This window comes from Panicum virgatum, chromosome 4K (assembly GCF_016808335.1).
Source record: "Panicum virgatum strain AP13 chromosome 4K, P.virgatum_v5, whole genome shotgun sequence".
Taxonomy (NCBI): domain Eukaryota; kingdom Viridiplantae; phylum Streptophyta; class Magnoliopsida; order Poales; family Poaceae; genus Panicum; species Panicum virgatum.
The window spans coordinates 41,057,333-41,177,244 of record NC_053139.1 but is presented as its reverse complement, the minus strand read 5'-3'; the positions used below and the strand labels follow the sequence as shown (position 1 = coordinate 41,177,244).

Below are 119,912 nucleotides of genomic sequence, written 5' to 3'. Positions count from 1 at the left end.
GGGACGCTCTACATGAAAAAGGCATTGCCGAATGCTAGAAGAGGCAAAGCAAAAGGAAGGGGTGAAAGAGTCAAGGCCACTTGGCCGTGCCATCCTTTGCCCTTCTACTGGTATAGTAGCAGCAGCTGCCGCCGCCCTTGGCTACATTTTGTAACCCAATGGAATATGCTGCTTCACAAGGTCATGGAACTCTCTAACGGTCTAACCTCCAGCTAGCTTACCATCAACATGGTCAACCAAGGCCGTTTCTTTTTCTTTTTTCTTTTTTTTCCATCATGGCCTTTAATTTGTTAAGGGTACCCTCTATTTACTAGTTTTTTTTTCGACCCATATCGCTTTACTGCTTGATTTACTTTGTTTTTTTGAAAGGTACTACTTGATCCTTCACTAGTTGAGTAGCATGGCTACGATGCCACTCTGCTGATAGCCTTGACACGACGACCTTCGCATGCATATAGAAACTAATCGGTCGTTCCCATATATGATGAAAGTTAATTAGCAAATACTATGTATAAGTATTGTTTTGTCTGCCTATATATAATATAAAGAAGAAATAAAGGAAGCGCCTCTGGCTTGGGGGGTCTATTCACCGCGCGCGCAAGTGGAATCGATCCACTCGCAGATGCCGATCCCCCGCCGCGCCTTCGGCCGCCTCCGCATTGCGGCCTCCGTCTCCGTCTCCGGCCACCTCCGCCTCCGTCTGGCGGCCTCCGTCTCCGCCTCCGGCCGCCGCCGCCTTCGGCCGCCTCCGCCTCCGGTCATCGGATCTCGCTGGAGAAGAAAAACAGTCACGGGCCCACTTGCAGCGACCGTGCTTCCTCTTCTGCGACGCGTTGGTCGCGCCTCGCGCGCGCGATGAATAGACCCCCCGCTCTGGCTGCGGCTGCGATTCGGGCGGCATGTAAACCGGAGCGGTGAGCAGCAGGATGGATCCCCTCCCGTAATACCGGGGGCCTTCTTGGAACGGGCAGTTGCGACCCCCCTTATTTGTTGCCGCCTTCTCACCCCACAACCACTCTTTCACCCGGACCTTCTCTCGGAGAGCGAGTCTCCAGAGAGCCTCGTCATCAGCTCGGCGCTGCGCCGGCGAGCCCCGCCAGTGTCAGAGATCCACGCCGCGCGACCATGGCGTCGCTCGAGGACCTCAAGAACGAGAACGTCGACCTCGTCAGTCCCCAGCCTCCGTCTCTCCTCCTCCCACATGATGCCATTTCTTCGAATAATGTGCTAATCCTGCCCTGTGTGTTTGTGTGCGTGCGTTTGCAGGAGAGCATCCCGATCCAGGAGGTGTTCGCCGTCCTCAAGTCCTCGCCGCACGGGCTCACCTCCAACGATGGCGCCAGCCGCCTCCAGATCTTCGGCCCCAACAAGCTCGAGGAGAAGAAGGTCCGCTGTCTGATCGACAACCCGGCCGTCGATTTGCCACAATTGATCCGTGACGATCCTAGAACTCATGAAAAAAAAATGATGTGTGGCATGTGAATAATTCTGCAGGAGAGCAAGCTGCTCAAGTTCCTGGGGTTCATGTGGAACCCGCTCTCCTGGGTCATGGAGGCCGCCGCCATCATGGCCATCGTCCTCGCCAACGGAGGGGTGCGTACGCCTCGCCGTGGAACGTGCACGACTTGTAATAATTCCGAGCGTGCAGTGAATGACGCGTGTGTGTGTGCGTGTGCAGGGGAGGCCGCCGGACTGGCAGGACTTCGTCGGGATCGTCACGCTGCTCTTCATCAACTCCACCATCAGCTTCATCGAGGAGAACAACGCCGGCAACGCCGCCGCCGCACTCATGGCCAGCCTCGCGCCCCAGACCAAGGCACGCCGCCCACTGCACGGCCCCGTGATTGATTGATCCAGAGGAATTTTTTATTTTATTTTATTAATCGTGGATCGGCCCGCGCATGCAGGTGCTGAGGGACGGCAAGTGGTCGGAGCAGGACGCGGCGATCCTGGTGCCCGGCGACATCATCAGCATCAAGCTCGGCGACATCATCCCGGCGGACGCGCGGCTGATGGACGGCGACCCGCTCAAGATCGACCAGTCGGCGCTCACCGGCGAGTCGCTCCCCGTGAACAAGATGCCCGGCGACAGCATCTACTCCGGCTCCACGTGCAAGCAGGGCGAGATCGAGGCCGTCGTCATCGCCACCGGCGTGCACACCTTCTTCGGCAAGGCCGCGCACCTGGTCGACAGCACCAACAACGTCGGCCACTTCCAGAAGGTGCTGACGGCGATCGGCAACTTCTGCATCTGCTCCATCGCGGTGGGGATGCTGATCGAGGTGATCGTCATGTACCCCATCCAGCACCGGCAGTACCGCGACGGCATCGACAACCTGCTGGTGCTGCTCATCGGCGGGATCCCCATCGCCATGCCCACCGTGCTGTCGGTGACCATGGCCATCGGGTCGCACCGGCTCTCGCAGCAGGGCGCCATCACCAAGCGCATGACGGCCATCGAGGAGATGGCCGGCATGGACGTGCTCTGCAGCGACAAGACCGGCACGCTCACCCTCAACAAGCTCACCGTCGACAAGAACATGATCGAGGTCTGCATTTCTTTCTTTCTTTCTTTCTTCTTTCTTTCTAAGGAGATCACATCAAACAAAACAATAAATGTGTCCGTCTTTGGTTTTCAGCCGTTTGTCAAGGATCTGGACAAGGACGCCGTAGTCCTCTACTCCGCTCGAGCGTCGCGAACCGAGAACCAGGACGCCATCGACGCGTCCATCGTCGGAATGCTCGCCGACCCCAGGGAGGTAATTCCTTAATTAATTAAGCACTCACTCATAAACCACTTGGCATGATGATTAAAGGGAATAATGCACTCATAATCAAAATCAACATTAATCTAAAAAAATCAAAATCAACCATGCAGGCCCGTGCCGGCATCCAGGAGGTTCACTTCATGCCCTTCAACCCCGTGGACAAGCGCACGGCCATCACCTACATCGACTCCGACGGCACCTGGCACCGCATCAGCAAGGGCGCGCCGGAGCAGATCATCGAGCTGTGCCGGCTCCGGGACGACCTCAGCCGGCGCGTGCACGCCATCATCGCCAAGTTCGCCGACCGCGGCCTGCGCTCGCTGGCCGTGGCGCGGCAGCGCGTCCCCGAGTGCAGCAAGGACGCGCCGGGCAGCCCGTGGCAGTTCCTCGCCGTGCTCCCGCTCTTCGACCCGCCGCGCCACGACAGCGCCGAGACCATCCGCCGCGCGCTCAACCTGGGCGTGAACGTGAAGATGATCACCGGCGACCAGCTGGCCATAGGCAAGGAGACGGGGCGGCGGCTGGGCATGGGCACCAACATGTACCCATCCAGCTCCCTGCTCAAGGACGGCGACACGGGGGGGCTCCCCGTGGACGAGCTGATCGAGAAGGCGGACGGGTTCGCCGGCGTGTTCCCGGAGCACAAGTACGAGATCGTGCGGCGGCTGCAGGAGCGGAAGCACATCTGCGGGATGACGGGCGACGGTGTGAACGACGCGCCGGCGCTGAAGAAGGCGGACATCGGGATCGCGGTGGCGGACGCGACGGACGCGGCGCGCGGCGCGTCGGACATCGTGCTGACGGAGCCCGGGCTGAGCGTCATCATCAGCGCCGTGCTCACCAGCCGCGCCATCTTCCAGCGGATGAAGAACTACACCATCTACGCCGTGTCCATCACCATCCGGGTGGTGCTGGGGTTCATGCTCCTGGCGCTCATCTGGCGCTTCGACTTCGCGCCCTTCATGGTGCTCATCATCGCCGTGCTCAACGACGGCACCATCATGACCATCTCCAAGGACCGCGTCAAGCCGTCCCCGATGCCCGACGCCTGGCGCCTGCAGGAGATCTTCGCCACCGGCGTGGTGCTCGGTACCTACCTGGCGCTCGCCACCGTGCTCTTCTTCTGGGCCGTCCGCGACACCTCCTTCTTCACGAGCACCTTCGGGGTGCGGCACATCGGCGACAGCACGGAGGAGCTGATGGCGGCGGTGTACCTGCAGGTGAGCATCATCAGCCAGGCGCTCATCTTCGTGACGCGCGCCCGGAGCTGGTTCTTCGTGGAGCGGCCGGGCCTGCTGCTGGTGGCCGCCTTCCTAGCGGCGCAGCTGGTGGCGACGCTCATCGCCGTGTACGCCGAGTGGCCGTTCGCGCGGATCAAGGGCATCGGCTGGGGCTGGGGCGCCGTCATCTGGCTCTTCACCATCGTCACCTTCTTCCCGCTGGACGTGTTCAAGTTCGCCATCCGCTACTTCCTCAGCGGCAAGCAGTGGAACAACGTCTTCGACAACAAGACGGCCTTCGCCAACGAGCTCGACTACGGCAAGAGCAAGCGGGAGGCGCAGTGGGCCATCGCGCAGCGGTCGCTGCACGGCCTGCAGCAGCCCGAGGCGTCGGGCCTCTTCAACACCGACAACACCAACGACTTCATCGAGCTCTCCGAGATCGCAGAGCAGGCAAAGCGCCGGGCCGAGATCGCCAGGTACATCATCCTGTCTACCGGTGAAGCTAGCTAGCCATGGCCATGGCCATGAACAAGATCCATCCTGATGATCGATGCTTGTTCGTGCAGGCTACGGGAGCTGCACACGCTAAAAGGCCACGTCGAGTCGGTGGTGAAGCTCAAGGGGCTGGACATCGACACCATCCAACATAACTACACCGTCTGAATGTCTGATCTCCATCAGCTGGACACTGCCTACAAGTTAGTACATGGTATGCATGCAGTGAGACATCGATGCAGAGAACGAAGCAGCAGCAGCTCATGCCATCGATCTGGAGCAACTACCGTAGGATTCGATTTTTTCTTCTCTCTTCTTTTACATTTCAGCAGCGTAAATCGATCGAGTCGGTAGGCCAGCAGACAAATAATTCGAGGAAACTATATGTAGGATTTAATCGAAGGATAATAGGATGTGTTTGCTGCAGAGCAGAATAATTTGAAGGTTACAGCTAATGCATGCCATGCATCTCTTTTGTTGAACTATTCAGCAGGCCGATGGCAAATGTGTGTGTGTATGGTTTCCTCGATCCTTAGCTAGGGGGCTTTGTTGATATTAATTTCTTTTTTTGAGGCAGCTGTAGTTTTTTTTCTACACATTCAATTACAATACTTTTCAGCATCCATACGGATTCCATTTCTGCTAGCTTGTTCATTCGTGTAGAACTTCACTTTTGTATGAGATTATAAATTATCCCTGCAAAACAAATCTTAGAAATATATGATTGCTGGTACAAAAGGAGAATGCTTAAATGTGATACCAAATCGGAATGGCATAGGTTTAATAAGTAAATAAGCTGCACTTTTGCAATTTGTAGATACAATTGAAATGGCGAAACTAGCGGCATAATTGCACTGTTTTATTGTGATATCAAATTGTATTAATAGGTATATGCTGAAACAATTGAATTTTAGGTATAATTAATTAATTATCTTGCTATTACTAATTGAACGTTCTTTTAAAGTCTTCGCGTGAAGCCACCTATGATTCTAGTTGGACATTCTAAAAAATAGAGAAATCTGAAAAATTCTCACAAAAATTAAAAATATCTGGCCATCAATCTGACAACTCTAATCAAATAGGCATTGAATCTGTTATCTTTCCTAATAAATTACTCACCTCTGCTATTATGAAAATAGACTAAAGTACACCCTAAACATAGATCTAAATTACACACCTATGCCACTATAAAAAAACAAAAAACAATCCTGTCGGTACCCTGTAGCAGGGATACTCACTTCTACTGCAGTAAGGCAAGGCCCGCGTAGTTATCCGTAGCCACACGGTAAAGGGCGGAGCAGCCGGGCCCCACGGGTCAGGCCCTTACCTCACCGGGCCAACGGCCCCGGACCCGCTCCCCGCTTGGGAACGGTCCGGAGACGCCACGTGTCCCTAAGAAAGGGAAGCTCCGAGCTGACAGCCGAGGCCTCGGACCCCTATGGGGGTCCGGAACCTCCCGCGTCCGTCCGGATGTCCCACGCGGTGGAACCAACACACCACCGGGGGGTCCGGAGCCGCCACGTGTTCCGCAGGCGCGGGCGCAGGCTCAAGCGCGAGTCTTCCGCTGGAAGACTCGCCCACCCACTGCATTCAATGCGGGTGGTTGAGGCGTGCTCTGCCGCCGCGGCACGCGGGGCAGCCTTTGTCAGGCCTCACTGTGGACCACGTGTTACCAAGGTACACAGTGCAGCCGCCTGCGCTGCACCCGCGCAGAGCCCGTCTGCCGCATTAATTGGATACGACGGCACGGCACTTTTCCATCATGCCGCCTACGCCGCAAGCTACGCGGCCCGTTCAGCTACGTGGCAGGCGACGCCGCTAGCTACGCTTGGTGCCGTTCCGACAAGACAGCGCCTGGACATGCTGAACGGGAGATTCCAGGAGCAGGCAAGGAAATCCAGGAGAGAGATCTCCTTCACCTGCAACGCCATAATGTATGAACAGTACGTTATTTTATACTACATCGCTGGGCCCACCTGTCGGGGACCCAGCAGTCATGCACGCGCCTCCCTTGAGATATAAAGGGGAGACGCTCGCTGCACAGGACAGAGACACACAAGCTCTCGCGGACTCTCTCGAGGCAAGGCAATACAACACACAATGGACGTAGGGTATTACGCTCCGGCGGCCCGAACCACTCTAAACCTGCTGTGTTCATCGTGTTTTTGAGCAAGATCGAACTAGTCGCTAGCTAACCCCCGAGTACTCACCCTCTGGGCTTAGGTGGGTGCATTCCTCCACCCGGCTGTGGTTTGCCACACCACGACATTTGGCGCGCCAGGTAGGGAGCTCTAGCTGGTTGCAGTTCATCTCTTGCTCGTCTCCATGGTTCGGGTGGACGACGTGGAGATGACAGAGGGTGTGGCGTTCTCCACGCCACACGCCTCTCGTGTTCCTGCTCCAGCGGCGACTGTGCCTGCAGCGGCGCACGCTGCTCGTCGGCAAGAGTCAGGGCGCCCGTCGAGGGCCCCTCACAAGCTGATAGCGGCGGAGCGCTGGCGGCGGCTAGGGAGTTGCTTCGCAACCCCCCTGCTGCTGCTGCCTCGCCAGACGCCCTGAGGCAGTGGCGGGACGACGTCGATCGTCTCCTCCATCTGGCTCAGGCCTCCCCCAGTTCTGCAAAGACTGGGCAACGACCCCCGCCTGGCAATGCGGTGGTACCTTACCACCGGCGCCAGGGCGGTGTGTCAGCATCCGTGCGCTCCCTCACAGTGAGGGGTGCACGGACAGAAGACCTGTGGGCGGAGCTCAACCGCAGGCGCGCGGGTGAGGATGCCCGCATCTCCGTAGAGAGAGCGCGAGAGCACCGTCTCAACATTGAGGGCCGCAACCTCAACGCCGACTTGGACGTGGTGGCACCCAAGCCTCCGGTGAATGCCCGGATACAGGCGGGTACCCCGGTGGGTGGGGTGAGCTGCGCTGCACTGACAGATCACCTCCGCGCAGTAGCATGGCCGTACAAGTTCCGCCCGCACCTGCCAGAGAAATACGACGGTACCACTAACCCGTCGGAATTCCTGTAGGTGTACGTTACCGCCATCACAGCAGCTGGTGGTAACCACGCCGTCATGGCAAGCTACTTTCATGTAGCCTTGACCGGGCCAGCCCGGACCTTATGGGGAAGTCTATAAATTATACGCCCCTTGCTGGAATCATAACGACTTACTTCAATTTTGACCCTATCCCCCATCAGTATTTGTATAGAGCTAGACCGGATCTTTCCTAAAATATAGCCCAGGATGATGGTGTCATTCTCTAGGCGAACGCGGAACATTCCGTTGGGTAGGGCTTCCGTAACTAAACCTTCGAAAGTGACTTTTGCTTCTCTCGGGGTTTTTTTTTCTCCTATTTTTTTGTCATATTTTTTTTCTCCTATTTTTCTATTTTTATTTTCAAAATAGGAAGTTCGAGATAGAATTCGGGTACTATAGGTGGGGCCATTACCATATATAACATAAGACTTCTCCCCTAATTCTGTTTAGTCGAGCCTCTCGATCTGTCATTATACCTCGAGAGGTAGAAAGAATAGCAATTCCCATTCCGCCCAAAACCTTAGGAATTCCTTAATAGTTGACATAAATTCGTAAGCCAGGTCGGCTGATACGCTTTAAAAAGGTTCTAGTTCTATATATTCCCTTTCTAGTCTTTCTCTTTTGATGTCGCAAAGTTGAAACCAAGAAATATCTGTCATGAACCTTACTCCTGGGACGATCCAGTCCTGGGAGGAGCTCTGTGCGAGGTTCACTGCGAACTTCGCTAGTGAGTACCAGCAGCATGGTGTGGAGGCCCACCTCCACACCGTGAGGCAAAAACCCAGAGAGACGCTCCGGGCATTCATCTCGCACTTCACCAAGGTACGGGGTACCATTCCTCGTATCTCCGATGCATCTATTATCACTGCTTTCCGCCAGGGGGTACGTGATGAGAAGATGCTCCAGAAGCTGGCAACGCACGAGTTGGAAAGCGTTACCACACTTTTCTCCCTGGCAGACAAGTGTGCCAGGGCCGCTGAGGGCCGATGTTGTCGGTCGAAACCCACCGGCGAGCAGCGACAGGCAACACGAAGAGCCGGGAGGTCGCCGGGGCGCTGGCAGGCACTGCTCCCTCGTCGACGGCCCGCAATTCCAGCACACGCCGCGGCTTGTGAAGACGCAGGGCGTGCCACCTGACCTATACCCGATCAGGAAGTGGCGAACGTGCTTGCAACGATTAGCCTGCATACACAAACACGTGGAAACGTAAGTCCGAGCCGTGGTCGGCTCCCCGGGACGACTCTTGCATCGGCTTTAAGGAGCCGATCGAGTCCCGGTGTCAGATTGGATCTGCATGTATCCAGATATTGATAAAATAAAGCAAATAAGTATATAGCTGCTTCAATTAAACCTAACTAATCTAATCCACGATGGCAAAAGCTTCACCGCTAGATCGGAACATCCTACACGTGATTGGGCCTAATAAACGTAACAGATAACTAAACTATAACAAAAAACAGAGGCCTAAGAACTAGCAAGAGCCGATTCCCGGATCAATTCCCTGTTAAGACTAGAGCAAAGCATCTAACACGTCACCGGATCATCCAGTCCGTTTGCAAGGCCTAACCTAGCAGATATTACGCCAACTCTCAAGAATAAGAGCAAACCATAACAGATTAGATCTATTAGATAGAAAAGAAGCAGAGTGTTGTCTCTGTGCAACTAACTCTATGTAACAAGAGTTAGCATAAGATTGAAACGTGACTGCACGGAGACAACATGATATTCGTAGATGATAAGCAACAAAGCACGATAGATCTACTAAAGCCATGCTACGAACATCAGGATAACTAGCATTACTCGCCATCAAAAACTCTTCAGTACGAATAATACCAAGGTAAAAGTAAGAACAACGCTGCCCTGATCGCGAGGAGCGATCAGGGCAGCATGGCGCTTACTTGGATGAAACCCTAAGATTAGGGGTGGCGATGCGCCGAGATTGTTGTTTGCGAGACGTGATGACTCTCTTTTTTTTTAATAACATAGGGTACATATTTATAGTCCGGAGACTTGGGAAACAATCTAAACTAATCTTGTCCCGATCGGACTCTATCTCTAATCTGGAACTAAATCTAAAGATACATGGCCCATGTGGCCCAAAATGCTCACGCAGGAGCCGATTTACAAACCTTCTTATTCTTCTACTTTAAGCCCATCTTGCTTTCGGCCCATAAATTAACCCTGTTAATTTATGATGATAACACATGCCCCCTGGTTTTGGCAATGATAATTCCAAAACCATTCTGTCGCTTCATCTTCCCGTTAATGTTCATTAAACACACTGCAACCACCAAGAAAGACGCAACGTCTCTGCAACTGGCTCCTCGTAGAATGTGAAACTGCCGATCCGTCTTCCATCTCTTCACTATTTAATCTCACCCCGAATCGGCTCTTCTTCACAGCGAACTCCTTCTTCCTCCCAAAGCCAAGTAGCGCAGAAAATCCATTCCTCCGCCAGCCATGTCAATCTCTTCCTCCTCCGACTCCAACTCCTTCGGAGACTCTTCCTCCTCCTCTTCTCCTTCTTCTTCTTCCCTCTCCGCCTCCTCCATCAACTCTATCCCGGAGAGCCGAGAGCCGACCCCCGAATGGGACCCGACAGCAGCGTTCGAAGCGCTGGCTCCTTTGCATTGGGATGCAGAGGAGTTCGACTTCGGGACTGTCTCCGAGGAGGACGAGCCCGAGACCGAGGGGGAGGACCTCCAGTTCCTGTTCCAGGAGGAACTGGAGAGCTTCAGCGATGACGCCTTCTCCTGGGACGGAGTCGACTCCTCTTCGGAAGAAGAGATCGACTCCTCCTCCGGCGACGATACGGCGGCAGGAGGAAACCCCCACCAATTCCTCAAAGCCCCCACGGAGGGAGGCGAAGAAGGAAGCAGCAGCAGCGGCGGACGAAGCAGCAGCAGTGCCGACGACGACGACAACAGCGGCGGCGATGACGACGATGATGACGGCGGAGACACATCGGCGCGAAGCCCCAAGCACCATAGGCACTCAGATACCTACGATTGGTAGATGTAGGTAGCATCGTAGGGGTAGGATCACAAAGCCGAAAGATTAATTCCTTTGTAACAATCGGCTTTCCCTTGTAAGAAACATCTCTTTTAATAAAATCGATTTCCTTCAATTATTGTATACCCGTTTACTTTCCAAAAAGCCGATGGCAACGCATCAGGCTTCTATAAATATCCAAGAGCCGATGAAATTCAAACTAGAAGCAACCCACACAAGAGTAGAGTAACACTTCCACCTTGAACCGAACTCGAAACAAGCTCTCAAATCCGAGCGTAATTCGAAAACCCAGCTCTACAAATTTGAGCAAGAACTCTCCAAGCATCCGGAATTCGAACCAGAGCCCACAGCAATCAAACCTCAAGTCAACGGATCTGAACCATGTCAAACTCTGCAGCTCAGACAACAAATCCTATTGTTGATGATGCGGCAATCTGCGGCCTGAAGGTAATATTCAGCCTAATTCTTTTAGTATTCCTCAGCTTAGCAAGCTTCTGAAACATTAAACTCTGAAACCTGACACCATACGCATACTTCTGAATTTCTAAACTTCAGGTATCAGACATCCTTCTGCCGCATCCCTCCAATCCAAAATCTTTATGTCTTGGCCCACGAACCTATGAAAATCCCATAGATTTGATCTCTTATGAAGCAAATAGGATCACTTTTGTGAGTCAAAACATCGATTTGAACCTCTGGGCCGACTGCTTAAGAGCCTGGCCTAACCCTCCTGAGAGCTGGATTACATGGTACAGCAGAGTAGCAAAAACTTATATGCCCTTGTGGTAGGATTTGAACATAGCCGATGCACTTAGCTTATCATTATCACCCCTTGACAAAGATGAAAACCTTCTGAAAACCATCGGCTATTTTTGGTCTGATGCCCTGAACTGTTTCCTCTTTGGTCATGGACCCATGACCATTACTCTGCTAGATGTTACCATGATAAATGGCCTAGACATTGGATCTCCTAATCCTGCTGCCCACAAAATGGTAGAAGTTCCATTTAAACTTTCATCCAAAGTTAACTGCACAAACTGGGGCACTTACATGAGTCAGCACATGAAAACAAAAGGTTCAGTGACTGAGAAGGAACACACAGCCTTCTTAAATCTTTGGCTAGAACACTTCATCCTCTGTGGCCCTTCTTTAGCTCCAACTAAGAATTATCTCCCCTTGGCCTATCACTTGTCCCATGGCAACCACACCGGCCTAGGTAAACTTTTCCTTGGAGAAACTTACATATATCTCCATTTGATGACATCTAACTTGCTTAACCAAAAGAAACTGAGAACTGGATGCCCTTGGTGGTTTATTCAGTTGTGGGCACAACTGTACTTTCAGCACCATATCCCCAACTTCCAAGGCCTGACCAAGAACTCTTTTTCTGATGAGAATGGCAAATCAATTAGATGTACTAGTTACGGCCAAGCTTTATTTAATCTTCCTGGCAGTAAACTGAATTCAGCAGATGCAGCAAAATGGTTCAGAGTCTTCTACAAAGGACTGGACAATCCACTCTATTTTCCATTCACTGAATCTGAATCCTTTGAAAACCCAACTACCTTCAGATTAGATAACTTTGCCGATGACGACAGCACTCGGCATCTATACTCTTTAATGATCCGACCTGGCTTCCTTCATGTTGGCATCAGCACCTCCAATAGAATTATCAAGCCAGGTTACGAAGCTTACCAACCAGTCATAGCAGCTCGGCAATTCGGCCTAGGACAGGTCCCTCCCCACTTCCATATTTACCACTTGGTGGAGAGTAGAGCCGATCTGCCTGATGGTCTTACCGCTCAAGATGCTACAGCATGTTCGATGATCTCCACATTCCAATACCAGCCGATCTGTCCCTTGATCCTTCATCGATCGATTTTAGCACATGGTGGGGAATGTGGAAAACACATGTATTTAAGAAAGCTCTAGGTCTCCGACTGCAGCAAATTGATCATGAATATGTAATCCCCGAGGAAGAGGTACTGAATTTATACATTCATCCTTTCTAAATCCTCTATTCCTTTACTTGACTAATCCTGATCATCCTGTTAGCAGCAACAGAATGGTCCAGAACCTATGACCAGCAACGGGGGGCCATTCCACTTTCTTCCAACTGCCCCTGACGTACTCTTCTGCAAAGGGTCACCATCAATGAAGAAAGTGATAATGACTATCCAGCCAGACTTACTTCAGTCGACTTCCAAACAAAGACAAACTTCTGCAAGCGTTGCCCCCCAAGTCTTAACCAAGAAAAGGAAGATGATCACGAGGCGAGTCATCAAGAAACCAGCACCAGCTTCCCCGAGTCCATCAGAATCCAACACCAACCAGGTAACTCATCTTTCTAAAACTTCTTCTTTATTGCACACACATGTACTCTGGTTAACTGTAATTCTATTTTCAGGACATGGCTGAAGACATCTCCAACGCAGAAAGTCCAGTACAACATGAGATGACTGCAAATCCCAATGTACTGATAGAGGCAAGCGAGGGGCAAGCTGATACAGTCAATGTTCTTGATGACGACACAAGCTCTATTAGGATGATCGCTCTTAAACCACCCAACGCTTCTTCTTCAGAACAGGTAACTTTACAAGAACCAATTCTGAACCAGCCGATAGCTTCATAAATGCATCTTGCTCTAACTCCAGATATGTCCATAGGGCTTTGACATTTCAGGTTTGCTCTCCTTTGACCCAGCATCAATGGGTCTAACTGCCCCTGGAGCAAAAACACCATATTCGCAGCAATCGACTATCTTGGCAAATCAGCTTCATCTCATCAAGGATCTACTATCTGCTCCACTCACTGCTCTAGTTGGCGATTCCAGTGAAATAAAGAACATCTTCGAGCAAATAGAATCCCAACTCCCGGAGCCATTGCAAATCAAGCTTTGGCCAGCCAGCAATCTTCCATTCTTCCGGGTAGAAGTGAATAAAGCACAATAAAGAATAGAAGCACGTCACTCTCAAGCTTTTCTGAAAGCTAACATTACTCAAAAGTGCAAGGCCCTCAACCAGAAGAAGACAACTCTAGATATCAAAGCTGATGTGTCTGCCAACATGAACCGACTCGACCTCCTGAAGAAAGAACTGGCAGAACTCGAAGAAAAGGTTTGTACCACCAAGAAACTCATCCAGGCCGAGGAAGCTTCCATCGCAAACTCCAAACAAGAAACCCAGGAAATAGCCGAGCAGATACAAGCAGAGTTTGCAGAGATAAGCACCTTGAGTCGGCAGATAGTTACAGGTGATGACAAGGATGACGAAGCGATCATAGCACGAGTAGACGCCGTCTGCACAGAAGCCATCCATGCCATAGAAGAATTCCTAAACCAATAGACAGGCTCAAGAAACAACTAGTACTGCCTGTTAATCCTGAAACTTGTAACTGTTTAAAACATCTTAAGTCGATGGTCGCACATCAGCTATCTTGCTTCTCATATGTATTTTTACTAGACAACTCAACGTGTTGGCCTCTCATTCATTTTTTTTGCCGGCCAACTCAACGTGTTGGCCTATCTCTTTTTTTATTGGCCAACTCAACGTGTTGGCCTATCTTAGTACAGCCGAATGGATCCCATCGGCTCTTGTTACTTGCCTTCCCACATGCTCGGAAAATATTTCTTGAGGTGTTGGCCATTAACCACCACGGGAAACTTGACACCATCCAACTCTTCAAGCATGTAGGCATTTCCAGGCAAAACCTGATCAACCTTGTACGGCCGTGCCAAGTTGGAGACCACTTGCCATATTTTCTATCTTTGGTTCCCAATGGTAACACTGCCTCCCAAACTAAGTCTCCAACCTGGAAATTCTTTGGCTTGACCTTCTTGTTGTACGCACGAGCAACTTTAGCATTGTTTTCCTTAATCTTCTCCAATGACCAAAGTCTTAGCTCTGTCAGGCCCTCTACATTGTCATTCATCAAGGCTGCATATTGTTCAGTTGTCAGATCATTCTGGAACTCGACACGCCTTGATCCAGTCGTGATTTCCCATGGCAACATAGCGTCTTGGCCATAGACCAAATGGTACGGCGATGTCTTGGTGGACCCGTGACATGAAATACGATATGCCCACAAAGCTTCTGACAACACTTCATGCCAGCGCCTAGGATATTCATCGATCTTTCGCTTTATGAGCTTAATGAGGCTCTGGTTGGATGCTTCAGCTTGTCCATTAGCCTGGGCATAATATGGAGATGATCTGATCAGCTTAATCCCCATGTCATCGGCAAACTTCCTGAATTCCTCTGATATAAAGATCGATCCTCCATCAGTCGTAATAGTCTGAGGGATCCCAAATCTGTGAATGATGTGCTCTTTGACAAAGCTGATCACATCTCTTGACGCTACTGACCTCATGGGCACTGCTCCTACCCACTTTGTGAAATAATATGTGGCAGCTAAGACCCACTGATGACCCTTGCTAGATGATGGGTTGATCTGACCAATCATGTCCATGGCCCAACCTCTAAATGGCCAAGGTTTGATGATAGGATTCATTACTGATGCTGGCACTATCTGAATTTTGCTAAACCTCTGACATGCCTGACAACCCTTGTAATATTTGAAGCAATCTTCAAGCATAGTGGGCCAGTAATAACCCGATCGCCTAATCAGCCACTTCATCTTATGAGCCGATTGATGAGTACCGCAGGTTCCCTCGTGAACCTCATGTAAGAGCCGATTTGACTCTGATGGTCCCAGACATTTAAGCAGTAGTCCTTCCAAGGTCCTGTAGAACAAGTCATCCCATATCAGAATGTACTTCATAGCCTTGAGTCTTATCCTCCTTGGTGCCCCCAGAGCCGAATCCTTCAAGTAATTGAAGATATCGGCTCTCCAGTCTCCGGGTTCTAGAAACTGAACCTCCACATCGACTCCATCAGCTGTTTCCTTGTACCCAGAAGCCATCTGTACCAAATCATTGGCTTCATTGTTCCGAGTCCTGCGTATCTAGTGGAAATTGATGTACCTGAATTGCGACATCAACTCATGGCACTGCATCCATATCGGAAAAAGAGCCTCACTCTCACATCTATATTCTTCCGTGAGCTGAGAAATCACTAGCTTCGAATCTCCAAATATTTCCACCGCTTCTGCACCAGCTTCGAGTAGCAGATCCATCCCTTTGCGAACAGCTTCATATTCCACAAAATTATTGGTGCATGGGGCAGTCATCCTGATGGAAAAAGAGTAACTCGCCCCTCGAGGCGATACCAATAGAATTCCCACACCGCACCCATCATCACAAGCCGATCCGTCAAAAAACATAGCCCAAGCACGAATAAATAGTGCAACAATATCAGTACTGATCCTGTCTGCAACAAGATCTGCCAGTGCCTGTCCTTTGACTGCTTTTACAGGCTGATACCGAATATCGAACTCTGACAATGCAAACATCCATTTTCCAAGCCGGCCTTTCAGGACAGGAGCCGACAGCATATGCTTTATGACATCCGATTTGCATATGACAATTGGTTCCGCCGAGAGCAAAATATGACGAAGCTTTGTACATGTAAAGAATAAGCAAAGGCAGAGCTTCTCGATTTCAGGATACCTGGTCTCAGCGTCTAACATGCGTCTGCTGAGGTAGAAAACCACCCTCTCTTGGCCGTCGTGCTTCTGAACTAACACCGAAGCAATGGAAGTGTCACCCACGGATAGGTACACATAGAACGGTCTATCTTGCTGAGGAGGAACCAACACTGGGGGCTTTGATAAATATTCTTTGATTTCATCGAAAGCTTACTGCTGTTCTGTCCCCCAGCGAAACTCATCATCGGATTTGATCTTCACTAAACCCATGAACGGTTCGATGCACCCAGACAGATTAGAAATAAATCATCTGACAAAATTAATTTTACCGATGAGCTTCTGCAACTCTTTCTTCGTAGTAGGTGGCTTCATCGTCTTCACAGCTTCTTGACTCTTCAGGCCGATCTCGATTCCCCGTTCATGCACCAGGAATCCCAAAAATTGACCGGCCGACACGCCAAAGGCACACTTCTTTGGGTACATTTTGAGCCCAAACCTTCGAGTCTGCTCCAAGACTTGACGCAGATCTTCTAGATGCCCCCAGCTGATTTGGATTTGACCACGACATCATCAATATAAATTTCTACCAGTTTGCCGATGAGATCATGAAAAATGTAATTCATGGCAAGTTGGTACGTTGCACCGGCATTTTTCAGTCCAAAGGTCATAACCAAATATTCGAACAAGCCGGCTGCGCCTGGTACTCTGAACGCGGTCTTGTTCACGTCTTCTGGGACCATGAAGATCTGGTTATAGCCGGCATTACCGTCCATAAAACTCATCATTTTGTGGCCGGCAGCTGCGTTGATCAATGTCTCTGCAACAGGCATCGGGTACTCGTCCTTCGGCGTCGCTCTGTTGAGATCTCTAAAATCGACGCAGACACGCCATCGGCCATCCTTCTTTTGTACCGGTACCACGCTAGAGATCCATTCTGCATACCGGCATGGTCTGATGAACCCAGCATCCAACATCTTCTCCACCTCTTTCTTGACTTCTTCGAGGACTTCAGCCTTCATCTGACGTGTTCGTTGCTGAAACGGCCGAAACCCTTTCTTGAGCGGGAGTCGATGCTCGATGATGCTTCTGTCTAGACCGGGCATCTCAGTGTAATCCCATACGAAACAATCCCGGTACTCTTTTAGCAATGCAATCATCTCCTCACGCAAGGCCGGATCCAACTTCTTGCTGATAAATGTCGGCCGTGGCTTATCCCCAGGACCGATGTCAACCTCTTCCAAATCATCAGCTGACGTGAACCCGTATCCCAGTTTGCCGTCGTCTGAAAAACCAGCTGCGAAGGCAGGCGAGTTTTCGTTATCCACAAGATCCACGGCAAACACAGGGAGATGACAAGAAATATTATTTGGCCAACCGCACGGGCTGGCCGCTTCTATACTTCCATTATTATCCGAAACCAAATAGTCGATGAGTGGCCAACTGCCAGAGCAGGCCATCGTATGTACATGATGTAACAATTCCGACCCCACATAGGATTTTTCTATTTTTTGAGGCCGGTCGCTAGGACCGGCCTCTCTAACTCTATTACACCCCGTAGCATGCCAGGACGTGTTTACTCTGTGAGGCCGATGGATAAGACCAGCCTCAGTCCGTTTTTTGTCGCCTCGATCCGATCACAGTCTTCCAGTGAAACCCCAGAGATCGGCTCTTGTCCTTCTGTGTCCCAGGCGTTCATATCTGCAAGCGAGACCTCGCTAGAATCGTCTGCAGGGACCACTTCTACTTCATCGCCATCCCATTGGACCAGATAATGATGCATTGTGGAAGGGATACAATAGTTGGTGTGGATCCAATCTCTCCCAAGCAACACCGTGTATGTACTCTTGCTGTTGACGATGAAGAACGAAGTCGGGATCGTCTTGTGGCCCACTGTCAACTCCACATTAAGAACCCCCACGGCCTCTGATGGCTGCCCGTTGAAGGCGTTGAGCATCACGTTGGTCTTGATTAGGTCGGCAGAAGAACGCCCCAACCGGCGCAGCACTGAATATGGCATCAGGTTGACTGCAGCACCGGTGTCAACCAACATCCTGTTAACGGGTTTACCGTTGATGAAGCCCTTGAGATACAGCCCCTTCAAATGTTTGTAGCTTTTTTCCTTTGCCTTCTCGAAGATGATCGGCCGGGGGCCAAGATCCAACTGTGCAACAGGCAAATCCTCCGGTTGGGGTGCCCGGAACTCTGACGGGGGCATGAACACCATGTTCACATCAGTCGATGGCTTCTCATCGGCTTTTGTCTGCTTGGGGCGCCACTCTTTTCTTGGAGGGCACCTTTCCACCCTTCGCGGGTGCCTGACCTGTTCCGCGAGATCCGGACGTGCCTTTCTCAGCACGTCAAGGTACTTTGCTTCTGCCTCTTCTAGATTGCGGAAGTGTTGCACTCTGCGCTTCTACGAGCGATTAAGCCCGTCAGGACACCACCGTGGGCGATGGTACCTGTCTTCTTCTTCCGGCTCGAGATCGCCCTTGGTCGGCCGCTCAACGTGATCGTCGTGACGCACTTTGGGCCCCAAGCGCCGGAACACCGATGCCTCGCCTGACTGGCGTGTCCGAGGCGTGCAATCCAGACAATCATCTATAGTGGGCAATCGGCTCATGCCAGAATTCCAATAGTACCTGAAGAACGGGCAATGCCAGTGGTCGCGTATAGCCTGGCGCCTTCCCAGCATCCTCCCTGTGCGGTACTCGTACTCCTCTTCTTCCGATTGATATCGGCGACGCAGCTTGTGCTGATACTCATATTTTTCCAGAAGACGATCGGAAGCAGGAAGCTGATTACGGATGTGACGCACTTGCTCTTCAGTAATATGTTGTCGCCCAGGCTCATTTTGATCCTGGGGCCGTTTGCCAGAAACGGCCTCTCTCCTTTGCTCGTCATGACGGCGTACAGGCCCCGCCATGTTGATCTGGAATGAAAAATTCTGGCCCGTAGGAGTGAAGTCTGACAACTCTACCACGTTTGCTTGCGGGAAGGGCTTCGTGTCAACCTTCATCGTGTGCTGGGCCAGGATTAACCGGCCTTGCTCGATAGCCGATTGAATCTGATGACGTAGCTCCTTGCATTCACCCGTGGCATGAGTGAACGAATGATGCCATTTATAGTACAGCCTCCCCTGCAACTCTTGTGCGGTTGGTAGCTTGTGATTCTCTGGGAGCTTCAGCTGTTTTTCTTTGAGCAGCAGATCAAATATCTACTCTATTTTGGCCACGTCGAAGTCGAAGCCCTTCACAAGCCCCTGCTGTTTGACCCATTTGCACGGGACGGGGTTTGCCCCCCGAGTCCACTCTGCCACGGCCACTTCTTGTTCCTCGCCAGAATCATCAGATTCATCCGCCTGGGCCATGTTCACATGGTGCTTGAACTTGTCTTGGTACAGCTCAGGATGGTAAAGCTCATATGCCGTAAGCTTCTGCACCATGTGTGCCAGAGAGGTGAATTCCAACTGAAAAGCCAGATCCTTGACCGGCTTAGCGAGTCCCAGAATAGCCAAATAGACCGCCTCCTTCTCTGTGATGCGCGATGAGTAGCATCGGTTCTTGACTTCTCTAAAGCGCTGTATGTATTCTGACATAGTCTCTCCTCGCTTCTGCCTGACTTGGGCGAGGTCGGCAATCCCAGCTTCAGCAGCCTCTGAGTGATACTGGGTATGGAACTGATCTTCCAGCTGCCTCCAAGTTCGAATTGAATCTGGAGCCAATGACGCGTACCATCCAAAAGCTGGGCCTGTAAGAGATTGGCCGAAGAACCGGACCCTCAGAGGATCCAATACTGAGATCATCCCAAGTTGCGTTAAGTATCGGCTCACATGCTCTATGGAGCTGGCTCCCTCTGACCCGCTGAACTTGGTGAACTCAGGGAGCCGATACTTGGGAGGCAACGGGATCAAGTCGTAGTCACTTGGATACGGATTGGAATAGCCGATCGCTTTTCTCTTGGGCAGGATGCCGAATTGGTCTCTTAGTATTGCACTGACCTGCTCCACACTAAGAACTCCTGGGGCCAATGGCTCAGCACTCGGCCCGGTAGCGTACTTTACCAGCCATGCTTGTTTCTCCGCGTCTGCTCCAGAAACTCCTGGGTTTACCAACTGTACCGAGCGTGTTGGATTGACGCTGTTAGGAATGTATGTGCACGTGTATGTGACACCTCAGGTGTCAGTACATTTAAATACAATCAATGCACCTTAGTTAAACCTAAAAGAAACAAATGTGGGAAATTAATTCAAAGGGAAAAGGGTCAATTAAAAGCCAAAGTATACAAGAGAAATTAAAGGAGAAAGAAAAAGGAGTGAAAAGCTACTCAAAATTCAATTCAAAAATATGCACAAAAATTTAGTTGGCTCATGAGAGGTGCTTCAATTGACATGTGCTCAATTGAACTTCAGCCAAAAATCAATCAAAAACAGAATAAAACTAAAGTCATTTTGTGCAAATTTGTAAATTTACAAATAGTTCAAAATGTGAGTTTCAAATGAAAATTTGCATAACACGAAAGTTGAAGATCTTGAAAAGTTATGCAAGATTGGTATTCAATACTTTTTCATTTGAGCCCTCAAAATAGGAGATATTTTTAGTTTACCGACAGGTCCCTGGACTTTCAGAAATCACAAAAACACTCTCACCTCCATCTCTCTCCTCTCTGGTGCTCTGTTTCGCGCCGCCCATCGTACGCCGCCACCGCGCGCCCGCGGCCAAATGGACCCGGGGAACCCCTCTAGCGCCACCTGGCCCGCCCCTTGGCACCTTCCCACGTGCACACGCGTCCCAGGCATGCTCCCGAGCCGCCACGCCACCCCCGCCATGCGCCGCGCCGACTGGCCGCTCCGCCCGCTCGCCGTCGAGTCAGCCAGTGCCAAATCGACCGTCCCCAGACTCACTTCCCTCGCCCAGGAGCTCCTTGGCCTATAAGAACTGTAATGAACATGGCACCATTTATGCCATTTCGAGTGATTTTGGTGATCGAATGACAACACAACACTTGGACTAACATGATTGTTAAGATGATCATTCTCAGGCTTTTAGGTTCAAGTGATGACAAAGAGAAAGAGAAGATAGGCGTAGCAAGGCCTGAAGGGCCGCCAAACGCTCTTCGGATCAGGAGCACCGGAAGAACCGATGCCTAAGCATCGGTGCATCCGATGCAAAAGGGAATCGAAGCCAAGTCAGCCTATAGGCACCGGTTGAACCGACGGGTCAAAAAGGGGGCATCGGTGCATTGGGCGTCCTATGTTCCAGAGACGATGTCAAGGCCCAGGAGAAGTTTCTTCAGCACCGGTTCAACCGACGGAGCATCGGAGTATACCATCGGTGCAATGATGTCAGCGCCCAGGAAAAGATCCTTAAGCACCGGATGAACCGGTGATGCATCGGAACAAAGCATCGGTTCAACCGGTGGTCACTGCGTCAGCTGTCAGGACTTCAACGGCTACTTCGGTTTATGAGTGACCGGAAGAACCGACGCTACCCCAGCCAGAGGCATCGGTTCTTCCGGTGATACGCAGATTTTCAGCTGACCGTTGGAGCAACGGCAACAAGACTTGGTGGCCTATATATACACCTCACCCCGGCCATTTGAAGTTTGCTGGAGTTGCTGGACATCCCACACACACCCAATTACATCTCCAAGCCATACAAAAGCATCAAGATCATATCCTTAACCCTTAGCACACTTTGAGAGTGTTGTGTAAAGGATTAGCTCTTAGAGAGTGAGTTTGCAAGGCTTGAAACCTTTGTGCTGTGGTTCTCTAGTGAACCAAAACAAGATCTTGGTGCGCCGGCACCTTGGAGCGTGAAGCTCGCCGGCAACGTCATCGACCCTCCGACTTGGTGTGGAGCGGCGATGATATCTTTGTGCGGGGGACGTGGAGACCCCCATCCTTTGTGGAGAAACTCCTTAGTGGAACCCGGGGCCAAGGTGACCGTCATTGTGTTCACGGAAGAGACTTGGTGGCCGAGTAGCAATACTCTTAGTGAGTGCTACAACAACGTGGATGTAGGTGTGCCTTTGTGGCTAACCGAACCACAGGATAAACACCCGCGTCAAGAGTTTGCTATCTCATATCCCGCTCTTTAAGCTTCCGCATTTCATACTAGCAATTTGTGTGCCTTTACTTTCATAGAATAGTTTCTTGATAGGAAAGGCTATAGGTTGCTAAACTCTTTTGGGATAGGGTATTCACACTAGAACAACCTAGTTGCACATCTAGATAGCAGGTTTTAGTTTACGTTTTATGAAACTAGATGGAGCCATAGGTCAAAGTTTTTTTTAGTGCCTAATTCACCCCCTCCCCCTCTTAGGCTAGAGCACCCGATCACTTTCAAGAACCCCCAGAACTCCACCATCGCGCGGCTTCCCTCCCTTCTTCCTCCTCCCGCCGCTCCGCCATGGCCGGCGAGATCTAGCTCGCGCGGACCGGCCACCACCGCCCTGCATTGTCCCATCCAACCACCGCAGCAGCTTCGCCACCTCCTAGTTAAGCTACACGCGCGCGGAATCGAACCCAAACCTCCTCCCGACGTCGTTCCTCTTCTGCGCCGCCGCCGGCGAGTTCGGGCTCACCGCGGACCGGCCGGCCCAGAAGGAGTCCGTGCACGACAACTACCCCAGGCGCATCCTCAAGCTCACGCGGTGCTCGTGCGCACCCTGTTCCCCTACCCGAGCCCTCCTTCACCTCCAATGCCAACGAACCGAACAACCGCCCCGCCATTAACGCCGACGAGCTCGAGTCCGTGCACCAAACCCTCGAACGCCGACCAGGGTAGGTGTTCCTCGATCCCTACTCTCCCACGCGCCTCCCCGTGGCAACCCCGGTAAGCCCTGCCTAGCAGAACACCACCGGCAAGATGCCACGGCGGAGAAGGCCGGCGAAGGGCCCGGTTGTAATTTCTTTTTTCGTTCAAGGGTGTGTGTGCAAGTATTCCAGTGTATACCAGTGAACTTCTAAAATGCAGAACAAATCACGGAAAAATCTTAAAAATATAAACTCAACTGATCTGGAATCCTTGTAACAAGATCTACAAATTTTGTAACAGTCACATTTGCAGAAACTCAACCAAATTTAATCTAGGAAAAAGAATAAGAAAATCGACCTATGCATGTTCAGGAAGTTCTACTCAACAAATGACCTTGATTTTTGGATATGTTATCACTAATGTAATATTAAGATCATAGTAAAATGATGACACCCAACAAAAACAGTTATCGTGTTGGAACAATCAAGATTCTCTAATCTATTGCTAGATTTCTCGATTTAATACTGGAAAATATATACATGAAATTGCTCTGGAATTTTTACTGCGTACATATGTAACTGAAAACTTGTTAATACATAAATTTTAGATTTATTAGAGTTCTTTTTCTGTATACCATGTTTTATGCTTGCTTAATCAACTTAATTCATCATATATATTTCTTATACTCAGAAAAATCTATATTTATTTCTGAATTCTCATTTTAGCTCTGTGATCCTTTCTAAAAATTTTGAGCTGCAGTTACTGAGTTTTGCTTTAGTGAATAATCATGCTTAGCATCTTAGGGCTAGATTTACTATTTTTGTTTTGAGTAAACTACAATGTACCTGATCTTGATTTTTGGACATGATCTTGTTTAGAGTATGTTCTATCTGTAATAAAAAGTTCATATGCAGTACTGGTTAGATGCACTTTGAGAAATTTATGCTAATCCATGTTAAGTTAAATGCATAACTAATTTATCTGGTGGTTATAAAGCACGATAATATTTTTGGAGTATGGTTAGCTCATGAATAGACTCTGGTAAAAATTCGAGAATTATATTCCAAGTATAACTCTCTGTAGAATTAATCTTTGTTAATGGCTGGCTGTTTTTGTTCTTTTTGTCACCCCTGCTGTATAAGTGAATAAAATCTGGATAAATTACAGTACTGAGTATATGCTTTGTAGATGCTCCCATAACATTTGTAGCACCAGAACCCATATTGAACGTTCTGTACAAAAAGGTGAAGCAACTAGAGTAATCCACTTGCATGAATAGTTATAGTTTTTGCTTTATGGTTAGATGCTGAAATTTATACCATGAATGCTTAAGTTGGATCTGTGTTACTTTAGTGTTTCATCACTAGCTCATTAGTAGTTTTGTTGTTATGAAATAATGAAAGCATGCTATGTGTTGAATTTGAAAATGAAAACCAAAACCCCACTCATTTATGAAGAAACATAATGATGGTTACTACTCTATAAATGACTGCCCATGAAATTAAATGTGAAATCATCACTAAATTAACTTTGTTGAACTACAACTTTATCATGAAGGAAAGAAATCGTTATCCATGAATAACTCATAATCTGGCATTGCATATAGAAGCGGTCAATCTCGCGGACGGTGACTACGAGTTGGTGCCCGCGGACTCTCGTGTGGATCAGGAGGCCATTTTGAACTGTGCTAACTTGTCTCAAGACCTGGGCCAAGCCCCAGAGGCCTTTCTGCCTGACAGTGCCCAAGAAGGCAAGCCCCGGTGCATTATGCCTTATTTTCTGAGTTATTATTCATTTACCTAATTATGATGTGTTGTAATAGTTTCTTTCTGCATTAAGTTTCTAGGCGTTGATCGAAAACCTTAGATGCATGATCCCTAGGTACCTATGTTTGATCCCGGATCTTTTTATCGACTAGTTGCCATGCTAATTAGGTACGGTAGAAGTCGAGGGGTTTCCTGCCTCTCGCGGGCAAATAGGAATTTTGACTGACTTTAATTCCTGCTGAAATATAAGGACAACAGGCGGGGTTGTGTAGTTGTGATACCCCGCTGGTATAGTAAAAAATGACTAAGGTCGCGGTGTGTGGCTCATTTCGTTAAGCGTTTGAAAGTACTAGCCACATACCGAGAAATATGGTAATCGGTAAGCTTAAGTACCTGATTGGACCGGCGAGTGGAACGATCTCGCACCCTCCTTGTAGAAGTAGATCTATATTTTTTGTCGCGACGTACGGGTGCAGAGTGGTCGGACTCTGTAGTCGGGGAGGGTGTTCCGGATCCACGGACTGGAAAGAAAGGGGAAAAGTAGCGTGGGCGGGAGCGAATTTCGATCCCCATGCGTGTGGTCTAGGTTCCCCTGGCCAGGTTGAAATTCGATTCAGAATCGTCCGCCTCTCACGGCATGAGATTGCTTAATGCTTTCGGTCACACAGAGTAACAAGTGGAACATGATGATGATAATACTGCTGGTTGATTAAATGGTTGCTCTACCATGTTTGTGTAGAGTTAGATGCAAACTTAGAATGGTTAATCCAACTGGAAGATGGCTAAATAAAACCTGAAAATAAGGATCAACATTTAGTAGCGTTTTTGGCAAAACAAACCCCACCAATCAAAAAGCCTTGCATGTCTAGTTAACGGACTATGTTATATCCGGTGACAGGTCAGTCTTGCTGAGTATTAGTATACTCAGCCTTACTTGTGGCACTGTTTTTCAGGTACTAACTTTGAAGATCTGTTTGCAAGTCTTACTTGGCCGTGTACCTTGCCTCCGGGTTGGTCTGTAGAGTGGGATGGCCCTTCAGCTGGTGCTGACCACCCTCCCGCTGAGTGACGCTTTCGTACGGGCTTTATCGATGCGTCACGGTATATCGCTAGTTATCTTTTACTGCTTCCGCTGAACAATGAGACTTGAATAATTGGAGTAGATAGAACTCTGTAGTTCTTTGCCACTCTAAACATGGTTTGTAATAAATTTTCCTTTCCGCTGCAATCACTCTGAGATGTATGAAATGTTCTGTGTTGTAATCTCTGGGCTCACCTTCGTGTGAGTGTTGTCTGCTGATCCTGGAATAGCGTGGCTTTTATCGAGGCTTCACTCAAGGAACTACCGGTGAGTGCCAATTTTGATCAGAGTTGCTTAGCAACAAAGATCAGTGCACCCGGGCCCAGTAGTTTTGGGTGGTTCCGCCACAGCGTAGCCGTGCGGGATCTCCTTGGGTGGCTCGGTGAGGAATTGGCCTTCTCCAGGATCACCGCCGATCTTGTGGACGACAGAGATCGGCGCGCTCTGCTGTCATGCTGCCGCGAGTGAATAGGACACCGGCGGCCAGGTTTGCAATGCAGCTTCCCCACTGTGACTCCCCAGGATTGGTCCCGATGGGGAGTACTGGTTCTTGATTACCTCCTGGACAACGCGATGTGCCACGCGCTCGAGCTCGTCCACCAGGCTTTCTGAGTGCTGATGGAGCGTATGGGCCACCATGTAGTTCATCTCCTGGCACAGGGCCCTGGTGCGCTCCTCTGACGGCACAGACAGATCAACGTTGTCGAGAGCACCCTCTGGTGAGAATCCCTTCAACCTGATGCCATGGTTGCGGGTCCTCTCAAAAGAGCCGATGAGATCGGCTTCGAACTGAGCTTTGACTTCATCGTATTTTTGCTTATGTTCTCGAGTTATCTCTTCATACGTGACAGGCTTGGTGACCGGCGGAACCGGTACTTGGTCTTGAGCTCCAGCCATCTCTGCGGTGGGCGTTGTTGTCGATGAAGGTCCCACCAGGCGTGCCAGAATGTGTTGTCGATCGAAACCCACCGGCGAGCAGCGACAGGCAACACAAAGAGCCGGGAGGTCGCCGGGGCGCTGGCAGGCACTGCGCCCTCGTCGACGGCCTGCAATTCCAGCACACGCCGCAGCTTGTCAAGACGCAGGGCGTGCCACCTGACCTATACCAGATCAAGAAGGTGCGAACGTGCTTGCAACGATTAGCCTGCATACACAAACACGTGGAAACGTAAGTCCGAGCCATGGTCGGCTCCCCGGGACGACTCTTGCATCGGCTTTAAGGAGCCGATCGAGTCCCGGTGTCAGATTGGATCTGCATGTATCCAGATATTGATAAAATAAAGCAAATAAGTATAAAGCTGCTTCAATTAAACCTAACTAATCTAATCCACGATGGTAAAAGCTTCACCGCTAGATCGGAACATCCTACACGTGATTGGACCTAATAAACGTAACAGATAACTAAACTATAACAAAAAACAGAGGCCTAAGAACTAGCAAGAGCCGATTCCCGGATCAATTCCCTGTTAAGACTAGAGCAAAGCATCTAACACGTCACCGGATCATCCAATCCGTTTGCAAGGCCTAACCTAGCAGATATTACGCCAACTCTCAAGAATAAGAGCAAACCATAACAGATTAGATCTATTAGATAGAAAAGAAGCAGAGTGTTGTCTCCGTGCAACTAACTCTATGTAACAAGAGTTAGCATAAGATTGAAACGTGACTGCACGGAGACAACATGATATTCGTAGATGATAAGCAACAAAGCACGATAGATCTACTAAAGCTATGCTACGAACATCAGGATAACTAGCATTACTCGCCATCAAAAACGCTTCAGTATAAGTAATACCAAGGTAAAAGTAAGAACAACGCTGCCCTGATCGCGAGGAGCGATCAGGGCAGCATGGCGCTAACTTGGATGAAACCCTAAGATTAGGGGTGGCGATGCGCCGAGATTGTTGTTTGCGAGACGTGATGACTCTCTTTTTTTTTGAATAACATATGGTACATATTTATAGTCCGGAGACTTGGGAAACAATCTAAACTAATCTTGTTCCGATCGGACTCTATCTCTAATCTTGAACTAAATCTAAAGATACATGGCCCATGTGGCCCAAAATGCTCACGCAGGAGCCGATTTACAAGCCTTCTTATTCTTCTGCTTTAAGCCCAACTTGCTTTCGGCCCATAAATTAACCCTGTTAGTTAACCCTGTTAATTTATGACGATAACAGCCGCGCATGGCACTCAGCCCCCCAATACGGAGACACCAAAGCTGGTGGCTCTGGTGGTACCGCTCAGGGCGGTGGCAAGAAGAAAAAGAACAAGAACCGGAGTCGCGGGGAGCCACATCCTGGCGGACCAGCTGCGGCGCCAGCTGCTGCAGCAGCGGCTGGGGGCCAGAATGCGCATGGCAAACACCCTCGCCTGCAAGGTGGAAGCGGAGGATCGTGCCCAGTGCATCCCACCGCTCGCCACAGCGCCGCTGACTGCCGCGAGATCCAGAAGCTCGCGAAGCGGGTTAGTGGGCGGCGTGAGCAGTCCTCCAAGGACGGCTCACCCCCTCCTCGACATCGGCCTGGTAAGGAGAAGGCCTCCGACAGTGGGGCCGCAGTCGGGGAGAAGGAGCTGGGGTACCAATCCCCCGCTCGGGAGCTGAAGGGCGTGTACCACGACGACAACTCCGACTCCAACAACGACGACCGCCGCAAGAAGCAGTACATAATGTACGGCGGGAGCTGGGAGCTCGTTTCCCGGCGGGACGTGAAGACTCTTTGCCGAGAAGTCCTTTCGGTGAAGCCGAGGGTCCCGAAGGCGGCGCCGCACCAAAGGTGGATGAACACCACCATCTCTTTTGGGCCATCTGACTGCCCAGAGAATATGGCTGGGGCCGGTGTACTACCTCTAGTCACTGCCCCTGTCATATCCAACATCAGGCTCTACCACGTGTTGATCGATGGTGGGGCTGGCCTCAACGTCATCAGCTATGCAGCGTTCAAGCAGCTGCAGATCCCGGAGTCCAAGCTGACTCCCTCTCGCCCATTCTCTAGAGTGGGCCCACATCCGGTGTTCCCCCTGGGGAGCATCATTCTGTCAGTCACGTTCGGGACCGAGGGGAACTTCCGCACAGAGTGCGTTCAGTTCGATGTTGCGGAGGTGAACCTCCCGTTCAATGCCATCATTGGCCAGCCGGCTCTCTACCGCTTCATGGCCATTGCCCATTACGGGTATTTGGTCTTAAAGATGCCTTCCCCTGTCGGTGTCCTCACCGTGTGGGGTGACCGCACCGCTGCCGTCACTGCAGTTGAGAGACTGCCTGCTCTGGCAGCAGAGGCTGCACGTTTCGAAGAGGACCCATCCACCTCGCAACCCAAGGGGCCTGCAAAGGCACCTAGGGTTCAACCGTCTGATCCGGGTGATGTACCCGTGAAGATGGTACAGATCGGAGCGGACTCCTCCAGGACCACCCACATCGCGGGGAACCTGGAGAAGAAATAGGAAGACGCGCTCATCATTTTCCTCCGAGCAAATGTGGACGTGTTTGCCTGGGAACCATCACAGATGCCCGGGATCCCCAGGGAAGTGATCGAGCACAATCTGAGGATCTACCCCGACGCCGCGCCAGTGTGCCAGAAGCCTCGGAAGCAGTCCGTTTAGTGGCAGAACTTCATCCCTGAAGAAGTCCGCAAGCTCCTACACGCTGGCTTCATCGAAGAGGTCCACCACCCCGAGTGGTTGGCCCATCCGGTCATCGTCCCAAAGGCTAACGGGAAGCTTCGGATGTGCATCGACTACACCAGCCTCAACAAGGCATGTCCTAGAGACCCCTATCCTCTTCCACGTATCGATCAGATCGTGGATTCCACCTCCGGGTGTGACCTTTTGTCTTTTCTAGATGCATACTCTGGTTTCCACCAGATTCCGATGTCTAGAGAGGATAGGAAGCATACTGCTTTTGTAACAGTAGATGGGCTTTATTGCTATATTGTCATGCCATATGGTCTGAGGAATGCCTTACCCACGTTTGTACGAGCTATGAACAAAACCTTCTGTAATCTAATTAGAGATATCGTTGAGGTGTATGTTGATGATATTGTGGTCAAGACTAAGGTAGGGTCAACACTAGTTGAGGACCTTTCCCTCGTCTTCGACCGGCTGCGCGCCACGCGCACGAAGCTAAATCCCGAGAAGTGCATCTTCGGCATCTCGGCAGGGAAGCTGCTGGGTTTCCTGGTCTCACACCGAGGCATCGAGGCAAACCCGGCCAAGATCAAGGCGATCGAAGCGATGAGGCCTCCTGGCCGCATCAAGGACGTCATGAAGCTTACTGGATCTCTCGCTGCTCTTAGCCGCTTCATATCGAGGCTGGCTGAGAGGGCCCTCCCCTTCTTCAAGCTATTGAGGAGATCCGGTCCATTCTCTTGGACCGAAGAGGCTGAACAAGCCTTCCAGGAGCTGAAGCAGCATCTCACCTCACTGCCAGTATTGGTGGCACCAGAGCCCGGTGAGACATTGTTTCTTTATCTTGCTGCGACCGCAGAGGCGGTCAACATGGTGCTAGTCGCCGAGAGGACGGAGCAAGCACGCCAGGGGGACACCAGGGTCTCCCCGGCCAAGGATGGTGAGCCGGACCCCAGACATGGGGGCCCGTCAGCCTCACCTCTGCTTGAAGGTCCGGACCCCGGTCAAGGGGGTCCGGAGGAGCCTCGTTCCAGTGGGAACCCAGAACCGTTGGGGGCCCAAGGACCTGATGTGGTGGATATGGACGAGTCGGACCCGGTCTCCAGGGTCCGGACCATCCAAAAGCCAGTCTACTATGTCAGTGAAGTCCTCCACGAGGCGAAGGCCAAGTATCTTGAGACGCATAAGCTTATTTAGGCAATACTTATTGCGTCCAGGAAATCCACTTCTTTCAGGCACACCGAGTTGTCGTAGTGACCTCTTACCCGTTAAGAGCGGTCCTGCACAACTCCAACGCCACGGGCAATATCGCCAAGTGGGCAGCAGAATTGGCTGAGTTCCAGCTAGACTTCCAGCCTCGCCATGCAGTCAAGAGCCAAATTCTGGCTGATTTCACAGCGGAATGGACTCCTTCCCCAAGCAATTCTGGGGGTCCGGACTTCAACGCCGGACCCCCGGAGCCGGAAGTCAGGACACCAGTCTTCACCGAGCCCCACTGGACACTCTACTTCGATGGGTCCGTCCACAAGAAGTGGGCTAGAGCTGGTGTGGTCCTCATCGACCCAAACGGAGATCAGCTGAAGTACATGGTGCACCTTGAATTCAAGGCCACCAACAACATGGCAGAGTACGAAGCTATGATCTTTGGCCTGACACAAGCCCTATCTCTGGGGGTCCAGCAGCTTCTGGTGAAGGGGGACTCTCAGCTAATTATCAAGCAGGTCCGAGGGGATTGCAGCTGCAACAATCCCTAGCTCGCGGCATACCTCATCCATGTGAGGAAGCTCGAGAAGGATTTCGACGCCTTGGAACTGCAACATGTTCCCCGCGAACTCAACTCAGCAGCAGATGATCTCTCCGCGAGAGCATCTACCTGGGCATCCGTGCCCGAGGGCATCTTCGAAAGACGGCTACTGAGGCCTACCGCCCAGCCTGCCAAGCCGGGTGAAGGGGATCAAGCTAGCACCTCGAAGCTAGCGGTCCCAGCGGCATTCCACCTGTGGTGCCCGCCCTGAGTTGTGAGCTCTGTCGAGGATCCTGGAGACCTCATGGAGCCACTCCCACCTGCTCAGGGAGCTCCCGATGGATGGATCTCCGAGATCCAGGACTACCTGAAAGACAACATCCTTCCTGATGACGATGTGTCCACTGAGTGCATAGTACAATTGGCTAAACGCTACGTGGTGGTAGAAGGGGATCTCTACCGCCGTGGCGCCAATGGTGTCCTCATGCGGTGCATTTCCCACGGAGAGGGCCGCGAGTTGCTCGCGGAGATCCATGGAGGCGAGTGTGGAAGTCATTCCTCATCTCGCACGCTTGTTGGTAAGGCCTTTAGGCATGGTTTCTACTGGCCGACAGCACTCCAGGATGCGGCTGAGCTGGTAAAGTCCTCCAAGCATGCCACTTCCATGCAAAAGCAAATACACACACCGGCTCAAGCTCTGCAAATGATTCCGCCCTCATGGCCATTCGCCGTGTGGGGCGTGGATATCCTGGGGGCCATTCCCCCGGGCCGTTTGTGGGTACCGGTTCCTCTACGTCGCCATCAACAAGTTCACAAAGTGGCCGGAGGTTACCCCTGTGGTGAATATCACTAAGAAATCAGCAGTCGCATTCCTCAAGTCCATTGTGTGCAGATTTGGCATCCCAAACCGCATCATCGCGGACAACGGGACCCAGTTCAAAAGCAGACTCTTCCAAGAGTACTGCGAGGACATCGGCATCCAGCTATGCTTTGCGTCCGCGGCACATCCCCGCAGCAATGGACAGGTTGAGAGAGCGAATGGAGAGATCCTCAGGGGACTCAAGATCCGCACCTACAACTGCTTGAAGAAGCATGGTGCCAAATGGGTTGATGATCTTCCGCGCATACTATGGGGCAATAGGACCACACCCAGCCGAGCCACCGGGGAGACTCCATTCTTCCTGGTCTACGGGGCTGAAGCATGCCTTCCCCCAGAAATTCACCTGGGCTCACCACGGGTCCAGGTTTTTGACGAGTCCATGCAGGAGCAGCAGCGACGTGACGATGTGGACTTCGTCGACGAACGAAGGTGGCGAGCAGCAATCCGAAATGCACGTTACAACCAGGCGCTCAAGCGCTATCATCAACGGTTCGTGCACAGTAGGGAGCTCCGGGCTGGCGACCTCGTCCTTAGGCGGATCCTGAACCGAGCAAGGCTCCACAAACTCTCCCCCAGATGGGAGGGGCCCTTCAAGTTCACAGAAGTGTGCCGGCCCGGATGCGTCCGCCTTGCCAAAGAAAATGGAGTGTCGCTACCCAACCCATGGAACATAGAGCATCTGCGTAAGTTTTATACTTAGGCAGAGCAGGGAAATGAATTTTTCCTTTGTAATAAGATAGAATCAGCATGCAGCCCAGAGCGGTTGGGGTCCTCCCCTGTAAACCCGACCTCTGGCATCCATCGCACCGTCGGCTAGCATTAACGCGCGGCCCAGAGCGGTAGAGGTCCGCCCTCGTAAACCCGGCCTCTGGCATCCATCGCGCAAGCCATGTATATCAAGTTGCAAAGGAAAGATTTTCTCCCAGTTCTGTCTTTGTGTCAAAATTTAATTTTGCATTCCGATTCTCGAGATTTTACTTTTCTAACCCCCGTGCGGACTTCCACTCTTGTCGCTACAACTAAGATCTGTATTGAGTTGTTGGACTGCCGTACAGATCCGGACCCTCTTGCTGCTGGTGAGGGGTCCGGACCCCTAGGGACCTGCTCAGGAGAGGGGGTGCTTGTTTCCTGGGGTGGTCCGGAGTCCTGTGTAGCCGCTTAGTCGGTTCCGTACCTAAAGCCTACACACCCCACCGTCCTGTAACAAGTGTTCTAGTACCTGGAGCCGGGTAATTAGGGACCTGGACCTCGTTCTAGCTCAAGAGTTGGCTTCCTAAGTCCTACACGGCAGGTCCAGCTCCATATCTCAAAGGATCGAGTGCGACAGAGTGACCTCACCCACTGCTAGGAAGGGTCTGGAGCGTTGGAGCCAGGTCCGGAAAAGTCATGTTGTTTCCTGGAGTGGTTCGGAGCCCTGTGTAGCGCCTTAGCCTGGTTCCGCACCCTAAGCCTACACACTCCACCACTCTGTAACAAGCACTGAATTGCCTGGACCTGTGCATCTAGAGCTCCGGACCTCGTACTAGCCTGGGGGCTGGTCCAGAATATGTCCCGCGGGCCTGCTACTAAGCTGTAACTTTGAAGTGGTACATAGGTTAAGCCTTGATTGGTGGTAGCCAGCCTCAAACCATTGAGCCTACCTACCAGGGGGTCCCGGCATCCGCTTTAAAGGTTTCATGCAGATTGAGGTCCAGTCACGGTGGTAGACAGACTCAAAACAACTGAGTCTATCTCCCAGGGGGCCCGGAGCATCCGCTTTGACCCAGACATCACGGATCGATTCTGCATGCGCCAAACAGCTAAGTTGCAGTATCATTACTACCATATAAGCGAATTTGATTCTCCTCTCTGTAGTTCTATCTGCTACACAGGGAATAAGACGCTCGCTTGGCTTGCAAACTATGCTACACCTATGCCCAAGGACGCTTGCCCAACCTCATACGGGGTCCGGAGTGTCTTCTACGGCTCGGGTGGCAGATAGGTCCAGACAACTGAACCTATCAGCCAGGGGGCCAGGGCGCCGGGGTACTACATACCGCAAACCAGCAACTGACGAACAGCTAAGTTGAAATTTCCTTTTATTTAAAATTTCAACTGGTACAATGTTTGTTACATAACGCAAAAAAAAGCAAAGGTACAATGTCCAGCTCAAGGGTCTGCATGTTCCTGCTTGAAGTAGGCGGCGACGAAGTCGACGACCTCCCGCACGCTGTCCCGAGCGGCGACCTCCGTCTCCGCCACAGGACCGTCGACCACGGGGGCTAGTGAGATGGCCGGGTCGTGGCTCCGCAGGCAGGTCAGGATGTGTTCCGCCACCATCCGGATCAGCTCGCGGCCCTCGGCTTCAAGCTGGCCAGCAAGGACCGGCTCCAGACGTTGGAGCCTATCCGAAGCGGAGTTCAGCACTGGGAGGGCGTCAGCTATCGAAGCTGGCGGCTCCGCCACTTGGATTGGGCTCATTCCAAGTGGCACTAGTGCTAAGCTCGCTTCGCTCGCCCAGTCAGCGATTCACTGGGGCCCCACGCACTGATCCTCCTGCAGCTTCCGGACCGCCTCCTGGACCGCCTCCTGCACCCGGGTGTCCAGAGCCGCCTTGGTCGCCTCCACCTCGCGGGACCTCTCCTCGAGCTCGGCCAACCTCTTCTCCGCCCACTCCTTCTACTTCTTGAGGGAGCCGCGCTGGCGCCCAAGCAGCTTCTCCATGTTGGCGGTTTGGGACTCCCGCTTATCGAGGGACTTCCGGTCCTCCTCCAACTCCACCTCGGCAACAGCCAGCTTGCTGGCCCTCTCCTACAGCTGCTCGCGCCAACCCTGTAGAGTCGCAGAGAGATTGTCGAGCTCCTGCTGTCGGACCTCGAGACCCTGGCTGCGAGTCTCAAGCTCGGACTGCTGGGCCGCGAGGCGGGTCTCAAGTTCAAACCGCTGAGCCGCGAAGCTGACAACCTCCAGGGCAAAAGCCTCCTCCCGCTGCGCCAGGGTCTTTTCCCGGCTCGATATTGCGAACTCTCGGTCAAACACCTTCTGAAGGTTGGCTCGGTAGGCCTCTTGGTCGGCCTTGAGTTTGGACCGAGCTTCCGCAGCATGGGAGGCTTCATCCTTTGTGTGCGCCTCCAGGCGGGTGTGCCAGTCGGACAGGCGCTGGCGTTCGCTCTCCAGGGCAGCCCACTCCCACCGGAAGGCTGCCTCGGCGGAAGAGGTTGCCTCCATTATCGACTCCCGGACCTGGACCAGCACCCGGGGAAGGGGAACTATTTCGTCCTCCGGGGGACCCTGCAGGACCTGCCTGCCAAAGACCACCTCCAACTCCTCTGCAACAGGATCAGAGCTGGAGGTGGAAGCTTCCGGCGCAGGCATCGGGGCCTCGGTAGCCGTTGTGCTCGCCACTGCAGCACTGGTCGCCGTCGCGCTCGCCGCCGCCAAATCCGGTGACGGCGCAACTGTCGCCGTAGCTGGGGTCTCGAGGGCCTCTGCGTTGGGTGCGGCTGTGCCCAGCTCTGGCGCATCCGTCGCCGCTGCGTCGGGTGCAGACGCGCCCAGCACTGGCGCATTCGCCGCCACTGCGTCGGGTGCTGTAACACCCCGTTGATAATTTTTGGTGCTAATCGTGTGGTTAGTCACTAATCAGGGTTAATCGCCATCATTAGCACTAATCAAGTTTCCGGAATAACTTTCGAGTTAGCCGCGTTTGATCTCGTTTTTGTCCTTAATCCGGGCTTCGAATCAATTTTCGCCCAAAAGGAAAGTTGTAGACCTTTTTGTCCTCTACAACTTCTATTTTGGCCAAAATTCGAGTGCCATTATGAAACTTCAAGTTTTGGATGGTCAAAAGCAGCTCAAATTCTTTGAAACGGTCACTGCCTCCCCTGCTTTGCCAGTGGCCGTCGGTCTCGACGTCAGAGCCGCCACGCGTCGCACCGGCGAGCCCATCGCCGCTTAAGCGCCCCGCTGCCGAGTTGGACGCCAAGTCCAGCTTTGCCACTCGTTCCCCTTTCCTCGCACCGAGTAGTGCACGCAGCGGAGCCGAGCCGAGCAGAGCTCATCGCCGGCGTCCTCCGGCCATCCTCTGCCGCCGTTCTTCGCCCCAAGCCGCCGAGAGTCGATTCACCCCACCCCACACCTCCGCAACCACTTCCCGAGCCCGATTTCGTCGTTCCCCGGCCGGAATCGAGCCCGTAACCACCGGCCGCCATTAACCCTAACCCGAGCTCCGCCCCCTCTCGTCGACGTCCATCCTCCTCCCTTCCTCGGTCCGATTGAAGGTCGCAGTGAGCTTCCTCGTCCCTTACTCCATCTCCCCGTTCTCTTCCCCGCCCGAATCCTGCATCGTCGGCGTTGGAACGTCGCCGCGCCGCCGGTGGCCGCGTTGTCTCCGGCCGCCGCACGCTGCGGGCCGTGCCCGCGCGGCATGGGGCCGCGCCACTGCACGCGCCGGCACCGCACGGCCGCGCTGGTGCTTGCCCTGCTGCAAGCCGCCGCCGCCTGGCCTTGCGCTGGCCGGAGGGGCCACGCCATTGCGCGCCGCCGCAAGCCGCCGCCGCCCTTGCCCTGTGCGCCGCTGCCCCGCGTGTGCCCTGGCGCCACCCCGCGCGCGCCCTGCCCCGCAAGCGCCCTGGCCGCTGCCTTGCCGCGCCGCGCAGCCGGGCCGGGTCGCCGCCAGCGAGCCACGGCCGGCGCAGTAGCGCCGCCGCGCGTGGCCAGGGCCGGCAGGCAGAACAGAGCCCCTTCCCCTGCTCTCTCTCTTGTTTCACTGGAGTGTGGGGCCCGCGGTCAGGGGATTAGGGGTGGCTTTGTTCATTTGGTTGATTTCGGCTGAAACTTTGAAATTGCAGAATAAATCACAGGAAAATCCTAAAAAGTCAAAACCAATTGCATTAGCTTCGTAATTTCATACTCTATTTGATAGAACCAGGAAATGGATAGTTTCATTAATTTTGATAGATGGTTTTGTTTGCACTTGTTTAATGGTAATTGAGACCTAGAACATCTCCTTTCGGACTTAAAGTTGAACCTGATCTGATCAGTGTACCCTCTCGTCTTCTTTGATGGAGACACTTCAGGCTAAAAGGAATTAGCAACCCAAAACCCCATCTCAGCACTACACCTTTCCTTTGAACCATAGTTTTGGGATGCTGTTTATCAGTCATGCCTATGCCTTTAGCTGTGTGTGTTGCATTTCATTGCATCGTTTCATGAGTCTCCTGCATGACATATTTTATTCGTGTAGACGCTGAAACTGACGTCGTCTACGAGCTGATTGCCGGGCCGGTCCAGGAGCCTTTCGCAGGAGAACCGCAGCCAGGAGAAGTCGTTAATCAAGTTCCCGGAGGAACCACTAACCCTGCTGACCTGCAAGGCAAGCCCCGGAGCATATCCCTTATTTTAATTACTCCATGTTATACTTTAAGTATTGTGCATTTACGTTCAAGGAGTTGATTGGAACCATAGATGCATAATCTTGATTACCCAGTGTCCTTACTAGTGTAGGTATCGCTAGCACTGCTAGGCTTAAGTAAACTCGGTAGAAGACGGGTGATTTCCTGTTACCCGCGAGATATAGGGTTGTTACTTCAGCCAGTGTTTTGAGAAATAATGCAATGAGAAGGAAATTGAAGACCGGGCGGAGGGAAAGATGGACGTGGCTATTGAGAAAAGAAAGTTGAGTCTCCGCCTGTGTCGATTGAGGACCGTTCCGTTGTTGGCCCTTTGACTGAGGATTGAATAGTACTAACCACATGCCGGAAGTAGGAGGTAGTCGAAACCGGTAAGCTAATTACCTTAATTGCGTCGGAATCTGGGTCTCGACCTGCGGTGCTGGTAGGGTTGACGGATGGTGAAGTAGCCCACGGGTTCACTGGGTGTTCGCACGTGCGGGGCTCATCATCTGGGTGCTTGCGGGCTTGATTCAGACTTCGGGGTAATTATGGGAACAGTTGACGTGTGTGGCCCGACGGGGTTTACGCATGTCGTGTGAGTTAGGTCCACCTTGCAAGGTTAAATCGGATCGATTCGCCGTGACTCGCGGATATGAGAGCCTTGGTCAATGCGTCGCATCGTAGTAAGGATTGAAAGGCAGAAAGAGTAAAGTTGGACTTTTGTTGATATTCTTGAAAAGATAATATGATTAACCATGTGTGCTCTAGAGAATTAGGCAAACCTAGTTTCTAGCTATCAACACAATTGGAGCTAAAATATTGAAAGTAAGGATCCAGTTTTAGTAGCTTTCCAGCAAAATAATCCAGAGCCAAAGAGCTGTGCATGTCTAGGTAATGGGCTAAGTATACCCATAGACGGGTAAGCCTTGCTGAGTATTAGAATACTCAGGGTTTGGTTGTAACCCTTCTGAGCAGGCTGTATTCCGGAAGACTTCGAGGAAATCGGTGCGTCCTGGAGTGGTCAGCCTCTTCCTCCGGGTTGGACGTTCGAGTGGGTTCCGCCTTCTCCGTGATTGCAGGCAGGTGAGCCTCACATCAGTGGGCAAGATGTGAAGTTCATCTTTTGGTCATCGACGTTATTTATCGTACTGTATTTTGAAGCTTGTTTCAAACCTGTTTGTATTTTATTTTCCGCTGCGTTTGAACTCTGTATTCGAAATGTAACTCTGACTTGTAAAACTTTATTGTAAATTAATTTGAAGACTTTGGTTTAACTCTGGCTGTAAGTTAAGTTTAAAAACTTTTGTTGCTTGTAATCACCTGTGCTCGTCTTTTGGCGAGAGTTCCTGTGCAACCGATCCTGGTTAAAGCAGGCAGTCTGAGTGTACTGGTGAAGTGCATTATCGGAGGATTAGGTTAAATGGTTAATTAGTGCACTTGATCGGTATTATTTGGACTGTTCTGTGACAGGTGCGGCTACGCCCAGCACTGGCGCATCCGCCGCTGCTACGTCGGGTACGGCTGCGCCTAGCACTGGCGCATCCGCCGCCACCACATCGGGGGTGGCTGCGTCCGACACTGGCGCATCAACCGCCGCCGCGTCGGATGCGGCCGCGCCCGACACTGACGCAACCGTCGCCGCCGTGGCGGACGCCACCGGGCTCGCGGAAGCCGTCGCACCCGGACTCCCCGCACCCGCCGTCGCACCCGCCGTCATCGCCGAGGCCACTAGCGCCTGGACCCCAGCTGCCGGACCAGCGACGGTGGAAGAACTGCTTGGGCGTGGAACCCTGGCAACAAAGAGAAGAAGCCTTCATCCAAAATGCAGAGCACCGAGAATAAGGGGAGTAAACTGAATAACACTAACCCAGAAGAGCCGGGAATCCAGCGACCACGGAGGCTCGACGACTGCTTCTGTTGCTGTCGCTGCACCCGTGGCGGCGATGGAGGCGCAACCCGGGACTGTTCCTACTGTTGCTGCTGTTGCTGCTGTTGCTGCTCCTGCGGCTGCTCCTGCGGCTGCTGCTCCTGCGGCTACTCCTGTTGCTGCTGCTGCTACTGCTGCGGCTCCCCATGTGGCTGCCGCTGCTGCTGCTGCTGCCGGAGGGAGCTATCTCTCGGCGGTGATGGTGGCGGCGCCCCCCCCCCGGAGGACCCACGAGGGCTGGAGGCCCGGGAGCTAGCCTGGCCCGTGCCCCCAGCGGTCCTCTGACGCTTCACGGCGGGCTCCGAGGCTGGGGTCCCGTCGCCCCTGAGTAACCTGCGCCGGCCTACATCTCCTGACGACGCACCGGAACTGCCCCGGACCTGGCTGGGGCCGCTTGTGGCGGCGCTGCCGGCCACGGCTTGCTTGCCCTTCGTAGTGGGGTCGGACCCCGCGGCACTCGGAATAGCTTGATCCCCAGACGCACCAGGGATCCAGAGCCCACGGTTCAGGTCGCCTCCCGGTCTGACGTGCGGCCAGCCCACCATCATCGAGAGTCGGCAGGGTAGCCAGCACCGCCGTCCTCATGCTCGAGTCCTCGCAGAGGGGGACGACACCCTGGGGAAGGATCAGGTGCTCCGGGACGAAGACTTCCCCCGTCACCGCCCGCACCAGGACCTCCAAGGCTTCCTGGGTCAGGTCACTCCCCTCTCCGCAGTGGGTCCTGCTGCAATCGTTGAGGCCGGTGAAGCTCCAAGCAGGGCGCGGCCGCTGCTTCAGGGGGGCGACCCGGCGCTTCAGGAAATCTCCGAGCACGTGCAGCGAGGTAAGGCCGCTCTCCGCAAGCGACCTGATCTTGCCCAGCACGGAGTCGAAGTACGGTGGCAGGGACGGCTTGGCCCTCCAGGATGCACGGTCGAAGGCGGGTCCCTCGGTCGGCATGACCAGGCGCTCGTTGGCTTCAGTGGTGGCGATGACCCACTCCCTGCGCCACTCCTCCCACTTCCCGCCATTGAGCCCGGGAATGTACGGCGATCGCAGGTCGCTCCGCGTTTGGAAATAGTACACCCCCACTTCGTCTTTGCTCTTCCCGGACTTCACCAACTGGAAGAAGTGGCGGAAGAGGATGACGCAGGGCTGCACCCCCACGAACATCTCGCACAGGTGCACGAAGATGGCCATCAAGAGGATGGAGTGCGGCGTGAGGTGTTGAAGCTGGAGGCCGAAATCTTCCAGCAACAGCAGGAAGAATGTGGAGATCGGCAGCCCCAAGCCGGTGGAGATGTGCGAGATGAACAGCACAAACTTCCCGGTGCGCAGGTTGTCGAGGGGAACCGAGCCTGCTCAAATCCCCCAAGCAGTCTCCTGAGCACTCCACCCAAGTAGGCGGCGCACCGTGCTCAGCTCCTCCTCGGTCTGGAAACAGCGGGGATGAGCAAGGGATGCCATCTCACTATGGAGGTGAGGAGCAATCTACGCGGGGGAGCAAGGGGCAAGGAAGCATGAAGGTAAAGGGGCGCAAAGGTTGGGAGGAAGAAGGTGAATGCGGGAAAGTAACCGCGGTATGCGGTTCGCCCCATTATAAAGCCTGACTCAACCGGCGCGCCCCGGAACCGTCGCTGGCACCCAAGCGACGCCCGCACCTGGTGTTAACCGCCCAGTCCATGACAAGGGGGCCCTGGCCCACCTGTCGGGGAGAGCGGGTAACAAACAAAGGTGTGAAAAGGCGGGATCTGAACCGTCACCCGCGCGCGAAGCGAGGCGGAAGCTGAGCTGACGTGCGCGTATTAAGCGCTGGCATGACCAAGCTCTTCGGGAACTGCGCCGATGGTAAATATCCTGTTTACTCCGGCCGCAACAGTGCCGAGCGTCGCACGCATGACTAGGTGAACCACTAAGCGTGGGGACCACGGGTCAGTAAGCCATTGCGATATGATGAGGTAGCAAACGACCCGATGGATGGTCAAAGCCGGTCAAAACCTCTGCGGTAAGAGGCTTCCAGTTATGCAGAGCCAAATCGCAGTAGTGGCCCCACCTGCGGGTTTGTACCTCCCCCGAGGTGGGCCCGGGGGCCACTGTCGGTACCCTGTAGCAGGGATACCCACTTCTACTTTAGCAAGGCAAGGCCCGCGTAGTTATCCGTAGCCACGCAGTAAAGGGCGGAGCAGCCGGGCCCCACGGGTCAGGCCCTTACCTCACCGGGCCAACGGCCCCGGACCCGCTCCCCGCTTGGGGACGGTCCGGAGACGCCACGTGTCCCTGAGGAATGGAAGCTCCGAGCTGACAGCCGAGGCCGCGGACCCCCATGGGGGTCCAGGACCTCCCGCGTCCGTCCGGATCTCCCACGCGGTGGAACCAACACACCACCGGGGGGTCCAGAGCCGCCACGTGTTACGCAGGCGCGGGCGCAGGCTCAAGCGCGAGTCTTCCGCTGGAAGACTCGCCCACCCACTGCATTCAATGCGGTTGTTTGAGGCGTGCTCTGCCGCCGCGACATGCGGGGCAGCCTTTGTCAGGCCTCACTGTGGACCGCTTGTTACCAAGGTACACAGTGCAGCTGCCTGCGCCACACCCGCGCAGAGCCCGTCTGCCGCATTAATTGGATACGATGGCACGACACTTTTCCGTCATGCCGCCTACGCCGCAAGCTACGCGGCTCGTTCAGCTACGTGGCAGACGACACCACTAGCTACGCCTGGTGCCGTTCCGACAAGACAGCGCCTGGACATGCTGAACGGGAGATTCCAGGAGCAGGCAAGGAAATCCAAGAGAGAGATCTCCTTCACCTGCAATGCCATAATGTATGAACAGTACATTATTTTATACTACATCGCTGGGCCCACCTGTCAGGGACTCAGCAGCCATGTACGCGCCTCCCTTGAGATATAAAGGGGATGCGCTCGCTGCACAGGACAGAGACACACAAGCTCTCACGGACTCTCTCGAGGCAAGTCAATACAACACATAGTGGACGTAGGGTATTACGCTCCGGCGGCCCGAACCACTCTAAACCTGTTGTGTTCATCGTGTTCTTGAGGAAGATCGAACTAGTCGCTAGCTAACCCCCGAGTACTCACCCTCTGGGCTTAGGCGGGTGCATTCCGCCACCCGGCTGTGGTTTGCCACACCACGACAAATCCCCTAATCTTCATGTAAATTACCCACCTATACCCAGGGTTAAAAATATCGGCCGAAATTTCGCGACAAATCCGATATTTCGGTTTTATCGGTGGAGCCTGATATTTTTTACCGGTCGAAATTGATTTTATGAATATTTTTCTACTAAAAAATAAATTAAATAAAAAATAAAAAAATAAAAAAATAAAAAATCCTGATATTCCTGATATATCGGCTTTATCGGTGGGGTCCGATATTTTTTTCCTACCGAAATTAAAAACCTTGCCTATACCATTATAAAAATAATGCAAATAACCCTCAAAATTTATTTATAAATTATCCAATTATGTCATTCTTAAGAGTTAAAGTAACCCCTAAATCTGAATCTAAATTACATAACTATAACAAAGTATTAAAGTGCACCAAAATAAACTTCTAAAATACTATTTATATCATTATTAATATATTATTTATGTTATTGTTTATATAGAGATACTACCCATGATATATGTCACCATGTATTCATGTATGGATGGAAGAGATAAGAATATCAATTCACAAATAAATGATTCAATTAAATATCTATCAAATACACAAGAAGGTGTGATGCAAAATGAAATCTATTGCAACTAATCAATGATAAATATGTATTTTAAGATATGTGTTAGAATAATTAATAGATGAAAGACGGTGTGAGAGCATGAGAGGGAGATTGCCTCAAGGCCCGTGCAGGTGCTGGCTGGGCAAGTTTCACCACATCGGACGAGTGACGTGGCCCAAAATGAGATGGTTTCGGCTTTGGGGTAATTTGCATGGTTTCATTTGTTCGTTGGTGCAACATGTCTGGTTTTATAGTTTCAAGTTTATGATCGAATGATCCTGATAGTTCAGGTTGAAGAAAAGACTCCCCTATCCAAAACTAGCATTGTAGTCGCACCGTTCAGTAAGAAAAAAAAATGGAATACACAGTGAATTTAAAAAGGAAAATGATGCGGAAAAGCATGGTCCGTGTGCTGTGGAGGTCCACTTTGCAGCCTTTTGGGTTTTGGCCCTGGCAATGTTGTTTTCAGCGTTGTATGATCTTTTGGGCCATAACGTTTATACTATAGATAAGATTGAGAGTTGAGTATAGTTGTCCACAAAGCCCACAGCCCGCCCGATAGCCCTTTTTTTTAGCCCGACCCAAGCACGGCCCGGCCTGAGTCCTTCGGGCTCAAGCCAGCCTGGCCTGGTGCCCCGTGCCGGGCTTGGGCCGCAACCCCGGCACATCGGGCGGCCCGGCACAGCCCGTAAAACAACGGCCAGCCCAGTCCGTCCAGTACCTGGGGTCATAACCCCAGTTCCCAGCCCAGCCCAAAGCCCCAACACTGCCCCAAGCCCCCAACCGATCCCCACAATCCTAACCCTAGCTAATTCCTCTCACTCCCTGCCGCCCCCTCACCTCCCTCCTCTTGGATCTGCGCAGGCCAGAGGGCACGACGATGGCCGGCCGGCGAGCGCGGCCGGCAGTAGGTGCGGTACAAGCGGAGGCGCGGAGCCCAGCGGGCACGGCGGTGGTCGGCGGGCATGGCACAGCAGACGCAAGCTGAGGCGAGCAAGCGCGGCGGCGTCAGCAATCAGGGGACGGTGGGAGTGGCGGCGGCAAGCGGAGCCGGCGGGTGTCGGCGTGTCGCGGTGGGAGCATGCGCGGAAGCCGGCGGGCGGCGGCGGTGGCTGATGGCGCAACAGCAGCCCGTCCCCGATGCCGCCGCGGGCGCCCCTCGCCGCCGGCCGCCACTTGGCTCATCCCTCCCCACCGTCCGCAGTTCTCCCCGCCCCTCGCCGCCCGTAATTCCCTGCCGTCCGCAGATCTGCAGTCCGTTCCCTCCCCCTTCTCGTCCAGCGCATGGTGTGGGCTTCGGGCCGCCAGGACACGCCCCAGAAACCGTGCTATTTCGGGCTGGCCTGGCCCGAAATAGGCCCGTGAGCCGTGCCTGGGCTGCTAGAGGAGCACGGCGGTTGGCCCGGCCCGGCACGGGCATGACGTAATGCCGGTCCTGGCCGGCACGGAGATGACCGGGCCACCTTGGGCCCGGGCCAGGGCTGGGCCGGGCGGCCTGTTTGGACATCTATAGAGTTGAGACATGAACGAATTGTTGTAACTAGAGCATATTTTATACGGCACTGCTAGTGTCTAGAAGTCCGATCAGAATTTTTCTATCGGACCAGCCTGCTAATTTCGTGTCGTGCCGGGCATGCCGGGTGGCAGCCCACACCCGGCATGCAGTACCGGGCCGTGCCAGCCCGACCAGGCTGGCTACCAGGCTGGGCTGTGCTCGTTTCGGGCCAAAAAGCCTGCCTGGCTATCGGGCTTCAGTCTTTTGGCCGTCTAAGTCCGAGAATTCTATATATCTCTCACTAGATTTTTACATACACATCTTCTAATGTTTGAGATTAGCGCAGAGCTAATTCAATGGTTGAGATTTGCTCCGAGAAATAACTAGGCCATGTGTCGTCGCGAAGCTGACGAACAGGGATACTTTGCCCTGGGAACTGGCAGGCGGGCAGGACCATGGAGTGTCCACGTGACGCTAGTGGAGGGAGGTGGAAAGCAAGGCAACAGATTCTAAATTTGAAATAATCTTTCCCCCTAACTACACATTTAATTTAAAGAATCATAGTATTTGTTGAAATTAATGCTACAAAATAAAATCGTATATGATATTTTATTCTTTCAGTTTAGCATTTCAATAATTCAACTTTTTTATTAGATCATTCCAGCATAGACAGTATATTATTTCAACATTCTTTTAATAAAATGTTAAACTAACTTGTCCAAAGTGTTGAATTGTTTTTTTTTCAAAAATGTCGAATCAGTTTATAAAAAATGCTGGATCCGGTATTACAAGAATTGGTGTAGAAAAAAAGACAAAACGAGATATTATGATAAAAAAAACAAAAAAAATCATGCATGGGCAGATGGGCTCGTCTTCCTCCGCACCTGACGGCAACAATGCGCTCTGCGCTCTGCGCTTGCACTTGCTGGACTGGGCTGCGGCTGCGGCTGCGGCTTCGTGCTACTGGGCTCTGATAAATAGGAGCCCCCCAAGTCCCCGATGGATGAAACTGCTCCTTCCGCTCGTCGGCCGTCGCCCGCCGCTCACCCTCCCCTACCCTGCTCCCCCCTCCCGCGCCCCGGTGGCTCCCTCCTGCCGGCCGCCGCCCTGCCGCCCCTTTGCGTAGCTCGCCTGCGCCTTCCGCGGGCGGCGGCTCCACCTGCCCCCAGTACGCCGCGCGGCTTGCGGGCGCGTCCGCTCGCTCGCTTGGTCCTGCCCGCGCCTCGCCGCGGCGGATGGCTCAAGAGCGCCCCTCGCCGGCGTCCTCCGACACCGCCGAATCCTTCGACTCTGCTCCCGAATCCGATGCCTCCGCATCATCCTCGGAGCTCTCGACCGGCTCCTCCGGATCCGAGCCGGTCGTTCCCAAGAAGCCCCGCCGCCCCGTGCGCCCGTGGCCAGCCTCCGACGAGATCGCGCTCCTCGAGGCCGTCGCGGCGCACCGCGAGAAGCACGGGCGCCTGCCGTCGCCCCACGACCTCGCCGCCGCCCTGCGAGGCCGCCTCCGCGCGGAGGGCCGCCTCGGCGCCGAGCAGGTCGCCAAGCGGCTGCGCGCGCTCCGCTCCCGGTACGACGCGGCCGCCATCCGCCTCTCCCGCGGCACCATCCCGGTGAAGGACGACGACGTCACGATCTACAGGCTGTCCAAGCTAATCTGGGCGGGCACGCGCAAGGGGAAGAGGGAAAAGAAGGCCCGCGCGGCCGACGCGCGCAAGGACCCGAGGGAGTTCGGCGAGCTCTCCGGGCTGTACCCTTGCCTCTCCGCGGAGGTGGAGGCGATTGACAAGAGGTGCGGCGCTGCGGCGGCCGACGGGGTGCTGAAGAGGGCGTTTGGGCGTATCGGGGACGACACCGCGGCACGGCTGGAGGCGAGGGTGAAGATGCAGCGGGTGGCGGAGGCCAGGGCGAGCGCGGAGCTTGACCAGCTGAGGAGGAATGTCGCTGGGGCTCTTCTGCGTTTGATCAAGTGAATGGTGATTTCGTCACCTTCTTTCTGTTGGTATATGAATTGCTGTAGGAAAACTTAGTAAGCTTGGCTCCTTGATAAATGCAGATTGAAATGTCATCAGATTTTTTGTGCCGAAGATCAAAGGCAATACCAAAAGTATCAGAAATGTGTGATGTCGCGAATTGTAGATAATAAGCTCCAGTCTTAGTAGAGTAGAGTTTAGTTTGTTTTGCACCTTACCATTGCCTAAGCTGGGAACAGTTGTCTGCAGGAAAATTAATTTTCCCGCAGCACTAAAATTCGAAATACAAAGCTAACGTTTCAAAATCTATCCTTTTAGAGCAAGTATAGTAATGCCTAGTCAGCTGGTGGAAGAGCACTCCACATCAACAAAATCTGAGCTGGAGAGAATAGGAACCAAGTAAAAAAGTGACAGCTTTTCGCCTTCAGCCAATAGTCATACAAACATCAATTATGCACATCTTCAATCCAACCATTCTAATAATCAACCTAGCAGCTAAGTCATTATATGAACAGGGCAAAAGGCTATATTTTCAACTTCATATGACATGGCAATAGCATTTAGCCTTCAGCTGGCTAAATCATTAGCCATGCTCTTATTCTCACTCTGCAATCTGCCTCAACCATCTATACATACTCTGTAAAGCATATATCATCTTATGGATTGGTGGTTTCAAGCTGCTAACGCACGATGCCTCCTTCAAAATTATAAGCATGGCGCGCGCCTTGTGGCCAAAATATTTCACAAACCCTATCTTGTGCAATGCAAAGTGTGCTGATATTTCAGGCCTGGTGTTGTGTTTTGCATCAATCAATTTTGATTATCATTTAGCATTAGGGGCAGTGTTTGGGAGGGTTTCTGCTCCCAGATTATCATCCAGAGCAGCTGGAGTGCATCCAACTGCCCTCAGCTCTGAAGAAACAGTATGAAAGCTGAATGGTCCAGAGCCACAAATTAACTGGAGAAGTGGAGCAGGCTGCCTTATCTGTATTCCATGTTCTGTATGCGTCTGTTCAAGAAGTTGCTATGCCCTATTCAACCATCTCGTCAAGGTGATGCCACATATGACATAATATATTGTGATGTTCTTGAGTGTTTGTTTGTGTGGTTTGGTTGTATGGCACTATGGCAGTTTGTAGGTACTGAAATGGATTGTGGTATTTGTGATGAATGTAGTGTACTGACTGCCTTTGCACTAGTACACTCTCCAGGGCCCAGGCCTCCACATATTTTCTGATGGGAGATTGGACTGTTGGAGTCAGTGAACTTCAATCCATGTTTTGCATTGCATGGATGTGTTAAAAATTAGTTATATATTGTTGAAGAGTGATATTAAAATTTGATCTGTGATCTTTCAATCTGGACTTTGCAGGTATACAGGAAAAACATTGTAGGGATTTTTATTTATTTTTTATTATCCCCTGTAACCTTGTTTGAACCTTTTGGCTGCTCCATTAGTCCCTTCAGAGATGACATCTGATCATTGAGATAAGTACACTTTTGATGTGGTTAGGAGTACCAGTCAATGTTTGCAATTTGGTGAATTATTGAAATGGAATAATGGCAAAGTTCTTTTTTCAGTCCGCATTTGGGTGCAATAAATGGTGTGTTGGTGCTTTTATCATATTTGCTTTTATCAATAAGTGCAGTTGGGCGCAATAAGGATTGAGCTGTGAAGGGTTGCTGACTAAATAACTGGTTGAATCTGTTTCTTTTAAAAAAAAAAGAAACGAGATTCTTGGCTCTCCATGATAGCATTTTGTTATTGATGTGGTGTCAAAGGTACTTGAGGATTAGGCGTAGTGTCAAAGATATGGAAAGGATAAGTTAATATGAATTAGTCTTTTGATAAGGCAATTGTGGTGAGATGTGCTGCTGAAAAAGTAAGTGCGTGTACACACGGGTACTGTTTACAACTATGTGTACATGTCGAGGTATGGTTTCTTTTGTGAACTCCTCCAAATAAGACCACAAATGGGATCGTGGTGGTTTGATAAGTTTGCTTCATTTTCAGCCCCTTGAGTAATCATTTGGTGCTTGTGTGATGCTTTTCTGCCATCGATGCTGTGCTGGACTCATACATGATCCAATTTTTATGTAGTACTGTTGTATAGCACAAGGCTTTAAAATCCTTTGTAATTCTCCAAGTGTTGGACCTGCATTGGCTGACCTTCAGATAGGAAATTCTGTCATGCCGACCCAGATGCTGAGTGGTGGAGCTGCAATTGGAAACCTCCCTGGAGGTGATCAAGTTAATAACAGCAATGTACTCCCTGAGAGAACAAGCGAGGTGCAGGATGGGGTGATTGATGATGTGTCTTTTTTTGCAGACTGGGTCAATCAAGTAAGACCTTTCTCATTTCTCTCCTATCTGCTTATCTCACAGCAGGATTTACATATGAAATTGATGAATACATAAATAAGGTTTATTTAACTCAACTCCCTTTTGTGACAGTCTGATTTCCTGAGCAATGACGATGCTACCTTCTATGGGAACATGTGAGAGATGTTCTGCGTCTATGCAGGTGCTGACCAATCCATGTTGCAAGTGCAAAATTATGTTATTTGTAGTAGGCTAGCTAGGAGCACACCATCTTCAGTGGAAAGCATGCAGCATGTCTATCTAATTTTGTTAATAATGCAGTTTCTCTCTTCTATCATCTGTAGGTTTTAACTTGGCGGAATTAAGTTTGGCGGGAGCTGAGCCCAACCTGGCGTGCATTGTTAGCAGCTCAATTTTCACTCTCATTGAGTTGAGAGGATGACACTCAAGTTGGGGAAGTTTTCTGGGTTTTTCTTCATTCACACTCACAATGCCATGCCTTCCAACGGGAGGGGTGGCCACGCTTTTATACAAGGGCTGCAGGGCAGCCAAAACACACACCAAGGACTAGTCTAAGATGCTGTCCTCTAGGTCCTAATTGTTGTCCTCTAGATGCTGTCCTCTAGATGCTAAAGCTAGTCTAAGATGTCAATGTGCTGCAGCTGCAGCAACCACCACGCAGCAAGGACCATGCAAGGTCTGAGATGCTGGTCAAAAGAAGAACTGAAACCTGTCCTAGGTGGAGACCCACAAAGACCGAGATGACATAGACTTATTCCTTCATTCTCCCCCTAAGTCTTGTCCGTCGTCTTGTGGGAGGGTTGAACCATTCCGGTCCTGGAGCAAAGCTCAAGGAACTTGATCCTCCCAAGGGGCTTGGTGAGCAGGTCCGCAAGCTGATCCTTGGTGTTGATGTAGCTCGCCTTGATGCTTCCTTCCTCCAAGCAGCCTCGGATGAAGTGATACCTCACCCGGATGTGCTTGCTCCGTTCGTGGAAAACGGGGTTCTTCGCCAAGGCCAGAGCGGACTTGCTGTCCACCCTGAGCTCCACTGATCCAGTGTCTCTGCCGAGTAGATCACCAAGCAGTCGAGCGAGCCAGAGCGCCTGAGTCGACGCGGTGGAGGCCGCTATGTACTCGGCCTCGCAGCTGGACAAGGCCACCACCTGCTGCTTGACCGACTGCCAGCTAACGAGGCACTTGCCGAGGAAGAAGAGGATCCCGCTCGTGCTCTTGCTGGTGTCGATGTCGCCGGCGTGGTCGCTGTCACTGTACCCGACGAAGTGTGCCGCTCCAGGGCACCTCGGGTAGTGGAGACCGTGGTCGAGAGTCCCCGCAACATAGCGGATGATCCTCTTCACGGCCTACTGGTGCTCCGTCGTCGGTCACTGCATGAACCGACTGACGTAGCCGACGGAGAACGCCAAGTCCGGCCGTGTGTGGGCGAGGTAGCGGAGGCTCCCCACAAGACGCCGGTACTGAGTAGCGTCTACCTCCTCCGCCGTGCTGTCACGGCTCAGCTTCAGCCTCTCCTCCATCGGAGTGAGAGCTGGGTTGCAGTCGGTGAGCCCAGCGAGCTCGACGACGCGCTTGGCGTAGGCGGTCTGTCGAAGTGTGATCCCGGAGTCGTCCTGGTGCACCTCGATCCCCAGGTAGAAGGAGAGAGGCCCCAGGTCGCTCATCTGGAAGGTGGCCTTCATCTCCTCCTTGAACGCCGCCACCTCCGCATCCTTGGTGCCGGTGATCACCAAGTCGTCGACGTAGACACCCACCAACAGGGCATTGCCTCCTTTGCCCCGCCGGTAGATGGCCGCCTCGTGCGGGCTTTGCTCGAAGCCCATCCCCTTGAGCGTGGAGTCCAGCTTGGCGTTCCACGCCCTCGGGGCCTGCCGCAAGCCATAGAGGGCCTTGCGCAGACGTAGCACCTTACCCTCCTTGCCGGGAATCGCAAACCCCGGCGGCTGGTGCACGTAGACCTCCTTCAAGTCGCCGTTGAGAAACGCCGACTTGACGTCCATGTGATGGACACGCCAGCCCTCCTGGGCAGCTAGCGCAAGGAGGAGTCGCACGGACTCCATCCGTGCCACGGGAGCGAAGGCATCGTCGAAGTCGACTCCCTCCTGCTGCACGAAACCTCATGCCACCAGGCGAGCCTTGTGCTTGACGACGGTGCCGGCCTCATCCCTCTTCAGCTTGAACACCCACTTAAGGGTGATCGCGCGGTGACCGCGAGGGAGGTCAGCAAGCTCCCAAGTGCGGTTCTTCTCAACCGCATCCATCTCCGACTGCATCGCGGCACGCCATGCCGCGTGTCCCTCGGCCTCTGCAAAAGACCGAGGCTCGCCGTCGTCGCACGCGAGGTGCAACTGCGCCTCCAGGTCGTGAGGCACCAGTCCCGGCACCGGCTGATCGCCGAGAAGGTCCTCCATCGTACGGTACCGCAGCGGCTCACCGTCGTGGTACGCGTCGATGCGCTCCTCGTCGTGAGAGAGCGGAGTAGCGAACTCCACCGGGCTGTGAGCAGGTGCTGGAGTAGGCGTGCCCGGAGGAGTGGCTGTCGGTGCTGGAGTGCGCGGCGTCGCCGGCTGTGGTGGTACAGCTGAGGAACTCGGCGCAGCCGGAGTCGTAGCTGAAGGGCGTGGTGCCGCCGGTGTGGCGGGCGCCGGAGTCGGTGGAGGCTCGGGGACCGGGGTAGGCACGCTCGGCGAAGAAGAGCTGCCTACTCCCCCAGCTCCCTCGAAGTGGACGTACTCGACGGTGAAGTCGTCGTACGTCGGAGTCGAGCCGTCGTCCACCGCCTTGTCCCACGCCCATCCTCGCCCTTCGTCGAACACAACGTCGCGCGCCGTGCGCACACGCTGTCTCCGGGTCGAGAATGCGGTAGGCCTTCGAACCCGCCGCGTAGCCAATGAACACTCCCGGAGTGCTCCTGTCGTCGAGCTTGCCGATGTGGCCAAGCTCCTTGGCGAACGCGAGGCAGCCGAAGACCCGCAGGTGGGAGACCGCCGGCTTGCGTCCATGCCAAGCCTCATACGGCGTCATGCCGTCGAGTGCCTTGGTGGGCGAGCGGTTGAGGATGTAGACGGCCGTCACCACCGCCTCTCCCCAGAAGACAGTCGGCATCCCCCTCTGCTTGAGGAGGGCCCGGGCCATCCCCACAACCGTCTGGTTGCGCCGCTCGACGACGCCGTTCTGCTGCGGGCTGTACGGCGCGGAGTAGTGGCGCTGGATGCCCTCATCCGCGCAGTACGCCGCGAACTCGCCCGCCGTTGTCGGTGCGCAGCACGCGCAACTTGCTGCCGCTCTCCGCCTCCGCAGCAGCCTGAGCACGCCTGATGGCGTCCGCAGCCTCTCCCTTGCTGCCGAGGATCATCACCCACATGAAGCGGGAGAGGTCGTCGACGAGCAGCAGGAAGTAGCGTCGTCCTCCCGGTGTGACCGGTGTCACCGGGCCACAGAAGTCCCCGTGTACGAGCTCGAGCCGCTCCTTGGCTCGGAAGCTCGCCTGCTGGGGGAAGGAGTGCCGCCTCTGCTTCGTCAGCACGCAGACGTCGCAGAGCTGCTCCACGTGGTCGAGGCACGGGAGGCCTCGCACCATCTCCTTGGCGCCGAGCCGCTTCAGGGCCCAAAGCGCTCGTGCCACTGCCATGCCTCGTCGTCCCTGCGAGCTGCAAGACAAAGAGGCTGGGCCACCCCGACATGGAGGATGTAGAGGCGGTTCTTCCCTCGAACCACCCTGGCGAGAAGCTGGCGACGGTGGTCCCAGATGCGGAGGACCCCGCTGTCGATCACCACGCGGGAGCCGCTCTCATCGAGCTGCCCAAGGCTGATGATGGAGTTCCGCAGCGCCGGGATGTAGTAGACTCCGGTGAGCATCCGGTGCTCTCCGGACTTGGCGGTGAAGATCACGGAGCCCACGCCCTTGATCTCCACGGCGGAGGAGTCCCCGAACCTGACGGAGCCACCTACGTCGACGTCCAGGTCGGAGAAGAACTCCCGCCGCCCGGTCATGTGGTGCGTGGCGCCGGAGTCGAGGTACCAGCCATCGACCCTGTCGTCGTCGGAGCCGTTGCCGAGGAGAACTCGGGCACGCGGCTCGTCGAGGTGGAGTAGAGCGGTGACAGGCGGTGCCGCCGGCTGCGGCTCCATGTCCCCATGGAGTAGGAACAGAGCCGGCTCGTCATCCGGCTGGGCCTCCGCGACGTGGGCTTGGCCCCCACGCCTCCGCTGCGGGCAGTCCCTGGCCCAGTAGCCGGGCTTGCCACAGTTGTGGCAGGCGTCGTCTCGTGCCGCCTTGGGCCTGTCAGCGGCGCCGCCTTGGGCCTGTCAGCGGCGCCGCCTTGGGCCTGTCAGCGGCGCCACCCTCGGCGCGCCCTCGTGCCCCGGCTTGGGCACCTCCGCGCCCCTTTCGCGGCTTGCCGCGCTTGCGGCCACCAGTCGAGGAAGAGGGCCCCCCTCCTCCTGTCACCGCGCCGAGCCTCCCACTGCTCCTGAGTGAGGTGGAGCTTCCCACCGATGGAGATGCCTCCCGAGGGAAGCTGTGGCTCGTCGCTATCGACGACCTTGAGGCGACCTATCGCCTCCTCGATCGTCATGGTGGAGAGGTCTAGCAGAGACTCGATCGAGCGAGCGGTCTGCCTGTACCTCTCGGGGACGCAGCGGAAGAGCTTCTCGACGGCTCTCTCCTCGCGTAGGTGTCGTCGCCGAACTGCACCACCTTCTGCAGTAGAGTGTTGAGACGGAGGGCGAAGTCATCAACATCCTCACCTGGCTTGAAGGCCAGGTTCTCCCACTCCTTGCGAAGTGCCTGGAGAGTGGTCTTGCGGGCGCGGTCGCTGCCGATACGTGCCGCAGCGATGGAGTCCCAGGCCTCCTTGGCAGTTCGCTTCTTGGAAAGCGTGAACTGCATCTCGGGCGGGGCTGCTGCGATGAGAGCATCCAGCGCCCGTCGATCCTCGTCGTAGTCGACGTCGCCGTACTGGACTGCCTCCCACATATGCCGCACCTGGAGCTTCACCTCCATGACAGCGGCCCACTCGACGTAGTTGGTCTTGGTGAGGGTGGGCCACCCACCGCCGGGACCGACGTCCCTGACCACCGCCTGGAGGCCGTGGTAGCCGGGGGCGCCGCCGCGCGCACCCCAGCCAGGAGCGCCGCCACCGCCCTGCGCGCCGCCGCCAGGGGCGCGGCCGCCGCCAGGGGCGCGGCCTCCGCCCTGCGCGCGGCCTCCGCCGCCGGGTGCGCGGCCCCCTGGACCGTCGCCGGGCGCACCGCCAGGCGCGCCGCCGTCCAGGCAGCCGCCGGGCGCACCACCAGGCGCGCCGCCGTCAAGGCCGCCGCCAGGCGCGCGGGCCCCTGGATCGCCGCCGGGCGCGCCGCCGTCCAGGCCGCCGCCGGGCGCGCGGGCCCCTGGACCGCCGCCGGGCGCGCCGCCGTCCAGGCCGCCGCCGCCGGGGTGGGCTGCTGCTCACCGCGCGGTCCGCTCCCGCGCTCTCTCCCTCTCCAACTCCTCAAGGTCCTCGTCGGCGGTGGCGTCGCCGGCGATGGAGCCGCTGAGGCTGCCGCGCAAGGTCTCAACCTCGACCTCCGCCGCACGCGCTGCATCCTCCGCCTCCTCTGCTTCCACCTCCGCCCTGGCCGCTGCCAGCTCCGCTGCAGCCAGCCTGGCCGCCCTCGCCGCTGCTGCAGCGGCTTGAGCCGTCGCTCGCCTGCGCTCCTCTGCCGCGGCGAGCTCGGCGTCTCGCTGGCGCCGTGCGCTCGAGGCGACCGAGCGCTGAGACGGTGCGTCGGACATGGCGCGCCTCCAAGGGGCTGTTGCGTGGAGAGGGGGAAGGGAACGGGGAAGAAGAGGCAGCCGGAGCTGCTGCTGCTGTAGTGGCTGGTGCAGCTGCTGCTGCTGCTGCGCTAGCTGCTGGTGGTGGTGGCTGGGCTGCTACCGCGGCTTGGGAAGGGGAGGAGCAAGAGATATCCAACCTACAGGAAAGTACGGCTCGGATACCAGATGTTAGCAGCTCAATTTTCACTCTCATTGAGCTGAGAGGATGACACTCAAGTTGGGGAAGTTTTCTGGGTTTTTCTTCATTCACACTCACAATGCCATGCCTTCCAACGGGAGGGGTGGCCACGCTTTTATACAAAGGCTGCAGGGCAGCCAAAACACACACCAAGAACTAGTCTAAGATGCTGTCCTCTAGGTCCTAATTGTTGTCCTCTAGATGCTGTCCTCTAGATGCTAAAGCTAGTCTAAGATGTCAATGTGCTGCAGCTGCAGCAACCACCACGCAGCAAGGACCATGCAAGGTCTGAGATGCTGGTCAAAAGAAGAACTGAAACCTGTCCTAGGTGGAGACCCACAAAGACCGAGATGACATAGACTTATTCCTTCATGCATCATTGACTATTTTCTCTCTTCTATCATCTGTATTTGGGTGGCTATTTTTTTCATACAGAATCACCTAGTCAATTCAGGGTCCCTTTTAGCTTGCATCATATTTCATATACAGAATTTAGGGCCAGTTTTCATATATGTGTTGGATAATCATATGGCACAATTCTCATGAAGTATTTGAAGTGTTGTATCAGATCATATGTGCGATGCTACTCTTTCTTGAAATTGGATGGGTAGCCCTGATTTGTAGAAGTAGAAGAAGATACTGCTGCTCCTGAATTCCTTGCTCACCTTATCAAAGCAGAACACTGTGCAATCCATGGCCAGAGAGTGACGAGCACTTGAAAAATACCAGCTTGTGTTTCCACTAAGGGTTCATACCTGCAAACTGAAAATCTTGAAGAATACCAGCTTGTGTTTCCACTGAGGGTTCATACCAGCAGACATATGAAATTTCTAATTTTGCTCCAATATACTTGGTGTGTACTGCCCTGAATTGGGCATCATGTTCTTCCATTTTGGTATTCTATTAATAATTTGCAAATGCATCAAGGATTTAAGGATCTTAGGACTTTGGCTGCTGTAGAATTTGGTGGTGTTATTCCTTTGGATCCACAAATTTTCACTAGTCTGCACTTTAGTCAATATGTGCTTTTGTTAAGTGAAATGTGACACATTAGGGAGGTTCATTTTTGTTTCTGAGATTGTGAGTCCAGTTTTCCCAATCCTTAACCCCCTGATCTTAACAGTCTACTGTGCTGCTCCGCACATACTTGGGAGTCGATGTTGGGAAATTTAGCGCCCATGGTGCTAGCCAAAGTTTCTTCTTTTTAGGCCAGAGAATATCATTAACCTCTTGCCATACAGTTGCCAATCATATTGGTGTATTCTTGAAATTGTAGCAATTTCACTAGGCATCCAAACTCGACATTTTTACTGCAACATCATTTTACATTTCATCTAAGAGAACACTGCTATATTTCTTGCAGGTCCAAGTAAACAAGAGTGACTATGACAATGTGACAGGCGCACTGCCCTACCTCAAAGTAAATAGGAAAGCAGACAGTTCTTGTTGATCTTCAAAAGCCATTCTGTTTCATTCCACCAACCTGTAATTTTGTGTATCTTCTGCTGTATTTCCTTTCGAATATGGAGGCCGTGATTCATTTCAAGAAAGCATAAACAACTCTTCTTACCGACAGAGTGCACTGCTAGCTGTAGTTTTTGGTTGCAAATTTTTGCTAACACTGGCACGTGGCACTTGAGCCATATCTTAGTAAGCTGGTGTGGATCTAAGTAGTGTCCTGTATTGAATTTCAAGCTGAAGGTGGTTTCGTTTGTTGGCGGCCAAAATGTGGGCATCTTTTCCGTTACCAGTTTGATAATCAAGTCGAAGCAATTGGAAAAATGGCACTAGAACTGTCACTTGAGTGAAACAATTGCAAAGATAAAAAAAAAGTAGCGGCAAATTTGTAAATAATACCCCATCACATTTGGGTGGACGCCAATGTTTTGAACAAAAAAATCTCTAAATTTCTAATGGGATATGCAATTTTGTTAGTTTATTATTGATAGTTGAAGATCCTTATATTTCCATTATTACAGAAATTTAATTACTTTGTGTTAAAATGTAGTGTGGTCTTAACTCTCAAAGAGAAATATGAGATGTTGTAGACAATTTTACATCAAGTAGAATAGGACGAAGAGAGTAACCAATTTTAACTTTTCGTGGTTTTCCAAATACAGCTTTGCCCATTGTTTCTCGAGCTATGTGACCTCACTCTTGTTTTGATACTTATTAATTAAGCTTTGATAATAGCATATCCAAGAATAAGATTGGTACAGATTCAATATCTAGTAATGTTTGGGGGGGGGGGGGGGGGGAAGGGAGGGGCCCTGTTCATTATAGAGAAATTGAGCTCCATGCTGAAGGAAGATAGCTCATTCTATTAATTCTATAGGCATAAACATCCACTTTGGAGTATTAGCAAGTTCTACATGTGCTACATATTCTCATACTCACAATAATTAATTTCATGATTGGTCTTGGAGTATCCACTTTGGCTAGATATTTCACACTGTGATGTAGAGGCCAGAATATTGAACTATTTTTTATCTAAAAATTATTTGTCCTGGAGTAGACTACTGTAGTAATCCTGACATTTCCTTTGATGGTAAATTAAATTAACATGCTTCTTCATCTCCATTGCCAAAGTTCATAAAATCATGTACATGTATTACCTGTGGTTCTAAACAGGATAGGCCTATCTCATTCATTATCGGCTTCAAGAACATTGAACGATTATTTGTATCTCTAAGCTGTACAAAAAGGTTGACTTACAGCTACACAATTCAAATATCAATGTCATTTCAAAAATGATATTTCTGTGTTGCTATAGATGACAACCGAGCATACTCTTACTATTACCAATACAAATATTTGATACACCAAAAAACTAATATGCTAAACATTTCATTGCCTCTAAAAAGTCCATGCAATTACCGTTTTTCCTCTAAAAGAGTTCCAGGACTTGCTCATTCACACATCCACATATAGAAGGTCAAGTGGATTAGATATTAGAGATGGACTGGATGAATAAATTCATATCTTATAATTCAGTTATCATCTGTAAAAAAAAAAATCAAACTTCACACTAAGACTCGAGAATGACACTAAACTCCAGTTAGATACAGATCAACTTGCTTGCTGACCATCATTCATGATTTTGGAGCTACTAGTAGAAAAAAAATTTCATCGAGATTCCCCTTGCAAAACCTTCCACTATTTATTTGGAAAAAATTTAGATATGCCTATATTTCCTTTGAGCTATAGCAGTAAGTATTTTACCCTAAAGATGGTAGGATTTAACTTAACTTTTTAACTCCATTGACAGAATTCAATGGATCATGTACTCCAGCTGTATTACCTAGCTGTGGTTATTTGAATTAGGGTAGGACTATCTCATCCTTATCCGTCTCAAGAACATTCAATCTCAGCTAAACAACTTGAGTTCACTCATCACTATTAATTCGAACATCCGCAATGTTCCTACCGTTATCATTGTCAATGACAAACGACATCTGCATATTCCTGCTCACTGCTGGAGAATGTCATATTGGTACCAGCACGTTAGTGCCGGTCAAATAGGAGCCGGCACTAACGTGCCTGTACAGTACAAGGCGGGCACGTTAGTGCCGGCTAGCAACACCAGCCGGCACTAACGTGCCATCCCCCAACGGTCAGCACCCGTGCCACAACGGTGAAAAGACACGTTAGTGCCGGCTGGGAATTCTAGCCGGCACTAACTTGGTCAATTGCAAGTTAGTGCCGGCTAGTAGCTCTAGCCGGCACTAAAATTCCACACTTAGTGCCGGCTAAAGCCACCAGCCGGCACTAAATTGCCCCGTATATCAGGCACTCCTTCTTCCACAGCCCGACTATTTCATTTGGCCGAGCTCCTCCTCTCTCTCATGGCGTGTTAGAGGGGAGGTGCTGCCCATTTTCCCCCAAATTTGTGAGGATTTCACCCATCCAAGTGCACCAAAGGTTAGTAGCTTCTTCCACTCTTCTTTCACGGTGTTTATTCTTTGTTTCATGCTTTCTAGGTAAAGAAAATAGTGATTTTAAGGTTGAGGAAAAATGAGCATAATTTTCCGATTTGTTCATTAATTTGAGCAAAATAGAATCGATTTGTTACTTTTTAGAGAAGGTTTTCTAGATAGTTTGACTATGACACATTTAGAGTATTTTTTTTGAATTATTTCACGGGGATATGTGTATATGTTATAATGCAAAATTTTAAGGATTTTAAGGATGAGGGAAAATAAGCATGATTTATTAATTTGTTCATTAATTTGAGCAAGGTAGAATTGATTTGTTGCTTTTTAGAGAATGATTACTATATAGTTTGACTATCACACATTTAGAATGATTTTTTTGAATTATTTCATGGTGACATGTGTATATGTTATTGTGCCAATTTATTTTGCTATTTAGTTTAAATTTACTAGATAGGTGGCCTATGACACATTTACATTTTTTTTGAATTACTTCATAGTAACCTGTTTTTAGGGATAATGAGCATGATTTTTTTTAATTTGTACAGATGGACCGGCAATGGATGCACGGAAGCCGGAGCACCTCGGCATGGATTCAGGGTTTAGATTCTTTTCTCAAGGCGGCAATGGCAAATAGGTCGCCAAAGGGTTTATTGTGTTGTCCATGCAGTGTTTGCGAAAATAAAAAGGAATTCCGAAAAAAAGATACTCTATGGAATCACCTGGCCTTGAATGGTTTCATGAGTAACTATAGCCTTTGGACTAAGCACGGCGAAGTTGGAGTTATGATGGAAGATAATGAAGAAGATGACGATGGTGATAACAATCTTCCAGATTGGGCATGGGTTCATGAAGCAGGTGGCTTTCAAGATGAACCAATGGATGAGGGTGAAGCAAATGTTGCACAAAAGGAGCCACTTGACGAGCTAGGTTGCTTGATGCATAGAAAGACAGTGAAACTGTGAAGGAGGCATTAAAGTTCGAGAAGATGTTGGAGGATCACAAACAGCCATTGTTCCCTAGTTGCAAACCGGAGCAGAAGAAGTTGGGTACCACGCTAGAGATGCTGAAATGGAAGGCAACTAATGGTGTCACCGATAAGGGATTTGGTGAGCTATTAAAGATTGTAAAGAACATGCTTCCTGAGGGTAATGAAGTGCCGTAAAAAACATACGAAGCTAAAAAGATGGTTTGCCCTCTTGGATTGGACGTGCAGAAGATTCACGCATGTCCTAACGACTGCATCCTATATACGCAGATGATGTATATATCGAGTTTGCAGCACTTTACGATTTATACCATCAAGATGCCCTTCACAAGTCCCTCATGAGTGTATGGTGCATGTAAGTATTGTCTCTCGTTTCATTATTTTAGCCTTGTGTGTTGACTGATCCCCGTTTTTCTTGTGTCCCGTAGGTCAAAAATTTAAATTTGCCGAAAGAAGAACTTCCATAACGTCGAGTTCTTCGACCCCGATATTATACACGAGAAATCGGTAGCGCAAAAGCCTGAAGAAATAGTCATAGTTATATACAGGGGGTTGCATAAGAATAGCATGTGTCCCTTCATTCTCTTGCCATACAACCATCAGTGAGTCGTTCTTTGTTAGCCTCTTTTTTTCAATCCCTTCGTGTTAATAATATTATTTAATAACTATTATAATCAACATTAATTGGTTATGCGTATGTATATGCACAGCTTTCATTAGATATTGCTTTGTATTCAGATTGAGGAGCACAAGGTCTTGGTGTACGACTCGTTAAGGCAAGATAAATCAAAGTACCAAGATCTCATCGAGGTGGTAAATACTGCATGGAGTCACTACCTCCGCAAACACATAGGCTTGCCCATAGGTGAAATCGAGCCTCTTAGTTGGGTGACTGATTTTCCGGTATGAATATACTCTCGCTATTAATGTCATTCGCAATAAACATCAGAAAAATTCTATATCGTAACCCACATTTGTCCATAGTGTTGGAGACAGGAACAAGGAAACAACTTATGTGGATACTACGTATGCGAGTGGATCAACTCTTTTGCAAGTGAAAAAGGGCAAATGATAGTGGAGGCATTCAATGTACGTGAGCACAATCACATCTGCTCATTATTTTAATTCATTATTTTTTATTCTCATGTTTTTTATCGAAAAATGTGACAGCGTTGGTGGATGAAAGAAGAACTCATTGAAATGGCTCGGATCAGGGCAATTCAATAAGCTATATGCGGATTCCTACTCGATGAAGTCATAAATCCTAAGGGCGAATTTCATGGCGATCTCCGTACAAGCGTCGCCAAAGAAGATCCGACGACGGGAAAGCTGATAAATTACTATAGTTGATGTGCTTAATAATTTGTAATATCTCAAGTACTTTTGAACTCCTAAGTGTTCCATACATGACGAATATATATATATATATATATATATATATATATATATATATATATATATATATATATATATATATATATAATATTAGTGTAATATGCTGTCTTAATATTACTGTGCAGTGCAAAGAGTACGACTATGTAGTCACATACGATAGAAATACGCATAGCCATACGTATAAAAATGAAAAAGAAAAGAAACATAAAGAAGAAAAAACATTTAGTGCCGGCTAGTTATACCAGCCGGCACTAACCTTGCTGCCAGGGGCAAGCAGGGTCGGGCACGTTAGTGCCGGCTGGTATTTCGGACCGGCACTAACATGCGCACGTTAGTGCCAGTCAGAGTAGCCGGCACTAACGACTGTCACATTAGTGCCGGCCATTTAGTGCCGGCCACAGGGACCGGCACTAAGCCGTCCTGTGACCGGCACTGATGTGCCTTTCTCCAGCAGTGGCTGTTACCGATACGAGTATGCTACACGCCAACAAACTGGTATAGTAATCATTTTGTTCGTTGCCTCCACACCTAGCTCATGTGATAACCGCTTTTTGCCGAAAGAGGGTAAGGACTATCTCATATTCCACCGTATGAGTTCGAACATATTAGACTTCAAAGATGAATTGGGGGTGATTTATGAATAAATTCGTAGCTTTCATTCAAATGTTTCACGTGCAAGACATCAAAGACAGGATTTACGAGATTACACCCAAACAACTTGAAGAACTTTTATAGGCATTCATATGAAAATAAATTAAAATAATTTTCACTCTTTGTCTTTTTATAAAACAACTCCTTTGACTTTTGGTTTCCATCATAGTAACTGAACTATAGCCATAAGAGAAGAGACAAGGAAGTTCAGCCACACTGGTGATAGAGAACTGAAGGCAAAAATTGATGATAGGGGAATCCAACTCCAGGATGAACACATCTTTGCAGCCCCATGGTTTGGATCTGCCCTCCCCCCAATCCCATCCTATAAATTCCCCTTCCTGCTGCAGCATTTGTTCTTCACACCAAGTTCTTCTCACCCCGGCCCCTTCTTCACTCTCATATCCTTGTGTTGCTCCAGGAGGTTCTTGGACAGAAGGCACTGCAGCAAGTAAGAAAGGTCGACTCTTCTTGGGTTTGCGGTGTTTTCCTAGGTGCTCTCAAATTTATTGCAAGAGTTTTGGTGGTCTGCGGCTGCTTTCTTGTTGTCGATCATCGTGTTTATTTTGATGGAAGAAGAGATGGACGCAAACAAGTTCCCCGCGGGGCTGCGCGTGCTCGCCGTCGACGATGACCGCACCGGCCTCTTGATCCTAAAGAGACAGCTACAGCTTTGCAACTACAACTGCAGTGAGCATTTTTGCCTTCTTATTGGCTGCCCCTATTTCCCCAGTTCCATTATGAATTTATGATCGACTGATTGAGGTCGAGGCCAGATGATGATTATTTTTTGTGCTTTCCTCTTTTTTGTTGGAATTCTTGTAACAGTGACAACAGTGACAGAGGCGGAGACGGCGCTGGAGATGCTCAGGGAAAGGAAGAACAGGGATGACCAGTTCGACGTGGTTATCAGTGATGTTTTCATGCCCGGCATTGACGGCTTCAAGCTCCTCGAGCTCATCGGCCTGGAGATGGATATCCCAGTCATCAGTAAAGCCTTGCTCAAACTCACATACTATTTTTGTGCCTGTCAATCTTTCCATGCTTCTTAGTGTAGCAATCATGATGAGTATAAGTAGTGCTTGTTTCATATTATGATTTGAAAGATAGATCATATATGTGCTTCAGGCTGCATGCGATATCTGGCAGACTTTTTTTAAAAAAAAATAGATAGACCTATTAATAATGAATGTTCAGGTTGATAGGTGTTTTTTTTGGAAAAAAGGATTTCCCTACTTTTATATAACGTATATAAAATTAATGAAACAGACCCTACTAGCACTGGGGATACCAGTTTTAGCCAGCACACAAGAGCAAAGGATTTTTAATTTTCATAGCGCTCCTCCTAAGTGACTACTAACAAACTACCTGCAAGATTTTTTTTTTAAAGATCTCTTCCTGATGAGTCGATTCATTTATCCATAGTAGCAGGCGTTCCACCCATCCTTACACACTCTGTTTCTAGATCGCCCGTTTCTTTCGATCAACTTCCTTCAGCACCAGTCACCACCTCCGCAACTGCAAGACAATCTTACTATTACTAATTGGAGGGTCCTTTTGAAGCCTCCACGTGAAATTAGCTAGGATAGTAGGTTGGCACTCTAAAAAAAAGAAATCTTAAAAATTCTCATAAAAATAGAAATATCCAGAAATCAATCAGACAATTCTAATCATAATAGCCATTGGATTTGTTATTTTTCTAATAAATTACTCGCCTCTGCCATTATAAAAATAGCCTAAACTAACCCTCTAAACGTATTTAAATTATCCACCTATGCAATTATAAAAAATAATCTAAAGTAACCCCAGATCTCCATGTAAATTGCCCACATATGCCATTATAAAAATAATATCAAATAACCCCCAATATAAATTATCTAAGTATGTCATTACTAAAAGTTAAAGTAACTCCTAAATCTGAAACTAATAAGATATATAAGTACAACAAAATCTTAAAGTACACAAATATGAAATCCTATATTACTATATCTATCATTATTAATATATTATTTATGTTATTGCTTATATAGAAATACTATCCATGGTGCGTGTCATGTATGGGGGAAGATATAAGAATACCTTTTTTTTTGTTTTTCACATAGCTTAAATACATGGTTCAATTAAATATATATCAAATACATATGGAGGTGTGATGTAAAAAATATTGTTACTAACTAAACATATTACAACTAGATAATGATGAGTATGTATCTTTAGAGCATTGTACGTTAGAATATTTAATAGATGAAAGAGAGTATGTGATAGATAATTATAATTATTAGCTATAAATCTTATTTTTATATTAATTTTAATTAGCCTGTGCATGAGGGGGGCACGCATTGATAGGCTAATATTTTGAACAAAGGTTCAGTAGGCGATCTCAGAAATACCCCTTCCATGGAACATTTATTTCTCGCATTCCAAAGCCCCCATAAATCAGAAATAAAAATGAACAGCCTATATTGGTAATTAGCCACCCCCAGAAGCAACCAGTTCTCTAAGAAGTCTCTCATACTAGTTGGGACTCTCTCCCACCCCAGGGCCTCCTTGAAACACATCCAAGTGAAGCACATCAAAATATAGTTAAAGAAAATGTGATCTAACGACTCATTCTTCTCACAAATTGCACGGCCTCTCCCTTTTCCATTTCCTTCCTTGCAGAACCTCTTTTGTAGGCAATCTGTTTTGTTGTACTTGCCACACAAAGGCCTTTAGCTTCATTGGCAGTTTGCTTTCCCAAATTTTCTTAGCTCTCTTGTTGATTACTCCTCTGAAAGTTACCATTCTACACAGTGATCTCGAGGTTGATAGGTAGTTGGATTTTTCTTAAATGAAATGATTTGCAGTGCGCTGTTAGAGGAAAAAAAAGATAGGTGTTTGGCTACTAGGATATCAATTGATGGTCCCATGGCAATCATAAGAGACCTGATTGTAGACGCATGTCTCTCTATTTGCAATCAAGCTATATACCACTACAAGAATCCAAACAATAGCCGAGCGTTTTAATACCGTTGACCATTAATATGTACAGTCGGGAAAGCAGATGCCCAAGGGTGTACCGTCGGCTATTTCCCCTCGGCCATCCATGGTCGGGCATTCAGCCAATGGCCGACGGGATGTCGGCCAGTGAGTTCCCAACGGAAAAAACCCGACGGTACACTGTTGGCCAATTAATGACCAAGCTAATAGACATACAAACAGACGTTCCATTGCCTGACGGTTTGGATACTATCAGTCATTTATGCCCGCATTTTTAAATTGAAACAATTTTGATCCTTTTATTTTCATATATTACCTATTTTATTGTTTTGAATTTTGATCCTTTTAATTTCAAATATTATCTTTTTTTGAAGTTTGAGCCATTTGTTGGTGATATTTTGATTGTCGTGCTCCTGCATCTATTATGGAGATAGAAAAATAGAATATATAATAAAATAACATAGCACTGCTATAATAAACTTTTCTGTTGTATTTGATAATGGTGAAACTTTGATACAACCAAGCGTATTCTCTTCTTAACTGAAAGAATCAGCACGCAGTTGGGCAAGTACATTCCTGAAATAGTAGTTTACAAAATCTACAGAAACAAAAAAAATATAGTTTTGGCTGCTCCTTCTGTAAATTGTATAATCCTTCATGCTTTCATCACGCGTCCATTTGGGACAGACTAATCTGATTCGGAGGAAAATAACAGTATTAGATTAGACCTCAAACTGATCTGCAGAAAGTTAATTGGAATAGGAGAATATCGGATGACATGATAAAAGGTAGAAAAACACTAAACTAGGTGACCTTTTCCTGTAATAATATAGAAGATTAACCAAATAAATCTAATGTCAATCGAAAGACATTCTGAGTGCGCAGCAATTTTTTTTTAGGGTGTGCGCAGCAAGAGTTAGATTACAATCTATTATATTATTAAAGGAGTGTTAAAAGAAGCCACCACATTCGCCGAGGGGGTCTAGAAATTCTCACATTAATCTAAAAAAAGAAGAATTTGCACCGTTGGATTTTATGAAGATCTAACGGTTCAAACTAACTCAAGAGTTCATATCAAATACAATAAATAAATAGCTAATTTCGGATTTAAAAAATTAAGGAAAATTAAGACATGGCAAAGAGTCCATGTTGAATACTATTAGTAAATAGTTTAATTCGGAATTAAAAAAATAAGGAAATTAGGGCTTAATTAAAGAGTCCATGTTGAATACAATTATTAAATAGGAAAATTCTGAATTATCAAATTAAAAAATAGCATTACCACTACATAAAAATTAATATTAGCTGAATAGTTAAATTTAAAATTAAAAGTATAAATTCTATTATATTATTAAGGGAGTGTTAAAACAAGCCACTATGTTCGTCGAGAGGGTCTAGAAATTCCTACGTTATTCTATGACTGTCCAACTATTGTCAGTTGACTAATTTTTTTAGTATGTCATATTGTTAGTACCTGTCCAACTATTGTCAGTTGACTAATTTTTTAGTATGTCATATTGTTAGTACCTGTTAAAAGTTTTGCAAATGAATTAAGCGTTATGTACTATTGAAGAAGAGGGGGGCATGGGTAATATGCGAGCTTGATGGAAAAACATATGTTTTAGAATTAATCTGGATTGTTAATACCTCTTTGCAAAGAGATAATATTGACTTGAATTCCTAGCAACTACTGGTAGCTAGCAGCACGGTGGTCGCAGGCAACAGGCTGGCAGAGGGAGCCTCTGATGCGATGTGCCCCTGGTGTCGTGGCACTGGAGGGATGTTGAAGATGGATGGACGGACGATTCCGTGATGATGATGGAGTAAAGAAACGTGATTAATAAATAGCTAATTTCGAATTTAAAAAATTTAAAAAAGGACATGACAAAAAGTCCATACCAAATACGATTAGTAAATATAGCTTAATTTGGAATTAAAAAAATAAGGAAATTAGGACTTAACCAAGGAGTACATATTGAATACAATTACTAAATAGGAAAATTCGGAATTATAAAATAAAAAAAATTAGCATTGGCACATGACAAAAAAATTATTATTAGCCAAATAGATAAATTAAAAATTAAAAGTATAAAAAAATTGGCATCAAATATGATTAATAAATAGATAAATGCAAGAACTAGAATAAAAAAATTATTGTTGATATGTGTAGTGATTATGAATCATATTAAGAAGAAAAATAGCTAAATAAATAGTATCAAATGCAATAATAAAAATCCAAGTTTGAGTTTCATGGCAAATAAATTTAATAAATACTCCAAATTAACAAAGATCTAAATAGTATTTGTGTATAGGATTTACACCATTTGATTTAATGAAGATCTAACGATCTAAACTGGACAAAAGAGTCCATGTCCAATTTAATGCGATGCAATATTTTAAACTACCAAAAAGTGTCTGTATCCAATTAAAGTTAAATACAGGGTCCGCATGACATAAAAACTCATGTTACCATCTATGTCTCGCATTAACCTTCCTTAAAGATGCAAAAAAATGGCAGCAGCATAAGCGTGACAACACGACCATAGTTGTATGTATTGGTACTATTGAAAGAGATAATTGCTTTGAAAAATCTTTGGAGCGCCCTGCACTACGACGCGACCATAGTCTTTGCCCGAGATTCCGAATCACAACTTTTTGAGTCTCAAGAACGTCCTGCAGTACATGCAGCTGCATGAAGCACACTGGATTCTACTCAAAATCATTGCCGAACTCAATCAATCCATTTCTTCTGGAGCAACCAAACGTCAAGATAGGGACAAAAAATAATGATGATGCGCAGAGTTTCACATATTGCAATCTATTGCAAGACCATTGGCAACTTATGATTGTAAGTGTGGGCCAATGAATACGCAGACGAATTAATGTGAGAGAAATATCCGCTAAAGAATCAATGCTTTCTCCAAACAAGGATTATCATCATAAATATTGCATATTCTTGAACAACTTTAGTTATACAAACTAATCTGATGGTGGTCAACAAATAATTATGATTCTATGGGCATATAAATAGTTCCATACAAGTAATAATCACTGGGATAAAGGGTAAAGCACCGAAACCTACAAATAAATGTGACTATTATTAGTTCAATCTAAATAGATGCATGGGAAAAATCAGGGAGTTAGTCATGTGAGGAATCAAATAGCATAGATAATTATTAACACTGTTATCCCCATCTAATCTTCTATAAGTACACACTAGGCATGGAACACAAATGTGATCGATACCTCTAAAGAAGTATAGAGAAAGAGAAGAGAAAAAGATAAAGAAGCACCAAGATTGAACGGGTAAGGAAAGTAGAAAAAAGAGAATAGAAAAAGAAGGCAGAAAAAATGAGAAAATGAGGGCAAAAGAAAAGGACAAAAGTAAATTTATTGGTTTAGTCTATAAATAATATCATTAGAATGAGAAAAATATTAAATTATAGCCATGTCATGTTGGACATTTGACATCTTTCATATATTCATGAAAAAATAGAAGAAGCGGTTCTGCCGAATGATTTTCAAAACGGCTCTATAACCATAAAAAAACTGCTCCATCAAAGAAGCCACAACTGAAGTTATTTTAGCCACAGATACAGGCCTGAAACCCTGCTAATCTATCTCAAAATCGATTGACTACAGTACAAAATCAAATGATTCAAACAAATATACGTTGTCGATGCTCCTCTTCGCTCAGAAAAAAAAAACCCTGAGGCACAATACTAAACAGGAAACTTCTCCATTATATGCATCAGATGCGATACACACTAATCGATTTCAAATATACCGAGGAACAAAATAGAAGATAGAGAAATCAATAAAAATTGCTAGAGAAAATGAAAAATAAAGAAAAGAGTTAGAAACAACATCAAAGATATATATATGGAACTATCTATCACCGAGATGACAAAACTCTAAAGTAGACCAATATATGCAGTCATATGGGCTAAAAACAAATAAATTGTGCAGTAAGCAAAGTGGGGAAAATAATAATAGGTTTGGTTAAATAAAAAAAATTAAAACATATATGCATTAACATATCACGCATATATATAAGTTTTGCATAACATTTATTTACCAAAGCCAGCAGGAGGCCTCAACTTATTTTTTAACATAACTTTTTTTTGTCTAATCCATGATTATTTTAATTTCGCTCCGATGATGAGTCAGGTCTAGATCTGCTAGATGCTACTTAAGTGCTCTAACATCTACACTAGATATATTTTTGCTAAATATTAATCAAAATATTGCAAGATACAAATCGAACTACAACATCTAAGTTACAGATTGTTGGCAAACATAACTATCAAATACATATAAATATATTTCATAATTATAAAAAACTTTATATGAATACAATTATGTACAATTTGCTCCGTATTCAAGGTGATCCAAAATTGAATTCAATCCTCAAATTTAGATTTTGCAGGTTTAAGTATTAAAATATGCAACTATAATATAGAATAAAGCAACATAAAAAGTGATGATTGATATGAACTCCTATGCATAGAAAGCTGCAAGTAGTATAATATTCAACAAAAACAAATGAGAGGTAAATAAATTACAAAATACATCTCTTCTGTCAATGTAAATATTTTTAAAGAATTAAATAAAAAACTAGCTACCCGTGCTATTAGCGCGGGCCACCTTGCTAGTAATATACATAGGACAGCTGATCTCACCATTCAAGATACGTGTGCCCCTTCCCAGACGTCCTTGCCCAATCCATCTGTGCATGACACTCCTCGAACGAGACGACTGGCTGGGTTGCAGACTAGTAATTAACAGGAAAGTGACGCAGACCATCGTGCCTCCTGGTTCTTGAGGCCAGAAAGATACATGCAGTTGCGGTGAAAGCGGTGGCCGTCATCCTCCTTGCAACGATGGCGCCGCCGGCCGATGCCCCTAGCACCGGGCTGATCTTCGACATGCACAGCAGCGTTGGCGGCGGCCAGGTCTATGGCCGATTGGCCTTAGCTTGGCTCTTTTCTTGCGGCGAATTTTAGATCTGTCTCGTACTCTTGTTCTAATAACCACCTCACGATTTTATCCTCGACGTGGGCATAGGGCTGATCGTGAAGTCTCGCTGCAGAGTTACCAACAGGCATACATGAAACCGTTGGGCACTTCTAACAATTGCCAACCGTGATAATTATAACTGTCGGTTATTATGGAAACTGTTGGAAACTGTTGGGCACTTCTATCAAATAGCCAATGGTACTCCATTACACAGTCGGCCATTACTAAACCATTAGGAAATACTTATAGCTCTCACCTAAAGTTACGATTCTAGTAGTGTATAATAACTACTGCTAGTTTTAGTTTTCTTTAATTTTACATCTTACTGTTTGTTTGTAAGTACTTGGTGCAGCCAATGTTTGTTTGTAAGCCCTACATGTAGTTGGAGTCAAACTACCTACTGCATCTTTTTGTTTGCAGTTTCATACACTATTGCCTATTCATATGTCGTAGGTGCAATCAAGCGAACTAAATACTGTAATTTATTTTTCATGTGTTACCGTTGGTTCATAGGAACTATTTGAAATGAAGAGAACAACTGAATCACACCATTTTCTCTTTCATATATCACCATGGGTTAGTAAGCACTAGATGCATACAGGGATAAATAGACATTTATGGTTTGCATTACAAAATATTGGTTCATCTATTTCATAATAAGGATGTAGTGAACTATGCACATAAGTGGCCATGCCAGCATGTGTATGCGACACATTTTTAAGTGGCCAGGCCAGCATGTGTATGCGACACATTTTCTTGAAAAAGAATGCAAACAACACATCTAGTAACCAAATAAAATAAAAAAAGAGAAATGTCCCAAATGAAGAACATAAAGGCCCCTTGATTATTCGATGTTCATTCTATCAAGCTTTTTTATATTTGCATTTATAACTAACCTTATGTTGACCTTCGTGCCATGCAGTGCTATCTGCGAACGATGAGATGGAGACTATAATGAAGGGTATAATGCATGGGGCTTGTGACTATTTAGTGAAGCCAGCAAGCATTGAACAACTTAGGAACATTTGGACCCATGTGGTGAAGAAGAATAGGAGTGATCCAAGGAACAATATTAGTGATGGTAACACGAGGAACCATTTCAAGAAAAACAAAAAGGATGGAGGTTGTGCTGAAGAGGACATAGTTGGGACATCAACCCAGAAGAGGCAAAGGATCAAGTGGTCGGGTCAGCTACACCGCAAGTTTGTGGAAGCCATAAATAATATTGGCATTGACAGTACGAGATAACTTTTCATTGCATTTCCATCAACAAGAAGCTTAATTCTTATGTGTAGTAACAAATATTTTGTTTCTGTTAATGCAGGGGCTGTTCCAAAAAAGATACTGGAACTGATGAATGTGGACGGCCTTAGTAGACACAACGTAGCAAGTCATCTACAGGTTTTGTTTCTACTCTTATACTGATTCTATTTTTTAGTTCAATGCACTGTACTATTGTTTATCCGTATCACACTTCTTTCTACAAATTTGCCATCTGGCTCAATATTTATGTTTATGTCAATGAATTTGTGTGCGCGACACTTGTATGTGCCACACACAAAAGTTGTAGTGGCATACACACATATATTGAGTTTGAGATTAACACATACATTTCTAGCATTACTGCTAAAAAAACATTTTTAGTTGTTTTATGCCTTTGTCAATATATTTTTGTTAACAAAATAAACTTGTACATCTTGTGATTTCAGAAGTACCGTATCTATTTGAGGAAGCTGAGTGAGGGCACACTCAGCCATTCAAATCCTTTTATTGATGAACCACAAGCATGGATAAGCGACCAAACACCTATCCGCATGAATGCACCGGAAAGTTCCGAGCATCATCCAGAACTTGTGCATCCATCACCATCCTCTGTTGGCGCTTCTAACTCAAGCAACGGTAGGATGAGTTATCCTTCTACTTTTGGAACGCAAAATTTACAACAGGAATTGGTACAAGTTGGTAATGGTGTCAACCTGCACAAAGATGTCATGCCAGTGCCATTGCCAGTACCAGTGCAGGATGTGGGGAGATTTATCTATTCTGGCAGGCACTATGCAACCGGTTCAAGTGATAACCTATCAAGTTCAAGTCAATGTTTCCCTTCTGGTCCTTCTAGCAGCTCCTCTACAAATATATCAAATGGTGTGGTGTTCAGCACAAGCATGCCTTTCCCTTCTGGTACTTTTGGGAGTTCGTTTGCAAGCATCTCAAATGAATATTCACCATCGGCCACGACCATGTGCTTTCCTTCGTCTCGTTCTTGCAGCTCCTATGCAAGCATATTGCGAGGCAAGATTTTGGAGGCAAACAGAGGTATTTCTTTTGATGCCAATAGCTTCTTTGAAGAGATAGCAAATGGTGATATGCCGGCTTCTTCCAGTCAATTACCATCGCAGCATGCTGAGTTGGCAAACCAACCTTCGGCTCATATTCAGTCATCTTCTGCTGGCCAATTCAACCAAGTGGCTCCTTCCAGTCATCTACCATTGCATTCTCCTGAGTTCGCGAACCAGACTCTAATCCAAATTCAGACATCTTCAGTTGGCCTATCCAACCAAGTTGATAGGGAGTCTCACCAATTTTCTGGACTTTATAACCCTACCAATTCTTCAAGAGTTAGCGTGCCAACGATGTTTCCTGATATTGGCCATAGTGCTAGAATGCCTATTAGTTCTTCACATGGAAACCATGTCAGGATCAACCAGTTGCCAACATCTGTAGCCTCCTCTGAATGTGTTCCAACTTTTGAAAGTCAATATCAGAACCAAATGTCAGGACTACTGAGGAGAACCACACCGACGCTAGGTTTCAGTGAGCAGGTGGCACCATTCAACTTAGGAAGCTCTGCGATGCCTATTGGTAGTTCTGCTCTGGGTAGTTCTTCAAGTGTTGGACCTGCATTGGCTAACCTTCAGATAGGAAATTCTGTCACGCCGACCCAGATGCCGAGGGGTGGGGCTGCAATTGGAAACCTCCCTGGAGGTGGCACCGTTGATCAGCAATCTGTTGGTGATCAAGTGAATAACAGCAATGTACTCCCTAAGAGAACAAGCGAGGTGCAGGATGGGGAGATTGATGATGTGAGTATCTTTTTTGCAGACTGGGTTAATCAAGTAAGACCTTTTTTCTCATTCCTCTCCTATCTCCTTATCTCACAGCAGGATTTACATGTGAAATTGATGAACACATAAATAAGGTTTATCTAACTCAACTCCTTTTGTGACGGTCTGATTTCCTCAGCAATGACGATGCTACCTTCTATGGCAACATGTGAGAGATGTTCTGCAGGTGCTGACCAATCCGTGCTTCTTACATGTCGCAAGTGCAAGATTATGTTATTTGTAGTAGGCTAGCTAGGAGCACACCATCTTCAGTGGAACGCATGCAGCATGTCTATATAATTTTGGTAATAATGCAGTTTCTCTCTTCTATCATCTGTAGGTTTTAATTTGGTGGAATTAAGTTTGGCTGGAGCCGAGGGTGTACCAGCCCAGCCCAACCTGGCGTGCATCATTGACTACTCGGATTTGGGTGGCTAATTTTTTTTTCATACAGAATCACCTAGTCAATTCAGGTTCCCTTTTAGCTTGCATCATATACAAGATTTAGGGCCAGTTTTCATATATGTGTTGGATAATCATATGGCACAATTCTTGTAAAGTATTTGAAGCGTTGTATCGGATCATATGTGCGATGCTACTCTTTCTTGAAATTGGATGGGTAGCCCTGATTTGTAGAAGTAGAAGAAGATACTGCTGCTCCTGAATTCCTTGCTCACCTTATCAAAGCAGAACACTGTTCAAGCCATCGCCAGAGGAGTGACGAGCACTTGAAAAATACCAGCTTGTGTTTCCACTGAGGGTTTGTAGAGTCGAGTGATTTGGGGAAATTTCTGGAGCCACACACAACGATCCCTCTCGGTTCCTTCCCATATATTTGTGTACCTTTTACAATTTAGTCCTTCCAAGATTACACAATTACACACACTCTCTTATACACATACATCAACACTCCCCCTCAAGATGGGTGATAAATATCTATCATCCCCATCTTGCTACAGGCTAATACACAATCTTTAACTCCTAATCCCTTTGTTAAACAGTCTGCTACCTGTTCGCTTGAAGTCACAAAATCCAACTTAAGAGTCCCATCATCCAATCGTTCCTTGATAAAGAAGCGATCGATGTCCACATGCTTGGTTCTGTCATGCTGAACAGGATTGGTTGCAATGCTAAGCGCTGACTTATTGTCGCACCAAAGTTTCAGAGTGCCTTTCATTAGTTTTAGTTCAGATAACAAGTTTTTCACCCATAACATCTCACTAAGGCATACTGACATAGCTCTGAACTCTGCTTCTACAGTTGATCGAGATACTACTGGTTGTTTTTTGCTTCTCCATGCCACTAGATTTCCCCCAACAAAGGTGCAGTAACCAGATGTCGATCTTCTATCATCAAGACAACTAGCCCAGTCTGCATCACAATAACCTTCCACTTCTAAATGGCCATTTCTCTTGAACCATAACCCCTTTCCTGGACTACTTTTCAAGTATCGCAAGATCCTGTAGACCGCATCCAAATGGCCGCTTCTTGGGTCATGCATATAGCGACTCACAATACTTACAGCATACGTTATATCAGGTCTTGTATGACATAAATAGATCAACCGTCCCACAAGTCTCTGATATCTTTCTTTGTCTACAGGGTCTCCATATTCTGCACATATCTTGTGATTTTGTTCAATAGGGGTAGAAGCTGGGCGACATCCAAGCATACCTGTTTCATCTAGCAGATCAAGTACATATCTGCGCTGTGAAAGAACAATTCCCCTAGGAGATCTTGCTATTTCAATGCCCAGAAAATATCGAAGTTGTCCCAAATCCTTCACTTCAAATTCCTTGCTTAGATTCCTCTTTAGTCGAGTTATCTCCAAAGTGTCATCACCAGTGATAATCATATCATCCACATACACTGCAAGAATAGTGACATGACCTCTAGAATGATGATAAAACACAGTGTGATCACTATTGCACTGTTTGTATCCCATGTTACACATTGCTCGCCTTAATCGATCAAACCAAGCCCTTGGTGACTGCTTTAAACCATACAATGACTTCTTCAACTTCAACACTTTGCCCTTAGTCTGATCAGTAGCAAATCCTGGTGGAATTTCCATATAGACTTCCTCTCGGAGATCTCCATGCAAGAAAGCATTTTTAATATCTAACTGATATAATGGCCAATCATAAACAACTGCACAAGAGATTAATGTCCTCACTGTGCTCATTTTTGCAACTGGTGCGAACGTCTCATTAATCAATTCCATAAGTCTGACAATACCCTTTTGCAACTAGTCTAGCTTTGTACCTCTCTACTTTCCCATCAGGATTTTGTTTTACTGTAAATACCCATTTGCAACCGACAACCTTCTTACCTATAGGGAGAGGTACAAGATCCCAAGTTTTGTTCTTTTCTAGAGCAGCTAATTCTTCAAGCATGGCCTCTTTCCATTTTGGATTATGTTTTGCTTCCTTCCAATCTTTAGGAATTTGCACTAATTGCAATGAGGCTAGAAATGATTTATATGAAGGGGATAAAGAAGCATATGAAACATAGTTACTAATATCATCCTCAAATCCATACCTTGGCCGAGGCACTCCTGCATTAATCCGTGTAGATTTTCGCAATGCAATGGGCAAGTCATCTGATAAAGGATGATCAAGCTCAACTTCCGGTGATGAAGGCACATTAATTATCTCCTGGGTACTGTCATGTATTGGAGGTGGTGGTGCCACCTCTGTTGCCTCTGCCGGAGATCTATACTCCCTTCTTGTATATACCTTTGAAAAATATCTATCATGTTGCCTCCCATCTTCAAAGTTCCTATCTTGAGAAGAGATTGATTCATTATTAACCCCTTCCACTCTCCTTTCCTGAGAAGCTGAAGTACTTATCACTCCTTCTATTTTTGATTGTTTCTCAACTGAGTCACTCTGAACATTCTTACTCTCCCCCTCACGAGTAACTTCATCCACACTAGGAGATTCAAGTATAGCAAATAGATCACTCAGATCTGATCTTTCTCCATAAAAAGGAATTGATTCTCTAAAAGTGACATCCATACTCACAAACATACGATGTTCAGATGGGCTCCAACATTTATATCCTTTTTGCCCACATGAGTACCCAACAAATATACATTTGATAGCTTGGGGATCCAATTTCCCTACAGAAGGTCTGTGATCCCTCACAAAGCAAGTGCATCCAAAAACTTTTGGTGCAACAATAAATTCATTTTTCCCGAAGAGCATTTCACATGGAGTTTTCATACCAAGCACTCTTGATGGCATGCGGTTAATAAGATGAGTCGCGGTCATAACCGCTTCACTCCATAAGAACTTAGGTACATTCATTGTGTACATGAGTGACCTGGTCACCTCTAGTAGATGGCGATTCTTTCTTTCTGCTACTCCATTTTGTGGGGGTGTATCAGGACAAGATGTCTGGTGTAATATCCCTTCTTTAGAAAGAAAGGTTCTAAATTCATTATTCAAATATTCTGTCCCATTATCAGTTCTAATAATTTGAACATGAGTATTGAACTGATTCCTTACACATGCATAGAAGTCCTTAAAACAATTTAATACCTCACTTTTGTGCTTCATAAGATATAACCATGTGAAACGGGAATAACAATCAATGAAGGTAACAAAATATTTCATTCCACTCACTGAAACAACAGGAGAAGTCCACACATCTGAGTGGATCAACATGAAAGGATTCACACTCCGTAGTCCTCTACTCACGTAGGAGGCTCTCGTGTGTTTCCCAAATTCACAAGCATCACATACTAATTTTCGTTTGTCTACCTTGCACATTTCATCATGAAACATTCTACTCATAACATCAAAAGATATATGCCCCAACCGACAGTGCAAAAGCATTACCTTCGCCTCCTCTTCACTAGCTACTGTTGTGAGAGCTAGACATATTGCTTCATCGGTCTTCCTTCTATCAAGAAACCAGAGTCCATTATTTCGAACTCCAGTCCCAAGTCTCTTTCCAGTCTTCCTTTCCTGAATTAGACAATTTTCACGATCAAGGGAAACCCGACAGTCCATCTGATCAACTAATGAACTTATTGAGACCAAATTAACTGGAAAGGAAGGAACATATAACACTGATGATAATGTTATGGATGGAGTGCATTTCACCGTGCCAACCCCTCTGATGGGTTGGGATGTTCCATCGGCGGTTTGAATTGTCTCTTTATAAGAATGTGGATATGGTATATATGATGCAAATTCATTTGGCGTGCCCGTGACATGTTTGGATGCACCCGAATCTAATATCCAACTCGAATTAAGTTTTTTTGTGGTTACCAAAGCATTGTTCCTCATACCTGAATCAGAATGAACAAGATTGGCAACATTACCAAATGAGGTTGACACTGCTCCTTGATCATCATATTTTGAGTTACTCTTGTTCTCTCTTAGCTTCTTCAACTCTTCTAACTCTGCAACTGGAATTGTGACCAAATCTGATGCAGTTTCCTCAGGCATAGCAAAGTTAGCTCTATAGCCTCTCCTTCCCCCACGGTATCCACCTCCCCTCGATGTACCTCTATCACTACCTCTCCCCCTTCCACGATGAGACCTTTGTGGTTGAGGGCAAATACGACTCAGATGACCTCTCTCACCACAATTATAGCATATTCTGGTTTCATGTGATTCTGCCACCACAAACGCTGGCTGAGGCAGAGATGGAGCATTCCCTTTCATTACTTTCAGCCTACTCTCTTCTTGTGCCATAGCAGCTATGGCTTCCTCCAGGCTAGGAAGACTAGATTGATGGAACATAGCAGCACGCCTTCCCTCAAATTCTGAGCTTAATCCTCTCAAAAACTGAAGAACTCTCCTTTTTTCCACATACTTCTTCACCCATGCCACACATTCTGGGTGTGGTAACTCAATAGGCTCGTAGTGATCTAGATCAGCCCATAATCGCTTCAACTCAGCAACATAAGCCATTAGAGGCAACTCTCCCTGTTTCAGATGATAGATTCTATCTTCTGTTTCTGCCATTAACATAACATTCCCACTGCCTGAGTACATTTTTGATACAGCTTCCCACATTCCAGAAGCACTAGTGATAGTATCTACAGATGCGGCAATTGTTGGAGACATTGAACTTAATAACCAAACAGCCACCAGAGAGTTAGTAGCATCCCAGTTTTTCCATTCATTACTTGATTTATCCTTTGGCTCGGCCATTTCCCCATTAATATAGCTCTCAAGCTTCTTAGCCTTCAAAAACAACAATGCCCGTCTAGACCAAGCCAAATAATTTTTTATGCCTTCCAACTTGATGTCAATTGGTGGCAATTCCAACTTCTGGACTGCATCCATGTGTGGCACAATTTCCTTGCTAGAAGATGGAGCCTCATCCTTCTTTGTTGTAAGCAGTTCCACCAGTTTTCCTAGGACCTGCTCAATGCCCTGATTTTCCCCCATTGTTCAGCTGCAACTACAATTTCTCTGCTTCAAACGCTTAATCTCCACTAGTAGCAGCAAACCGACACCAAATCTGCAGAGACCTCTCCCTTGCCTTCCTCCAAATCACAGATGAAGCACACAACACCTGCAACTCACACCTGCACAGCCCCTCACAAGCTCTACACCTCCACGCGCAGCACCAGTCACTCCGCTGCCTTCCTTCAATCCCAACCGGGCAGCCAACAGCAGCAGCCAGCCTCTCCCTGTCTATCTCCAGCACACAAGTACCCCCTGAACAACCACACGCTCTCCCTCCAATCCACCACACAGCTCGAGCTTCCGTCAGGTTGATCCGCGATTCGCCTCCTTGCGTGGCTGCTCGCCCGGGATCACGCCCCCTCCACGCTCGCGACTTCCCAGGCTCCCGGCACGCTCACCGATGCTCCTCGACCGGCGTCCGGCTGCCCCGCTGCTCTGCGTCACCTGCGCCGCCTCCGTCCGGCGCCTCACCACCAACCTGAACCGCTGCCTGCTGCTTTGCTCCAGCGCCGCGCCTCTGCTTGCTGCCGCGCCTGCGCCTCGACCGGCTCTGACACCATGTAGAGTCGAGTGATTTGGGGAAATTTCTGGAGCCACACACAACGATCCCTCTCGGTTCCTTCCCATATATTTGTGTACCTTTTACAATTTAGTCCTTCCAAGATTACACAATTACACACACTCTCTTATACACATACATCAACAGGGTTCATACCTGCAAACTGAAAATCTTGAAACTGTACTTACATATCCACAAAATTCAGTGGTGACCCGATGCGGTATGGGCCGAGCCTTCCAGGTTACAGAGCAGTCCTTAGTTGAAGCCTTTTGTCTTTTGCATCTCACTCTTGTGCACACATTGCATTAAGAATTTACGTGCTGTCTTAGGGTTTGATGATCAGAGCTCCAGTTTGAACGCAATCAACCTGTAACGTCAAAAGTTAATATCTGTACTATGATAGCTTCCTTTGAATGTTATGATTATAGAAGTGTTCACACCAAAACAACTACTGTACTCAACAACCACAAAGAAGGAGAGCATTTATGAGAAAAGGATGGCACTGACAAGAGAAGATCCACACGTTGGCCTTTTCGTTTGCCTGATCCCTCTCCTCTGCTCTCTTCGACCTTTTTTTCTTAAAAAAAACAACCGTGGGAAAAGTCAGATGGACATTGTCATGCAGCGCTTACTTTGATCCAAGTGCCGTCGCTATGAAAAAACAACTCGACCACGACTAAAACGATCGCGAAGAAACCCTTTTAAAAATAATTAAAATGGAATCGAGGAGCATTGCACATTGATGCGGGTTGTTGCAGCACTGTTGGCACGTCCCTGTGTTGCGCTGTGGGTTCACGATTGGCTTTAATCTGCTATGTTATCTTTTCCTGAATTCCCTCCTGCATTTGAGTATTTCGCATTGTTCAGTCACGAAGAAGAAAATGCCTTCTTTTCAGGCACCACAGCAACTTGTTACCTACACTCGAAGGCCATGGATACAACTTTGCCCTGTGCTCTGATGGCAATGCTTAACTGAAAACAGCCGGCACTTCACTGTCAGTTGAGTATACATATATACACATAGGAAATCAAATGCAACTGTAGCAGTTAGAACTTTCCACTTGGCAAAGAAGATCGAGCTGACAATAGTGAAGCGTGAACCCCGGCCTCTGCGTGCCAAGATAAGCTTATAGTCCATAGCTTAGGACCGAGTACAGGCAGGCAGGAAGCATGTACCGGGAATGGCCAACTGAAAACTTCGGACTTGCAAGTGCAAGTACAGGCAACAACAGCAAGTTCTTCCAATCCAATCAGCTCCATACACCAATCTGCAGTGAAATCCATGGATCTGCTGAGGCTGTCATGGCAAGGCCACACATGTGGAGTTACTGTCCAATTGAATGAATGGATGGAGCGGATGCCATCTCTCTGTCGACGAAGCAAATCCGGTGCCCAGCAACCCCTCATCTGATCGCCAATGCCAGCCAGGGATTCAATGGGGCGCCAGTAGCATCCACAACTCATTAACATCGGCATGAGTTGTTGATCTCCCAGTGGAGCTGGCATCACAAAGCATTCCTGAATGATTGAACAAATTCAGCATCGGAAAGCAACTGGTAAGGGCCATACAGATTGCAAATTTAAGATGGCGTCCCAAGGATTTCATGTAAAGTTTTAGCTCATCGTCGGGAAGAAAGTGACTCCAGGCAGATAGGGATTTCAGAGCAGCAGACCAGATTAAATATGGATGGACCTTGGATCGAACACTAAATTTTAGGTTCAGAGATTTGATGTTACTCGCTACCATGGGCGCCCATGACGCCCTACCTTGAGCAGTACAAGGAAGTAATGCTGTTCTCGTTGAGATGAGACTGTCAAAAGTCAGCAACAAAAGGTATCAAACAAGGTCAATAAATAAGTTCATACTCTAACCGCCTCGTGTCCAGTGAGCATCTCTGGCAACTCATGGTTGCTTGATCCATTTTGTCCAGTCTAAAATAGTGAACCATGATTCTTTTGTACTCCCTCCATACCCAAAATAATTGACGTTTTGGACAAGGTTTGAGTCAAACCTTAAGAATATAAATCATGAATAACTCTCAAATTGTTGAGTTTGAAAATGTAAAAATTATATGAATAAATTTGTCTTAAAAAATACTTTTATGAAAGTATACATATATTACTTTTTGATAAATATTTTTAGAGAAATAATAAGTCAAAATGGTGTTTTGGAGACCGTGTCGCTGTCTTAAACGTCAATTATTTTGAGTATGGAGGGAGTACCAAATAAGAACAGCTTCTGGTGGCGGTACAATTATTATGCTGTTTTAATAATTGACGTTTTTTTTCTTGCCTATTGGGCTATTATTTCAATAGATGCTTGCCCCATTGTCAACAGACTGGATTGCAGCTGAGAGCCCTAGATAGACCACAACCAACCGAACAGAAATTTTGCATCGAGCAAATTATTATTGATATACAAAATAATTCAAGTAAATCTTTTTTAATATAATGCTACACGGCTCTCCTGTGCATTTGTCTCATTCGATAAAAAATAATTGAAGTACATACAAGTTTGTTCTGATTCAGAATGTAAAATGGCTGTAGTGCAGAGTGAAAAAAAAATGAGTACATAATAACATAGAAAACATTTTCAGTTCCGTCAGAGCGCGATAAGAGCCAAAATAGTGCAGGAAACCAAAGTGTTTTGGTACCCATGTGGAGCCAAAAACACAACTTTCTCCAATTCTTTTGAGTTACAGTGTTTGGAGAAGCTTTGATTTGTACAGCAGGACCCTAAGTTCTAAAGAAAAGAGTGTTGTTTTTTCTTTCACTTCTTTGTACAACATAGAAGGCAACTCTTTTCAAACCAGAATTCCCTGTCGATCCAACCAACAACCAGCAGGTTGGAACTGTCATTCTCAGGCACGCAACTAAGACAATAAGTTATACGGTAAACAGCAATCCAAGTACATCAGCATGAATCTGTGTGCTCTGCTTCAACCGATGAGGACATCTCAACAAGGAGAATGTTTTAGGTTTGGGGAAGGCGGCTCTGCAACCCTCAGTGTCCCTCCAAGCTCCACCGGGACTAGAGGAACTAGGGAGTGGAGAACATCGGTGATCAGTGGTCTGTAACTAGGTTCTGGTTGCACGCATAGAACAGCCACTGCTGCAACCTGCACAAGTACATAACAGCAATCAAAACAGCTGGAAAGATAATCATATCTGAAATAAAGAACATAAACAGGTGATCATAACAGTACTTGGTACAGGTGTTTTGGGTCCATCGTGTCCCTGATCACTGGGTCAACTATGTTGGGGAGTTTTGATCTGTCAGTCAGCTGCGGCATGGCCTGTTTGTTTTTTTTCAGCATGTCAAATATTATCACACAGATAAATTGTGACTTGGCTGCTTAGATTTTAGCACTGATACTGAAATCAGGGCAATGCACATTGCATGAAAATGAAGGATGACAATAGTTCCTTTCTGAATATTGCAATTTCTGTGTTCAAAGTAAATTGTGCACCATACCCATGTCACAATTGATTGGCACTGAGTTTGACTCATCTTCTCGACAGGCTTCCTTCCCATTAGCAGCTCCAGAAGCACTACTCCAAAAGCGTACACGTCACTCTTCTCAGTCAGCTTCCCTGAAATTGACACAACAGCTAAAAGTTACATAATGGAAGTAGAATTTCGCTGTTGTTAATCAAATCGTCTACAACATACAAATGTGGTTCGAACTTGAGAAGAAAGTGAGGACGCACCATCTAATAGGTATTCAGGAGCTACATAGCCCAAGGTTCCAGAAAGATTCATACTTCCCTTGTCAATATTCCCACTGGTCACTGCAAGACCAAAATCTGAAATCTGCACATGTGAGCAAAAAAGACATGAACTTTCGCAACTTTTACTGATTTCCAATACTGACCTGCAGTCAGGATGAATAATAAGTTGACCTTAAAGAAAAAGGAGAAGAGTGTACCTTGGCATTGAAGTCTGAATCTAAAAGTATGTTAGATGATTTCAGATCCCTATGGATCACTGGTGGACTGCAGTGCTCATGAAGATACTCTAATCCCCTGCTCAGTTTTAATTTACCAATGCATATCATGACCAATTAATCATCAGCGCTTCAATTTAAAAATCATCACTCGTTCACACAGTGTGAAGGAAAGTGCAGGGATAAGATAATAAGAACCTTGCCATGTCGAGCGCGATCTTCATCCGGATGTGCCAGCTCAGGGCTGATCCATGTGAAGGCCCTGAAGACAACCACACATGTAAAGCACCCTATATGAAGATCTCAAAAAAGAGCTGCATCCATAAGCAACAAGGCTAATCATAGGAGAAGGTACCGTGCAGCTGTGTATCCAGGGATCCCTTCTCCATCAGCTCATAAACGATGTAGTGATTCCCCTCATGAACACAGAAACCCAGCAGGGATACAATGTTGGGGTGCCGAATCCTGCCAAGCAAATCCAGCTCATTCTGCCGGCAGCCAAAACCCGAACAGTTAGGACGAGAACAGAAGAACGCCCCATCAGTCATGACTAGCCGCAATGGACAAGAATTGTCACCTCGAATTCCTTCTCGCACTCCGGCCCACCGCCTTCCAGCCTCTTGACCGCAGCGGTAACTCCGCCGTCGAACACCGCCTTGTAGACGCAGCCGAAGCCGCCGACACCGAGCACGTTGCTCTCGCTGAACTTCCCCGTCGCCGCCTCCAGCACCGGGTACTCGATCATCGCCACAAGCCCCTTCCTGCTCGTCTTGAATGAGCTGAACTTGCTCAGGATCGGCACCAGCATGATCCCCCTTGCAGTGCCTGCGCAATGCAGATGACCGGGTTACTTGGGCAATCCCCGAGAAAGTTCAAGAAACCAGTGAAGAACCCCGTTGAAGCCGTCCTGTAGACGACAGACCTGAGCTCCTGTAGGCCTTGCCGTCTGGCAGGCGGCGAGACCGCCGCCAGAGGACCCACGCATAGAACGTGGAGAGGATGATCGCGATGATGGCGACGGAGGCGAGGGCGGAGGCGATGACAAGCTCACGGTGGAAATGGTGGCGCCGCTCCACGATGATCACTGCAGTGCAGAGACGAACACGCAGGCCAGGAGGCAAGTTCAGGAAGAGCATCAAGTGACTCCACAGTTACTGCATCTTTTGGGGCGTTGAAGAAATCAGGTTTTTGAAACGGTGCTGAGCTCAGAAGGATTAATTTCTGTGGAAACAGCACTTTTTTCCAACTCAAACTGTCAAAATGGAGAACAGTTTTGATGGAAATTAAAGTCGCAGCAAATTTTCCGCAACGGTTCTACTTCTCTCTCCTCCCTGAATTTGAACGAAATGCAAGATCCCAAACTGCAAAAAAAAAATTCGGCTCGAGTAAAAAAACATTTCCCAGCAAATTTCCTTGTGCAAATTGCGAAAAACAAAGAAAGAGCTTCAACTAGCTTCTCAGGAAATAATACTTTGCAAGATTCTGACACCAGTTTCCCCCAAAAGAAATAAAAAAACAGAAAAAAGCACCCAAAAAATTAAGAAAAGAAACAGAAATGATCTTTCATCTTATTCCTCAAACCAGTCGCTTACCTACGGGAGGCGGCGCCGGAGCGAAGGAGGCGGTCCCATTGGCGGCGCCAGCGGCGGCGGCACGAATGTGGTCGGCGACAGGCGAAGCCCCCGGCGCGGGCCTCCCACTGGCCGACCACGGGGAGGACGCCAGCAGCAGCAGGAGCAGGAGGAGCAAGACGGAAGAGCACCGGAACGGCAATGGAGGTGGCGCCCGCCTCATGCTCCTCTCCTCACTCCCGCCGCCGCCTCCGCTCTACCGGTCGAAGAGGCAGCCGAGCTGCGGCGGAGTTGTTTACTGGCTGGTCCGCGAGAGAGGGATCCGGCCCCGACACGAGACTTTGTAGCTTTGCGGCAACTGGGCATGCAACAAGGCCACGAACGAGACAGAGAGACAGAGCTCGGAGCTCCCCTCTCTTTTTTTTTAGTTTTTTCTTTCCGAGAGAGAGAGAGCGTGGCATGAGGCTGACCACATCCGAGAGAGCGAGAGTAAATTTGCTCCCTTCTCGTTTCCCACATCCTCTCTGTCTACAGTGCCAAATAGTGCATCTACAGTGTCAAATAGTGCATTTGCTTTTTCATTTGCTCCTTCCACTGTGGATGGTCTGACAACGCTGTGTGGGCAGAACAGTTCTGCTGGGCGACGCGGCGTTTTATTCGGGGGCACACAGGGAGATGGAGATGGAGATGGAGATGGAGTTGGGGTTGGAAAGTGCTTCGCAGCAATCAGTTAATAATATTTTTCTCTTATACCAAACTAAAACCAATCAGTAGATAGCAGCTAGTCAGCAGTATTTTTTCTCTCACAATAAATCAGCACCAATCTACAGTAAGGCGAATAGAATACATAGAGTGGGAGAGGGGGAGACACCGGCGAGCGCGGGGCCGCTTGCCAGGGACAACGGCCATGTGGGGTGGTTACGGAAAGGACTGGAGCGAGGAGGCGGCGACTGCGAGGCCGTACTTGCGGTAATCATTTTTCAAAATCCTGACTTCAATTTTTTTTTGAATCGATTCTTGTTTGTTTCGTAGTGGCCATACGTCTCCTGGCTTCTTGCTCATGCTGGGATGCTGGCACCTCACTTCTGCAGGTCTCTCTCTCTCCTCTTCCGGTTCCGGACTTGTCAGCTACTCACATGAGTGTGAATCAACGCCGGATGAAGCATACGACCGCGGCAGCTTTCTGCGAGCATGGCTGCATCTGCACTTGCCGGCTCGCCACATATCACCCTCCGTTCAAGTTCTTGTTCGGTCCACGTCGTCTCTTTCAGCATTTTTTTTTTGAAAGTTAGTCTCATCCGATTACTTGCTTCGCACTTGAAAGCGCCGCTCAAAACACCCCGGCGCAGTGATTACTTGGTTTTAAACCATTTTCCCCCAGATGAAACTATGAAAGCACTCTCTCTTTGAGTTTTCACCCACGAGGGGATCGCAGGATCGGGGTGCCTGTGAGAGGCAGTGGAGGCCTGCTTCTTGGTGTGATGAGTGATTGCCAACACATGGAGTGGACTAACTGTGTGTAGTCGCGACTCTGTGAAGATTGCACCAGTTCTTGGTCTGTGGTGTGCAGGTACACGGATGGCGTGGTTGCAGCGAGTCGGTTTTGACAAGAGCGTGGCGCGTGCCGATGTACCATGCGGCGGTGTTGCGGTGGTGGGAGCTCGACGACCATGCGGAGGCGGGAGACCTTGCGGTAGCGTTGGAGGCCCAACCGGACGACCGTGCGGTGGAGAAGGGCGGCCCAGATGCTTGGGCCACTGCTGGGCCGCGAGGCGATCCACTCCTGGCGCCAAGGCGGGACGGCGTGGAGTTTGTTGGTACCTCGGGAAAAACCAACGGCGGGATGCGTCGACGTCGGCCAAGTCGAAGAGGGTTCGGCGGGAGGTCGAACACGTGGCGTCATCGGGCTTGGCGGGTGTGCCCGGAAACATCGCGCGGGAAGGTTTCGCGGTTCCTCCAAAACCGCACCCGAACTCGGTTTCGGCAGTTTTCCCAAAACTGCCCCCGCGAAGATTCCAGAAGGACGCGTGGCGACATCGGGAAGATTGCGTCGGGTCGAAGCAAACTACTCCAAGTCGTCACAGCCGTCGGATGATCTTCAATGTATCTTTTCCAGTTTTGCCCCTAAGGTCCTTTTAGTTTAATTTCAGCTGTAGGGGTATTCTAGTCTTTAGTAGTCGGAGGCTTGGATGGCAAGGAAGGGGAGCAGGTGGGAGTGGACGTGCTGGCTGGGGAACAAAGGGCAGGCACCCTCCCTGGGTTGAGGGAGCGCTGGACAGAGAAAGAAAAAGTGCTGCAAGCCAGGCGTCACCCCCTCCCTGTTCTTCTTCTCCCCTTCCATCTCTAGGATTCTAGCAATGGATTTTTGAAGAACTTGTAAGGAGATCTTGTGGGAAAGGAGGCCCATCCCTCCTTGTGCCCTCGGGGCTTTGAAATCAAGGTTCGTTTCATGTTCATCTGAGCTCTACATGCATGAATCATTCTAGTTCTTGATTTCCTTGTTCTGGTGTTTCTACTACATGTTGCTGTGGTTCTTAAGGTTTTTCTTGGCGACTAGAATCATCCTAACCAAGTGCTAGAATTCATCTAGATCGCGAGCCTTCAAGAACTCAGTTTTAGGAAAATTCTGAAAACCCCGTTCTTGCCTCGTTCTTCGTCGATTCCTCACAATCCATGGAGTGGATCATCAATTCCTTTGGTGGGTAGGTTCACAAGGTCTTTGTGAGCGTGCCTGCGAAATTTGGTTAGATTTCGACTTGATTTGGGCTTTCAAACGTCAAATCTCTCTCAGGTCGCGGGCTGGAAAAACTCTGTTCTGCTCGGGCAGATTTTTCCTTAACGCCGGTTGAACCGACGCTAGCCTTCGCGTGCGTCGGATCAACCGGTGAGTGCTTTTGTCACGGGTTAGGGTTTTTGGGGTTTTGTGTGATTGCACCGGTGCTTTGATTTCCCTAACGTCGGTTTAACCGGCGTTACTAATTTGGTTTTGCTGTTGAGGGCGTTCGACCGGTGTATAGGGTTTTGTCTACGTCGGTTCATCCGGCGTTCATTTGCTTCGGTCTGTGAACCCTCTGGACAACTGCACCGGTGATGGAGTTTTTGGGAGCATCGGTTTAACCGGTGTTCATTGCTTGGTTTGGTGCATTTTGTTGATCCTCTGGACAACTGCACCGACGTGAGTTTGCGATTTTGTCGGTTTAACCGACGTTTGATCACCGGTTTAACCGAAGAGGTTCAAAACCCAGCGTCGGTTCAACCGATGCTCACTGGTTGTTTGCTGCAGGCTCTGTATCACCGGTTTAACCGACGGCGTTCAAACGTGTGCGTCGGATCAACCGATGATATATACCTTGCTTGGTTCTTGCACTGCTTTCGTGCAATTGCTTCCGCGCTTGATCGCTTAGGTTCCTAGGCTTGTTTTGTGTTAGTGTAGCTCCCTTGTAGCTACTCTGCACATCGCCTAGAACTCTGGGGTTGGGGTGCACTCTTGAATTGTGAGCCGAAGTTTTTGATCGCGATAATTTTCGAAGGCTCCCATTCACCCCCCCCCTCTGGTCGCATTTCTCGGCCCTACAATTGGTATCAGAGCCGGGACGGTTTCTCTATAGCCTTCTTTGGTTCGAAACCGTTGTGCGACCATGGGTTCACCGGGCAAACCCCCGATCTTCGATGGATCCGATTACGACTATTGGAAGGTACGCATGCGTGCCTATCTTTTGAGTCTAGGTTCCGAGGTCTGGGAGATTTGCGTGGACCCTGATTATGTGAACCTTGCGGTCCGCACGACCGAGCTTCAGGTTAGGAGACATGAGGTCAATAGCAAGGCGTACAACGCTCTCATAGCCTGTCTCTCTCGTCCTGAGTTCGATCGTGTCAGTGACCTTCTCACAGCTCGGGAGATCTGGACACGGTTGGCCAATTTCCATGAAGGAACCAACCATGTCAAGTCGAGGCTGTATGAGACTCACCGGCGGGAGTACGAGAACTTTTCTCAGTTGCCGGGTGAGAGCATCGATACCATGTTCAGTCGTTTTCAGTCGATTGTGAACAAGGTGCGTGCGAACCAGCCACAGGGCACCCAGGCCTACTCCGATCATGAGAAGGCTATGAAGCTTCTCTATGCTCTTGATCGCAAGGTCTGGGAGGTGAAGGTCCAGACTATCATAGAGTCTGCTAGCTATGAGACCCTCACTGTGGATGAGCTGTTCAGTAAGCTCAAGGCTTCGGAGGTGGAGAAGCTCTCTCGAGCTAAGATGGAAGGCAATCATGCTGATGCCTCCGCCTCCAAGTCTATGGCCCTAGTAGGCACCTCTGGAGCTAACTCTGACCCTTCTCTTGGAGGTTTTTGCTTGTCTTCTCTTGTGTCTGTGACAGATGAGCAGCTGGAGGTGCTGGGAAACGAGGAGCTTGCATTGATCATCCACAAGTTCCAGCGTGTCTTCAACAACAGACAAGCACGAGCGAAGACCTGCTTCACCTGCGGCAAGACCGGCCACTTCGCCGCTGAGTGCCCCAAGAAGAAGAGTTCCAGGGATGATGACGGCTGCTCCAGGCACGAGGAGTACCGCGAGCACCGCCACAAGCACAAGAGTGGGCACTCCCACAAGAAGAATGGCGGACGCTCCAAGCGGCACCACGAGCGGAAGAAGAAGAACGTCGGCAAGTACAAGGACAAGCAGGCGTTCGTCGCCCAGAGCGAGGATCACTCCTCCACCAGCCAGAGTTCGACGTCTTCGTTCTCATCCAGCTCCAGTGACTCCGACTCACACCACCGCGGCGAAAAGAAGCGGAGCTCCAAGAAGAAGGCCACAGAGGGCTTCACTGGCCTTTGCCTCCATGCTGGGAAGGCGGCCGGTCTCTGCACCATGGCCATCGACTCCGACGCCGACGGAACTCCTTCCACTACTGCAGAGCGTGCACCTCAGCTAGAGTCAAGCTCTGAGGTACGTCCTGAGCACCCCACTCCTGAGGAGTTGGAGGATCTTTACACTGCTCTAGATAATCAAGACCTGATCATTAAGGATGCAAAGAGGCAGTTTAGAGCTTTGAGACAGGAGCTGAAGGAAGCTAAGCTAGCTCTAGAAATTGCTCAGTCTGCACCTATTGTGGAGGAGTGTGTTGAGGAGGATGAGTGCAGTCAGTGCATCGGTTTGATGTCTGACCTGTCCGAGCTCAGGAGCAAGTATGATGAGAACCTGCTCAAGCTCGAGGAGGGCAAGAAGGCCATGGATGAGCTCAAGTCCCGGCCTACCCTCTTGGGTGCTTGCAAGGAGTGCCCAGCACTTAGAGAAGAGCTTAAGGAGAAGAATGTTGCTTTGAGGAAGTTGGAGAAATCCGCAGTTCCTAGCTCTTGCTCTGCTGATTGTACTGTGTGCCCATGCCTGATCTCTGAGCTTGAGGAGGCACGGAAGGACAAGACCCGGATGGAGGAGGAGAACTCCCACCTTCGGGAGATTCTCAGTTGGGTGTCCGCCCGCGAGCCTCAGTTGGGCATGATGGTTCAGCAGTTTAAGCGTCCTGATGGTGTTGGGGTTGGTTTTGCTTTTACTCCTGCTGACTTTGTCCAACCCTATGGTAAGATTGGTGAGATACTTGAGCCGAGTGTGAATGTACTCTCTTCCACAGCTTCACCAGTTCCTAAGCCAGCACCAGTTAAGGACGGAATCCTCACTGAGCCACCTAAAAATCCAGTGTGGGTTCCCAAGCCTAACCATCTCAAGAACCGACTGGATACACTCCCTCCTAGTGGTAAGCCAATTCCTAAGCCCAAGGTGAGGACTCAGCCCCCCAGAGTTCCTCAGAGAGCCCCAGCTTCTACACCACAGCCTACACACAAGAGAGAGCCTTACCTGTGTGAGTGGTGCGAAAGGGAGGGTCACTTGGCAGAATTTTGCTTCCGGAGGTTGAGGTTTGAGCGCAGGCAGTCTGAGAGGCGCGCTCCGGAAGTGTTCCACCAGCCTACAGGTGGACACACTCTAGCTCGACGTGGGCAGAGGCGGGATGCCAGGCCACGTCGTGTAGGTGGAGGAGGGGGAGGCGGTGGTGGTTACCGCGCTCCTGTTGGTGGTTTCGCCGGCCCTGTTCCATACCGTGCTTTCGGTGATGGTCAGCGTGGCCGAAGCTTTGGTGGCGGAGGCGCACCACGTTTTCCTCAGCGTGGTGGTCGCCAGCCACAGTTTTCGTTTGAGGATACTTACCCTGCTTTCGAGCAAATGGCACGACACTGGTTTGCTTCTTTCTGTGCTAACCCCAGTGTCGGGCCATTTGCCCGCTCTTTCTCTTCTTACTGAGCAGGACACTCGAGGCCTGGAGGACATATGGCTCATGGACTCCGGTTGTTCGCGCCACATGACCGGAAGTCACAGATGGTTCTCCAGCCTCACCCCGATGAAGGACAAAGAGTACATCACCTTCGGGGATAACAGCAGAGGAAAGGTACGTGGAGTTGGCGCTATTCGGATTTCAGATGACTTCACCTTGAGAGAAGTTGCTCTTGTTGATAAGCTGGGTTTTAATCTGCTCTCTGTTTCACAACTTCTTGATGATGGGTTTGAAGTGAGCTTTAAGAGAGGTTGCTCGCGTGTTCTTGATTCCAGAGGTGATTTTGTTTGCGGCATTGTTCCTTTTGGTCGTGTGTTTCGCATTGACTTTTTTGGATCTTCTTCGAGCACTTCTCACTGTCTGGTGACTGGACAGTCCTCTGAGCTCTGGAGGTGGCATAGGAGACTCGGTCACTTGAGCTTTGATCTACTAGTTAGGCTCAGCTCACTTGGTCTGATCCGTGGATTGCCCAAGCTGAAGATGGACAAGGACCTTGTGTGTCACCCGTGTCGTCACGGGAAGATGGTTTCCCTTCCGCACCCACCTGTAAATCAGGTGATGACATCGCACCCTGGCGAGCTTCTTCACATGGACACCGTTGGTCCTGCTCGCGTGCGCTCTGTAGGTGGGAAGTGGTACATCCTTGTGATCGTTGACGACTTCTCTCGGTACTCTTGGGTTTTCTTCTTGGAGACTAAGGATGAGACTTTTCAGCACTTTCGTGATCTTGCTTTGAGGTTACATAACGAGCTTCCACATGCCATGAGGGCTATCCGCAGTGATAATGGAACTGAATTTAAGAACGCTCGTTTTGATGACTTCTGTCGTGACTTTGGTCTTGATCACCAATACTCCTCTCCTTATGTTCCTCCACAGAATGGCGTGGTTGAACGCAAAAATCGGACCTTAGTGGAAATGGCCAGGACGATGCTCGATGAGCATAGGACTCCTAGGCGTTTTTGGGCCGAAGCGATCAACACCGCATGCTATGTTGCCAACCGCATCTTCCTTCGCTCATTCATGAAAAAGACTTCGTATGAGTTGCGGTTTGGTCGACAGCCCAGAGTGTCCCACCTGCGTGCATTTGGTTGCAGATGCTTTGTTCTGAAGGAGGGAAATCTTGATAAGTTCGAGTCTAGGAGCTCTGATGGCATTCTTTTTGGCTATGCTCTTCAATCCAGAGGCTATCGTGTTCTTATTCTTGAGACTAACCGGATCGTCGAAACTTGTAATGTAACCTTCGACGAGTCCACTCCTTCTTTGTCTGCTTCTTTGGAGTGTGCAGGTGATGATGAGTTTGGCCAGGACATCTTCGAGGATGAGGATGAGCCTGAGGCCTTTGAGGGTGATGGTGGTGTCCCTGCGCCGGCTGCAGGCCCACTTCCTGGAGATTCGAGTTCTGACGACGATGGCGGCCCGCTCCCCACAGCTTCGACTACGGCCGATCCACGTCCAGCTCAAGGTTCTTCTTCCGGGACCCATGTTGAGGGCGGTGGCGAAGCGACTTCGTCAAGAGAAGCACCACGACACATTCAGCGTCGTCATCCACCTCAACAAATGTTAGGTGACCTCAATGAACGAACCACGAGGTCCAAGGTAACAAGTATCGCTGGCTTTGCTCATTCAGCGTTTGTTGCCTCCTTTGAGCCCAAAGATATTGGACATGCTTTATCTGATTCTAACTGGGTCAATGCCATGCATGAGGAGCTAGAAAACTTTGAGCGAAACCAAGTCTGGGTCCTTGTAGAGCCTCCACCAGATTGCCACCCTATAGGTACCAAATGGGTTTTCAAGAACAAACAGGGTGAGGATGGGATGGTTGTGAGGAACAAGGCTAGGTTAGTAGCTCAGGGTTACAGCCAGCAGGAGGGGATAGATTATGAGGAGACCTTTGCACCTGTAGCTCGTTTAGAGGCCATCAGGATCTTTTTAGCCTTTGCAGCTTCGAAGGGGTTCAAGCTGTATCAGATGGATGTTAAGAGTGCCTTTTTGAACGGGTTTATAGAGAAGGAGGTCTATGTGAAGCAACCTCCTGGCTTTGAGAGTCCCAAGTTTCCAGACCGAGTCTTCAAGCTTTAAAAGGCTTTGTATGGTCTGAAGCAAGCCCCTAGAGCCTGGTATGCGAGATTGAGAGCCTTTTTGCTTAAACAGGGGTTTGTCATGGGATCGGTAGATAAGACTTTGTTTCTCCTCAGGCGTGGTGCTGATTTTCTGTTGGTTCAGATTTACGTGGATGACATTATCTTTGGTGGCTCCTCTCACTCTCTTGTTTCTAGTTTTTCTGATGACATGAGCAGGGAGTTTGAGATGTCTATGATGGGTGAGCTTCAGTTCTTCCTCGGGTTGCACATCAAGCAAACCCGGGATGGCACCTTCGTCCACCAGGCCAAGTACACCAAGGACATGCTCAAGAAGTTCGACTTCGGGGAACTCAGTCCCATGCCGACTCCCATGAGCACTTCTACGGCGCTGGATGAGGACACTGAAGGTGTTGCTGTGGACCAGAAGGAGTATAGGAGCATGATCGGCTCGCTCCTGTACTTGACGGCCACCAGACCCGACATCCAGTTCGCGGTCTGTCTCTGCGCGAGGTTCCAGGCTTCTCCGCGCACTTCTCACAGGAACGCTGTGAAGAGGATTTTTAGGTACCTTCGATACACTCCTGAGTTTGGCTTATGGTACTCTTCTTCCTCTTCTCTTGCGTTGGTTGGCTTCTCTGATGCTGATCATGGTGGGTGTCGGATTGATCGCAAGTCGACTTCAGGCACTTGCCAGTTTCTTGGAACTTCTCTTGTGTCTTGGTCTGCCCGCAAGCAAACTAGTGTAGCCCTTTCCACCACAGAAGCCGAATACATAGCTGCTGCTAGTTGTTGCTCCCAGATCCTTTGGATGAGACACACTCTCAGTGATTATGGCCTAACCTATGGCAGAGTTCCCATTTTCATTGACAGCACCTCAGCCATTAGCTTAGCCAAGAACCCTGTCCTACACTCTCGCTCCAAGCATATAGACGTGAGGTTCCACTTTCTGAGAGATCACTATGAGAAGGGTGATGTCGAGCTGACCCATGTGTCCACTGAAAATCAAGTAGCCGACATCTTGACCAAGCCCCTAGAACAAGCCACCTATGCTCGCTTGCGGGGAGAGCTTGGCGTGTGCTACCCATTTTGAGTTGGGTAGTTGTTTTTGTAGTTTAGGTTTTGTTTTTCCTTCTTTTTGCTTTTTCTTGCATTTGTGTACATACCATCTTGCATTGCATTTGCTCATATGCATTACACTTGCACTAAGCTTCTCATGTATGATATCTGCATTTGCTTGTGCCTTGTGCTATGCTATGAGTTGTATATATGCTTTGACCATGAGTAGCTAGCTCCTTTGAATATGTTGTATATTGGCTCTGAGCTTAGCTATTTTATTCTTTGAAAATCATAAAACATGGTCACCTTCTGGATCTGCTACTAGCATGTGTAGGTTTGTATGCTTATGCTATCTTGATCATGCTTAGTGGCTAGGTCCCTTGCTCTCACATGCAACAAGATGCCCTCTTTTCTGTTGGAATAGTTTAATTGGTATCTAATTTCAAAAAGTCCAACAATTTGGTTTATCTTGGGTTGCTTTGAGTGAAAAGATCCAGGTGGGATTGCTTGCACCACTGTTCTTGTATCGAGACTGCTCCTCTGGAGAACTTGGACAAGGCTGTGGATGACTGAGAGTGGTGTCTTAAGCTTCTGATGGTCCTTGACCTAGGCTTGGCACATTCGTTAAGTTAAGCGCCTGCAAGCTTTCAACCCCTGGCACCGAAATTTGAAAGTTTTCAATTGGTATCAAGGCTGCTTGAGTGGCAGTTGCTGTGATATGGTTTGGGTAGCTCACCTGTATGTTCTTGCTAGCTCTAGCATGCTTGCTTGCCTTCTAGTATGCTAGGTCCTTTATGGTGATGCTTTTCCTTTACAAATGATAAATGCTTGCTCATGATCTGTATAGATATATTCTTATGAGCTTCTTCATGCATTGTCTTTGTATATGCACCCTCATATGCTGTGCTGATTTGACCCTTGCAAATGCTCTTGTTCTGTACCTGGAAGCTTTTAGGCACGCATGCACTTCATGGCATATTTCCAGGGGGAGCATCTAGGCAGGGGGAGTTTCCTTGACGTGTGCCTTGTCAACAAGGGGGAGAGAATGTTGTTTTTTGTCTCACCTTAGGGGTTAGGGTGAAATTTCTTGATCCTTGTCCAAATGGGGAGAGTTTGTTTGTTTGATCTCAGGGAGAGATTCAGACTTTGAGTGTGCACACATCGGGGGAGAGTTGCATAGTGAGGGGGAGCTGCATTTCAGGGGGAGTTTTTGAGCTTTTTCATGCTCTTTGCTGGTTGCGTTGAGCTTAGCCTCTTTCTGGAGGAACCAGATTTGCACATGCTTGGCTGTGTTGAGCATTGCCTCCTTCTTGAGGGGTCAAGCATGTTTTGGAGTCAGTGCGTCGAGCCGTTGCCCTTGTCTTAGGGGCTGACTCTTTTGGCTTTGCTATCTTCAAGTGATCTTTTCTGGCTTTCATTCGCTTTTGATCACTTGAGTTAGCTCTCTTTGTTTTCTATTTCTTTTTGGTTACCCTTTTCTTTCACCAGTGCCCGTGTGGGGTATGGTGTTGACAATGCACTCATCAAGGGGGAGATTGAGAGGCAGTGGAGGCCTGCTCCTTGGTGTGATGAGTGATTGCCAACACATGGAGTGGACTAACTGTGTGTAGTCGCGACTCTGTGAAGATTGCACCAGTTCTTGGTCTGTGGTGTGCAGGTACACGGATGGCGTGGTTGCAGCGAGTCGGTTTTGACAAGAGCGTGGCGCGTGCCGATGTACCATGCGGCGGTGTTGCGGTGGTGGGAGCTCGACGACCATGCGGAGGCGGGAGACCTTGCGGTAGCGTTGGAGGCCCAACCGGACGACCGTGCGGTGGAGAAGGGCGGCCCAGATGCTTGGGCCACTGCTGGGCCGCGAGGCGATCCACTCCTGGCGCCAAGGCGGGACGGCGTGGAGTTTGTTGGTACCTCGGGAAAAACCAACGGCGGGATGCGTCGACGTCGGCCAAGTCGAAGAGGGTTCGGCGGGAGGTCGAACACGTGGCGTCATCGGGCTTGGCGGGTGTGCCCGGAAACATCGCGCGGGAAGGTTTCGCGGTTCCTCCAAAACCGCACCCGAACTCGGTTTCGGCAGTTTTCCCAAAACTGCCCCCGCGAAGATTCCAGAAGGATGCGTGGCGACATCGGGAAGATTGCGTCGGGTCGAAGCAAACTACTCCAAGTCGTCACAGCCGTCGGATGATCTTCAATGTATCTTTTCCAGTTTTGCCCCTAAGGTCCTTTTAGTTTAATTTCAGCTGTAGGGGTATTCTAGTCTTTAGTAGTCGGAGGCTTGGATGGCAAGGAAGGGGAGCAGGTGGGAGTGGACGTGCTGGCTGGGGAACAAAGGGCAGGCACCCTCCCTGGGTTGAGGGAGCGCTGGACAGAGAAAGAAAAAGTGCTGCAAGCCAGGCGTCACCCCCTCCCTGTTCTTCTTCTCCCCTTCCATCTCTAGGATTCTAGCAATGGATTTTTGAAGAACTTGTAAGGAGATCTTGTGGGAAAGGAGGCCCATCCCTCCTTGTGCCCTCGGGGCTTTGAAATCAAGGTTCGTTTCATGTTCATCTGAGCTCTACATGCATGAATCATTCTAGTTCTTGATTTCCTTGTTCTGGTGTTTCTACTACTTGTTGCTGTGGTTCTTAAGGTTTTTCTTGGCGACTAGAATCATCCTAACCAAGTGCTAGAATTCATCTAGATCGCGAGCCTTCAAGAACTCAGTTTTAGGAAAATTCTGAAAACCCCGTTCTTGCCTCGTTCTTCGTCGATTCCTCACAATCCATGGAGTGGATCATCAATTCCTTTGGTGGGTAGGTTCACAAGGTCTTTGTGAGCGTGCCTGCGAAATTTGGTTAGATTTCGACTTGATTTGGGCTTTCAAACGTCAAATCTCTCTCAGGTCGCGGGCTGGAAAAACTCTGTTCTGCTCGGGCAGATTTTTCCTTAACGCCGGTTGAACCGACGCTAGCCTTCGCGTGCGTCGGATCAACCGGTGAGTGCTTTTGTCACGGGTTAGGGTTTTTGGGGTTTTGTGTGATTGCACCGGTGCTTTGATTTCCCTAACGTCGGTTTAACCGGCGTTACTAATTTGGTTTTGCTGTTGAGGGCGTTCGACCGGTGTATAGGGTTTTGTCTACGTCGGTTCATCCGGCGTTCATTTGCTTCGGTCTGTGAACCCTCTGGACAACTGCACCGGTGATGGAGTTTTTGGGAGCATCGGTTTAACCGGTGTTCATTGCTTGGTTTGGTGCATTTTGTTGATCCTCTGGACAACTGCACCGACGTGAGTTTGCGATTTTGTCGGTTTAACCGACGTTCGATCACCGGTTTAACCGAAGAGGTTCAAAACCCAGCGTCGGTTCAACCGGTGCTCACTGGTTGTTTGCTGCAGGCTCTGTATCACCGGTTTAACCGACGGCGTTCAAACGTGTGCGTCGGATCAACCGATGATATATACCTTGCTTGGTTCTTGCACTGCTTTCGTGCAATTGCTTCCGCGCTTGATCGCTTAGGTTCCTAGGCTTGTTTTGTGTTAGTGTAGCTCCCTTGTAGCTACTCTGCACATCGCCTAGAACTCTGGGGTTGGGGTGCACTCTTGAATTGTGAGCCGAAGTTTTTGATCGCGATAATTTTCGAAGGCTCCCATTCACCCCCCTCTGGTCGCATTTCTCGGTCCTACAGCCTGCCCCATCCGGCCCGGTATTATTGATTTTTTTTCCCGCGCCCATCCGGCACCGTACGTCCCCCCCCCCCCCCCCCCCCCCCCGGTGGGAATGAATGCGCATCAGCTCCGCCGCTCCGGCGAGGCCCACCCCCCAGGCCGATGGGCACCGCCGCCACGCCGCCGCCATCAAGGCCGGCGAACGGCTCTGCCCCTGTGCTGTGCCGCGCCGTGGGCCGCCGTGCTCCCTGTCCTGGCACTAGGACCTAGATCCATGTCCAGCCGTGTGGGTCGCGCAGCGAGGCTAGTGGCTAGGCTAGCGAGCTAATTGTACTTGCCGTCTCGGACGATCAGGCTCGGCAAGTCGCCAGGTACGCCGCCGTACTTCGGACCCTGGAACGGGATGGAATGTCTCGCCCGCCGCCGCCGCCGCCGCCACCCGCCAGGCCGGACGCCGGATCTTGATCCGACTGCCAACGCGGCAGCCGGCGGGGATTCACGAGCTGGTTGCGGAAGCAAACTCCAAGCACGAGTTGGTTTATTCTGGCCAGCTCCAACGAACGAAGGTTCAGCGCCGCGACGGCGAAAGGAGTTGAGCAGCAGCACCGGCACCGCCCCGTGCGTGCCTGACCGTCCTTGCTTCTTCTTTCGACCAGTTTTGCTTTTGCAAGCTGGTTCGTTGGGTTAGTTTGGTCGTGCAAGTTGGTTCCGTTATCTCTCCACCGGAAACGTGACCCGCGAGCGCCCAACCGGAGACGGTTGGGATCCGCCGGGACGCCATGGAACTTAAACCGTCCTAGTTTGCCACGTGGGGGCTTTGTAGTTCTCAGAAGCTGCAAAGAATCGTGGCAGAACGTGTCGACGCCTTTTCTGTGGGGTGTTTGTTTTCAGGAAGGTGCTCACCGGTGCAAGCAAAAAATCTGGGAGCACGAGACGCGACTTGCCCTGCAGGGCAGGGGCGTCCCGTGACGCCGGACCGGATGACCTCGTCAGAATTTTTTTTTCTATTACCGGTCCAGCCAGCCAGCTGCCGTGCCGACGCCTCGAGTGCGATCCGAGACCCGCGGCGGCGTACGGCGGCGGCGGCGCGTCACGGGGGCACGGGCGGAGACGGCGGAAGGGCACGGCTGTGCTGGGCTGCTGCTCGTCCCGGCGGTGGTGCCGACCGCCGAACAAGGCCACAAGGGGGCACGGCTGTTCGAACGGAGGGCCCCCCGCGGCCGGCGTGCCGCCATGATTCGGCGACAATTATTGGTCGCAATAATTTTGGCGTAATGGTCGAGAGAGGTTTTCGCGATCCCCGCAATGATTATCGCGCGGGGGGCAGTTTGCAATCGCAAGCGTCATGTCTTCCTCGCTGGAAACTAGCGACATCGCTGGGGGAACGGAAAAAAGAAGAAGAAGATGAGGAAGAAGAAGAAGCAATCATGGCTCGATCCCAGAACATCCCGTCGGCTAAACTCATCGATTATACGTTTTTTTTTTTGAGGTACAAATATATGATTCTTTCTTCTCGGGGCGGTAGTTTTTTTTTTTTTGAGAGGTCTCGGGGCGGTAGTGAAGACCTTTTTTTTTGGAAATGGCGGTAGTGAAGACCTGAGAAAGTAAGGGAAGAGAAGGCCTGATTTGTGTACGACTAAGCCCAAATCAACACTCGCCGGCTTGGGCCGCAACAAAATGCGCGCACGGCCCTTCTTTCTCTTCTTGGAGCAAAACGCGTTTAGGCCATCGTGGGCCTTTTATCGAAAAAAACAGGCGCCTGTGGGCCGGCCTTACGAAGGCCGTCGGCTCTGTTCTCACCATTTTCCGCTTTGCTTCTCGTTCACTAATCACTACTGGGGGTAGTTCGTACGGCGAGCTGCTTTCCGCTCACGATGCCGCATGTTTACCTCGTTTTTCTCGACGCAGACCGGGGCTCCTGGTAGGCAAGATGCTGCTCCGATCCAGCGGTTTCTTGTTCTTCTGGCGGCAGATCCCCTAGCTTTTGGTAGTAGTTTGTTGGCTGCCTGAAAACGAACGGCACGCGTAGCCTTTCAGAGTTTCAGACGTGCCCCTAGCACTGACCGGCCAAACGCAGCAGTAGCACTACGAGGGGAGTTCTCGTCGATCCGTCCTCAAGAGTCAAGATGGTAGGCACGCGTTGGCGTGTGTTTGCCATTTGCCTCTGGAGATCGAATCCGAACAGAGGCTAGCTCCGAGCTCCGATCAACGCCTTGGGGCTCCCTGCTTGGGCTGCCCTGGTGTCCAGCACAGTACAGGACTTTGGCTGATCCATTCAGCAGGGTCACGTGAGGAACGCGTGCGATTTCTGGTATTTGGGCTGCGTCCTGAGGAGCGGAGTACTTTGCCTGCCTTGTGGCGAGCTGGTGGCGGCCAACTCGGTGGGGATCGCCAGCTCTCGCAGTCTCCTCTTATTGCACCGCGTTTTCCACGGCAACGCGTTGGGAGAGGACGGACGGGCGGCCTGGCTGCGTAGCGTGTAGCGTGGCCTCACGCCGATGCGGCGCGCATCGCCGAACACCTGCGCCCGCTGGACACCGCACGCTTTTAACTAAACAAAGAGCACTTGCGCCGCGCCAGGTGGACCGGACACCGGGCTTGCCGACCCTTGCTCGCCTTATCCACGGCGACAGCGACGGAAGAGACGAGTGAGCCAGAGAGAGGGAGGGCCGGCCGGCCGGAGGGGGAGTAGCTTCCGGGCGAGGAACAGGAAAACGCCACCACAGCGCTAGCCAGCGATAACTCCCAAGGATGCCTGCTTATCACCAGTTGCCCAGATTAGACGCCGGACGCCACTGGCAGCGCTGAAATTCTTCTTGGCGCAAGAAAACGGAAAACTGCGAGAAAATTACAGAGACAGGCAGACATAGAGGTACGGCCAAAGTTGGGTGTGTCTTCGGCAGGCGACAGACGACGTTTTCGTTCGGTTGGGTCGTGACAGCAGGACTGCAACACAGAGTGGATAAACAAAGTAGCAACACTAAATTCGGAGTAAACTATACTAATACCGGAATGGTTCAAGAAATAGCGGTTAGTCAAGTCCCGCTGATGAGGTCGACGGAGGAGTCTGCTGGAACGGTAAGAGCCCTGACACCACACAATTACGATTTGCGAAAGCTCCACCAGAGTGCAGCGCATGTGCAGCCAGCCAGTCAGCCACCCCAATCTCACACGCTCTCACGCCAGGAATTCCCCATCTCTTTTTCCCCCTCCTCGTCGTCAAAGAAGAAGGCGGAGTTGCGAATGCGCCCGCCGCGCACGCCACCGGCGTGAGGCGGCCGCTTTTATAGCGAGCGCACGCCCATGGCCACACGGAAGCCCAGGCCGCTGCCACCGCCCTCTCTCTCTCCACTCTCCAGCCTCCCGCTTACCTTGCGTCCTACGCCTCACTTCTACCGAACCGCCCCTCCGGTCCTCTCCCACTGACGCCGCGGGCCCACGGGGCAGCTGCGGCATTCCCCTCTCCTCCCTGCCGCGCCGGTAGTACGCGAAGGCGCGGAAAGGCCCCTGCCGGAGGAGGGCCCACCGCTCCGCCTGTCGGCCTCCCGCGAGAGCGACCGCGCGCGCGCCTGGTGAGCCGGTCACTGACATGCGGGGGCCGAGCCGGGCCCGCGTGTAAGCGAGGAGGCAGCGGCAGGACGTGGCGCCATGGGGTGAAAAAGTTTTCATGAAAAATTTTCGTTTCTTTAACCTAAATGAAATTTAATTACAAAATAATCTTCATAATTATGATACTGTAGCATGTGTTGTTTCTAATAAGATCTTTCACCGCATAATTGGAGAATGATTGTGTGCGGTTACTGTAGCATCACTGTAGCCAATCATGGTGGAACTTAACTTATTAGATTTGCCTCGAAAAATTATACTCATATGTGAAAAAATTTCGCAAATAAATTTCGTTTAGTACTCCATGAAATCGTCTTTTTGTGAAATTTTTTTCACGCTATGAACCAAATATGGCCCAGCACCAGGTGAGTGGTGGTGGCGACTGGGCGAGGTGGTCGTGGTGGGCCCGGGCCGCGTTTATTTTACGTGGTTTTATTTATTCCGCCGTTTAAAAGGGAAGGCGCCGGACCGCCACGCCGTGGCTTTCGTCCAACTCCTCCACGCCCCTCTCATTCTCACCGCTCCCACCCACATCCACCTCGCCTCCTCCCTCCCCCTCCAACTCTCTCTGCCTCTGCACGCCTCCGCTCCACCGCGTGAGCTCTCTGGTGGTGGACTGGTGGCGGCGGCGGCGGCGGCGGCGGCTCGGCACCGGACCCAGCTAGCCATGACGGCAGTCGACGCCGAGCCCTACGCGGTGGTCGCGACGGCCGCGGACATCATCTGCTCGCTCCGCGGCGCCGACCTCGCCGGCTGGACGCCGCCGTGGCGCAAGAGCGCGGGGGCGCCGGACCTCCCTTCCGCCCGCGACGGCGCCGGCGGCCAGGAGGATCAGGAGGGCGGCGACGACGCACGGGGCCTGGTGGCGTGGCCGGCCGTGGCGCGCGGGAAGCGCTCGCGCTCCCGGCGGGCCGGGTCCCCGTCGGCCTCGGGCTCCGCCTCCGCCTCCATGGGGGCAGCGGCTGTGGCGTCGAAGGAGCACGGGAAGAAGAAGAAGCCGCGGCGCGGCGCGCGGAGCAGCCCCGCGTCGCCCCTTGACTACAGCGGCTCCGGGGCGTCCACGAGCGGCGGCGAGGAGGGCGCCTTCTGCTCCCAGCCCGCGGCGCCCACGGCTCCCGCGCCCGCCGCCGCCGCGCCCTGCAGCAAGGTACGCGCGTCGCCGCCCGCCCACCTCGCGTCCCCCCGGGTCCCCGTCGTCGTCTCCTGCTGGTTTGGTCGCCTGCTGTTGTGGGCGGTCGGTTGCTTTCCGCGGTCGCGTTGGGTTCGTGCGTGCCTGGCTGGGCGGACCAAACTGCCCCTCCGTGTCAGCACCACGAGGATGACTTCCCGACGACACATCGCTTTTTCCAGTTCCCTCCCTCCTCACCTCCTCCTCCGCTTTTTGTCCGCGCGGCCTTCCCTTTCCCAATCCCGCTACCGTCCCTTTGCGCGACGGCGATTTCGGGTGCCCAAGACGCCGCCGCCGTGTGGCGGGATACCTCACGGATCTCCCGTCCTCCTCCCGTCGACCAGAACCGCCCCCGTATTTTTATGGAACTATTCCTTCCTGGGATTTTATTCGCCGTCGCCCGTAGCGGCATGCGCCGTGGCGTACGTGCGCGTTCGCCGGGTGTCTCTGTTGCCGTGGTTGACTCCGACGGCGTCGAGGGCGGGGCAGCGGCGGCAATTCACACGGTTAGGTGGGGGCTTGTCGCCAGCAGCTTCGGTCGCGGCTTCCGTGCTCCGGCCGCTCCGCTGTCCCCCTCCCGAAACTGTCCTCGTCTCGTGCCCCCACGGGGAACCCAATACCCGTGGGCATTCCCGGCATTTCCTCCGCACATACCCCTCCCTCCCTCGCCGCGTAGTCAAACAAACCGGAGCGGCATGCTGTGCCTGTGCTCCGAAGGGGGCCAAGGCCAATGGGTCATTCGGTGCGTAGGCGTCGGGGGAGTGGCGCGCCGCGTGGGCGGCGCCGATTGGCCGGCGCGTGCCCGGGTGGCCTAGGCGCCGCATGCGCCCCGGCCACTCCGGGGCTGCCACGTGTACGTGGGGCCCCCGCACTAGAAGAGAGGAGAGGGTCGAATTTTCGCAAGTTGCCCATTGATTGCGTCGCAAACAGATAAGGCGGCGGGCGGATGCACAGGTCGCTTGTCCGCGTCCGCGCTTTGGATGCCCCCGCGCTACTCCAAACGTGCCTCGTGTGATTGCCCGATCGAGATGCAGCGCAATCTACTGGTAGGAGTTGGTTGGGTGCTTCCTCTTCTGCAGCGAACACTAGCCATGCCATGCCTCGCTTATCCCTAATGCTTTTCTACGTGGTGCGAAAATAAAAAAATGAAAATAAAGAACATGCGCCGCGTGTTGCTTTCGAGTTTCGACGCCTGTTGCCTTGCCGGATGGATTTTTCCCCCGGGTTGGCTCCGGCGCTAGTGTCCTTTGTTTGGCCCGTGCTGTCGCTGCTTGACGGCTTGTTTCCTGCCCACTCTAGCAGCATCTTCTCTTTACTCGACTGAACTAATCGAGCGTGCCCGCCCTTTTTGTGGCGCTATTGCAGGTGGGCGGCCTCGCCGGACGGCGGTCGATGATCCTCCCGGTGCCGCCGCCCCGGCCCGCCGGGCAGCGGCCGCGGAAGAAGATGGTAATAGCCTCCTCCGTCCTGTCCTCTCACTCACTGCCCCCAAATTCTCGCAGCACCGCACGTGAAAGCACATTAGCCGTAGCCACAAGTGTGGTCACGAGCTGGTGGCCTGGCCTGTGGCTTCGCCTCGGCGCAGCCGCGCAGGGCATGGGCGCTGCCCGCCTGGGGATGGTAGCTTTTGTTCTGAGATGTGTAGTCTGAACCTTTGAATGCGTCTCACCAACCTGCGTCCGGCCCGCATCATTCGCCGCATCAGCACGGAGGCCGGCCAGGCAAAAGGTGGCCTTTGGCCTGGTCACTGTCTTCACTCACGCAGCCGTAGTAGTGCAGTGGAAAGGCTGTTGGAGGCTTGGAGCTCTAGTGCTACGTAGCGTAGGCTGGAATAAAGCCGTGCTGGCACAGCCGCACAGACAGGCACGGCCCTGAAACCCTGCCATTGGAAGGACTAAGGAGAGAGGGGCAAAAGTGGCATGGCATCCTCCTGAGGACAAAAGCGCCAAGAGCCGCCCGCCCAAAAAGATCGAAGAACACAAGCACCTCATCATCACCGGCTGCCCCGCGGCCAAAAGGGTCACGCATCACGTTTAAACAAAAGCAGACCGGTCTTGCTGCAGCACCTGCCTGTCGTTTGGCAACCTGCTCAAATTAAATTTTGCTGTGTTTTTTTTCCATTGCAGAGGCTCCCGGAGATCCAGCAGCTGGTGCGGTCGCTGTCGGTGGAGAACGACGCCCTCCGCGAGGTCAGATACCTGATTCGAACCCGATGCCCATCTTTGGTAGATCTTGAAGAAGCCCAGTGATTCTGCGCCGGGTTTGCTGACATGTTCCGCTTGTGCTTGAGCAGGAAATGAAGGCGCTGGAGAGGGCCTGCACGGCGCTGTCCAAGGAGAACGGCAAGCTAGAGGTCAGTGACACACCAGCGGTCTTTGAACCGTGCCGTGCCCCCTTCCTTTTTCGTGCACATGTGGCATCCAGGCCACCCTTGTATATGCTTCGAGCCTTCGACATGGGGACCAAATGGGCCATCTTGTTGGGCGTTGCGCATATAAAAGAAAAAAAAACGAGAGAAAAAAATAGTGCATCTGCAGTTGGTGTAGCTTAAAGCATAAGTGATACTAAAATTTCAAAACTGCAACTACTAGGATCAAAGGTCCAGAAAGAGCCTCCCAGAGAGGCCATGGTCCCGGCCCTCCCGGGCACCATGCCTATGCGCTTTGATGTTTTTCTAAGCCCTTTTGGCACCTTGATTCGTACGGTAGGCTGTTGCTAGAAGAAGGGCTCATGGGTGTTTGGTTCGGTACCAGAGAACTCCGTTTCGCCTGCGCGCATCCCTCTCATCAGCAACCCTTGTCCTCGCAAAACGGATGGGGATGCCGATAAGCGTTTGGCAGCTGAGGGTTTACACGTCAACCTCCGTTCCTTTTTGACCCGGGAATGGGATTCCCGGATCGGCTTTGCACGCCGTGAAGGGTGTATCTGTCTCTGCCTGCGGGGCCAGCAGGTGGAGCTGGTCCCACCTGCAGCGGCCCATTCAGACTAGGGGCTCGTTAGGCCTCGGAGATGCCATCTGCCCAGATCCCGTTGGTGTGACTGTGCTCCACTCATGACGGCTGCCAGCGAAGGAGAGCGCGGGGTTCGGTGGCGATGCGTGTCGTGGTGTGCAAGTGCAAGCGGTTGATGTGTGACGCACTAGCCGAATGCATGCCGAGGTCCTGGGCTAGAGAGAGGTGCTGATGCCTGGATTCGTTTGGACAACCGTCCGGTCGTTGATCTTAAGCAACTGCTCCTAGCTTTTTTGTAGGAAGATCTCGTCTTCCCTACAGGTTAGGCCAGATGGAGCTTGCATCTGCGTGTGGCAGATTTTTTTTCCTTTCCTGAGGAAATCTAACTAAAGCTAACTATCTGAAGTATAAGCTCAGCTGTAAACTAGCTTCTGACCATCTCCTCTCAAAAAAAAAACCTAGCTTCTGACCAAACGGCCTGCACGTCAGGAAGACAGGAACCCCTCCTGGGCAGGTTGTAACAGATGCTGTTGGGGGGCGCTCGGCCGCACTACCTGTGGCTGCAACCGACGCAGCGAGGTGTTCGGCGACTGTTGACGCACGCTCCGGGTTCTGCGGGCCGTACAGCGCCTAGAATCTTTTTGCCAGTAAAGAAGACCGCCAAGTTGCCAATCCCCACCCTCCCCATCCCACCACCACCCACCCAACAGCCGGCCAGCACACCTGTAAACCACCTGCCTGCACTGACTGAGACTTGGGCCATGTTTGGTTTAGTTGTGAAAATGTTTTGATGAGAGAGAAATGATGCTTTGACCACTAATTAGGGGTATTAAATAAAGTCTAATTACAAAATTACCTCTACAACTATGATACTGTAGCACTTACTCTAACTAATGAGGTCTTTGACCGTACGATTAGTGAATAATTGGGCACGGTCACTGTAGCATCACTGTCGCTAATCAAGACGGAACTTGAGTAATTAGATTCGTCTCGAAAAGTTACACTCATCCTTTAAAAAGTTTTGCAAATAGACTTCATTTAGTACTCCATGTGGACATTCGTTTTTTTTGAAATTGTGATGTGATGTGTAGCCAAACATGGCCTTGGATGCACACCAAACTCGAATCCCGGGGACGATCACCCCGTGGGCTTCTTTAATGCCCTCACGGCCGCACTCACCTGCGTGTCCAGTGTCCTTGCAGCACTGCTGCAGGATTTCGAAGGGACGAAGACGATGCCGCCGCAGAGAGCAACGGCTGCCGTGGCTATTAGGCTTCCTCCAACGGTTCACGCTAAACCGCCTCCCACCCTAGGGGTTTTGGGGGAGCGAGCACTCCAACGGCTTCCCCCACAGCTCCCCCTATATACAGGGGGAGTTGAAACTCCCCCCATATATAAAGTGAGTTTCAACTCACCCTATATCTCTAATCACACCGTTTCTTCGCGATATTAATCTTATTTGAGCCCCGTAACATGATGATAATGCGTATTATGACAGTACAAATACTGTATGATTTTTTAAAATTCAAAAACGTTAAATAAATAGTTAGTTAATGAGTGATAGTATATAGGGGGAATAGATATGAGGGGAATGGTTGGAGAGAAGGAGTTATAGGGGGAGGAATCTTTTGGAGGGAGGTAGTAAAATATAGTAAATAGTACGTTTGGGGGGAGTTGGATGGGGGGAATGGTTGGAGATAGCCTTAGTCCAAAGCTGTTTGGATCTTTACCCGTAAATCTCGTAAATAGAAAAAAGGTCACATCGAATGTTTTGACACATGAATGAAGTACTAAATGAAGTCTATTTATAAAACTTTTTACATACATGGGCTATAAATCGCGAGACGAATCTAATAAGCCTACTTAATCCATGATTTGCAACAGTGATACTACAGTAACCATCCGCTAATTATGGATTAATTAGTATCGTTAGATTCGTCTCGCGATTTACAACCTATCTATGCAAAAAGTTTTATAAATAGATTTCATTTAGTACTTCAAATTAGCAAGATTCCATCGCAAAATTTTTTTGCGTTGTAACTAAACACGACCCAACTGGAACGGTCCGTGGTCCGTGGTATGGCAGGAAGGTGCTCTGTACACACCACACAGCACTCTAGTCCTGTTTCGGGTTGTTTAATTTAATCTTTACAGATGAATCCATCATGGTGGCAGCTCATTTACCCTTTAGTTTCGGCCGTAGCCCACGCTTAATTTGCACTGGCAATGAGCTGTTTCTGTCTCTGAGACTTCATGCGTCCAGTTCGTTACAGTCCTTCCAAGTGTAGTTTGCTGCATTTTATTATAAAAAGAAAGTGTAGTGTGCTACTGACTGCTGCCTAGTTCTGTTTTGTTGGCTGTAAATCTCGTGCATTCTGCATAGTCATTCATATATATTGTACATACTCCTAGTAGATGGCTTACGCCCAGCACTAAAGTTATCACATACCTAACAAGTTTTCACACCATTTTGCAGACAAGGATAGATCACTCGAGTAAGCGGAACGTGATGATCTCCGCGGAGACCAAAGGGAAGCCACAGCATGATCATGAGCGCGCAGCTGAGCAGGACGCTCAGAGCGGCTTCTTGCTCCCTGACCTCAACCTCCCGGCTGACGACTGATGGCTGAAATTCCTTGGTGGCTGCAATCTTCGGATTGGTTTTAGCGCGCTAACCTGATAATTAACTGTACATAGAGGAAGCTGGGCCACAAGGGATTCTCGATTCTGATCACACGCGAGGATACTGAAGAAGAAACGGAGCGGCTTACGTTTGTTTCATAAGTTGTTGAAATCTAGGGTGTAGAGACGCCATCGCGATCCTCCTGTCTGAATAGTGTTGCATGTTCAGAGAGGAGGATCGGTTTACCTTTCGTTTTTCTGATGATTATTAAGGTTCTTTAGTTGGTACCCCGCGCAACTGTGGACGGATGCGCTGAGGGATATATAAAATAGTTTAATGTTTTCATGTAACTGAGGCTTCAAAAATGAACCCATAGTATAGTTTCTTTTCATCTAATATATATAGCTCAAACTGTTGAGACTGGAGGGTTTTTTTTTTTCCGCTGTCGTTGATGCTGTGGTGGTTGTGAACTTGTGATTGTCTCGTTTTTGCCGAGTTTTGTTGTTCCTTGTCTTTGTATCCAAACCAAGTTTTTGTGGATTGCTTTGGAATTTTCTAAAAAAGAGGATTTTAGTTGGTGTTCTTTACGTAGTTTAGTCGGTGTTTTTAACGTAACTACGATGGCCAATTGCAATTGCACCTTTCAGAAATTAAAAACAAAAAAACAAAATGTCGTCAGGGGACCTGGAACGAACAGGTAGGTAAATGGTTTCTTGAGCCCACCCTCCAAGGTGGCCAGAAGCCCATGGATTGATGGCGGCGGCGTCGCCGACCAACTGGGCTAATTAGTCCAGGGCTCAAGGCCCAATAATCGCCCACCCAGCAAATTTCACACTGTATTTACTGCTCCTGTTTCACATTACGCAGTTTTTTTAGGATACTACACAGTTCAAACCCACCCCCGCTGTGTTCTTTTCTTGAGATAGGCGTTTGGATTTTATTTACAAGTATAAATGCACATCTAGGCATGTGGAATGGGACCTTTGGAAAAAAAATTACATTAAAATCCTTGGGAGGTCATTCCTTTCAGGGTGGAGCTGCGCCTTGCCATTGGGGTTCGGCGACCCCGACGGACTTTCAAAAAATCAGTGGTAAATTACTGTAGCTAGTTGTTAATGATCTATTATGACCCTACCATTTTATACATAAGACCCTTCTGGTCTTCCGGTTTGGCTTTCACCCTTGATTCCTTTATTATCCCGTCGTCACCATTCTGAGCTGTTGGTTGCTCAGGGCTTCGTTATTGATGTCGATGGGGAATGTCACTGAGGGAGGAGCTTGAAGCTTATTCATATTCGGACGAAACATCAACACGTATCAAAAAGGGCCATGCACAACTAAAAATGAATCTGTGCACTAAGAACATAAAAAACGAGCCATGTGGCTGAACCATAAACACATCGGCGACGACCGCCGTAATATTGTTGAGAGGATCGAAATCCATTGCCTAGCGCCAATAGAGTGGAATAATTGCAATCAACAAATAATGAAAACCAACGAAGAGGATATAGACACGCCAGCGAGATCTCTCAAGTGGTGGTAATCGTACCTCAGACCTCCTCCCCCTAGAGGAAGCATCCTCACCGATGCTATCGTTGCCTGCCAAAGTGGTCCTGAAGCGAATGGAACCTCACCCGACCTTGCCGAAAACAACGTGAACTCGCCATTGCGATCGGAGAAAACAAAGTTAGGGGGGAAAAAAACCGTAGGCATTGACACCGCGGGCAAGGCAAACCTAGCACATCTAGATCGTACCTAAAACTAAACTACAGGAAGCACGGTAATCTAGAATTAGCTAGAATCACATCATCTAAAAAGTCACAACCAACAAGTATTCTCGTTTGGAGAGAAAAGCAACGATTCTCTCTTTCTTTCTTGTTTTGATTGAAACTCTTCTCTCTTTTTTAAAGAAAAACTCGATAGAAAGGTTCCCAAATATCTCTTCTGGCACACAAGAAAATATCTACCATTCCTCGCCAAAGAAAAGGTGAAAACCCAAGTTTAAGCATGATCCCGAAGGGTAAGCGCCAAGTGGCCACTGTCGCGGCCTTCCCTCTCTGTGGCAAAGCCGACGCCGACGCCGACGCGTCAGGCCGCGGCTGGAGAGCTGGACCCGGCCCCCGGGCGGCCGTTCCTCGTCAAATCCACCCCCACCCCCCACCCCCCCAGCGGGCCCCGCGCGCGTGGCCCAACGCCCGCTCCTCGTCGCTGTCCCGGCCGGCCGGCCCTTCTTTCTAGCCACTCCAAAAAAGAAAAAAAAATCTCACGTTTGGAGAGATCCCGCGGTGCTCGTTAAAAGGAACAAAAAAAATGGACGCGTCACGAGTCTCTTTCTAGGGCAACATTTTTTTCTTAATTAATCTTTTTGCACAAGTATTATTTTAAATACTATAAAAATATCAACGGGCTACCAAATTCGGATTGGTTTAGTAACGACGGCGTGTGCCGCTGGTCAAGCAAAAAAAATTGTGAGGCTGCGGACAAGCGGGCGCACAGTTGTGCGCAGCTGTTGGGCACGCCGTCTACGTGGACGCCGAACGGTGTCGCCGTGCCCTAACGCCCGGCCGGCCGGCCGGCAATCATCGGCGAGGCGGATCGGAGTAGATTAACAAAATTTTCAGCTCTTAATTGGACGGCAATCATGAGGACCCCGGCGGGCGACGACGATCCTTATGATTTTATGATTCAGGGGGTCGTTGCGAAATGCACACGTTGCTTGGCGCGAGTTTTTCTTTTTTTCCTGAAATGAAGCTGCTTGGTGCGAGTTGAACCTAAACGGATTAATTGAACCGAGCAGGTTATCCGTCCGTTTCCGAGTTCGGATCATCTACTGCTTGCTTTTGTACGGGTAAGTTAAATTTGAAGTCAATTCTGCAACTGAAACGAATATTTAGAGGTTTGGATAAATTTCGCAGTTTATTAACAAAAAAGAAAAACTTGTGCCCACGATACATGTTTGATGTGCAATTTACTCTTTGAAATTGAGTCACGTGCAAGAGACATGAACAGGGGCGCTATCTATCCGTCCCGTCCTCTGCCCGAGAGGTCCCCTCCCCACTACACGCACACGCCTCTCGCCGTCGCGTCCTCTCCTCTCGCCTCTTCAAAGCCTCCGCCACTTGACTCCCCTCCCCGTCTCCCGTGGTCCTCCTCCACTCCACCTCCTTCTCCGCCTTCCCCCTCGAGCTCGCCTCGCCTCGACCAGGCTCCGCAGCCCTCGCCCGCAGCTGGCCGGCTCTCTCGCGTCCAGCCGGGAGCCGGGCTCTGGGGGGATGGCGTTCCACTACCCGGACCACGCGCTGGCGATGGACCCCGCGGCCGGGGTCGGCGCGGCGGTCAACCCTAGCTTCGTGTCCCCCGGCGGCGGCGGGGTCGGGGGAGGAGGGGGCGGGTGGGAGCGGGAGAAGGCGGCCATCGCGGCGCACCCGCTGTACGAGCGCCTGCTCGAGGCGCACGTCGCCTGCCTCCGCGTCGCCACCCCCGTCGACCAGCTCCCGCGCATCGACGCGCAGATAGCCGCGAGGCCCCCGCCCATGGCGGCGGCCGCGGCCGCGGCCGCTGCGGCGGCGGGCGGGGCGCAGTCGGGAGGCGAGGAGCTCGACCTCTTCATGGTGAGGACCTCCCAAACTCTCTCGCCTTTCTAATCACGGCCTTAAGCTGTATGTATGTATTGTTTTGCCTGGTAGTTCGTTGTGTGGATTGTGTGATTGAATTCGGGCCGGATTGTGTGGCTGGATGGTGCAACTAGCATGCGAAACACTCTGTATTTCGGAAAAATTAGGGATGGAATTTCCTAGTTCATTCAAAATGGATTTGGAACCAACCAAGCTAATTATCTATGCGTAGCAACGGAGTTGGAAATTTAAGTGTAAAATTGACTCGTGAACTGAACATGCCATCTCTTGACTTGCTTCTCTTCCGTAATTGTGTCGCCGCTCTGCTTGCCAAGGTTCTGAATAGCGAGCTCGTTTTTGTAATTTTCCGCTTATGTTTGTCTGTAGCTCCTTTTTCATTTTGGATAGATAATAAATCTTTCTTAGGTAGTACTGTGTTGTTACCATGTCCTGTTTTTTCTCGGCTTCTAACGCATATCTTGTTTGCAGACGCATTACGTATTGCTCCTCTGTTCATTCAAGGAACAACTCCAGCAGCATGTGCGTGTTCATGCAATGGAAGCAGTGATGGCTTGCTGGGAGCTTGAACAAACTTTACAAAGCCTTACTGGTAGCTGAAAGCTTTACCGTTATTAATGTTCACAAGGAAAATTCTTTAGCTTTCCCTTTGCTCAAGTCTGCGATATGTACTACAGTCTACAGACATTTTCTATGTTTCACTTTCTATCTGTTATGGTGGTCACAATAAATTTCCATTCAAGATATAAAGCTAACCATCTTATTGAATCTTTTTGCCACAGAAGAAAACACAATTGACCATTCCTCCATTCTTTGCCTTTCCTTAGGAAGTTGACCAAAAAAGCATTTTTTTGTTGGTTCCATTAGATACAAAACTACAAATAGAACATACATCGGTAATAATATTTTTTTATCACATTAGAATCGAACCTTTACAGTTTCAGCTTTCAAGATATCGAATCCAGTTCTGAAATATTATCTCATCCATGAACCTCATGTTGCACCAAGCATGCAACTGTTGATAACTCCTGAGCCTTTTAACTATCTAACAGATTTAGATTCCTCTCAGGACAGTTAATATATATTGAGGAATAACCACAGTACAAGGAACCTCTTAGGATGGTTTTGTATTTATTTTAGGAGTAGCAATTTGTGATAATAGCATTTTAAGTAAAAAAACTAGCAATAATTCCATATAGGTTCACGAAGTCAGGAATCCTTGTAGTGCAAAGGAATACTGTGTATCAGAAAAATGCTTCCAGATATGCTTCTGAAACAGTTTTTCTTGGGTCAGAAGTTGTCAAGTGTACCTTCAGACAGAGGTTAGAGGTAGAAGAAAAGTTCAGTAGGTGGTCCTTTCTATAATGTTAAGTAATTATGTGCAAAATTTGAAAGGTATTCATCCATCCCACTTGCTACAACATGTCCACACTTCCACTGGGTATTAGGCGGCATGCATTCTGAAATACTGTCAGTGTCCCATTAAACACTGAAAATGGGTGATGACCAAAGTTACATCCTTCTGATCTTTTTTCCTTTTTGTCGCCAAAGTTTAGTGGACACTGCAACCTTGCCTGACCCACAACAGGCTTTTGTCGGTCTGTTGACCAGCGAGTTGTCATAATCTTCCTTGAAGCACATGGATGCTTGAACATGCGAAACTTACCTGCTGAAACTTGTAAGCTTTGTATTTTTGGGAATCAAAGTGATAAATCGGGATCCAGTTTTCATTCACACAGGGTCTGTTATTGCTGGAAAACATGTTTGGATCTAATTATTTATATTGAAGAAGACATGCTGCTGGTTTGCCTATTCTGAGTTGTGCTAATTATTACTCTTCCTGCAGGGGCATCTCCTGGTGAAGGCACTGGGGCTACTATGTCTGATGATGAAGACAATCAGGTAGACAGCGAGAGCAACATATTTGATGGAAATGAGGGGTCAGATGGAATGGGATTCGGTCCCTTAATGTTGACTGAGGGTGAGAGATCCTTAGTTGAGCGTGTGCGGCAGGAGCTAAAGCATGAGCTTAAGCAGGTAATGTTACAATCTTCTAAATTTCCAGTTGTAAATATAGTGTTATCTAAACAAAACTCTCATCTTCCAGGGATACAGAGAAAAACTTGTGGATATTAGGGAAGAGATAATGCGGAAGCGAAGGGCTGGAAAACTCCCTGGGGACACAGCTTCTACGTTGAAAGCCTGGTGGCAAGCTCATTCTAAATGGCCATACCCAACTGTACGTGACAATACATGGATTCTATCAATCGTAGCATCATTTTCCATTTACTGATGTGCATGTTGTTCTGTAACACTTGTTTAGGAGGAAGACAAGGCTAGACTGGTACAGGAAACAGGGCTGCAACTAAAGCAGATCAACAACTGGTTCATCAACCAGCGTAAGAGGAACTGGCACAGCAATCCGGCATCATCCTCATCCGACAAAAGCAAGAGAAAAAGGTACGGCAACGAGAAACTAAACTAAGTTCCCCCCTGTACTACATCCATGACACCTTTCGGGTTCCTGTTTCCTGTATGCTTATTCTTGGAATAAAGGAACACTGCAGGTGATGGCAATGCTGAGCAATCCTGGTAGAGCGTGGTCGGAGAAGAATTATATGTAAATAACGCGTCTACTGAGAAGAATGGCACCATATTTGTTGCGTGGGAAACAACCATTCGAGTGGGTGTTTCCTGAGCCCCATATTCATACAAAGATATCACACGATGTAATAATGTTGTAAGTAGTCATGTAAACTAAATAATTTGTATAGCGAATCACTAGAGACTAGCATTCATGTTTGGTATTGTATAGTTTTAATTGATTGAGCGTACTGTCTCTGTATAACTCTACGATTTAAATGTATTTGACTAGCACTCGATATTGTATTTTGTATTAGTATGTCATGTGAAACCGTGGTTATAACTGTATTTGTTCTGTGAGCTATCTATCTGTGGAACTGTAGAGATGCACGTGGTCTTGTTTGTTCCCGTATGTAGATTACTAGAAGCTTGCAGTCTGTATCGTAACAATTTAGTATGTGAAATGTAACAATCTGAGACTTAATTATTTCAGTCTCTGTTTGACCTTAAGTGTTTCAATCACAAGGTCACCTTCGTTTTGGCAGCCCTCTCGTGTTTTATCAACTTGTCTACAACATTCTTCCTCAGGACTGCCGTCTGCCAATGATTTCTGGCTTGCAGTTTTTAGTGGCGGCACGGGTTTTCCTTTTAACTGCAATTGGTGACACTAGTCTTCCTCTAGTTTGAGTTCCCCTAGCTTTGTTGGATATATCCCGCATGCTACAACTTCGATAGTTGGAGTAGAAGTTTTTAAAAGAAATGCAGGAGTCCTGCTATATCGTTGAAGGAAGAGAAAACAGGTTCTTGATAAATTAAGTTCTTAATTAATGGAAACCAAGTGATATCCGGTTTCCACAGGCCATCTTCCGTAGATTTATTTCCGACATGATTTCCTGCTCCACCTGCACAGCTGCCGTCAAAACCGTCGTGTCTATTTATCGCGCACGCTACTGCATACGGAGCTGTCGCAGAAGCTCATGTTCATCTTCTACCTCCAGTCATGAGAGGGAGGAGCGCCCGCCGGCAAGCTAGGGGAAGGGGGAGGGGCAGGGGGTGGCCGGCGAGGGGTGGGAGGTGGGTGGGGCGGCCGCCGGCGTCGCCGGCGGCCAGGGTGGTGGCGGGAGGCGGCGGAACTTATGATTCTGGGTTGCTGGGGGTGGGGGGCTCCATGGCCACCGGACCTAGAGGAGGGCCCGGCGGCGGCGGCGGCCCGGCGGCGAAGGCGGTTTGGCCGACGGAGGGCGCGACGGTGCGGGAGCGCCGCTGGCCGGCCGGGGCCGGACAACCGATGGGCGGTGGCCGGCGGCGGGGGCGAGGAGAAAGCCGCGCGGCGACGAGCTTGATTAGCCTGGCGGCGGTGGAGGGCGGCAGCGGAGGCGCCGGAGCCCGGGAAGTGGGGGTAGGTGGGGGAGCAGGGAGCGGGACAGATGGCGGAGGAAGAAGAAGAGTACTTGCGATTGAATCGCGTCTAGTCGCAGATGGCGACGAATAGACACCCCCCGGTCAAAACTCCTTCCTCCATGCCGTGTACATGTTTATCACACTCGTATTCCACCATTGTTCTACTTCCATACCTTATGTCGATTGGCACCTGTTAGAGCAACTCCAGTAGTACTTCTAAATTTGGTTGAGCAAATGTCTATTTAGAAGCACACTTCCAAATTTTATCCACCCAAATATGAGCCTCCACTACAGCAGGCCGAGTAAATTGGGCTTCTATAGAGGGCCCATAGTTGGCAGTCCAAATAGAGAGCCACCAAATTAGAGGGGTGGGGGAGAAATTTGGAAGGCCTACTAAAATGGCAACCCATTTGGAAGGCCTGCTGGAGATCAATTTTTTGCATCCACCGAGTAAATATAGATATGACAGCCCATTTAGTAGTCCTACTGGAGTTGTTCTTAGGTCTCGTAACCACGTCCCAACCTTTTTTCCCTAGGCAATGCAAAACGGTAGTGACAAACAAGATGTAGGCCTGCTAATGGGTTGGGTTGAAATGAGTTTTATGGGGTGGGTTTTGAAATGGATTGTGTTTGGATGATTTAAAATGGGTTGTATTAGTAAATGGGGTGGGTCGGGGCGGGTTCTATATAAATGCGGATTGGGGCGGGTTGGGGTGGGTTGAAATGGATACTTTTTACAAAATAGTATAACTATATATAAATGTGGGTCCCACATGAGAGCTGGACTCTGAAATTAAAACCACGTGTTTATATCAGAAAATTTTATCGAAATTGACTGAATTTTGTTGGAGATGACTCAGTACGACTGGCAGCTATTTTGTGCAAAGCAGTGTGGCTAGAACTACCTGTGGGCCCCACATGAAGAGCCGGACCCTGGAATTAAAACCTCGCGTTCACACTATAAAATTTTATCGAAATTGACTGAAATTTGTTGGAGATGACTCAATACGACTGGCAGCTACTCTGTGCAAAGCAGCGTGGCTAGAACTACACGTGGGCTCTACATCAAGAGCCGGACCCTAGAATTAAAACCTCGCGTTCACACTATAAAATTTTATCGAAATTGACTGAAATTTATTGGAGATGACTCAGTACGACTGGCAGCTACTCTGTGCAAAGCAGCGTGGCTAGAACTACACGTGGGCTCCACATCAAGAGCCGGACTCTAGAATTAAAATCTCGCGTTCACACTATAAAATTTTATCGAAATTGACTGAAATTTGTTGGAGATGACTCAGTACGACTGGCAGCTACTCTGTGCAAAATAGCGTGGCTAGAACTATACGTGGGCTCCACATCAAGAGACGGACTCTGGAATTAAAACCTCGCGTTCACACTATAAAATTTTATCGAAATTGACTGAAATTTTTAGAGATGAGTCAATATGACTGACAGATACTCTGTGCAAAGTAGTGTGGCTAGACATATATGTGGTCCCCACATTAAGTGTAGAACCACTAAATTCCTCTGCATAGTAGAACCCATGGGTTTTGATGGGTTACCCGCTTATAATGGGGCGGGTTGGTTAGAGTTGAGAAATTAACTAATTGGGTTGGGTGGGATTGGGTATCTAAATATGTTAATTTTGGGTGGGGTTGGGTATGGTGCGGGTTCCAACCCATTAGCAGGGCTAACAAGATGTGCCGCGGCTTCTTCTCCTAGTTGCACAGTGTACATATCGGATTGCATGGTAATTCTTGCACTCGGCTTATCAGTAAGTAATTAGCAATTTGCTTTGCTGCTTTGCACAAGAAGCCGTGCATGCCAAGAATTTGTGTTTACCTTCAGCCTCGGCTTTCCAAATCACCGTACTATTAAATTTCGGTATGTTGCCCTGCACCGCGTCGTGGGACCTTCCCCCCACGGCTCACCGCGGCCCAAATTTTTCCATATAAATATTGAGGATCGCGCGCGGATGCGAGCGGAATGGTCGCAGGAGCTACACCATCGGTCACTACAGGTGGGTCCAATGCTATTGTTCTTCTTCTTCCTCGTGAAGAAGTAGTCGAGTTCAGGTAGGGGGCTGCCGAGGTTCCTCGTGAAGAAGTTGTCGAGTTCAGGCAGGGGGCTGCCGAGGGTGAGGTATCCGTGACCGCCTGATGTAGGAGGATGTCGGGGTGGCAGGAAGACCTGGTGGCGGTGGTAGATTGAGGGTGTGGCACGGCGAGGCGTCGGGAGCTGCCGGCCAATGGCAGTCGGGAAGACAACTGGTAGACCATGCTACGAACCGAGAGCGCAAGAAACCATCGAGTTAGTGCGTGTGCGGGGTTGGTCAGTTGGTCGGCGGTGGGAGCCGCCAGGGCGAAGCTAGAGCAAACACGAGGGGATGCACCATTAGCACTACGTTTGCTCTGAGCTTTGCTTCCAGGTGCATAGCTTCAAATTTAGAGGGCGCATAAGTGGTGAAAAATAATTGATTGTAATGAGTACTTTTAATTTTTTTTCGTGGGTACGTAGCTTCGGCCCAGAGACGAGGAGGCTGCAGTGGCGGGGCGAGCTGCAGGTGGACCTTCTGCCATGCTTGTACTCTCGTAGTTTTTTTTTTAGGAAATCCTCGTAGGTACCGCACGGAAACATAGGGGCATGGGCCGTATCCTCGGGCGACCCAGACAGCTGGGCGGGACGTGTTTTCCCTCCGCAGTTTGGGCTTCCTGGCCAGCTCGACGTCGGCCTGCATCTCGTGCTCCGTGCCAGCTGGCCGAGTGCCGCACATCATGTGCAGGATTTTTTTTTCATTTTTGTATTTAAAAAAAAATAAAATTTCAAAAATATATGACGGTTTCGAAAAATTTCAAAACTATACCCCTGTCGCCCCTTGCCTAGGCCTGTCGCCCTCTGGCTGGGCAACAGGACCTAAAAGTAAATTTTTTTACATTTAGGTCCTGGCGCCCGGGACGCATTAAACAGCGAACTTATAAAATAGATATAAAATCGTAGAAAAATCAAAAAAATACAAACTCAACTGTTCTGGATTCTATGAAACAAGATCTACAACTTTTGTTATATAAAGTTTTCATTTGATCAATGTATCTTGCTCTATTTTAAATACTAGTTTAATGCACTTTTATTTAAATCTCAAGATCCATCCTTTGGATGCATGTCATCTTTGGCCAGAGTGTTGCATATGGTAAACATAGACTTGTACAAAATTGGTAGGCCCAGAAAACATTTCTAGAATAAGTTTTTTAAATTAAATCTTGCAATATGTCTAGTTTAAATGAGTTATTTATCCATGCTGCTATACTGAGTTTTAGAAGCCATAACTTTTACAGTACCATTATTTTATTTCCTAAGAGCTACAAAAAAAAGTTTGGTAAATTTTAGATAAGCACAACTAGACCAAATGAATTATTTCAAATTTTCTAGGTACAAGAACTATTTTTCTTGATTTAGTGCATTTATCTTAGTCATAATTCATTTGGTCTAGTTGTGCTTATCTAAAATTTACCAAACTTTTTTTATAACTCTTAGGAAATAAAATAATGGTACTGTAAAAGTTATGGCTTCTAAAACTTAGTATAGCAGCATGGATAAATAACCCATTTAAACTAGACATATTGCAAGATTTAATTTAAAAACTTATTCTAGAAATATTTTTTGGATCTACCAATTTTGTACAAGCTTATGCTCACCATATGAAACACTCTAGCCAAAGGTGACCTGCATCCAAAGGATGGATCTTGAGATTTAAATAAAAGTGCATTAAACTAGTATTTAAAATAGAGCAAGATACATTGATCAAATGAAAAACTTTATATAACAAAAGTTGTAGATCTTATTTCATAGAATCCAGAACAATTGAGTTTGTATTTTTCCGATTTTTCTACAATTTTATATCGATTTTATAAATTCGCTGTTTAATGCATCCCGGGTGCCAGGACCTAATTGTAATTTTTTTTTACATTTAGGTCCTGTCGCCCATCCAGGCGGCGACAGGCCCCCTGTCGCCCACCTGGGCGACAGGGGTATTGTTTTGAAATTTTTCGAAACGGCCATATATTTTTGAAATTTTATTTTTTTAAATATAAAAATGAAAAAAATCCTCATGTGCAGACGTGCAGTGATCGAAGTGAACTTTGTAGTTGTATGGTTGGCGCCGCATGGCCTGCTGGAGAAGAAGGTGCACGAAACGCATGGGTATGGGCCGTATGGGTACATACACACAGCCCGCGCGTTTGCATGTTGGTTGGGGAATTTGGAAGTTTCGCCATGAACGCCGCCATTCCTCAAAACCACCAAAAAAAAATCAGGGATCTGCCGCTATTTTAGGCTCTGTTTAAATCTTTATATGTAAACGCAAAAAAGCCGTAAACGCATTAAAATGAAACGGAATCTTGCTAATTTGAAGCACTAAATGAAGTCTATTTATAAATTTTTTTGCATGGATGGACTGTAAATCGCGAGACGAATCTAATGAGCCTACTTAATCCATAATTTGCAATAGTGATGCTACAGTAACCATCCGCTAAT

General features: G+C 49.4%; 7 protein-coding genes and 1 long non-coding RNA gene across 12 annotated transcripts; 6 read left to right on the top strand and 2 right to left on the bottom strand.

The window, feature by feature from the left end:
* Positions 1–1,036: 1,036 nt before the first annotated feature.
* On the top strand, positions 1,037–4,825 carry LOC120704085 (plasma membrane ATPase 4-like). Of its 2 annotated transcripts, XM_039988338.1 has the most exons (8): positions 1,037–1,167; positions 1,267–1,386; positions 1,495–1,593; positions 1,679–1,816; positions 1,908–2,549; positions 2,640–2,759; positions 2,879–4,467; positions 4,558–4,825. In XM_039988338.1, exons 1-8 carry the CDS (start codon positions 1,126–1,128, stop codon positions 4,652–4,654), a joined length of 2,847 nt encoding a protein of 948 aa, XP_039844272.1. In that variant the 5' UTR covers positions 1,037–1,125; the 3' UTR covers positions 4,655–4,825. The 2 variants fall into 2 exon arrangements, with proteins under 2 accessions (XP_039844272.1, XP_039844273.1); XM_039988339.1 differs by lacking the exons at positions 1,037–1,167; positions 1,267–1,386 and having other exon boundaries at positions 1,510–1,616; positions 1,684–1,816.
* Positions 4,826–45,429: 40,604 nt separating this feature from the next.
* LOC120704083 lies at positions 45,430–49,707 on the top strand. Of its 2 annotated transcripts, XR_005687398.1 has the most exons (4): positions 45,430–46,409; positions 48,610–48,750; positions 48,862–48,931; positions 49,074–49,707. XR_005687398.1 is itself a non-coding variant. In XM_039988337.1 (2 exons), the coding sequence occupies exon 1, from the start codon at positions 45,672–45,674 to the stop codon at positions 46,404–46,406; it is 735 nt and encodes a 244-aa protein (XP_039844271.1). In that variant the 5' UTR covers positions 45,430–45,671; the 3' UTR covers positions 46,407–46,409; positions 46,490–48,132. The 2 variants fall into 2 exon arrangements, 1 of the variants encoding a protein (XP_039844271.1); XM_039988337.1 differs by lacking the exons at positions 48,610–48,750; positions 48,862–48,931; positions 49,074–49,707 and adding an exon at positions 46,490–48,132.
* Positions 49,708–54,724: 5,017 nt separating this feature from the next.
* Positions 54,725–56,452, top strand: LOC120704082. Its single transcript, XR_005687397.1, has 2 exons — positions 54,725–55,596; positions 56,107–56,452. It is a non-coding gene; the product is annotated as an uncharacterized LOC120704082 (long non-coding RNA).
* A 5,838-nt stretch (positions 56,453–62,290) lies between these two features.
* On the top strand, positions 62,291–73,249 carry LOC120702241 (two-component response regulator ORR25-like). The gene is made up of 6 exons (XM_039985964.1): positions 62,291–62,399; positions 62,538–62,699; positions 70,630–70,944; positions 71,032–71,108; positions 71,654–72,794; positions 73,152–73,249. The coding sequence occupies exons 1-6, from the start codon at positions 62,291–62,293 to the stop codon at positions 73,247–73,249; spliced, it is 1,902 nt and encodes a 633-aa protein (XP_039841898.1).
* A 3,160-nt stretch (positions 73,250–76,409) lies between these two features.
* LOC120704081 lies at positions 76,410–78,243 on the bottom strand. Its single transcript, XM_039988336.1, has 2 exons — positions 77,112–78,243; positions 76,410–76,785 (listed from the first exon to the last, which is right to left on the bottom strand). Exons 1-2 carry the CDS (start codon positions 78,220–78,222, stop codon positions 76,742–76,744), a joined length of 1,155 nt encoding a protein of 384 aa, XP_039844270.1. The 5' UTR covers positions 78,223–78,243; the 3' UTR covers positions 76,410–76,741.
* Positions 78,244–81,427: 3,184 nt separating this feature from the next.
* Positions 81,428–84,771, bottom strand: LOC120704080 (probable receptor-like protein kinase At1g80640). Its single transcript, XM_039988335.1, has 10 exons — positions 84,342–84,771; positions 83,672–83,833; positions 83,327–83,574; positions 83,105–83,237; positions 82,948–83,011; positions 82,732–82,828; positions 82,514–82,616; positions 82,278–82,396; positions 82,009–82,098; positions 81,428–81,921 (listed from the first exon to the last, which is right to left on the bottom strand). The coding sequence occupies exons 1-10, from the start codon at positions 84,541–84,543 to the stop codon at positions 81,760–81,762; spliced, it is 1,380 nt and encodes a 459-aa protein (XP_039844269.1). The 5' UTR covers positions 84,544–84,771; the 3' UTR covers positions 81,428–81,759.
* A 16,745-nt stretch (positions 84,772–101,516) lies between these two features.
* LOC120704079 lies at positions 101,517–108,191 on the top strand. 2 transcript variants are annotated; one of them, XM_039988333.1, is made up of 5 exons: positions 101,520–102,171; positions 103,558–103,641; positions 104,319–104,381; positions 104,486–104,545; positions 107,620–108,191. In XM_039988333.1, the coding sequence occupies exons 1-5, from the start codon at positions 101,692–101,694 to the stop codon at positions 107,764–107,766; spliced, it is 834 nt and encodes a 277-aa protein (XP_039844267.1). In that variant the 5' UTR covers positions 101,520–101,691; the 3' UTR covers positions 107,767–108,191. The 2 variants fall into 2 exon arrangements, with proteins under 2 accessions (XP_039844268.1, XP_039844267.1); XM_039988334.1 differs by lacking the exon at positions 103,558–103,641 and having other exon boundaries at positions 101,517–102,171.
* A 2,665-nt stretch (positions 108,192–110,856) lies between these two features.
* LOC120704078 (homeobox protein knotted-1-like 11) lies at positions 110,857–114,345 on the top strand. 2 transcript variants are annotated; one of them, XM_039988331.1, is made up of 6 exons: positions 110,857–111,377; positions 111,870–111,990; positions 113,245–113,435; positions 113,506–113,637; positions 113,722–113,858; positions 113,955–114,345. In XM_039988331.1, the coding sequence occupies exons 1-6, from the start codon at positions 111,039–111,041 to the stop codon at positions 113,992–113,994; spliced, it is 960 nt and encodes a 319-aa protein (XP_039844265.1). In that variant the 5' UTR covers positions 110,857–111,038; the 3' UTR covers positions 113,995–114,345. The 2 variants fall into 2 exon arrangements, with proteins under 2 accessions (XP_039844265.1, XP_039844266.1); XM_039988332.1 differs by having other exon boundaries at positions 110,907–111,377; positions 113,966–114,345.
* Positions 114,346–119,912: the final 5,567 nt, after the last annotated feature.

What these genes read in the sequence shown, in the direction of transcription:
- LOC120704078 (XM_039988331.1), top strand. Translation starts at nt 111,039, where the DNA reads ATGGCGTTCCACTACCCGGACCACGCGCTGGCGATGGACCCCGCGGCC. An exon ending in AACTTTACAAAGCCTTACTG is followed by an intron (nt 111,991 to 113,244) that starts GTAGCTGAAAGC and finishes CTCTTCCTGCAG; the next exon opens with GGGCATCTCCTGGTGAAGGC. An exon ending in CTAAATGGCCATACCCAACT is followed by an intron (nt 113,638 to 113,721) that starts GTACGTGACAAT and finishes ACACTTGTTTAG; the next exon opens with GAGGAAGACAAGGCTAGACT.
- LOC120702241 (XM_039985964.1), top strand. Translation starts at nt 62,291, where the DNA reads ATGGACGCAAACAAGTTCCCCGCGGGGCTGCGCGTGCTCGCCGTCGAC. An exon ending in GCTTTGCAACTACAACTGCA is followed by an intron (nt 62,400 to 62,537) that starts GTGAGCATTTTT and finishes TTCTTGTAACAG; the next exon opens with TGACAACAGTGACAGAGGCG. An exon ending in ACGTAGCAAGTCATCTACAG is followed by an intron (nt 71,109 to 71,653) that starts GTTTTGTTTCTA and finishes AATTTACAACAG; the next exon opens with GAATTGGTACAAGTTGGTAA.
- LOC120704079 (XM_039988333.1), top strand. Translation starts at nt 101,692, where the DNA reads ATGACGGCAGTCGACGCCGAGCCCTACGCGGTGGTCGCGACGGCCGCG. An exon ending in CCGCCGCGCCCTGCAGCAAG is followed by an intron (nt 102,172 to 103,557) that starts GTACGCGCGTCG and finishes GCGCTATTGCAG; the next exon opens with GTGGGCGGCCTCGCCGGACG. An exon ending in AGCGGCCGCGGAAGAAGATG is followed by an intron (nt 103,642 to 104,318) that starts GTAATAGCCTCC and finishes TTTCCATTGCAG; the next exon opens with AGGCTCCCGGAGATCCAGCA.
- LOC120704085 (XM_039988338.1), top strand. Translation starts at nt 1,126, where the DNA reads ATGGCGTCGCTCGAGGACCTCAAGAACGAGAACGTCGACCTC. An exon ending in ACAAGCTCGAGGAGAAGAAG is followed by an intron (nt 1,387 to 1,494) that starts GTCCGCTGTCTG and finishes ATAATTCTGCAG; the next exon opens with GAGAGCAAGCTGCTCAAGTT. An exon ending in CGCCGGGCCGAGATCGCCAG is followed by an intron (nt 4,468 to 4,557) that starts GTACATCATCCT and finishes TTGTTCGTGCAG; the next exon opens with GCTACGGGAGCTGCACACGC.
- LOC120704081 (XM_039988336.1), bottom strand. Translation starts at nt 78,222, where the DNA reads ATGGGGGAAAATCAGGGCATTGAGCAGGTCCTAGGAAAACTGGTGGAA. An exon ending in TCTTGTTCATTCTGATTCAG is followed by an intron (nt 76,786 to 77,111) that starts GTATGAGGAACA and finishes TGTCTAATTCAG; the next exon opens with GAAAGGAAGACTGGAAAGAG.
- LOC120704083 (XM_039988337.1), top strand. Translation starts at nt 45,672, where the DNA reads ATGGCTCAAGAGCGCCCCTCGCCGGCGTCCTCCGACACCGCCGAATCC.
- LOC120704080 (XM_039988335.1), bottom strand. Translation starts at nt 84,543, where the DNA reads ATGAGGCGGGCGCCACCTCCATTGCCGTTCCGGTGCTCTTCCGTCTTG. An exon ending in AGTGCGAGAAGGAATTCGAG is followed by an intron (nt 83,238 to 83,326) that starts GTGACAATTCTT and finishes GGCTGCCGGCAG; the next exon opens with AATGAGCTGGATTTGCTTGG. An exon ending in CCTGGATACACAGCTGCACG is followed by an intron (nt 83,012 to 83,104) that starts GTACCTTCTCCT and finishes GGTTGTCTTCAG; the next exon opens with GGCCTTCACATGGATCAGCC.